Source organism: Platalea leucorodia (genome assembly GCF_965183815.1).
Source record: "Platalea leucorodia genome assembly, chromosome: 11".
In the NCBI taxonomy this organism is placed as follows: domain Eukaryota; kingdom Metazoa; phylum Chordata; class Aves; order Pelecaniformes; family Threskiornithidae; genus Platalea; species Platalea leucorodia.
In genome coordinates, this window is record NC_138833.1 from 17,575,153 (window position 1) to 17,690,356 (window position 115,204).

The 115,204-nt window shown below is 49.9% G+C and overlaps 2 protein-coding genes across 2 annotated transcripts; one reads left to right on the forward strand and one right to left on the reverse strand.

Moving 5' to 3' along the window:
* Positions 1-426: 426 nt before the first annotated feature.
* On the forward strand, positions 427-32,524 carry STK32A (serine/threonine kinase 32A; the record flags this gene model as incomplete). The annotated part of the gene is made up of 12 exons (XM_082323947.1): positions 427-478; positions 8,264-8,319; positions 9,523-9,674; positions 12,368-12,541; positions 16,106-16,143; positions 22,346-22,435; positions 25,953-26,050; positions 27,997-28,113; positions 30,299-30,424; positions 31,492-31,620; positions 31,995-32,059; positions 32,434-32,524. 12 exons carry the CDS (start codon positions 427-429, stop codon positions 32,522-32,524), a joined length of 1,188 nt encoding a protein of 395 aa, XP_082180073.1.
* Positions 32,525-36,144: 3,620 nt separating this feature from the next.
* DPYSL3 (dihydropyrimidinase like 3) lies at positions 36,145-79,490 on the reverse strand (the record flags this gene model as incomplete). The annotated part of the gene is made up of 14 exons (XM_082323756.1): positions 36,145-36,774; positions 37,248-37,410; positions 38,041-38,220; positions 38,818-38,988; positions 39,327-39,468; positions 42,240-42,396; positions 43,885-44,005; positions 47,167-47,235; positions 49,561-49,641; positions 50,080-50,141; positions 50,410-50,574; positions 51,632-51,816; positions 54,163-54,251; positions 79,170-79,490. The coding sequence occupies 14 exons, from the start codon at positions 79,488-79,490 to the stop codon at positions 36,686-36,688; spliced, it is 1,995 nt and encodes a 664-aa protein (XP_082179882.1). The 3' UTR covers positions 36,145-36,685.
* Between the last annotated feature and the right edge of the window lie 35,714 nt (positions 79,491-115,204).

Here is a 115,204-nt window from a genome sequence, read left to right on the forward strand (position 1 = left end):
TCATTGAAGCTACAATATATACTACGTTGCATGATACAGCAAACGTGAGCCAGATCCTCAGATCTTTTGGTCTCTTAGTCTATTGCTACACTTCCCTTAGTGGGCAGCAGTCCTGGTCTAGGTTACAAGGTCATGATGCTACTGGGTTTCTCTAGTAAACTCCATTATAATGTGCTTTTTCCCTGATACTCAGTTTTGTCTCCAGAGCAGTGAACCTCCAGTGAGAAATTTGCAAGCTGCAAAATGCTTCTTAACCCTGAATAATGACGACTTTTTGCCTCCTGCCTTCTCCAGGATGCAGCAGCAGAACATTGCCCAGGTCTGCTGGGAGTGACCTGTGGGTGCCACCGTCCTGGCGGCACCGGCTTCGAGGGTGGTAACGTAACTGAGAGAAGTGGAGAGAGCTGAGCCTGGGCTGAACACACCATGGGAGCAAACGCCTCCAGCAAGTCACCAGCCTTCGATGAAAACGAAGATGGTAAGAGCTTTTCCTAGTTATTGTCTGGGACTTCAAAGTCCGCCTGTGCAGCGACTGTGACTCTGAGAGTCACCGCCAGCTCCCGTGCTGGGGTTGCAAACACCCGGACGCCTGGGTTAAGCAAAGGCCTGTCAAGGTCTGCAGCAGCAGCGTGCCCTTGGTCTACTGCAGAGCTGTGGTCAGGTGTCAGGGTGTCCTTTCGTCTCCCCTCTCTGCGGCTGGGCACTGGGAGAATAACTGTTGGCAGAGGTTTGGTTTTTGAGATGTCTCCGGGGTGCTGCCAGGCGCTTCGAAGGCAGGGAAGAAAGGCTGCTGTGCTGGAGGCAGGGGAGGTTTGTTCTGGAGATCACAGCACAAGGAGGACTGGCATGAAGTGTGGTGGGGAGATAGCTTGAGCAATGCATGTTCCCATCCCTGCTTTGGGCTTGGTGGGAGGGCCACCGAGAGAGACCCGGTCAGCAGCAGCAGAGGTGGAGGATCCTGGTGACTGCCCAGCTGGGCAGCTCTGCCCGTTGGCACTGGAAGACCAGCACACGGCCTTGGTCGGCTGGAAAAGGAGAATACATTGCTGAGAGCAGTACTGGAGGCCACTGTCACTGTGCTGCCAAGATTGTAGAGACAGTCATTAAAAGATTGTTCCATAAATATATTTCCTGTTCCATGAGTCAGCTTGCTAACTGCCATATGGGCTTTCACCTGGGTACAATCATAAAATGCATATGCAGATAAATACAAATACATACAAATAAAAGTAAAATATATGAGAACCTAGATGACTCATAAACTGCTGTCCCAAAGGTAAGAACTCCAGTCAGGGAAGGCGTAATCCTGATTACTGGGGATGTAAGGGGAAAAGGGGGGACATTGACCAAAACCTGGCCTTCCTCACTCAGCTCCTTGAGGAAAGAGGTCTCGAGGAGGAATGCGCTTAAATTCTGGAAAGGCGGTGATTATATCCCGAGTAGTGACGTTAGTGCTTGTGGCAACACAGCCTTCTGCCCCGGGCTGTGGCCGTCCCGCTGTTCGGTCTCCGTGCGCACGTGGCTGCTTGGGGAAGGGCAAAGTGACTGCGCAGCAGCGTGTTCCCCTCGCTGCCCCGAACCTCCCTGCCGTGATCCAGCCCTTCCCTGTGCGCCTCGGTTTGTCAGCCCGCAGAGAAGATTTCACACTTTGGGGTCTGCGTTTGCTGCTGTTGCCCTCCAGGCGCAAAAGGAGCCGGCGAATTGCTCCATCCTCGTACTCTGTCCTGCTGCGCCCGCAGTGCCAGCTGCGTTTGCGTGGCTGTTTGGCTAAATTGGCTGTTGATCCCAAATGAATAATGCAACTGCTTGTGATTTTTCTTTGTTTTTCATGTTTTTTTTCCACTTACTTTAATGCAAAGAAATCCATGCTGTGAGGTGTTCCTGGAGATTTTATTCCTGGTGCATCTAAATGCTCAATATTTGCATCTCTCATAAATAACTACCTGTGCTAGCTCAGGATGACTAATACTTTTCACATTCCCGATCACCTTCCTTGGGGTGATAGGTCCTGGCTGTGAGATTGACTGTAACAAATCGAATTTTCATTGGGGTGGCTGGTCTCTCTGCTGAGTCTTTCGCTGGCTTCGACATGCCTCGTGCGGTATCAGCTCCCGTGACAGAGAAATAAATAACACCCCGAGCAATGCGGTGACCTGTGCAGGGTGACTGTCCTGTAAATCTCCTCAGACAGGTGATTTCTCATGAGAGCCAGTTCTGGGCTTGGAAAGGGCTTGGTTTCAGCAAAACCTGACAGCATGTGAAGCCCCTGTTAGCTCTGTGGCAAAGGGCACTGGGCTTTCCAAGTGTGAAATGCCATACGCTGTGCTCGGTGCGATTGTGTGTCATGCTGGGAAGGCAAGGGAAAGGCCTGGTCCTGACCATCTCAAGGGGTTCAGTGTTGCTCTGTTGAGTTTCAGTAGGCTCAGGGGTCACCCTTGCACCCAGATACAGTGTCCAGACTGGTGCAGTTGTGCTTTCATGGCCCTGCCCAAATTTAAAAAGTGGTAGCATGTTTTTTCTCTAATTAGTCATATTTTAATATACTGGGGGGAAAGAAATCCAGCTGAAATGGCGATGTCCCCGGTTAACTTTTCCATTGTCTTGGCAAATTTGTGACCAGAGATTGTATCACCTTAGATGTCACAATCTTGTCCTTATTCTAATTTCAATTAAAATTGAAATTAATTAAGAGCTGCCGGGTACAGCAGGAAGCAGCACAACAGCTCTTCTGCTCCATGACACTGGAAGGTCACTTCCCTGGGCTGCGGCCGGTGGAGAGCGGTCCCACCTCTTTGGCTGTGCCATAGAGAGCCTTTTCCTTTGGGACCTGCGTAAATATAAACAGCAATAGCAGTGCTCTGGTGCCAGGAAGGCACCTGATTCTTCACAGCCTGAATTCCACCTCTGGCAGTGCAGTGCTGCAGCTGCATCCACCGGTCGGGCAGATGCCGCTCACCGGAGGCGTTGCTGGGACCCAGAGCTGGGGGAGGCGGGAGGGGGAAACATCCCGGTCTAACGAGCATTTTGCCATTGCACCAAAGAATTGGGTCTGCTTCTCAGAGAACCGTGCCGTAACGTTCAGTGATTTCATTTCTCTATACTACCTCTCCATTTGCTTAAAAATAAAAAAAAAAACCAATGACTTGGAGAATACTCAGGCAGCTGCAACAAGGTGAAACCTTTTGCAAAACAGGGTTGTTAAGGAGCTGATTTGAGGGTGAAAACATCTGGATTTATATTGTGCTGTAGTTTTCTGAATAGCCATGGGCAAATTACTTAATTCACCTTGCTGTGCCTCTGTTCTTTAGTGGTGGGCTCCCTTCTCCTCCCAGAGCCCGGCCGTTCGCTCTGTGGAGCGTGGACCACCTTCTGCCGTGCACACAACAGGGCAGCAGGGCTCACGCCTTGCTCGGCCTCCTGTTGTCCTTTGATATGCACACATAGTCATAGCACCTCTTGCATATATTTCCAAATTGCTGTTGCTATAATTTGACTATTTTCTGTGGTGCCATGATTTTTTTTTTTTTTTTTGTTTTGTTTGTTTTTTTGGTTGGTTTGGTTTTTTTTTTGAGGTGGACTACTCAAAGGGGCTTTGTTTGCCTTCAGCTGAAGTGGGATGACAGCATTATTTTTCTCTCAGCGTTTCCTCTGAGTAGGCACAGTTGTGGATAACAAGCTAGTGAGATGAAAAGAAAATGTAATAACCAGACAGAAGGTTCAGTGCTGCAAGGTGATCTCCCCTCCTGATGTAGTCAGGATGAGACCACGTTAAAAGCTGGATTTTGTTTGTGCCGCTTCTGGGCAAAAGGGTGTGGAAAGCATACCGAAGGATGGCAGCCAGGTATTCTCCCCAGCTGGCCAAATTTGTTGGAAGATAAAGCAGAAATAGATAGTAGGTGAGGACAATGGCTGGGTGAGATGGACATACATCATTCTGTGGGCCTTTGCTAGCGTCCTCTCTAGTCCACAATCGGCTGTTCTGTCTTTAAATTGCCCTGGGATTCAGAAGAGCGTTAGATGTATCTTTGTTCCTCTGCCTGGATCCGCACCGAGTTCAGCTCCCCGGTACAGAGGGACTTGCGTTAGCATTTCTGATCCTGTGGTGGCACTTGTTTTCCTGAGGCTGCAGAGCAGAGAAGGAAGGGAGGGAGGAAATACAATGAAAGTGGGGGAAATTAGGGTGACAAAAGGAGGACAAGTCATAACAGACCGTGCGGTGTTGTGCTAGCTGTATTGGGATGGGAGGACCTGGGCCCCCTCAATTATTGACTTCCACTTGGCAGATGGAGTTTGGGGGCTTTGGCAGGGTTGACTTGTCTCTGATGAGGACGCTTTTCATGGCTAGGTAGGTTCTGTATTTTTTTACCTAAATATTGTTCCTTGAACCTGGATTTAGAAATACAACCCCTGCTTTCAAAATGGTATTTCACGCTTATGCTTCCGTTGGTTCTTTATAGCAATTTTGTTATCTTCCTTGGCATCTCTTAAACATAATTTGTCTGCGTTGGCATATCACATGAATTTTCTCTCTGAAGGGCAAATGCTTTGGCTTTTTCATTGTTTTAGATGCCATCAGGCAGTGAAATGAGGCTTGTCAAATCTGTAGATGTGGATTCAGGATGAAGAGCATGTGTTTGGTTCCTGATTTGGACACCACAAATTTCAGTACTCTTTGGAAGTGAGGCTCTGGACTGGCTCACTGTGAAAATCGGGAATGGTAGAAAAGCTAAAACAGAGAGAGGTTAAAATGTGATCGTACCTAGTTTGAGAGTCTTAAATAAAAAGCATGCAATTTAGCTTTCTTATGACCAGCTCAGCTATAGACCCGTGTTTAAAATGCTAATGAAAACATTAATATTAAAAGACAAGGAGGTATAGGGCGATAGTATGTTCATGAAAGCATTCCTATTAAAAGTCAATGGAGGTAGAGGGTGTTAACATGCAAAATCTGGCTGCCGGCTTAACTCCTCTGGATTTGCAGCTGTTCCAGATGTTAATGTCTGGCTGGACCTCTGCGTTTTGTGGTCTGCCCCCCTCTCGCAGAGCCCCGTGCGGGGTCCCAGCACCAGGGACTGGAGACTCCCTCTCCCCGCGGTCGTGGGCTGCGTTGCACGGCACCTAGCTCCTGCAGCTCACCTCTCCGGAGCGGGCGCTGACGGCTGCTTCCCCCTCTCATTTTTCCCTGCAGGTGATAAATGTCTTCACTCTCCCTTTTTATTCTGCAGGTATCCACTACCCTTCTCTCAGATGGTCTAACTGGTAAACAGATCTAGTTAAATTCAATCATTATCTTATTACAATTATTATCAATCATTCTCTTATTACAATTATCATCTTATCACAATCATTATCGTATCATATTTAGCTCTGATATTTGCATCTGTTTTTCCAGGTTTGAAAAAGGGCTTCTGTGCCTAAAAGCCGGTATTTTTTCCAAGTGCTATAGCTGGAAACCATGAACTTCGCTTTGGTTAAATTGTAGCATCCTAACTGAAAAAGTAATGGCAATGAAAAGGACACATTTTTAAATTCAGTGTGCCTGTTTTAAAAAATTATTTTGAGCATGGGTTACCAGCGGGTATTACACTCCTGGCCAGGTATGCAGTGGCTGTTTTCAGCCTTTTTTTTTTTTTTTTTTTGGAGGAAGTTTGGGCAGGCTCAGCGGACCGTATGGCAGTTTGGTGACCCTCATACATCATGTTTATGCTGAATGAAACCCACTCTGCCTGGTTAATTTCTTTGGAAAATACATGCATTTTGTTAAGAAAAAATCCACTTGCAAAGTCTGAGTACGCTTCCCTATAGTTGCGTGGTGGCAAGGATCAGTAGGTGCCTGCCCTGTTATCCTGGTGTTAGCTTAGAGGCAGGGCGTGTCCCGAGGAAAATAGGTTTATTTCTGATGGGTATCGTGCGCAAGTCCATAACGAGGAGGATTCATCTGTTGCTGTGGCAGAGTGATTAACAACAGCTGGCAATCTCATCTGATAAAAAGCTTTGGGGACAAACACCTCTTGGTTTCTGTGCCGTTCAGTTCAGGCAGTGAAGAAAGCAGCAGATGACAATTATGTTGAGAGCTGCGCTTCTCAAGACAACCTGTGGTCTCAGAAAGCATAGAGAGGACAAGCTCTGTACCCTGAAGCACAAGTTGCTCATGTGCCAGTGTTTCTGTGCAAACAAGACTTCAAAGTGACTGCGCCTGTTCGCTCCCCAGCTGACGAGACCCGTGGTGTGTGGGTCCAGTACTGGCTTTAACGCCTGGCACAGCCGGAGCCCGAGTACATCTGAGCTCTCTGGTACCATTAGAGCTGTCTGGGAAGATTTGAGCAGGCTACAGCCCAGTTCTCCAGCTCTGCTGGAGCCTGGAGCTGGAGCGGTGGGCCATGGCAGAGCGAGGGGGCCGGGGGGCTCGGCGCGCTCCGACCTGTCTGCTCGGGGATGGTGCGAACGTAATTGAAGTATTTCAGGTCACCCTGAGAGGGCAACGCCAGTGGCACCAGATGGAGCTTCCAGGTAGGGCTTTCACGCAAGACATCGGCTTAGAGCCTGCGCCTTGGAAAGACCCCGTCGGCAGCCCGCAGCGAGCACCAGGTCAGCTTTGGTAGCACAGCCCAGCCTGTGGTTTGACAGCCTGGAGCTGCAGACTGCGGCTGGAAGGACACCTAAGGGTGCCTGAGGCTGCTGTCAGCAGACAAGCGCAGGCATAACTTGTGTTTCTTTGTACAGCAACTGCTTTCATTCTTATTTCACTTGAAGCTGGAAGGGAAAGAGGCCTTGAGGTTTTCCTCTTGTTTAGCAAAGTGCCAGAGGCGGTGTGAAGTCTGTGGTGGCAGAACACCCTGCTGTTTGTGCTAACATAGGGTAATGATGGTAATAGCCCCAAGGCAGACCTCCTGGCCACGAGACCTGGACACAGCGCTGAGAGCCTCGCGGCAGGTTGCCTTCTGAGATGGTCATTAAACTAGCTGTTGGTGGTGGGCCTCAGCAGGGAATGGAGGGTGCCGCAGGGCGTGCAAGGCAGAGGTGGACTCGGTGTTCGCTGGTTCCCGTGGCCCTCGCGGGGGGACAGCACTCCCTCGCAGCCCCGCGCTGGCTGCCGGCAGCCGTGGCTCCGGCCGCAGGGTCCAGCCCCTGCCAGCGGGGAAACAAGAGGGGCCCGAGGCGAATGAACTCTGCGATTTCAAGCCCATTACATTGGTGGTATCGCTCAGTTCCAGGGGTCACACTGATTAAAGCTGATGAGTTATAAATCTATCAGAGGCCTTTTTCTGATGCCTTGAATGAGCGTTTCAATGCGGTTGGTTCAGCCAGCAGCGGCCGGTTAAGGAGCAGATCCCCGAGCATGACCTTTCCTTAGCTGACAGCTGCTGGGCACAGCGCTGCTGCACCAGCGTCTTGGCGAAGCGTTAGCAGGATTCGGAGCATTCAACTCAGTAATCATTGCTATGGTACCTCATCCAGCAACCGGCAGCAGGGTCTGAACCCAGTACAGTTAATCTGTGTTTGCTGTATGCTAATTTGATTTGCTGTTTCTCTGGATCTATTTATTGCCGGAGATGAAACACAGGCAGCTTCACCCTGGCTGACCAGAAACACTTGATATGTAGGGTCCTTCAGATTAGCACTTAGAAAACATCCTCGCTTGCTGTGCAGATGTCCACCTCGCAGCCCCGTCTCCAGCCGGAGGCCAGAAGGGGAAGGGGAATGCGTGTTCGCGCGCCTCCCTCCCCGTTTCAATGCACGCTCTGCAAAGCTGCCGCGCTTCTGCTTCCCTCCTGAGCAGAAGCATCCATTCTGGATGCTGAGTGGCAGCGAAGCTTGCAGCCAGGGTTGCTGTGTTTATCTTGCGCAGTTATCGAACGGCTGTCTAGAATACCACAGGGATACGAAGAACCAGCTGCCCGTTTACATCTTCACATGTTATAAACATTTGATGGGCTAAACTTCTTTGCATTTGGTTTCAGCAGGAATAAGATGAGACTTTGATGTTTAACAGGCAGGGCAGAGTGAGAACATTCCTCGCCGGATCTGCCAGTGACAAAGGCTGACCCAGGGAACTTGGCTTTGCACTTTAGCTGGAAAGAATAAAAGCCTGTTAAACACCAAGTTTTAAACAGCACCCAAATCTCCAAAAGCAACAAAAAGTTACTAGGGTATCCCTTGTTTTTCTCAGCTCTTCTCTTAAGGAAAAAAATGTAGAAATAATGTGATATCATCAAACGGTTGCTCAGCTATTTAATGTTTGAATGTTTGCTCTTTCCTGCAGTCACCTTCGACCATTTTGAAATTTTGCGAGCTATTGGGAAGGGCAGCTTTGGAAAAGTAAGTATTTTGTGACCTAATCACCATTTGGACAGCTGGAAATGTAACTGAGAAATGGGCGAATTAAAGGCTCACATGAGAGTAAAGAAATAAACCCCTGCATTGTCAATGAGCTTTGACCTGAGCTTCAACTCCTGGTAATCAAGAAGGAATCGCAGCCTGATTCATCATCAGTTCCGTAGAGATTAAAATCAAATACTGATAAATCAAATGAGCTGAATTTCATTATGTTGCTGGATAAACATTTTCTAAGATTCCCCAGCAAAGCAACACTGAACATCATGATGCATCTTTAATAAAAAACTACACTCAACATGAAAGGCCTGACAGTTTTTTTAAGGGGAATATTTCTCTGTGAAACACAGTGTTTGTTATTAAGCATCAGGTGAAGTCATAGGTTGGTTTTATTTTTATGCTGTTGTGGAATTCCACGCTTGTATACGCTGACAGAATTCCAGAAGGTCGTTTGCCCCTTCACATAAAGGCACTCTCGTGCCAGAAATGGGGGGTGTCTTAGGAGCAGAGTGCGACAAGGACCTCTAGACAAAGAGATTTATTTGGTGGCGAAACAAAAAAGGTTGACTGAAACTTTGCAAATTCATCCCAAACTCATAAATGGGTTGTGGAAACAAATCTGAAAAACCAGTCTGTTTTGTTTTGCAGTTTTACAGACTCCGAGTCTTTCACTGAAGCAATGTTTCTTTCTAGATTTGGTGAAATATAACTTTAAGAAGGGTTAAAATTCAAACCCCAGTACCCCCCCAACAAAGCCCAAGGTTCTTTGTGAGCTGAATGAAACTTATCATGAAGGGGGAGATCAGGAGCGGCTCCCCAGTTTCTAAGCTGTAGTTCTGTGCTGGAAAGGACTCTTCCAAACGGTGACTGATGTGGGAGGGACGGCCACAACCACGATTAGTTAGTGCTGTTAAAGAAAACGTTGACTTGTGCGCGATTCCCTATCTCCTGTCTTTGTGGTGATAAATTCCTTCCCTTCACCGTCCCCCAGCAAAATTTCTTCTTTGGCTGAAAACTGGGTGAGGGATTTACTAGCAATGTCCAGCATTGCAGCATCAGTACCTGGAGCTGTGACTTAGCAGCATGGACTTTGCTAAAGCCTCTGGAGAATGCTCCTGTGACTGTGTTTTACCTGCCTAAATTTGCTGACAAATCATCTCTGATTTATCCCTCAATTTGCTCACTTAGGTCTGCGTTGTGCAAAAAAACGACACCAAGAAGATGTATGCCATGAAATACATGAATAAACAGAAGTGCGTGGAGCGTAATGAAGTGAGAAATGTTTTCAAGGAGCTGCAGATTATGCAGGGCTTGGAGCACCCCTTCTTAGTTAATTTATGGTAAGATATTGTTCCTTTGCTTACCAGCTAAGTCAGCATTGGCAGTTAGAGAGATCTTTGAGACCAGACTGGCCTACTTTTCTGCTGCAAGCCGGTTCCAGGAGCAGCTGGCGTGTTGCCATCCGCAGCGTGCCGGGCGTCGTGCCGCCCGCCGAGCTGGGCACGTGTGTCTCACCGGCAGCCAGCGGTGAGTGGGCTGCCCGAGGCGGTGTCTGCAGGGCGAGCGGCAGCGATTGCCTCCGATTGCTCTGGAGAACGCATCTGCGCGGGCTGGTCCCATGGTTCTTCGTTGGAGGTGGGGCTCCCCGTCTGTTCCACTGACCGGGGCGCTGGTTTCAGGGGACTCTTGTTTAATTAAACAAGAAGTTAGCCCCCTCGACAAGCACAAGAGAGTTTATTTGTGTGTTCCCTTGTGGTTTCTTCCTAGGCAGGTATTGCTCGTTACCATAACCCAGTTTTATTTAATAGTGCTCTTTTGCAACAAACAGCAGCTCCCAGGACCACGCATTAACAGCACGGGATCGATAGGCAAGCAGTGCTCTGTTTGCAGCGTTTCCCTGAGCCGTGCTTTCTTCTCATCACCTCCTGATTCTGATTTTGTGGTTTATTTTCGTACTTTAAACAGCCTGCCTTAATACCTTGTTGATATTTGACTGAATTGATGCTAATCAGCAAAGATAAAAGCAACTTATCATTGAATTTACTGTCAGAAAAATAATACCATTCGAATTTTATTGCAGAAACCCATATATCTATAGGGGAAATGTGTACACAAAAGAGTCTCTTTGCTTTAAGAGTACCTGATAAATGCAATCCATGTGCTCTGGTTATGGTCATTTTTCAACCATTAGCAATGGGATTGACCAGCTGAGTGATAAAAGATGCTCTAATTCTTTCCCCTTCACTTGATTCAGCATGTTTTCCTGCAGTGGAGCAGTAGAAAGGAATTTTAAATAAGACTCTATTACTGTTAGAGTCTGCAGGTTAATTTTATTAGGGCACCAGTAACATTTCACGTGGTGTGATCTCATACACTGCCTGATCCGGTGGTCAATATCCTGTAGTTATAGGATTCCTCTGGGGTGGTGGGTAATTACATTTATTGGATATTGGATTTATTTTTAGAATGAGGTAGAACTTATCAATGCTACTTGAACAAGCAGTTCCAGGCAAAACTCACTCAGCAGCTGAGAACTTAGCAGCATACGCATATGTATAGACCTGCACAGAGCAAAGCATCTGAGTTTCCCTGCTTCTGTTCTTATCGTGTCATCCCTGGCCTCGGGTATAGCCTATGGCTTTCCTGCACTCTGAATGATACACAGACTACAGGCTTCATGTGGAGTAATGTTCTGGTTCGTGGTGTTGCTCATCACATCAAGAAGCTTGTGTGAAAGCTCGTAGCTGATCATTAGACTGTCTCAAAGGGACACTTGGTAAAGAATTGCATCAAATGAGGTCACTTAAAGAGGAACGAGATATAGCTGCATCCCCTGTTGTGTTGAGCACATGGGTTTATTAACAGGCTGCTGCCAGGAGAACCGGAGCCTGGTTCTGAGTGCCTCTGGTGCACAACCTGCTGGCTGTGCGTCTGGGCAGGGCTGTGCATGCTGGTTTAGGGCTCCTCTCTACATTGCTCCTATGGGCAGCTCCCTTGGGTGCTTGGAGGAGACAAAATGTCCATGTTGAAGAGCTGAGTGTGAACCCCAAGGGGAGCAGACAGCGTTTATCCAGAGCTCCAAGCTGGATTTCCACTGCTGTGTTGAGTTACCAATTGCTCAGCCAGCTGGGACTTCACAGCAAGTGAAGGGATCTTCCAAAGTCCCTTGGAGAGATCTTACATATGCGAGTGCTGGCTGGGGCAGTGCAGGCTTTACGGATGGTTTTCAGAGCACCAGCACAGATGTGACATGGGTGATTTCTGGAGCTGCACCACTCCATAGTTGAAGTGGCAGCTGTTTTAGTCGCTGCCCGTGGCTAGCCTCTCCTGACGGTGGGCAGTGGGTGGCAGCGGTACCATCTTGCTCCTCACACATCCCAAGTGGAAGCCTTTCATTAGCTTGTAGCCGCTGGCACCAGCTGTTAACTGCTGAGCAAACGAAGCTGCTGTATGCTGCCTGGCAATTCAGGAGGCAAGCAGTAAACGAGAGTCAGTATGAGGTCCTCTCTGAAATAAAATGCATGGTCCACACCTCCTGGGCCCTTTCTGGTCTGTGCTGTCAGTCGCTGCCACTAGTATCCCATGATAAATGTGCCTGAGAGCTGTGCCCGCCTGCCAGACTCCTGTCCATCTCCCTTCGCAACTGTTAGGGGGAGGAAATTAGCAGCAGGCTGCATTAGCGTAATGGGTTTGGATGTGGCTTTGTTTTTAAAGTGGCTGATAGGAACAAGCTCAACATAAAAACATTGGGTTTCTGTTCTCCTAGTGGGCCTGCTGGTAGTTGTTCATACAAGCAGCACTGACTAGGTTATGGATCAGAAGCTAAATTATTGTCATCTCAACTATTTTGAGAATCTAGGTGGTAGGAGTTTAGTTGCAGCAGGAAACGGAGCATGGAAAGGTCATGAAATTATTATTTACCAAGTGAAAAAGTTCCAAGAAATAATAAGTATTCCCAGAGGTACCATATGTCCCTTTTCAACCTGTCTTTTTTTAATATTATCATCCTTGAACCATGCTTATGCCATTTTAGGTACTCGTTCCAGGATGAAGAAGATATGTTTATGGTTGTAGACCTGCTGCTTGGAGGGGACCTGCGTTACCACCTCCAACAAAACGTGCGGTTTCAAGAAGGCACCGTGAAACTCTTCATCTGTGAGCTGGTGCTGGCCCTCGACTATCTCCAGAGCAGGCACATCATCCACAGGTCAGCTGGGGACCTCGTGGGTGGACTGATGCTCGCAGACTGCAGTAGGGGCAGACTTGTTCCTCTTCGACATGAAAGGGCAAATAGAAGCTAAAGAGCTAAACAAAATATTCTCCCACATATGTTTGTGTTTATGTGAAACACTAGGCTTCCCACAGAAAAGCATTTCATATACAACAAGGGAGCAAGCTGTTTTTCCCTCCGGGATAGCTATGATATAGCATATTTGAGTTGTTTGCTGATCCTGCAAAAAGGTGTCTCTAATAGGTTTAATTAGTTGCAGCTCATTAATATCCATCCTGGTCCGGAGAGGGTAGGTGTCAGCATTCAGAATTCCCCTGCTGCCACACTCGAAGGTGTCTGCCTTTTGCTCCCCTCTCTGTACCACACTGAAAGACAAGGAATGGGACCAAACACAGGTTTTTTTTCTCTATGAGATTAAATCACTTTCTAGAAGTGGCCAGAGTTTCTTTTTGGCCACCAAGATTTTTCATGGCCGGTGAAAAAATATTTGAGCTCTTCCCACACATTCAAAGACCTGCAAAATAACAGAGGAGGTAGAGGTTTTCCCTCGTTGGAGACGCAGGGTTTGGCTCCGGACGGACAGACGTGCGGCTGTTTCCTGCTGGTGTACTGGGCAATGCAAACCTCGGGGGCCCAAGGGTTTGACTTAGTAGCTGCTAATGGGGTTTGAACAGGGAGGGACTAGCAGGGGGTTAATAAAGGCAGGGAGATTATCTCATTTATAAATATCACTCCAGAAGAGCATTCTTGTGAGGTGTAAAAATAAAGCATGGTACAAAACTTAAAATTGAAATGATCCTGGTTGTTAGGAAGGGAAGGAACACGCTGTTCAAGGGCTGATGAAGATTAACGCTTGTTCATGTCCGTAGCGTTTAGCTGCCATTTCCGAGATGTGAAGGCAGAAAGGCTGATGCTTGCCGTGCCCATAGCACGCCCTCCACGGTTGTGGAGAGCCCCAGAGCACCAGAGAGGCTTTGCTCTGCTTCAGTTGGAGCCAGACCTCCTTGGGGATAGCTCCCGCTTTCTCAGGAGTCTCATCTTTCATGCTGCTTGTTTTGTTCTATACCTGCATAGATTTCTACTCTGATGCACCTGATCTTGGCAGGCAGGCCACCCCGGCTGCCCCGTTCAGGCTCCAGCGGGCGCTGCTGTGGTCGGCGACACGAAGCCGGTGCGCGATGGCAGGGGCGTTGCGCTGGCCGCCTCTGCCCGGCCCCTGCTCACCGGCACCAAATAATGGATGAGCATGAATTAAACATCGTGAAATGCAGACTCGGCTGTCTCTCTCCTGGGCAGCGAGGGGTGAATCCCCACGCTGTTGGCTTGAACAAACAGAGTGGGGCACAGCCCTAAGGGAAGCACGAGAAAGAAATTCTTCTCTATTAGTAATATATTACTATTAGTAGTAGTGTTTATAGAACTAAGGGGCTGGAGGTTCTTCATAATTCGATGCTATAAGAACAAGTCTGCATGAGGAGGAGACTGTTCCTCATAACGATGAAAGATGTGAAGCTGCGGGAGCACAGGGTGCCCGGGGCGCTGCGGTCCCTGTTCTGAGCCGTGTCCCTGCAGTTGCGTGGCCGTCGGCATCGCGTGGCCGTCGGCATCGCCGAGGGGCGGGCCGGCGTCCTGCTACGGCTGCAGCGTAAGGGCAGGTACAAAGAGAACAGCCAAGGGGCAAACTCCCAGAGGGTTATTTGTAAATATAGAGGGATGAAGCTAAAGCTTAGACTGCAATGTGTATTTCAAGCAGCTGTATGTGTTTAAGGTGAATTGAGTACAACAAAACATGTATGACGGTCTGTAAAATTTGCAAGTTATTTAATTAACACTGCAATGCCAGTTGTTTAATTAACACTGTAACCCAGTGGGACAGTATTAGATTGATAAAGTAACTCAGCAGAGTCAATTACACTGCAACATCTGTAATTGGGAACATCAGGAGACAGGCAAGCGGTTGCTTATTTTGTCTGAACAAAGCTGTGCAGAGGCAGCAAACACAGACTGATGGCTGGAATTATTACCCAGCTACATATAGAAGAGTGGGAAATATTTGTTAATTTTTTCAGGCTAGGAAATGGTGTAACCAGTTTATACAAAATAAATATACAAATAATCAGTAAACAAAATGATCCCTGTTCATTGTTTGCATCCTGGGAATGATCTCCCTGTGCTGGTGTAATTCCATAGGCTGCATACCAGACTGAGTGAGATCAGAAAAGGCCCCAGTGGAAATAAAAAAAATAATAGTTTAGAAAAAGGTTGAAAACTGGATGAGAAATGAAAACGTGTCTTTATGGTTCATTTCAAAACTTTGAAAATATTTTTGTATCAAGGGATTCAAAGAATCCATTTTTTTCAAACTCTTTTTGCTGAAACATTTCTTAAAATTTTTCCTTAAATTAGTGTTTTCTCAAAAATACCAAGTGTGGCATCACCATTTTTCGCTATCATCAAATACAGTGCTGCTGACCATCTGGACTGTTTGGCTCTAACCTGTGGCACAGCTTTGCTGCCCTTACGGGGAAAACCAGCAGCTTACCTGAAACCACCCCCTTCTCTCTTGATAAAGACGCCCGCCCCTGTGGCGACCTGCGTGATGGGGGATGGCACAAGGAAGGTAACTGGTATTTATAACCCACTGGGAGTAGTTTGGGTGAGAGGATGCCAGAGAACTGTAGATTATTACATGATAATTAAATGTATTGTCTTTTCTTGATTCCAGGTGGCTAAGTGAATTCAAACTTTATCTTAGTGCTTGCATTTTTAAAGATAAAATCCTAAACCACCTCATTTCTTCCCTTTGAACCCCCGGGCCTGGTGGGAAGCATCGGGACAGTGCAGGTTATTGCATGCGTGCCTGCCTCGTCTGTGTGACGATCTCCTTATGGTGCGTTCAGTTGCCAGGTGCCTGGCTCGGGCTGATAGCAGGTGAATGGGGACTGATGTAATTAGCTCATTAAAACCAGGTAATGTCTTGTAAAGTCACTCAGGTGGATACAGTAGGCATATCAGGTGTATGTTTTCTCCCTTCAATGGAAAGCATTTCCCAACAGCATTGCTATAGGTATTATTATTTTCGTTTTTTATTCAGGAACAAAACCTGTGGGGAAGCCATTTGTTTTTAGAACAAAAATGTTAAAATAATTGGATTTTTACTGAGTAAACAGGGAACTCGTAGAGCTCTTAATGTAGTCTTGAAACAGATTAAGATGTAAAAGGAGGAAAAAGATAAAAAGAAGCTCTAATGTTGTAGGTGGACTACCTGGGTGCTGCTAGACCAAACACAGCAGCCTTCACAGCCGTAGCCCTGTACCACCATCTCTGCTTTTGTTGTTCGATTAGTCGTTCTGTTATGCCTAAATCCAACCCTGCAGGAACATCAGAGCTCAAGAGCCCCAGCAAAGACACCTTCGAGGGCGTGATGTCTCTGGAAGTGTGTTCCTCCAGAGCCTGGGCTTTCCTAAAGTGTCTGCAGCCATGTTTCATCTCACTTTTCTAGGCTAATGGCTGTCTCCCCTTCTCTGCCTTTTTTCCTAGAGACATCAAGCCTGACAACATTTTACTGGATGAGCATGGTAAGTGCCCGTTGCTTTGTGGTTGTGCATATGCCTAAAAGCAGAGTCAGAAACAGGACATCCAAGTTAAAGTTTAGGTGCTTGCTGGTTTCTTCATCTTGTGTTGCTTTGTCCCCCACAGTTCAGTTAGGAACGGGACCATCCTTCCATGCTTTGGTTGCTGTCTTTTGCTTTTTGAGTGGCAGTGTTGTGTACCTTTAGGGCAATGGGCACCCTCTGTTGCTGCGGTATTTCTGGGGGTGCCTTAGTGTTTAACCAACACCTCTGACCGACCGACCTAATGGTGTCTCTAGAAGGCATTGGCAGGGACAACACATTTTGTGCTGCTTGTGGTCAGCTTGCCTAGCAGACCTTATTTTAAGACATTCTCGGCTCTTTCATAAAACTTATTCAAAATGTAATTGTCTGAATGGAAATGCTCATGTAATGGCAGTCTGTGTGTAACGTATGCTCACAAACAGAATGATGGTTGAACAGATAATTTTCATTCAGGTATTTTCTTTTTCCCTGAGCGTTTGACATTGGGAAGGAGCTTCAAAGAGGATTTGAAGCTGGGTATATTATAGATGTTGCTATCATTTTTTCTTTAGTCTTTTTGTCAGGCAAAACTCTAACTATATTCTTGCATTACTCTCTAGACACATTTTTTGTCCTGGTAAAGCTCTCACGGTGAAGCTCATTAGAAAAACACTTTGTCATTTCGTATTTTTTGAAAATCCGTGTACCTGGCTTGTTGTGAGAAATCTTCATTAGCAACTACAGCAAGGCACTCAAAGAGAAAAAGTCAGTACAGGGACAAGGCGTATCTGAATTCGTTATCACTTCAGAGGCTGTAATAGAGATGCTGAAGCTCCCAAGGAATCACCGTGGCTCTTGTGTGTGACTAGGGTTGCCTGGCAGCACCCGAGCCCAGACGCTACTTATTTTGCATATGACCTCTAATTTCAAAGTGCTAGCTAATTATTTATTTAGGAGCTGTCAGCAAAGCTGCTTCTGCCTCCAAGTGCAGTAGCCTCTCTCCTGCCTCACTCAGTACTTCCCCTGCTGTTGCCCCATGGACAGACGGGTGCGGAGACCCGTCCTCCCTCCTCCCTGCCGCCAATGTCCACTGGTGCGATGTGGACCGGGGTGCTCCCGGCGCTGCCGTGGCTCCGGGGCCGCCCTGCCAGCCAGCGCTGTGCGGAGCCGGTGCAGGGCTGCATTCGGTCAGTCCCCACCAGCAGGCACAGCGACCTGTGACCATCTTCCAGGAACCGCCCTAGCTCTGCGCCCCGTAGGAGCGAGGTGACGCAGCCACCCGAGAGGGAGCTGGGAGCACTAGAGCCATGGAAATGTAGGTCAGCATTCCCCTGAAGAGGGGAAAAAACAGAGGGGGAAAAAGCTCTGCTTGTCTTTGCAGTTGCATTCAGCTCAGCAGGACGTAACCTGCAAACTTCTATAATGACACTGCAATTTGGGTTGATTTTTGAGCCTATTCTCTGCTTGCCGTGATGTTTTAACTGTCTGTTGCAGAGGTTTCAGAGTTATTTTCAGTGGATGTACCCTTGACTTCAGTGTCCTTCTGACTATGACTTGTAGTATTTCTTTTCTTCATCCGTGGCAGCAAAGGTGTGTCCTCTCATGCATACAGAAAGCTTTGTGCACAAAGTTCAATTTTTTCTTGTCCCCAGAGCAACTGTTATTGTAGCATGTTTATCTATATTTAGCCTAGTAGATTGTGCTTGTTTTTCAGTATGTCTTTCCCCGTGGAACAGAGCTGCAGCTCCCCATTCCCTCTCCTCTCTCTTCACCAGGCTTTCACAACTGTGATCACAAAATATATGCTATTTGCTAACATCAATTTTTTATCACGTTCTTGATTGAGACCAGTCCCCTGAGAGTATGAAGCACCTGAAGACCTTCAGCAATCAGACTTCAGTCCTTCGTCTTTTAGACTCTTCTTGCCCCTAACTCCGCCCTTTGGCCCATCTTCCTTTCCAGCGGTGACGTGCCTTTCCAGCTGTGACTCTTTCACCCTTTCACATTTACAGATTGAAAGGTGCCCATATCTGTTACAAACCACAGCACCCTTTTTGCTGGTGTTAATCACTGACGAGGCTGCAGGAGCCCTTGCGCACATCATCCAATCTTTGTGTAGGAGGCTGGTTCAGGTTTTTGATAGTACAAAAGCCTTTAATGATGCCACACGTCGAAATGTGTTGTCTTGCTGCTGACTGTCATGAACTTAACCACACACCTCATGCATTTTTCTCTGTCACCCTGGTCGATGACATTCTGTATTACCATATCAATTTCAACTAAGAAATTAAAGTGAGCCATAATTAAAGTGGAATATTGGCAAACGTCTTTCTGTGCAATAAATAAAGCAGTTGTTCAACATCAGAGATTTGGACCAGGTCCCACAATGAAAAGATCCTCCATAGCTGACCACCTTCAACAGTCATTCCAAGCACAAAGTGATTTCCTCCTTCAATGATAAGTCTATCGATTTGGCTCAGTGACAGCACAGCTCACCTGGGAATAAAAGAATATAACAGATGGCAGTTTCCAGGAATTGTGACTAATTCATCAGGAGTTTTTGGCCAGGTCATTCATGTAATAAAATTGACGAAAAGCTTGGTTTTATCTCTAGTAAAACTGAGAGGTTTCTTTGCAAGAGCCCGGTAATGGCTTTGCTCAGTATTATTTCTTGTACCACTGCTGAAATGTTCTCGAGGGCAGTGCTAAAATGGGTGAGTTCATGCCAATGCAGGCACTGCACGCGTAGCCCATTTGCTCTCTAATCTCAGATAAGAATGTTACGGCACAGTCTGTCTAAGTGCCTCCGTACTCCACAGCTCCTAATGTCTCTAGTTTCATATTCTTTAAAATGTTATCTTAGTTGAATCTGCAGAAACCTTATATTCTTTGCACAAAAGGTGCTGTAGAAAGGTGAAGGAATTATATTGAGAGGTGCTGACTATAATAAGAAAATTCTTTGCCTTAATGCAGAACCAAAGGCTTGATCCGAAAGTGCCAATTTCAGGCAGGCAGGCTGAGCTTTGGGAAGGACATGGTGCCTGGAGTACAGCGCTGGCTGTGCTGCTTCAAACCTGGCTGCAGTTAGAGATGCTGAGCAATCGGGAAAACACGAGCCCTAAAGTTTGACCCTAAAGCTCAGCAGCAACACCCAGTGCTTCCCTCTTGGTTACCAGTAGCTGCCATCCCTGGTCGCCCAGTCCACCCAGTTCTGTAACGCTGCCGTCGCTGTTCAGCCTCGTCGCACTGTCCAGAGCCTTCCTCCTCAGCCTCGGTGGCTTGATTTGATAATTTCCCAAGTGGGCTAGTTTATAAAACTTGTGATTTTATTTGAAGTGAATGATTTAAAAGATGCATCCAGAGAAAGGCATGTTTGTGCTTGGAATATCAAGTTCTTAATAAGTCTTTATGATTCATATTTATGAAAACAGCTCCCTGCAAAGTCGAATGAGAGCTAGAGATGAAAGAAAAAACAATGCAAGGACGTAGAGGACACATCCAGACAAGACAGTTGTATGTCATTCTTTTCTCTCAAGGACTCCCCAGCGATTTGATGCCTGTTCTTTAGTGGGCAGACTGAAGAAGAGAGGTCCCGGCTGATTTTGTAAAGCGGTGTAAGCAGCAAGGAGAGCACAAGTCTTACAAGGAGCGGCTGAGGGAGCTGGGGTGGTTTAGTTTGGAGAAGAGGAGGCTGAGGGGAGACCTTATTGCTCTCTACAACTGCCTGAAAGGAGGCTGTAGCGAGGTGGGGATCGGTCTCTTCTCCCAAGTAACAAGCGATAGGATGAGAGGAAACGGCCTCAAGCTGCGCCAGGGGAGGTTTAGGTTGGATATTAGGAAAAACTTCTTCACTGAAAGAGTAGCCGGGCCCTGGCACAGGCTGCCCAGGGCAGTGGTTGAGTCCCCATCCCTGGAGGTATTTAAAAGAAGGGTAGACGTGGTGCTCGAGGACATGGTTTAGTTGGTGGACTTGGCAGGGATAGGTTAACGGTTGGACTTGATGATCTTAAAGGACTTTTCCAGCCTTAATGATTCTGTGATTCTATGAGAGACATGCTCTGGACAGATCGGTCGGGTACCGCGTGAGGGGTGAGCTCTGATGTTTCGCCTATGCTCCCCCAGCAGTGCCCACGGCTCACCAGAGGGACCTCAAGTTTTCCTTTCTTCCTTCAAACTCAAGCCTGACAAGCACCCCAGATTTGATAAGGAAATCTGTGTCTTGGTGGGACTCGCAGTCCAGAGAACCCAGAGGGGCAGAGACGGGTCCCACCTGCATGGGGCTGTTAGCAGGTTGCTGTCCTGCTGAGCTCTACCTGCCCTTGCCCTGCCTGAGGCAGTCTGATGGTGGAACTTGAAATTGCTGAAAAGCTGGATGATAGCTTCTTGGGGAGGGGCTGAAGGATTTATTCATCCTCACCAGATGCTGACATGGAGGTGGAAGTTAAGTGGTTGCGGTGTGCTCCCAGGAAGGGGTTGTGTCTGCCTAGTCTGTTTGCCTAGCTGTAGTGTCGGGAGGTGTGTGGACCGGGGCTTGGTGCGAGGTGGGAGCCTGTGCCTAAGAAAGAGGTGGTCCTTGTCCCTGGAAACTCACAGCCCAACACTGAACATGCTTGGGTTTGCATAAAGCATGGCAGGCCTGCTTCCACCAGTTCTGGTGGACATCTGCTCCACGCCTGGCCTGTCCCTAGAGGAGCTGTACACGTGCGTCCAGCCGTCCTCCCGAGCTGCAGGTTGCGCGTGCTGCAGGGTGCGTTTTGCATGCTGGCCGTGGCTGATACGGGGTGTGGGCAAGAGGCTCCTGTGCTTTACACACTGCACGTATCGTTGAAGAGACACAGGCAGGAACACGGACATGATACGGTGTTTTCAGGTGAAATCACAAATTCTACTTTTATTCCCAAAATTTTCCTAGCTGGGTCAGATATTTGCAGCAGGCAAACTTGTATGACTGTTCCCATATAACATATAGGCACAATTGTAAATATTTACTTCAATGTTTCATAGCATCCAGATAAGACAACAGGAATTCATTACCAAAGCATCAACTTTTAGACATGTAAACGTGATCTTATTCTACTTTAACTCATGAACTAAAGCAGCAGTGAATTTCTAGCTGTTGAAGCTTATGACTGAGGGAAGTATTGTCATAGCATCTCCATCGGTAGAAAGCCACTTTGCTTTGATCTCTATGGTTAGAGGAAACAACAGCAATTCAGCCACCCTCTGTTATTGCAGAGGAGGGTGATGAGTCTGCAAAACACAACATACGAAACGTCTGAGGCTTTTGATAATGAGCCCAGCTCTGTCAGGGATGAGCAAGTTCAGTGCCTTAGGAGAAGATGCAGGAGGTCAGGAGGAGGAAGAGACTGCCTGCATTTAATCAGAAGAATTAGGCTGAACTAACCCACAAGTTTCAAAGAAATTCACTTCTGTGAAGCCAGCCTTGTATTGATCACCTGTACTGCTGTACATGATTGATCTGCTCACTGATACGAGGTTAGTGAGTAAGGAATAATAAATTAAGTGCTTGCAAAAAAGAAAAGTGCAAGTAAAAGAGCAAGCAAGAGCTAGGTGGAAGCATTTCCTTTCTCATCCCTGCAAATCACATCCACCTCTTGTACCCATTTCAGTTTGCAGGCAGCAGCTGTGCATATTGTAGCAGCGATAGCAGAAACCATTCCTACCCCACAAGGGGGTTTCATGATGTTGGAATTTCTTGTGCAAGGCTCTTTTGCTTGCTGCCAAAGGTATTTTGTTCCATTCTAAAGAGGAAAATGGAGAGAGTGCTTAGTACCTGTGAAAACCAAAGGGCCAGTAGCTAGAAAGCCAAAAATATCAAGGATTTTTTTTTTCCCCAAAAACATAGTGGAATTTTTTCTGTGAGAAATGTTCAGTTCTCTTTCCCCCCAAATTTCGAAAGACTCAAAACAATCATCATTAAGTGACTTCTTGGAGAACTCAATTTTTTTGCTCCCCAAAGGGTAAATAAGGGGATATTTGATGTAACAAGATACATCTGTAAGCAGCCCGCAAGCTGAAATATTTTCTATCGGTTCTCCCACCAGAATATTTTTTTCCTGGAAACTCCTTTCCATGGAGTATTTTACTTTAAGTTTCTGATTCAAAGCCGTTTCTCGTGTGAAATTAAAGCAAATCAAGTTACATGTTAACCTCTGTCTTTCAGGACACGTGCACATCACTGATTTCAATATTGCCACGATGCTGACTAAAGAAATACAAGTCACCACCATTGCTGGCACAAAGCCGTATATGGGTAAGAACCGATGACAATTATGTATTCTTGAATTGCCATTTTATGGGCTTGATGTGACCGCTGTGGTGGGATACAGATGAGGTCTTTTTTGATGAGAGTTTGAACTCTTTTCTTCCTGAGATGTAGCAAAGCGCATGTATTTGTTTGAAATGAGGAACTACAGGGGAGCGGGAGGGGGGTCCCTCCCCAGTAACACCCTGATGCAGCTGGAAAATGTGCGTCCGTCTACTGGTTTCACACAACAGACCGAAGCAAGCATGCTGCAAACACAGATTTTCGTGCTGTTATGCCATACTTGGTTTTGATCATAATGTAAGATAGTTGCACTCCTGAGAGCTCAGAGCATTTCGCAAGCAGCAGTCAAGCCACGTAGCAATGATGAAACTCTCTTGCTACCCTTGAGAAGGAAAATGAAGCATAAAAGCTTGTATTTGGTCCCTCAGCACATTAGCACAAGTCTTACACTGCTGCATCGGTAGCTCATAATTTGAATTTTTATATAAACTGGCTGCTTTAAAAGCATTACTCTGTGTTTAGGCCAAGTGAGTTGACTTAAGATTTGTTGTTTTCCTGGGCTACGGCATCCGCTTGGCAGGGTAGGGAAGAGCCCATATTCTGGTGTGAGGCTGACAGCCAAGAGCATTGCCGTGCTGATGCCAGGTCTGCATCAGAAAGAGGCGAGTGAGGCTTTGGCTCTGATCTCTGCCGCTGAGGACATCGTCCTGTCTTCAAACAGCAGTTCAGGCAGGCAGTCGTACTGGGGTCTGCAGAGCACAGCGGTGAGGGATGTGCATTGCCTGTAGGAAAGGGAGGCACAGCTGGTGCAGAAGTGGCCGCCGCAATTGGAAGATAAACGCTGAGCCTATTTTTCAGTCTTTCTGAAAACCCCTCCAAGTGTACCTGTGTTGCCAGTAGCAGTAGATGTGGTTATTTCTGCCAGTAAGTGAAAACCAGCCACGTGCAGCCCTGGAAAGGGAGGTGTACAGAAGGGAAGGCCGCAGCCAGGCTCTGGAGGGCTGTTGGGTCGGTTCCCCGGTGCTCAGCACGTTTGCATGCCGGCCTGCCCGGGGTGTACAGCACAGTGTGGGTGCTATGGAAGGGGGGTACCCACCTCCAGGTGCCCGCAGAGCTGAGTAGCTGGGCTGGTTGCTACAGCTGCACACCATCCCCTTCCCCTCCTTTCTTCAGTTCACAAAAAATGCAGGTTTTAGGAACTTGTCAGGCAGCTGTAGGAGTGCATGGGGGGACGTTCTCCCGGGGCAGAGTGGCGCGGGAGCGGGTGGATCGCTCCACGGCAGCCTTGGGTCAGCTGGAAAACCAGTTTTCGTGAGCAAATCAACACACACGCATGGAAGGAAGACACACAGCGATTGCTCCCTACGCAGACCTCATTTCCCTGTGGCTCAAAAAAAATTCGCTTCTTTTTCTTTTCCCCTTTGTAAGAGGAGTCCAGAAGACTTACTTATTTTCACTTACTGGTCAAATTGGTGAAGCAGCTGACTTTTCAGGTGGCAAGAGACCCACTTGATACTTATCGCACAAGCACAGTTAATAAACAGAAAGCAAAATAACGTTGACATACCTGGGAGGAACTGGGGCAGGTAATGAACCAGGGAGAAATATTCTGAGCTAAAGCTAAAAGAACTCCTGTGCAAACACTACATAGAAAAGTCTTTGTAACCATAAATTCAACTTTACTAAGTGAAGCAAAACCACTCAAAAGCGTGTCTATACAGCTAACACCACCCCTCTGACAGAAAATACATACTTTCACATACAGTAACACTGTCTCTCAGACCTAAATAAGGCAGCCTCCCTATAGCTGTTGCATAGGCAAATGCCTTAGGGCAATCCCCTGGGAATCTCCTTTTCATCAAGATAACCAAATCGGCCTTTCATCTTTGCACCACCAGTGCAATCCTTTTAAAAAGGAAAACATGCACAAAAAGGAAGCATTGCTCCCTGTTTTGTTTTTTTTAGAGCAATTCTTGCCCCCCAGCTCACACAAAACATCCTACAGTATTTTTTTTCCTAAATCTCAAAAGGGAAATTTATTTGCTAAGAAAGAGCATTTCAGTCTGTGCCTCCACCCACTTCCTATTAGCCTGGTAACCTCCTCCTAAAAACCTGTGGCTCTCGGGCTTCGTTCAGTTAAAATTTGCTTTTCCTTGCCAAGGGTGCCGTTGGCACTACGTCTACATTTACACTGCATATTAATGTTTCTAAAGAGCTGCTTTCATTCACTGTGTAAGGCTGTATTTAGGTTCTGCCAGATTGAAGTACTTTAAATATGAACAAAGAGTTGTGAGTGGGACGGGAATAGCTTTCCAACGTGAAGATCTGCTGAGCGCGAGCTGGGGGCGGAGAGGCTTTCTGGGGGAGGTGAGGAGATCCGCAGATTCAGTCAGTTAAGGTTAGTCCTTATTCCAAAGCACATTTACTGTGGCAGAACGGGCAAGTCCTGTGTCAGCAAAAGGAGTTTATTGGTTTGGGGCTTTGTGGGCAGAGAAGCAGCGAGAGATCCACGTGGAGGGGACGGCGGGGCTCCCGGGGGCCCCAGGAGCAGGAGTGCAGCAGCGCAGAAGGGCTCTGCGCCCGGACGGTAGGAGTTTCAGTGCTTTGTACGATGTAGGAAATTAATTGGGTCTGGTGAATCTCTTAGTGATTATGTAAAGCATTCTATAATCCAAATGAATTGCATCGTGTTTATCGAACATTAAACATTCCAGTTACAAAGGTGCTAGCACACCTGTTTCTCAAGGCCATCCCATCGTTCACACACATTAATCAACCAAGTTTTGTAACAGGCCACTGAAGTAGAAATTATTGACAGTCACGTTTCACCAGTGGGGAGAGTAAGGCACAAAGGAGCTGAAATGCTTGTTTGGGTTTTAACACAGTAGAAAATAATTCATACCATGCTAATTGCGCCCGTGGTTAGTCAGCAGGGTCAAGGTTTCAAGGTGTGTCTGTTCCCAGGGCAGTCAAGTATCTGGGCTAAGCTGGCGTGCTGGGAATTGGGTCAGGTCTGGCTCGCACCGGGGCGGCGCTTGGTGCCGAGCGGGACGCGAGGTCGGCGGGTCCGGCTGTGCAGCGGCGGGGAGCGGCAGCAGCGGCTGCACAGCGCTTCTCGGGGGGGAGATCGGGGTTTGCACACACGGGTGTTTGCGCTTCCCTCCCCGCCGAGGCTCCTCGGTGTGGGGTTCTCCTGCGTTGCAAGGCTGAGACAGTGGTCGAGGAACCTGACAAAGACCAAAAAGTGAATTGCTGCAAGGAAACTCGTGCATTCCGATTCGTGTCCACCTCAGCGATGTTTCAGTAAATGACCGATCTACCAGCCATATGCCATTGTTTTGAAGAAAAAAGCAGAAATTATCAAAGGCATGGTAATGGGTAATGTGCTAATTTGTGTCCTAGGCAGAATAGCAGGGCTGCTCTCTGTGGCATGGAGCAAGCATTCCGTGTTGCTGATTCGAGATTGCAGCAAGGCAAACTTTCCTTTTTCTGTATTTCGCAGCGCCTGAAATGTTTAACTCCACAAAACCCACTGGCTATTCCTTCGCTGTGGACTGGTGGTCGCTGGGAATCACTGCCTACGAGCTGCTCAGGACCCGGGTACTGTGCGCGCGGCTCCTGTCCCCGTCCGTCCGTCTCTTTCCTTATACACTCTGTTGGAAAGGTTAATGCTTTTTAACGGGGATGAAAGGGTCAAGCCAAATTCAAGGCTTTAAGGGTAATTACAGCATAGGCAGCAGAAACCACATCTTCACCAGGGTTCTTGTGATCACAGCTAAGAGCTCAGAGAGACTGTCGCAATACAGAACTGTGCGTCACGACAGTTCCCCACTGCGCCCAAGGGCATCTGGGTTGGTGTAAGCTGGGCAACGCAAATGAGTGGCAACTCCTGAAGTTTGGGCTGCAATATAATTTACTTTGAGCTCCCATCCTGCAAGGAAAAAAGACAACTTGAAAAAAAATCTCGTTGCTGTTGTAATAAGACTGAGCAGTTTGAGCAAAAGCAAACCACAATGTGTAAATTATTAATAAAGCACTGTCACGTCAGTGTTCTGCTGCTAACTCAGGTAAGGCTGGCAGCCTTGTAGACAGACGATTAGATTAGTGTTTTGGAAGTGTTCTGTAAAAAAAGTGGGACAAAATTATTTAAATTACGTTCTTCTAAGCAAAAGGTTTTTTAAAATCTTTTGAGGCTAGGAAACTTTTTTCAGTATGAGTACGCAAAACGTGTTTTTAAGAAACTCTATCATCAGTCTTTGTAGAATGCCTAAAAACTTTTTTTTGATGAATATATTTTAAAGAACAGATTTTCAAATGAATTTGAGTATTTCAAATTGCGAGTGATCAAGTTAGTACACATTAAGGGGACATGGTTGTCTGACCTGTTGGGTAACTTAAGCCATGTGCCCCCTGTAAACATACTAATATAATATTTGAGTTTTCCATTTGTAATGTTAAATGAATTGCAGGACTGGTCATCACATTGCCTTTTGACTTGATGGCACTATTTCCGAAGATGGGAGTAGAAATGCCGTTAGGTGTTCAAAGCTGATGGCACAGCCGTGATTAAGATGGTGGCACCAGGGGTGGTTACTGCATGGGGGAAGTGAAGGGAGACCTTGAGGTCCATCTAGTGTTGGTACATGTTAAGGACCTGATTTGATCTCACAATTTGTAGATACTATTTTTTTAATGTACTTTTAACACCCTCGCACCTCCCCCAACCCCCCAAATACTGTAAAAATCTGGGAATCAACAATCTTTCAAAACGGGAACGCTCTACCATCATAAATTCTCTTTCAAAGTAAGGCAGTCGTATTGCTGTAGTTGGGAGTTAAGCGGGGAGGTGACTTTACCTGCACGGTGACACCGGCTCTACATTGCCCATCATTTTCGGTTGAGTTCCCCAGGTGCTCGGCTGGCGCCGGGGCGGCCTGGCTCCGCTCCTGCCGGCGGTGCGCAGCCAAGTGCTCCTCAGAGACGGCTCAGCCGCCCGTTTGCCGTCGCACTGGTCCCTGGGCAGAAGGGACGGGGCATCCTGCAGCCTGATGTCGCACCCGGCACTTGCAGCCCTTCCTGGGACATTGTTTTTTCAGCTGATTTGATAGGTGGGAGAAATCCTGCTCCTTTTTACTTGTGTCGTCACCAACACGAGTGAAGAACTGAAAACAGGGGCATGTTTTACAGGGAATATTGGGAATGCTCTAACCATAACACCATATATATAAAATCCTTTTTGATAGCCCTTTAAGATACAAATATTGAAAAGGCCAAGCAAACACAAGCTGGCTAATGGCTCAAAGTTTTGGTTTTTGCTTCCTATCTGTCATGCTGTTTAAATACCTAGTTATTACCATTGTTCTTGCTGACATCATGATTTTTTTTATTTCAACTGAGCTACAATCGCACAGGGAGAGATTTTCAACGGGAGGCTTGGGGAGTGTACAAAGAGACTCTGTTTGGAACTTCTTTGCTCTAAAAAGATTTCCCAAGGAGTCTGAAAAAACAGCGAAATTCAAATGCTTTCCTTGTGGCATTTTTCACAGAGGCCGTATCATATTCGCTCCAACACTTCCACAAATGAAATCACGCACGTGTTCAAGACGGCTACGGTGATGTACCCCGCTGCTTGGTCCAGGGAGATGGTGTCGCTAATCAAAAAGGTGAGGGCAGCCGTGGAAGCGGATGGCTTAGGGGCTGGGGGGTATCGTACTGGGCGCCTGCTGAAAGCAGCCGAGTCCTTCCATCGTGCTTTGTGGCCTTTGCAGTAAATTGTGGGATTCGTTGCAAATTGTGTCCAGACCCAGCGTTAGTGATCTCCAGGTGGGACCATATGGTAAATATCCAGCTTCTCATGTTGTAGCCAGGCTAATGTAATAAGCAGCGAGCAGCGCTGCATCCCGGGCGGATGGCCATGAAGTTTGTGCTGGGAAGCGCGGCTGCTGCTAATGCATCTCTTCTAAGGACACGTGCAGTCTTTGCTTCCAGAGTTTCTCCAGTAACTTTGTCTCTCTGGAATGATGTAACTTAGAAGTAGATATTAATATATGATGTGTCAATAAATTTGGCCAAAAAATTGCATAATTTCTTTGATTTTTAAAAAACATTTTTCCCAATAATGAAATGATTTGCAAGAAGTGCTGATACTATTGAAATCCTTTGATGCCGTGTGGTTTATGCACCGCTGTAATTATTCTTTAATAAAGCTGTTATCAAAATTGCTTCAAAATCATTACTGGAATAATTTTGAAGCTGAAATCGTGTTTGAAGTGAAGCCATATCTTCAATAAACAAAACTATTGCTTGACAGTGTCAGACACTGTTTGCATACGACAGCAGCAAAGCTGAAATGCTGAGCCCTGTATAACAGCACTAGCTGCGAATTTTGGAAAGTATGGAAATAGTTTTCTAATTTTCAAATAAGTGTAGGCAATAAAGTAGTACTTAGTGTAGCTTTCATCTATTTTTTGTTGCAAATAGTATATAGAAGTATTTTCTTGTCTCTAATGAAATACTCTCAAACTTTTTAATGAAAATGAGACATCAATCCTGTCCTGAGGCAGAATCATGGCATATTTTCCAAGAAGAAAATTGAGGAATATCTCCATTTGTTTAGAATTAAATGGAGCTAATATTTCATTAAGCCTAACAGTAATATAGGGATATTTGCTGCAGATGTCCTCTGTGGTGTTATGTTGGAAGTTTTTCCCTGGACCACAACGTGCTGCAAGCCATATAGGTTCCCTGTATACGATATGGGGGGCTGAGGGGGGTCACCTTATCCACCTCTTTCCGGAGGGTTTGGATCGTCTGGTTTTCCTGCTAGATTTTCAGAGTGCGAACTAGCAGGAGTTTATGCAATGTAGAATCCTTGCACTTCAGAGACAAACCTCAGTCATTTTCTTCCACACAAGTAATTCCTACAGCAATGTTAAAAAAAAAAAGTTGAAAATAAGCAGTGTGAATCCATTATTTCACACTGGCATTACACTTATGAATATTCCATTACTAGCATGAGAAAACGGGATATTTTACTGATATGGTATAAACTGGGAACACAAAGGCATGAGTTTAACTCCCCGTTCTGAAACAAACAGTTATTCTTAACCTTGGACAAATTGTTTAATGTCACTGCCACCTCATCACCTGCTCCTAACACAGGGATAAAACTTGTTCATAAAAATTAGAATAATTAGAGTTAAAGATTGTGAGCCCCTGGCATGCGCTGGTGAAGGGAATCTGAGCCAGAGCAGCAGAAGAGAGGCACCCACTCGAAGTGCCGGTGCTCATGCAGAGTGTCACCGGTGCTGCGTGTCCCGAGCCCCGTTCAGCGGAGCATCTGACCCGCGGGAATGGTGGATAGCATGGGTTGGGAGCGGGACGGCTGGCCCCGGGTGCTGCGTTCAGCAGGGTGTCCCTGGGACACCTCCCTGAGCCCCAGTGATGGAGATAGAGGCTGCGGTGTCCCCAGCGGCTGCTCCCTGTCACAGGGCGAGGCACGGCCGACCCTGCGGTCCAGCCCAAACTGGAAACCTGCCTCGGCCTCGCACTTAGCAATGACAGGCAAAGCTGGCCTGGAGCTCTGTCCCCAGGGTCTCTGTACCTCCGTGCCATCACCGCAGCCCTCGGCGGTTCCCCGGCTCCCTCTGACAGTCCCACTCGCCATGGGCAAAACCAGCTCCTTCTCAAAAAGCAGCTACTGACAGATGTACCCTCAAAAGCCTGATGGTTGTTTCCCTGCCCCAGCTGGGTGTAACTCTGCCACAGACACATCTGTATGTACCGAATTTCTGATTTCGCATCTCAGGGTCTCGCTTTCTCACCTCTTCCATTTAACTCTCATTGCAGTTGCTTGAGCCGAACCCTGAGAAGCGTTTTTCTCAGCTGAAAGATATCCAGAACTTTCCGTATCTCTCAGATGTGAACTGGGATGCTGTTCTCCAGAAAAGGATAATGCCAGAATTCATTCCCACAGTAAGGCAATTTAAATTTAAAAGGGTCTCAATGTGCCCAAGCGTTAGACACTGCAGCCTGCCCTCGCGCCTGGCGCCAGATCATGGGAAGTTCTTACAAATTTCCATAAGAGCATCAGATGTTGTAAGGAACAGGGGAAAAGAGAGGCAAGGGCAAAATTTTCACTTTCTTGTGGGTTTAATAGAGAGTAACGGGGCATGACTACAAAGCGTGGGCGCCCCAAAATTGATCTGCTCTGTTTAGAATATTCCCAGAATTTCTGGATGCAGAACTGGTCTCACACGCTCCGGACTGTCCATGGCATGCTAGGTGAAACGCGCGCTGACGGTGCTTGCGAGCCGTCCTGCGCTGAACCGCCTTTCCTAGCAGCCCTGCTTAGGACTGGCTCTTCACATGCAAAAAACTAATGAACAGACCTGGGCTCATTAGCAGCCTGGAGATCCCCCACCATTTTATGATAATTGTTTTTTCCTGTAATGACTCTCCCTAACAAGCCCATTGTTCATAGTAAAATAACAAATACAGTAGATATTAGTGTTTCTGATCCTTTTTTAATTGGATTAAAGCAGCACAGAAGTAACATAACCCTTACAGAAAATAATCCAAGGACTGTTGGGTGCAGTGTTACTCCAACTGTTTTTCAGCCAAATAGAAGTTGGGCTAAACTATGAATACTTGCTAATTGTGTGTATTATTTTCCCCTCTGTTGGTGGTTTGCTCTGTGGTGCGTGTACACATATTGCTTTAAAACCAGTTTTGCAGGCTGCTGTGCTCTTCTCAGCAGAGGCATGGCCCAGCCGAGAGACACAGTCCTCGTCCTCACTGTCACTCCGAAGCAGGCGAAGGGCTGAGGAGCAGCAGTGAGCACAAAAAAAGAATTGCCACACCTTGACGGTGTCCCCTGGCTGAAGGAACTGATAAAATCCGTAAGGACAGCAGGCGTTCTGGCTATGCGTGCAGTTGTAATTAGTTTATTTTTTACAAAATTCAGCTGCCAGATGCAGTCCAATTTATGACTCTTCAAGACAGGCTGTGATCATTTAAGGCCACCTCTCTCTTCCCTCCAGAAAGGCAGACTGAACTGTGACCCCACCTTTGAACTGGAAGAAATGATCCTAGAATCCAAACCTCTTCACAAGAAAAAAAAACGCTTGGCTAAGAAGGAGAAAGACACCAGCAAAAGCAGTTCCTCCCAGGTGAGAGCAAGCAGGTACAAGCATGTGGTCAAGGAATTCTCTCATTTTCCAAGAAAGCTGATTGCCATCTAGCAAGACCACAGCAAATTGTTTAAACATTTTTTCCTTTGAAAAATTTTTTCTTATTTTCCCTTGTGACCAATTTTATTTCCAAGACTCTTCTGGAGCTTCTCTTTGGTGGAAGGCAGCATGTATACGCGCTGGTTTTGTATGAGAGGAGAGTCTTAATGCCATTCTCCCCACTGCAGTGCTGAAGATGCTCTATACCTAAAGATACCTCTGTATCTCATTGGTATTGTCCTTGTAATGTCTTTATGTGTCACCTGTGAATTTATTCCCTATCATCTCTTTATTTTTCTATTTGAATGTGAAAGGCCTGCCATCTTCAAAAGCACCTAGAGATGCTCCAGAGGGACTTCATTGTTTTCAACAGAGAAAAGTAAGTACTGATACAGAGGCAGCGTCAGAGACTCTGGCCCTTGTCAAAGCCTTTGACAGGCTTGGGTTTTGGGCTGTCTCAGCAAACGCTGCAGATGGGGGTTTAGGAGCTCACTAACGAGGCAGTTGAGGAGAGCAGTGCTGGGGAATGCTGGGTGAGCTGTCATCTGCCGGGGGACTGATGTGGCATGTCTCTTCTTGAGGTGGCGGGCTGGGCCCGTAGCCATGAACTGCATTAATTGCCCCGTTTGTGCAGGCAGACTGTTACTGCGGGGGCTCGTGCCCAGCAACGGGATGCTCCTGGGCAGCCGCTGCGTGGGCCTTGGCACTGCCTGGGCTTTCCCTCACAGCTCGACCATCCCTTTCTCTCCTAAGGGTGAGACACCACCACAACGACATCCAGACCATAACGCTGGCAAAGAGCAGAGGCGTGTACAAGGAGGACAACCAGAACAACCACCTCTGAGAGCAGCACAGCCCCTGCTGGAGCTTTGCTCATGGGGCCAGTGCACACCCACCCACCCACCTTCACGCCGCTGGGCCACCGGACTCATCTACTGCTGCCGGGACACTGCCGATAGCCCAGGGCGGCCGGGCAGGACTGGGGCACCCGCTCGCCCTGCCTCCCACCCCAGAGCCGGCAGATCCTGGGCGTGGGGGGAGAGGCTGTGGGTGCTGCCTCCACAATTTGCCACGGTCAGTTAGATCCTATTATTTTGCCTTTCTTGGTGGCAGGAATGTGACTGTGTGAAAGTGGATGAGACAGTATTGGCCCTTTCGGCTTGGCTAGCCAGCATCACAGCCCTTGGTGCTGCCTGCCAGGCGACTGCCAGCAGCGTAACCAAAGGGTTGAGCGTGCATCGTTTGTAGAGGTGTCATCACTAGTATCAGTCTTGGTGGTGGGTCCGCGACAGCACCGTGGCTCCGGGCTCTGTGGAGGCTGGGACTCCCGCATGGGCTCACAGCCGATGGCTCCAGCTGGCAGAGGCTGCTCTCAGCTGCAGGATCTCCACCAGTGCATGGAGACAAAGGTGGCCTTTGCTTACAGATGCGTCCTGCGACCATCCCGTGCGCGTGGGCACGGAGGGCTGGACGTGGCGATGATCTCCTTCCTTAGCGGGGAGGAGGCAGCAAAGGTTTCCTCCTCTCTTCATGCTGGTGCCCGTCCCTGTTTCTCGCAGAGCGGGGCTGGCTGGTGGGTGGTCCGAGCATGCGGACAGATGTGGAAATGAAGAGGTAACAACCAGGCACTGGCGAATAACCGGCATCCAGCTGCTTTTCCAGGCCACCATGGAAAACCCATTCACCATCACATTAAACTGCTGCAACTCACTGAATCTGATGGGGTTTGGCTTCCAACACCAGAGGTAAATTTGAATGGGTATTTTTAATCTCTCTACCGTTGAAATCACGCTTGATTTAAGCAGCTACTCTTTGCAGGAACAGCCGTACTCCTGGTGCAGTATTTGCCAAGACTGAGATCAGCCAAAGCATTTCTATTACGGTAATGCTGGGAATGATGCTATTATTTAAATGCTTTGGCAGACCTGAGGTTTCACCTCCTTATTTGACATTTTTTCTATGCTCAGCAATACAATGAATGTGTGATGAACCATTTGCCTCCCATTTACCCAAAGGTGTTCTTTGTATCCCCTGTGCCTTCCTGTCTTTCTCTCTGGCTAAATCTGATCAACTGAAAAAAAAAATAATCTGAATAAAACCAACAGCAAATGAAAGGCTCCTTCCCAGATGATCAAAAGTCAATGTTACTTCTGAGATCAGTTGTATAGCAAGGCAGAATGGGTGCCTAGAGCCCACTAGGACTTTACTGGACTCTGCTTTTCCCCTACGTGAAGACTTTCTGGTTTGTGGTGGGCAATGCTGGGGGAGCCCCTGCTCCGCTCCCTCTGTGCTAAGAGAGCGCTGGTGTTTGTGCCTCCACCCTGCCAGCTCCAACCGCCATGGGCCAGCTTCTGCACTGCTTTCACCCATCTGGCTTGTTTCTTGCAGTAATTTCTAACAGCGATATGAGTGGCACCGAATGTGGTCCTGATATCTTTGTTAACAGGGTGGAGGGAGGACGCTGGCACAGCAACGCAGGCACCTCCCTGGATGCAAAGGGGGCCTGTTCTGTCTTGCGCTCCCCATCCTCTTCCTGACACGGGGCCGTGGCAGTGTCTGCCTTCGCCTCCATACAATAAAGATAAGCAGCCCCCCCAGTTTTAGATGACTATAGCAGTTTCTTTGCTGCCATCAGAAGGTGCCAGAGTAAGGGGAAGCCGGTCCTGGGCGAAGGCTGCAGGGACTGAGGGCTGCAGCACTCGCTGTGCCGTGTGCCCTGGTTTCCTCTGTGCAGCCGGCAAGTGCCTCGCAGGCGCGCGGACTGATGCACTGCCGTACCACCGCCGCCTTCCACACGCTGTGCCTGACAGCCTGGTTTTATTTGCTCAGGTCAGGCTCTTGGCATCGTTGCAGCACAGTGCGTGTGTGTGCAGGGCTGGGGAGCGGGGGGCAGCAGCATCGCTGTGTGCTGCTAGCGTGAAAACACCCAGCTGGAAGAGCGTGACCTGCTTCTGTCCAGGGAGCTGCCAAGTCTGAGTGGAATTAGTTCACTAGTAAGTAGTTATCGGAGACCTCAAAGGGGGTCACTGCAATGGGAAAGCCACCTTTTCCTGAGAAGTCACAGCACACCCAGATTAGTATTGCTGTGTTCTTGCTCTCCCCCAGCCATCCTTGCTTTCTGGCAGTAAGACTGCTGAGCGGGGTAGGGTCTCCATGGCTTCCTTCAGACTTGTCATTCCCAGGGAGGCTAGCCAGCGCACCTGCAGCGTTTTCCATTGCTCCTCTGTCCTTTGCCCAGTCCTACACCAGGTCGCAGGGGTCTGGGGCCAGGCGGGGTCGAGAGGGACTGTGCCAACAGCTGGACCTGTCCCCCGCTCAGTGCACAGCTACAGTCGCCTCGCTCTGCTGCGGATAGTGGAGAGGTTCACACACCATAAATGTCTTTGTCTGGAGCCTCGGGCAAGGAAACTAGTCCTGCTCCTGGCTGGGGAAAAATCCATTGCTGCATAAATACCCTTGTACTGGCTGACCAAAAAAAAAAAAAAAACCACCACACTCAAGAACTTAAATGGTAAGAACATCGCATCCTTAAAAATTCCCCAAAGACTTCTAAAACCATGTCTCCTTTCCCCTCTTCCTCTGTAAACAGAGGCACAGTCTCAGCTTAATCACTACCAGGCAACAGGGAAAAATCTTTAATTACTTGATAGCAGGACTTCACAAAACTTCTAAGTATGAACAGCCTTCCCCACCCCAGCACAACTATTCTGGCACGGCCCCTTAAGGACTGCTGCATGGACAACTTGTCCTGTCTGAACTGCAGGCATGTAAAAATAAATATTTCAAGGTCAAATACTTAAGGAAGAAAAAAAATGTATTTATTTAGCACAGCCTAAATTGACACTTAATTTTTTGTAATATTTAAAAAACAATCAAGTTTTTCTTTGCATGCTTTGCAAGCTTTCAAAGGCTGTGACCCTCGGTTTGATAAACACTGCTTGCTAGAAGGGGAGCATTAACTCACAGGCACCCACAGAAAAGGTGGCTGCCAAGCCAGCCGCAGTGGGGGAGAGCCGAGCACCATGCCCCGGCAGTGCCACGCGGAGCCGGCCTCCGTCACCACACAGCTGCCAGGCCCAGCTCTCGCCAGGCATTAGCAGCCTGAGACGGCCAGGTCAGGCTGCAGCCGAGACCGGACGGACAAACTGAACAGGCTTTTACAAACACTTGCAACACGCTGTTTTGCCGATACCTTTTCTTTTGCACGAGAAGCTACACCAATACCCCGACAGCTACAGCAGCGAGCACCGCAGGGTTTCCGTCTGACGGCCTGACCCTGCACTGTCGCTCCTCCAGCCCAGAGCCCCTCCTGGGGCACAGCTTCCCACCACCCCTGCCCAGCAGCAGCAGCCGCAGCCTGACAAAGAAAAAAGCCAACCAGCAACACGAGTTGTTTGAAGGAACAACTTTTTTTTTTTTAATAAAGTGTACAAAGTAGTAAAACTCCTTACACGAGGTGCCGTGACAGCTGTTATAGAGATGATTCGGGCTCCCCCATGGGCCTTGTGGTGAAACGCTGATGAGCGTTGGGTGGAGACGAAGGACATGAACACGACACAGACCCACCTGCCCCACCAGCTCTCGTGAACCTGCTCTCCCCGTCCCACACCGTGCCTCCGGCCGGCCCCCACCACTTCGCCTGCCTGGCCGCTTCGCCCATGCCGGGTCGTTCCCGCTGTCCCACACCGCGGCATCCCACACGCGTTCAACACGAACAACACACTGAACCGAGCGACCTGTCTGAGCGGCATGCATACAGAAAGGAAGAGTGAAAACACAATCCGACCTAACCCACAACAACAACAACAGAATTTTAAGGCTATGCATAAAACAAAATGAAGCAATATCTTTAAAGCTAGGTAGCAAGTAGCAGTTGTGAAACATAAGGCTTGAGGCTTATTGATTCTTCAGAACAGGTTTATTTGCTTTTCCTTCTTAAACACCAATGTACCATTTTTCTTCCTTCGCTTGAACAGGGATTTCGTTTCCTTATCGGCAGGGATGTTTAACTCAGGGAGGTTATGTTGGAGCGGCCTCCTGGGGGTGCGACGATGCGCTTGCTCGCTGAGCGAACACCTTCATCAATCTGGGTACCTGGGAGAGGACGAGAAAGCACAAAGGGAAGGGAGAAAGCGAAGTTAAGAGCATTTTCTTCACAGGACTGAGCAGTCAGGCAGCCGCGGGTCTCACTGAAGGGCCTCCTAAGGCTGTCTACAGCAACCTGCTCCCTCTCCAACTCCAGTAACAACCCCAAGAGCAGCAGTGGCTTGAACACCTCTGTAGACGCTCCTCCATGAACAGACCCACCCAGCAAGAGCAGGGTCTGATGCTGCCCGCACGTCCATGGCCATCGTCTGCCTTGTTTCTACTGCAAGGTGCAGCAGAGTGGAGGGCCAGCTCCAGCCGTGTCCTTCAACGGACACGCAGGGTCTCGCCCTGCCTTGCTCCACGCTTGTGCTCAACTTGCCCCAGGCCATCTCCCAGCTGCCCCCCGCCCCAGGGCAGGGGCTGGGACAGCGTGGCCAGTGGCTCTGTGCTCTCCCAGCCCAGCCGCCGCGTGTGTTCACCTGACAGGCTGAATCCAGACTGATGGAGGTTCCTGACGGGGGGCGTCTGCCGCGTGGGGGACCCCCTGGTTGACCCCGCAGGGGTGCCCCCCTTGGGGGTGGTGGTCAGGTCAAACACGGGTCCATCATACATACCCCGGGGCACAGCATGCATCTCTGCCATCTGTCACAGGAGAGAAGAGGACAGTGACACTTGTCTGCTCCTAGGAGCATCCTGCCATGGCAGCATCATGCTCCGGCGATCCTTGGCTCCCCAGTCCCACTGCAGAGGCAATTCACACTGCCAGCCCTGTGCCCCTCCGTTCTGCATGCCCAAGACCTCCCTGCAGCGTTGAGGCCTGGAGCAGCCCCACCGCCCACCTCCTGTGTGACGGCCTCCCTTCACCCCCACCCTGCAAAGCATGCAGAGCCCGGTGCAACAGGCAATCCCTCAGCATGGGTTTATGCTGCACGGATGGGGAAGGAGAAGGCCATTTTGCCCAGTCTCTTTGTTTTTAACTCAGCACTTCCCTCCAGACTCCTGCTGCAGCAGGACAGCAACAAGGGCAGGTATCACCCACCGTTGACCCAGCCAACCATCTGCCTCCAGTGGTGGCACACCATCAACACTAAGGTCAAAGCTGTCTACCCAAGCCTTAACTATCCCAACTGTAGGTTCAAAATACACCACTTCGCAGCACTGTTTCCAGGGTCCAGTGAGAACAGCAGAGGAAAACCCATCAGTTATTAGGGAAAAGGGCAATTTGGGCTAACAGTGTCCCAACTCTTTCTCCTGGCATCCCCGTCTCCTCACCTTCCTCCTGGCTTTGATGCGCTTGTAGACATAGTCAGGGAAAGGGCTGCTGGGCAGGAAGCGTCCAGTCCCCTGGGTCACATGCAGGTTGCCATCTTCCAGCATGATCTTCCCCTGGCATATGACAACCAGCGGGGCCCCACGTAGCTCCATTCCTTCAAAGATGTTGTATTCAGCCGCCTGCAGCAACCAGGACATGATGGTCAGGAGGCACAGGAGCACTGCCTGCCCGCTCAGGGCTGTTTAGTCCCCACACCTCGCTGCCAAAGTCACCGGTGCAGGGACAGGACACTAACAGCCTTGCCTGCCCCAGAGGCCTGCTTTAGTTCACTAGTCCATCACACAGAATCCACCAGAGCTCCCAACATGAACCAGGACCTGCTGCTTCAGAGCTCGGTGTGAGCAAGGACTCCAACAGAGGAGGGCAGGACCTAGGCTTGAGGTAAGGCATGAACAGAGCACACTGGCAAAGCCAGGAAAAATCTATACCTGGAAGAGGAACCCAGATAAGGAGAAATGCATGTCCTTACACCTGCATGGGCCAGGCTCAGAAGAGCAACACAGCAGGGTGAGAAAAGCCCCATGTGCAGAGCCCAAGGCTCACAGACATCCTACCCCACAGTCACAGCTGGCATCGCCCAGAGCCTGGACTCAGTCCCTCCTCCTCAGAGCCCAGCACAGCAGGGCAGCACCAAGCTCCCAGCAACCATGGAACCTTTATACAGTGCTACTCGCACCCCACCCTCCAGCATTCCCACAGACGAGCAGAGGGCTTACAGACTGATGGGTTTTTGCCGTGACGATCTTCACTGCGTCAGGATCCCATATAACCAGATCGCTGTCCGAGCCCACTGCTATTCTCCCTTTCCGTGGGTACAGGTTGAAGATTTTTGCAGCATTAGTGCTCGTCACAGCCACAAACTGGTTTTCATCCATCTTTCCTGTGGCCTGCTCAGACACAAAGAGAACTAAGCGCTCTTTTGGGGAAAGGGAGAGTAAGAGCCCTGGGAAGCACCAGACCCACTCCCACCCAAGCCAGGCCCAGACCGCTGCGGCTGATCTTACTATTGGCACCAGACAGACCAAAAACTGGGGGCGCAGTCACAGCTCCTGGCTGTTCACCCTGAACCTGTGACAGCCGCCTCTCCTGCTCTGGCTTGTTTTGACTCTCAAAGCCAGAAAGGAGACAGGCAGCTGAGTGCCCAGCTCTGCAGGGGTGAGAACACGGGTGTCCGAGGTGCCCATCAACCCTGCTAGCTCTGCCCTCTCCCTGGCACGACTCTTACCACTGCCTTGTCCCAGATGACAGACATTCGTTCCTCTATGCCGTTGGTCCCTTCTGGGATCGCTGTGAAGTTATCTTTTCCAATTGCTTTCTGTGCGGTGCTGAAGGTACAGTGGGCACTTCCCGAAACCTGCAGGTCACCACTGAAGGGTGGTGGTAACAAAAGCATCATCAGCTGTTTCGCAGTCAGACAACAGCAGGCACGTGAGGGACATGGATCTCCTCTGGGCACAGGCAGCCCCTGGCTCAGCTCTGCTTTACTCTGCATCCCCATTTCTACAGCCCCTCAGTCTGAGGACTTCCGCCCGACTCGGCCCCTGTGGCAGCCACGTCACCTGGGGGCTCGGGGGCAAGAGAGCTCTGCCACACCGTGCTGCCCGCCTGGGGCACAGACAGCATCCTGCACACAAGAGGAGTCAACAGCTCAGCTCCCAGGGAAAACACCCTGGGGAACAGGGCAGCCTTGGTGTCAAGCCAACAGATGTCCTTCCATATGAGACTCCAACATTTGCAGTAACACAAAGGGAAAAGACATCTCAGGTCTGCTTGGGAGAGCAGCCTTTCTGCCACCCGGGGTGGAAGAGGCCTCTCCACTCAAGGACTGTACCCCACAGCCAGCCCTCCCGTGCCCTGCGTGCAGGCATCACCCCTGTCGTCATCCCTGGGCGAGGGAACGTGGCTGCAGGAGCAGGCTTACATGGGGCTGAGCCTGTGGGCTGCCCGCCACTTGCACTGCCAACCTGCCCCAGCGAGGAGAGCATCTCAGTGCGGCTCCAGGGCTCTGGCCTGAGATATTTCATCCGTGGAGCTCGCTGAAGGCTCCTCTCAGCCCCGCGTGTACACTCGCAGCACGAGCTGCAGCAGGAGAAGCAGCCGGCAGCGCAGACCAAGAAGGTGTGCTTGCAAATGCAGGCTGGCCCAAGCTACAGCATCTCTGCCACATCACTGCCACAAAAGCAAACACCCTCCACAGCCACATGTAAATCTGACAGTGGGACAAAGAGAGTCAGGACTCCCCAGAAGTAGCTCTCTCCAGGAGGCCCAGAAAAGCTTCCCTGCGATGCTCTACAGCGGCTGCTTCCCAATGCTGTTATCCAGACCCCTCTGCCCAGAAAGGGTCACCAGCTGGATAAGATGCCCTGACCCATCCCATTCCTGACAACGATGGCAGAGGGCAGGAACAGGCAGAGCCAGCGAGCTGCCAACAGGCAGGGCAGGGCGAGGAGCTGCCCATGGCTCCCTGGAAGTCACCCAGCCGCTGCTGGGTCCTCGGGGAGCAGGGGACAGGCAGCAGTTAGAAAGTCTTCGCTGCCGGGCAAAAGGAAGCAGACCAACGCAGGCCAGCTCCTGGCACTGCCTGCTTGAGGCAAGTGGCCTCGAGCACCGGGCTCCCAGACCAGCTGCGCCTGAACCCAGGATGGCGCGGACGCAACAGCTCTGCCCGGGGCTGCGAATCAGCCCTAATCCACTGGTAATCTCCATCTTCCTCTGATAATTTCTGCCATATGTCTGACTGACTGCACAGCCAGAGGCCCAGGCTGACGACACAACATGCTTCCTAATCTCCACCAGATTTGTCCCAGTGGAAGAAAACAAGCCGTCCAGCCCAGCTGGAGCCTCGCAGCCTCTCCTCCTGCTGAAGCCTCACAGACAATGGAGCAGAAAAGGTATCAGGACAGACGCCTGAGGGCTGCAGGGACTCAGAAGTACTCTTGCCTCTCCTTTGAGGTCTGGGGTAAATTTGAAGTGGAAGGGAAGGATTAGAAACCCAGTTCAGGAGCTGGGCTCACTTTTCCCTGCCAGTCCCTAAGACCTGCACCTATTTCATACGTCCAGACCAAGCAGAGGCACACCTTGCTCATTGACTACAGCAAAATCCAGGGTGAGCTGCATATTCAGACACCAAATGCACCAGCACCTCTCAGGCCAGCCATGGCATCTCCACCCTGGCACAACCCAGGTTTATCCTAACATGCCCCTCTGCCGAGACACCTCTTGCTGACCAGTCATCCCTTGCTCATCTAGTCAGAGATGTTTCCAGCATTACCTCAAAGGTCATTTCCATTTACAGCCCCCTCAGTGTCAGTCATCCCTGGCTAACACAGACCAGCCACCACGCACAGGGTTCAGTGTGCAAACACAGTGTGAGAGGGGCGTGCGAGTCACACGTGGCGCGTGGACAGGGCCAGCAATCAGCTCTGCGTCCCTAGCTGCTGCGCGTGCCTTGCCAGTGAGAGGATGGAGTATAACTGTGAAAGGTCAAAGCAAATTGCTGAAGTGCTTTTATTGTTTGCTCTCTATTTTCAACAAATCCCTTCCCCGCCCCCTTGCCTTCAGGGTGAAAAAAAGGACCTACCAGCCCTGTTAGATATGCACGAGCTGCCCTTAAAGGCCTCGTGCACTCTGCAGGCTGTACTACTGCTAACCTGTACAGGCATGAGAAAACCTCTGCTTTGTATTCGACTGGTGGGCCCCCACCGGCTTGTGACACCTGCAACCCCTCCACCTTCTCCTGCACCATCGCAACCCAGGCAGCCATTCCCCACCTTGCACGTGGAGAAGGGCTTCTCCAGTTTGGTGAACGCTTTCATTGACAAGTCTGTGTTAGCTGGTCCTCGTTTCTTTGCCTTCTTCAAGGCGTTTAAAATGGTTCATGACTACTTGCACTGGTATTTTTCTCATTACTGATGTTAAGCGTATGGTGCTTCCCCCATCCTCCCTCCAGTCTCAGGGATAAGCCACCATGGCTCTTAGAGCCATTTCATCAGTCAGCTCATTAAATACCTACAGTGAAGTGCTTCAGGTTGGCTAATGTCTACGCTGCCCAGGTACTCTGTAATCTCTTCCTTCCCTATTCGAGGCCAGGGTGCGCTTCTCCCTGCTAGCAGCATCGCCCAGCAGAGCTGTCACTCACCTGGCCAGGAGGGAGTTGATGTAGTCAGGGGTTGTGGGGTCTGGGCTCAGAGGCGGAGAGACCACAAATGCCGCAGCCTTGGCCCAGTTCTTGCTCCAGTAATGTGTCCCGTCGGTCCCGAGACTGGCCGTGATCGGCTCACCAAACACCACATTGCCTGGAAAAGGGGGACAGAAAGGACGCTGTTTTGGTGGAACCTAGAGGCATTCTCTGTTTCACAGCACTACCAACAGCCTGCCATGCCCAGAGGACACCAAGACCCACATCAGGCTGTCCCATGCTGCCTGCTTGGACCTCAGGTGCTGGGGCCAGCAGGAGGGACAGCAAGGCCCACATCGGTGTCAGGGGCGAGCCCTGCCCACCATCATCGTAGCGCCCTCCCGCCCAAGGACACAGATCCTGCTGGTGCAGGGAGCGTGGCGCGGGAAGGCACAGCCGCAGAGCTGTGTTCCCCAGAAGACACCACAGAGAGGAACGATGCTGGCAACCTGGCCTCCTGCCCCGGCAGATGGCTGCTTCCCAGCCTGCCCTGCCCCAGCCACGCTCCTGGGAAGCACTGCTGTCCCTGCGCTGTAGCGGGGGGCATTTCATCCCGCTGACTTTCAGCCCAAGAGCGACAGCCACGTCTCAGAGCTGACCGGCAGTGCCGGCACACCTGGCAGGGGTCAGGCAATTTGATAAGAAATGACAGCCCGCAACAGGGCAGCAGACCACAGTGCAGCCCAACACTGAACCATGCTGGGCTGACGACCAAGCCTCTCACAATGTCCTTCATCGTCATCTTCTGTGCATTCTTCCTCCTTTATCCCTCGTAAATATTTACCACATGCCACCAAAGAGCTGGCAGGCTCGTCCCCCGCTCCTGTTCCTCACTCGCCTTCTGGTGCCCAACTCCAGAGAGAGGCCAGGAGAGAGGGCAGCAGCTGGTGACCAAGGGCTTTTTGGGGAGCAGGGCTTGTCATGCTGCAAACTAGTATGGGGACTGAGAAATTGTGCTTTTCTTTCCAAACACGCTCTACAGCCTGGGTGAGTGCTTCTGGGAGACACTCGTTATGTTCCACAGTTACCAACTCCACCAAGACCCTCTCTACAAATGCATTTTCTACGTTTCCCAGACCCCAGCCTTTTTATAGAGGCTCACTGAACATGGCTGTGGACATGGACACGTGCATGTGGGGAGTCCCTATGCTCCACCACCAGCAACAAATGAAGCCCCCCAGCCACCTGAAAAGGCACCCAGGCACCCCCGAGGGGCCAGCACTTCAAAGGGAGGCCGGGGCTATATGCCGCAGTGCAAACCACTTGCACGTGGATCAGACGAGTCTCCTCAGAGAGCCCTTCACAGCCGCAGACCAACTTTGGTGTTTAAAGCACTGCTCCTACCTGTGACGCACATGTTGATGTTACCTGATGTGACACCAGGAGGTGGCTCCATGTGGCCTGGTGCAGTGTCCCTGTGCCCTTCACAAGTTGGGTAAATCCCTGAACTAACTGCTCCCCAGCAGAAGGGGAAGCACCGGACTGCACTTGAGGCACAGCGGTGGTCTTGGCAAAACCACCATGAGGACATGGGGACCAGTGAATCCAGCTGTCCCGGATCCCAGCGGCAACAGCAAGGCTGTGTGCAGCAGCAGCTGCCACTCACCTTTTTTTCTGGCTTGCGAGATGAGGTCAGCAGCGCTTTTGCTCATCACTTTAGTGACATAGAGAGGACAGTTGGTCTGGCTGGCAATAGTGATGGCCCGGAAGACAGCTTCTGCTTCCAGCTGGAAGAGAGAATGGCACATGGCTGCAGAGGAGCGCTGGGCGGGCAGGGAAGAGCCCCTGCTCCTCTTGGCACACCATGGATTGCTGCGGACACCCTGTGCCCTCGCTCTTACCCTTGACTCCCCAAACGCAAGTTAACCAGGGAGACCTGCCGGGGAAGGTCCAGCCTCCCTAGGGCCTGGCCCAACCCGCAGGCTACAGCCACACAATGCTCAGCAGGGGAGCGCTGCCTGGACCGTGCTTGGGGGCCAGCGCAGAGCTGCATCTGCTGTTTTTTCCACTGCCTGGTTCCAGCAACACCAACAGCCAGAGGAGCCCAGGGACTGCTGCCTGCGCCCGACAGCACAGCTCACAGGCTGACGCCAGACAGCAAAAGGGTCTGCCCCTTCAGACCTCTCACTGCTCCAGGCTCTCCTGTGGCTGCGTTTGGTTTGACCAAACGTCACTGTCATGGTTTAACCCCAGCCAGCAACTAAGCCCCACCCAGCCGCTCGCTCACTTTCCCCCTGGTGGGATGGGGGAGAGAATGAGAAGGGCGAAAGTGAGAAAACTCCTGGGCTGAGATAAAGACAGTTTAATAGGTAAAGCAAAAGCCATGCAAGCAAGCAAAGCAAAGCAAGGAATTCATTTGCTCCTTCCCATTGGCAGGGAGGTGTTCAGCCCTCCCCAGGAAAGCAGGGCTCCATCATGCGTAATGGTTACTTGGGAAGACAAACGCCATCACTCCGAATGTCACCCTTCCTTCTTCTTCCCCCAGTTTATATACTGGGCATGACGCCATATGGTGTGGCATAGCCCTTTGGCCAGTCTGGGTCAGCTGTCCTGGCTGTGCCCCCTCCCAGCTTCTTGTGCACTCCCAGGCTACTCACTGGTGGGGTGATGTGAGAAGCAGAAAAGGCCTTGACTCTGTGTAAGCACTGCTCAGCGATAACTAAAGCATCCCTGAATTATCAACACTGTTTCTAGCACAAATCCAAAACACAGCCCCATACTAGCTACTATGAAGAAAGTTAACTCTGCCCCAACCAAAACCAGCACAGTCACCCCGCCTGCAGCTGGGGTGCAGCGAGCTCTGCGCTGGCAGGCTGTTCGCATCGGGGTCTGGCTGTCCTGGGATGCAGCTGCTGCTCGTCCCAGCCTGCAGACACCCGCCCTGTGTTTCACTGTCCTGCTGTTAGCAGACGGTGGATTTCCATCACCAGGGATATCTTTGGACTATTACATCAGCTTGTGTTCAGCCTGAGCTCAAGCCCACAGTTTCTCTAAGTGTTTGCTCTACAGTTTGGCTTCAAGCTTCGGCATGAGAAAGCTCAAAACAGAAGCCTTAAAAAGACAACGTACCAATCAGCTAGCTCCCGGGGGAGGCCGGGACTGCAGCTGCAGGGAACGCAGTAACCGCCTGCGGGCCGGGCAGCCGGCCGGGCAAGCTTAACTCTCCCAGTAGCAGGAGGAACAGACCGCTGCACCCAGACACACATGCACCCGTACACCCCTTGTACTTCTGCAGGCCTATTTACTGCACAGTGAAAAGAGGTTTATCTCTTCTGCTTAAAGACTCTTTAAACAGAAATTTAAACCAGAAAACATTTTTATCAGTGCGCTTATGGACTTGAGTAGTTGACGGGGTTTAACATGTGGACAGGAGCAAATGGAGCCATCACTGAATATTCTTCGCAGCAGGTTACAATCTGGAGCAGCACCATCCTGCCCTACCAAATCACTGCCATCAGCTGACAGAAGAGCATGTCTTTAACCCCCGCAGAGGTCGCACCGGGCCAGAGCAGACCCACGGAGCTATGGACCACCTTCCCAGTGCTTTGCCATCAACCTGCAGGCTTTATGGAGGGTAGCAGGGTCATTTGTGCTCTACCTAACGTTTTCCCAGGTAGAGGATGTTCTAGAAGAGGGACACTTTATTTTCAAAGGCAATGAGATCTGGATTTGGCTGAACAGATGGTATCTAGAGCCTTCTTGCGCTGTTCTCAGTTGCCTTATGCTTTAATGACATTTCAAGATCAAACACTCAACAATGTTTTACCGGCTTTGGACAAGAACAACTGCAGTGCTGTCTTACGATAATAGGACAGTTCTCAAATCCTGGCACAACCACAGCATCCCGTAATCGCGGGTTAGCTTGCCAACTACTGGCAACGGGTCCAGAGCCATAAAAATAAATGGCAGTTTACACACAGAGCAACTCTGATCTACTGTATTTGACGCTGAGTCTCTTCCCTGTATAGAAAAATGCTTTACAGTCTCATACTTCAAAGAGAATAAGCACTGTATTACACTACGCTATATATGTTGCTACCAGCCATAATACAGTCAACTTCTTACACTTTCAATTTAAGCCAACTGATTTTACTTCCAGCAGACCCTGAAGTACAAATCTGACCCTGTGCTCCCCTGCTCAGCTTTGTTATTGTACCAAATTCCTATTGTTTTCTTCTTTCACGTGCTGTGGAAAGTTAAAAGCACCTCTCGGCAGGGAGCTATCTCAAGAAAACCTATCTAAAATTAGACTCAACTCAGATTAACGGACCAAACAGAAAAATACCCTGTGAGCTAAAATTAGAAGTAATCTAATTAGTGTCTTGACAATGATTTGTAACCAGGAAATTCCCCCTCTCCTTCCCTCCCACTCCTTCCACCAATGGCTTTGTCTGTCTGACTCTGAAACACACTTTAGACCCTAAGCAGAGATTAAGCAGGAAGAGGCTGGAATCTGTCTGCGCTCAGACAGACATGAACAGTGAATTTTCAGAGGACCTAAAACTCACCATTTGGTTCTTCTTAGGGTTCTTACACCCGTGGAGTCACCTATACAAGACAAATGCCCCCAAACCAACCCCAAATGTTGCTACAGCCACACAGATCTTTTTGTTGATTGATTAATCTCTGGGAGACTCAGAAGCCCTTGTTTCTGCTAGGAGACTTGAGCAAGACTGAAAAATGTTGTCACAAACGTGCACCTCACTCTTTCCTGAGCTGATGATGAACAAGACTGTATTGCCTGTATAAACGTATACCCATGGATGCATACACACACACCCCCTGCCCCTCATGCTTGCTTGGCCCCACTAAATACACTAAGCCCTACTGGGAGTTGTGGGGAAAGCTCTTCAGTGCAGCAAGGCTGGTACTGTCCTTTGCATCTTACCTCCTCAGGTCTGCTCAGCACATGGCCCTCGGGGCCGGTTATTCCCATCTCCAACATCCTGGTTTGTTCCTAGGACATCGAAAGGACAGAGGGACATTAGAAGACTGTAAAACTATCAACCGCACAGAAAAGCAGATCCCTCCTGTGTCAAGCCCTTCCCTCGGGACTGCCACCACCCTACGTCCTGTGGGACCACCGTGCACCGTGAGAGGCTGCTGCACCCTGAAGGGGTTTGAGAGAGAAAGAGGGAGGATGGGATAACGGGAGTGCTTGGAGGGAGCGTGGACACTGACTGAAACCTCTTCAATGAAACAAGCACAGTGTGGAGGAAAAAAGGGTACAAAACTCCCCAGCTCCATGAACAGCACTTGATGTTTACAGTCCCTTTCCAAGGCCCTCCCTGGCTCGCCTGCTGAAAAGCAAGTAGCCCGAGTAGAAACTATTGAGAAAACAATCATTAAAGGCAATAAAAAAAATTCTCCTCCCAAGGTTACTCCTGGGTCCCCAGTGCTGTTTAATCATTTGGATATCAGCAAGTGCTAAATCCTGTCCTATATCAACTTCTGTAGTAGCTGGCGGTGTGAGGTGTTGGTTCCTGTATTAACAGTATCCTGAGTATTTCGCTGTTATAAATAAGGACCACGGATAATTGTGTGTGTGTGTGTGTGTGTGTGTGCGTGCCGCATGCACTGGCCTGCCTATCTCCCATCTGTACCCTAGAGATGTCTCTCGTATTCCCTCATTTCAAACATCTCCCTTTGACAGAGGTCGAAGGAAACATGCAGGGGGGCTTCACAGTCTGCCCTGACCAAGGCACGCGGGGATCCTTCTGACCCTCACACCTTTATCCACATGCCGCCAGGGCCTGGGGCAATGCACATGTTTGCTCCCACCCAACACCTGGCCTTGACTTGCAGAAACCACCTGCAGTTGCACAACAGGCAACATTTCTCCAAGAGGTGTCGGGGGGGTGTGAAGTGGATGCACAGCAGCAGTGATAGCCTCTAAGCAAGCAGTTTTACCCACTTTTTCTTGTGCCTTGCAGAGTACTGAGCATATTATGGGCATTAAATAATGCCACCAATCAGCGTCAGGACTGTGTAACTCCAGCAACGATAACAGATGTGTTCACAGCTGTTGGAGGAGTGTATCAAAGGATGAGGCTGCACAGAAGTGCTGCGTGTTACCTCCTCTGACACCTTCTCTGCTGCAGTGAAAGTGCCAAGCAAAGACTTGACAATACCCTTCTCACATCTTGCTCTTCACCCACCACCTACAGCACGTCAGAGTCTGAAGTCTGGAGCTCTGCTCACGTCCTATTTCTGTTCAAGCCATGCATCAGATCTCTTCCCCTGCAACCTCCTCTCCTATGTTGACCAAACTCTGGAGAAACACACAGTTGCCAGGACCATTGAAAGTAAAATGGACTGAAATGGAGAATGGAGAAGACAAATCCTCTGCCTTCTTCCTGGGAACCACCACCAGCGGGTGACCACAAGCATCACGTCTCTGTGCTAACAACATGCTGAGCCCCACACCAGCCTGTGATGTTTCAATCGGTCCTGACAGAAGGAAGCAATTCCCAGGGCTGTGAAGTGCTACCAACTAATAGTTTGGGGACATTTTGTGGTTAGGCTGGTACTGAAGTAGAGGTAAACTCTAGCCAAGACAATTCCTCTGACCACTCTTTTTTTCATGTGAAAAAGCCATCCAGTTGTGCGCTGCAGCTCTAAAAAGTCCAAAGAAAACCTGATTCTTGTAATCTGAGAGAATGTTTGAAGAATGACCTCTTAGTTTGCACTCCTTCAACTCCCAAGAATGAGAGAGACAGGAAAAAACAAGTAGTTGCAGAGCATAACTGAGCAATGTCTTCTCTGTCTTAATGAAAATCAAAACATTTGGACTTTCTCTCATCCAGCACCAATTACAACACAGCAGGCCAATACAGCCTACCCACTTGAACACCAAACCACATCCCTCATAACAATTCCCTTGCAAATCCAGCTCCATTAGCCGGCTGCTTGCTTACAGCAAGGAGAAAATTCTTCTCTTGCGGCAGCACTTTTCAATACACTTTAACTCCCTTGGCTGATTATGTGCAAGGCAAAGGCCTCTGCCTCTCCACACTGAAAAAGAGCTGCGGTTGGACTGAACCATAGCTGATGGCTCACTCTCTTCCATTTAGATAATCACTAATTCACTATTTCAGATTTGCGTATGCACCACATATTCACAGCAGAAAATTCTGGTAAATTTGATATCGCTGCTGAGCAGCAAAGAGATCCCCTTTCAAAAGATGTCCATGCAGCTTTAGAGTCATTTTGCCGATGCCCCACAGCGAATCTGCCTGGGATGGATTTTCAGTCCCCACATACCAGAAGAGTCGTTAGTTACCTGTGCAATTATATCCCCATTTTCAGCATGAACTTGAGCTATGGCACCCAGCTCTGCCAGGCAGCTGAATATCTCATACAGCTAAAACAAAAGACAAGAAAAAATGATTACTGAGCAGACAGACTGCCCTGGCCTGTGCGTGGCCTTGGCACCCCGCATGGCCCTTCAGCCGATGGCCCTGGCAGCAGCAGGGCTTGGCACGGGTGCACTGGGACCAGCTCTGGCCGTGCCGGGCGGTGCTCTCCGAAGGCTGCAGCCACCGGTGGATGCTCTCAGTGATCTCCACACTGGACCTCTGCTACCTGCAGCACGGGAGCCTGGCCGGCCCGTGGCTGGCACACCGTGCCCGCAGCCCAGGGGCAGCCCTCTGAAGGCAGCAAAGGCAGAGGAGAGGAGCCACGAGGCTCGGCCAGGTGCAGCGGGCTGCCTACCGCCCCGGCCGCCATGCGCCCAGCGTGGCTGCCGTCCCCCCCGCTGCCCCTCGCATCAACACAACCAAGGCAGAGAAGGGGGTCTCACCTCCGTGTTTGACATCTGGTACGAATCCTTGTAAGCCATGTACACCATGAAGGAGTTAACTCCTAGGGGCAGAGCAGAGAGGAGAGAGGGGTGAGCTGGGGGCTCTCCCAGAGGGTCCCAGCCAGGCTGCCTGCTCCAGGCTGCCTTCCCTGCCAGCTCATCCGCAGGGCACAACTCCCGCTCGTGGGCATGCAGGATCCCCGCAGGCACTCAACAGCAAGAGGAGGGACGACAGCACAGTCACCCCTTGCCCTCCTTCCACCGGGACCACCCCGCAGTGAGGGGACGTGGCTCGCCAAGGCCCGCGCGCGGGAGTGGTGGGCAGCAAACCTTTCTCTTGGACCATGGTGTGCAGCTCCTGCCGGACGCGGTCGCTCCAGCGGGGGATGTCCACGTGCAGCGCATAGTCGCAGCAGGCCTTCCCGTCGGCCCACTCCCGCCACCGCTCCAATGCCTCCACCAGGCTGGACTCGGGGTCCGGCACCACGTGGTCCACTGCAGAGGCACAGCAGGGGCAAGTGGTGGGCAAGGGCTCCCCGCTCAGGCTACCCCACCACGGCCCTGCATGCTGCCGGGCATCTCCACAATCCCAGGCTCGTATCCTCAGCAGCTTCAGGGCAGCTCTGAAGGGGTCCCCATCACCTCCACAGCATGCCCGGGCTCCTCCAAGTGCATTTATCGGAAGGGGAGCACACAGAGCCTTTGCTTAACAGCCTTTGGCACAGGACCAGGGGCTTTTAGAGGCTTCTGCTGAGAAATCAGCGGAACGCTGAAGGGACTTGTCCTTCCTCACCCCCACTTCCACCCTGTTAACACGTAGCCTCCTCCCATGTTGCAATACTAATGCACCTTTTCTTGCCCACCATGTAATCCCCATGCCCTGCCACAGCCCATTTCACACAACTTATTTTTTCGGCCCGGGGGAAGGAGAACCGGTGGGGGGAGGGCAAGAAACCCAGTCCTTTACTGGAAGGATCAACAGTTGCTCCTGCATCCCAAGAAACCCTGCAGTGCACACAGCTGTGACCGCTGCACAGCAGCAATACCAGTACCTCAAACCAGTGCACAGCTATGGCCTTCTCCAGGGAAGGACCTCAGAACTCCCTTTCCTTTTTCGTTAGCACTGTTTATTTCTGAGCAGTGCGGGATGCCAGGACATTGCTCTGTTCCCCTGCTCAGAGTCATCTGAGCACCATGCTGCCCTATTTTTATTTAACAGGGAAAAAAAGTTACACCATTGCTCCTTTTTGAGGGTCCCAGGGGCACCAGTGTCTGCAGACAATGAAGCACTGCAGAACACAGGATCTGCAAGGGCAAGGGGTCCTATGCAAATCTCTTGTCCCACCACTTCAGTATTGCTAAGGATCCCAAAGATTCATCCCACTCCTCACTCTCTGGACTGCATTGACAGAGATCACAGAAAAGATGAGCGCACTGTCATGGACCTTTAAAGCAAAGAAGACTGAGAAAAGCAAAGAGAAAAAGAAATAACAGGGCAACATTCCAAGAGTGCTGGGTGCTGTCACATACAGGACCTGCCTGCTGCACTCACTGATCATGGTGGTTCCACCAGCCAGGGCCGCTTTCGTCCCTTGGAAGAAATCATCCACTGCTGTCATCCCCTTGTATGGCATCTGCAGGCGAGTGTGGACATCAATTCCTCCAGGGATCACCATCTTCCCATTGGCTTCTATGGTTTTGACCCCTCCAGGGACAATCAGATTGTCTCCAATCTGCCTGATGAGATCATACCAAGATGGTGAGCCACACACAAAGGAAAACCAGCCACAATATAACCAATGAACAGTTCACCTAGGGAGCAGCCAGGTCAGCTCTTCCCGCCAGCAGAAACGCCTGATTCCTTCCCACTCCCACACCTGGGCTTGCAGGAGCCGGCAGAGTGAAACCATCTCACTCTGCAGCAAAATGCAGGATTGTCCGGCTTGCTTAAACCCACGACTTGCATAGTCCAGGGGTGGCTGCCATCTGTCCGAATGCTCTGATGGTGTCTGTGATGGCACCTGCTGTCTGGGGCAGGCACTGAGTTGGGGTAGCTGGGGAGTGTGGTCGGACGGGCATGCAGATCTCTGCAGTGGATGATGAGAAGCTGCCTAGGACATTTCATACTCCACAGACTCATGAGTCAGGATCCTGCAAGCGTTTCCAGCATAGCAGTCCTACCTGTTCACCCAGGGTGCACGCTCACAAAACCCGACACCAGCCCTGCTTCCAGTAAGCCGCACCCCTAATCTCTCTTCTCCCCCGTCCTTCTGCCCACCTTAAGTAAGGCTCAAGTCTGAGGCTTACTTACAGAGAAAGATGATTTCCCAGCATAATGCCACAGCTGCTAGGCCAGCTCAGGGCTCGTCAGGGACTTGTAATGCTGCTCACAGCCCAAAGTCTCGATGGTAAAGGGAAGCTGCCCACCGGGGAGCTGGGGAGGAGCTCACAAAGTGCACACCGTGGCTGGCTGCAGCCCGGCTGGGCTCACGGCACAGCCTGGAAGCACTGGGCTCACTTTCTTCCCAAGGAGTGCAGACAGAGTCCTCCCCTCTCACATGGTCTCCTTCACGCCCCTGAAGGACATCTTTGCTATCAGCAGGGCCACGCTGTAGTGAAGGCAGCTAAAATCCCAAGTACCTAAAAATATCTTCTGAAAACAGGAAACCTAAAAAGTTCCAGTATACATCTACTCGTAACCTAAAATACCATTACAGTCCTCTGGAGTTTGTGCTGTTCTAGCACATGACATTCCCTTCCCTAGACATACCCAGCCCTCCTGCAGGCCAGGTCACCCGAACCTTAGGACTCCCTTTACTCAGCCCCCCACCCCCTCAATCCCTTTATCTGCCCATATGTAGCACTCAGCCTTCAAATCTCTTCTTTCAGAAATCCTATTTTCATCAAGCCTTCCTCAGTCCTCCCTGATAAATCAAGATAAAAGACAACTTGGTTTTAGTGGAAAACTTCTGATTTCCTTGACAGACTGGGGAGGTAAATGAGGAGCAAATTCCTTAGTCACTTTGCAGGTTTTTTTCCTTAGAATAACAAAAGTTCTGAGGACAGAACTGTTCGCTCCAGTGTCCTCACAGCAACAAACCGGCAGCTCTTTCCACCGCTTTTATTGAGATGAATCCATCACCAAAGGATTTAAACTGCTCACTGTATTCTTACTAGAATTCACTTGCGAGAGCATTTCACTTCTAAGGCAATGAAATTCTGTGACCTCCAGGCTGCAGATGAGGCTAAGTGATTTGCCCAAGGATACCCAGAAAGTCTGTGCCATAGCAAGACCTGAAGCTGGCTCTGATCCCTGCCTGGGTACAAGTACTAGTCAATCACGAATGCTCTTGTCTACCAGCTAAAAACAGCCTCATAAAAATACAGTCCCACTTCTTGAAATATTTCTCTGCTGCTGGATTTTTAAAATATACCATCCCGGGAAGGCTGGATATTTTCCTCTGACCGTAGAGCAAGCAATGCCTTTTCAAGTCCCTCTGCTATAAACCATCACGGTTCTTTCAATTCACCCAGCTTGGAGTTGGTCCCACCGTGATACATTTGCCACGTCTGAACTGCAGCCTTTAAACGATGGAGTTATTACTGCACCTCTGAAACACACACGAAGAAGCTGGGGGGGACCCAGAGGTTTGCCTGCAATCCCTGAAAATCTCGAGGATGCAGATGACCTGCAGCACAGCACTGTCCTTGTTAGTGCTAACAAATGGCATCTTGTGTGGGGTCATTCATGCTAATACTGTTAACACAGGGCAAAACAGGAGTCAAAGATAAATCTTGTTCCTGCTGCAATTAGAAACAGCTTTGTTGTACAATGGAGGCTGTGTCACGAAGTCACCAGCCCGACTGCAATTCAGCCACTGGAGTTACTATGTAAACACGTCAGGCAATCACATATGTGCTCACACACTGCAGAGAGCTGAGCCTCTAACCAGAGCGGGCTATCAAGTTTTACTGGCTGGCAAGTTGGGTACAGACTACCTCCACAAAAAGCCAGTAGCCATCCAACCTGAAGCTGATTTAAGGGGAGATGGACATAATACGCCGTAAAAGTCCCATACTTACTTTATGAGGCCATCCTCCATGTAAATGTCAGCATAGAATGACTGGTCATCGTTGACTATTCTTCCTCCTTTAATAAGGAGACGATCACTCTGCGAAGGGAAGAACACAGCAGTCGTCAGTAGCAGGCGATACACGTCCTTCTCAGCAGCCAGTACAGTGCCCTTCTTGGGTGCTCTCCTACCGCATCAGTCAGCTCACCCCAACAGCCGATACTGGAGAGAGTTCACATCTGTACCGACGCTTGAAACAACAGGACAAGAGCAAGGATTGAAAAAAAGCATACTCGTAGGGCTGTTTCTGAATGGAGCAGGTGCGGCCAGAAACACCACCGAGGCAGAATGAGTGCAAAGAGTCGTCACTGGGGACAAAGCAAATAGGCTTCCATAAAATATACAGACAGAAGTCAAAAGCTTCCTACGCCAGGTCATTATGCACATAAATCTGCAGGCAGCACAAGCCACATACCAGTATTTAGAGCAAGTTTGTTACCAAGGGCACGTCCTTAAGCCTTATCCAAATACCATGCAAAATAAGTTGCATTAGAAAAGACAATTTATCTCTCTCTCTCTCACCTGTTATCGCCTTGCAAAGACCACCAACAGGACAGGCAGCCCTGAAGATAACGCATCTGCTGTTGGAATCTGTCCCTCCCCTGCGATGCCCGGGGTGATCCTTCTGAGACGTTTCACAACGTCACAGCTCTACACAAGACCCAGGGGCCACTGAACTGCATTCCCGTCTCATCATTTACCACCTCCTCTGTTCTCCTTTCTACCGACCTAAGCGGCCAGCAGCCTTCTCCGAAGGAGCGCAGCCTGACAGTGGAGGAGCACCCACACCAGAACTGCTCTTGTGCTCTTCCTGTATTCCCGCTTTTGGACCTGGGCAACCCAGCGTACGCTGACGGGAGAGAATGGACGCTGTCCTGTGGGGAACAGACCCTGTCCTGAGGAACCGGGAAGGCTGAGGTCCTGCTTTTGTACCTCCACCTGCACAAGTCCGAACACCAGCTGGGGGCAATACAGGGCAAACAGCCTGATCTCACACACAGCTACCACGTATTCGGGTGACATAAACTGATCGTGGTGTTCCAGAGAATACGCAGTCTTCCTGACTCCTTAAAACGCCTCCGACAACCCTCCAGCTCTCAGGCTCCCCTTACTTTCCTCTCTGCTCCCCCCAGTGCCCACAACCCAGGTTTCGGCACATGAGTACACCCCCCTTCCACAGTCCGAGCCTGGACCACGTCTGACCGGAGCCTTCAGCAGGGCTCACACGCCAGCCTCACCCTGTGAAGCTCTTGCACAATTAATTCCTCTGCAGGGAACTGGGTTTGCTCTTCATCCGCCACCCCTGGGGCGATTTCTGGAAGCATCACCACAGTGGCGGTAATTTGCAGCTTCCTCCCTGGCAACAGAAGGATGCGAGAGAATCCCCCCGTGTCCCTGCAGCCTGCAGCAGCCGAAGCCCCAAGCCCGGTGTGCGTTTTTACAGCGATCTCATCCACACACAGTCGAGACAAAGAAACTGGGTGGGGAAAGGATGAGAACGCGCGGCACTCTCGGCCCCGGCTGCAGCTCAGTGCTGGCGCAGGGGGAAGAGCCACGGTCTCTCCTCGCTTCCCAGGCAAGGGCTTTCCCACAGCTGCACCGATGACCAGCAACCCGAGTCCCAGCAACAGGGATTTACCTTCCCTGCTCAGCGCAGCTTAGTGCCGATCAGGAGCCTCGCCTGCCACCAGGGAAAGCACACAGCCGAGTTGCTCCCCTGTTCCCGTCCCACCCACCGTCCTCCCCGACAAGCAGACCCGGGGTCAGCTCCCCTTCTCCCCTAACCTAAGCTAACACATCGGTGCACAGGTCTAGCAGAGCTTTGCTGTCTAAGGGAGGGTGTCGAGTAAGGGCACATTGCTGGTCACAGACCTGCACAGCTCCTTTAAACCCCTAGCTTTAACAGATCACAACCAGCACATGAAGACACCGGCCTTGACTAGCGACCTGGGGGACCATTACCACCCCTCGCTTGCAGCTCTTTCCCCCAGGTACAGCCGAGGCAGGGGCAGAGCCGGGTGCACGCTGGCCCGGGAGCCCCGGGTCCTCACGCCAGCTCTCAGCCTGCGCTGCGTCTCTCCCCGATGGGCTCATGCCAGGCCATGCTCGGCTTTGGGGCTGAGGACCCCGAGCACAAACAGAAGCTGTTGAGGAGCCACTGATTCTCCTCCTCCCCCAGCACAGGGCGCTTGCCCTTCCTTTTGTGTCTATCCAATTGTCAGCTCACTAATGCTGTAATTTTAAGTTCAGAAACCCCTAAAAGAGCAAAGCGTGACCACAGCCAGTTGCTTACAGCCTGTCAGTCACAGGGGTCAAGCAGCAGAGCCATGGCTCCCGTGGATGCAAATGATGAGTATTTAAGTAACACCACAAGAAATGTAGATAGAAACTACCAAGCAACAGTATCAGGTGTCAGCTATGGAAGAATCAGGCCATGGTGAGAACACAGGGAAGAAGATTCTTGTTTTATATTTCAGTCAACTGTACATAGAGTTTCTCCCACAAAACCAGTCCCCTATTCCCTGGCAGATCCTCCTTGCCTTTACCTAGCCTGCACGATGAGAAAAAAAGAGCCTACCTGCCCAGATCAAATAACACGACCGGACCTCCGTTTTTTTTGTTTTGCTCGTACCCTTTAAACCTCCCCAACTCGCTTTCCCGAAGGCCCTGGAGTTCATTCTCACTAGAGTGCAGGAGCAGCAGCAAATACTGACGCTGGCCTGCCTCTCCCTGCGCATCGGACCGGAGAAAGCAAAGGGAGACAGGCACAGGCGGCGTGGCGGGTAGGAGACTGCAGCACTTGACAATTACTGAATAAACTCTTAATATGAATTCAGAAAATATGCCTGCCCGCAAACACAAATGGTCATTCTGTGGCAGATGTGAAGGGCTGCTCAGTGCTAACTCTGTTAGTACACAAAATTGTGAGGTCCATAATGGCTGGAGCACGAACAAGGCGTTCATTCAGGGGATCGGGCGCTGCCTCAGGGCCTGCCCCGAGCCCGGCTGCCAGACACCCCCGTGCCCGCAGGGGAGAGAAGGGCTGCGTTGGTGCCTACCCACCTACTACAAGGAAAAAATATGATACAGTAAAATAAGTAGAATCCAAATGACACCACAGCCTCTGGCATCGTTCAGGAGTGCACCGAGACATTAAGAGGCAGGGGAGCAAGAAAGGAAAAGAATGAAGCAGCTACGAGGAAACAAGTCTGACTTAATAGACAGGCTTTTGCAGCACACGCTGCCAGAGCAGCCTCAGATTACAATAAATGCACTGTTTCCCCTGCCAGGGCTCATTTGTGCGTCTCCACACCCACCACGTCTCCCCGCCAGCCAGTGTCAGGCTGTGGCATCAGCCATTGTTAGCGGATGGAAAAACCCTCCTGCACCAGGAGCCGCGGAGGCACCGCCGGGAGCACCTTTCCTCCCGGCCCGGCAGGAGCCCTGTGGGACTGGGCGAGCGTGCCCAGGGCCCAAACCCCGGCCACCCTGCTGCCCAGCTCAGCCCCGGCAAACAGAGGCCAGCCTCTGTGCAAAGGGCCCGGCACGCCGAAGCGGCAGCATGAGTGAAAGGTGCCGCGCACGCCGTGGCTGCACACAGCTCTACCCGACGTGTCGGGCTTGCCGGCCTGATCTCCACCGCTGACTGCGTCTCAACAAGTCTCCACGCAGCCAGCGACAGCCCATTTGTCACCCGTGTGATACCTTTCGTGAGCATCCATTTCTGCAGGCACAGGTGCTGCCCCACAAGGCCAAGCCTGGAAGCATCCTTCCAGCACAGCTCTGCCAAAACCCGGCGGGATCACCACCAGCCCCCAACACGCCTGCCCTGCTGGGAAGCCTTTTTGCTGAACATTCCCTGTCTCTCTGCCTGTTGGCATCTGGGATCAAGCTTTCAAAACCATTACCCATTCCCTTATGCCCACATTCTGCTCCTGATGCTCTTAAGCATCATCTGGTCATTTGAGATCCCAAAATATCAGGGGGTCTCTTAACATTTCTCAGCGTGATGCTGCAGAAGGAAAGGAAGGCAGCAGCTTCCAGAAGGCTGCTGAATCCAGCAAGAATAGTGCTCACCTTGTTTACAAAGCACAAGGGCATAATTAGGGTAGCATGGAAGCAGGTGGATGGCTTTACTGCTCTTTCCCTTGTAAGAGAGACACTAATTGCAATGGTGTTTCATCAGTAGCTGGATGTCTCCTCCTTGCTAATGTACCACACGACAGCATGGAAAAACCCCTGGCTGGAATCACAGGGACAGCCAGCCAGCTGCCAGCTACCCTCAGTGACTGCCCATGGTCTGTGGGCATGATAAGAAATGCCATACTGGTAGCTGCCAGCTTACCAAAATCTGTCTAGTCTGTAACTGAGGCTTTTCTCCCCAGTTACACCTGACACAACATACTAGCCACCCCCAGGCAGACCTCATCGTTTTTAGAGGTGCCAGAGACATCACAGAGATGGGCTGCGACGGAATGGGCATGGCTCACACCAAGAAAAAATACGGGAACTCCAGTCTACCTGGGATAGGAAAGGTTTTTGTGACCAAAGCACAAAGACTGGGTGATTTTGATTCAACCAGCAGCTCTGTTAACAGTTATTTTGTGAAACCAGGGCAAGGCATTTCACCGCTTTAGTCTTCCACCTCTCTTTCTGCAGGGATAGGAAAACACACTATAGACTGCAGGAGGGGAAGTATTTTGATTATATCTCCAAACAACCAAAGAAAAGGAACTAATAAAAAGTCTCTCAACAGACACACAAGGTTTGAAATTACTGTTCTCCTGAGCTGGGCATCCCAGCATCAGCACACATCTGGAAAGCAGTACTACGTTTACTGGTGTCTCTCATGCACTGTGCACAACCTAAGGCACAGCGAAGAGCAACACTTCCATACCAAGCTGATGAAGCAATCACTGAGAAAGCCAAAAGACTCAGTTCACCTCCCCTCCCCGTGTTTTCTCCACATCGCAACCAACAGATATGCCCATACTTCCCAATCTTCCTTCAACTGCTACAGTTTTGCCTGTCACACGTAGCTTTTGACCAGGCTTTTCCAATTCAGGGTGGGAATAATTCCCACAGCAATTTCTCTCGCACAAACACATGCACCCTTCACTCATGCTCCTGGCTTCTCCACTAAAATGGCTGTCCTAGAAAAGACCAGAAATTGCTGCAAACAGATACAACAGGCAAATTGTGGTTTTTCAGATGTTATTGTCAGAAACTAACTACAAATTCCGACCGCAGCACTGTTGAGTACAAGAGGAACCAGGAGGGAGTGCTTGTGCATCTCCAGAATCACACTAGACAGTTCAAACAATAGCTGTCAGGCAGTAAAAAATACTCAAATTTCCAATACATCCTTCACAAAAGCCAAACCTGCCTATTGCTTGCGTGACAGAAACGAGGAAGGTGCTGCTCCCTTCTCTTGTGGGCTCAGTCACTGCCCCAGTGCTGTTAGCTTTGAGATCTAGAGGTGAGTTACCTGCCAGCACAAGGAGGCTCCTATAATTTTTCTCTATACTCTCCTACTCCAGACCTCCCCCAGCTGTGATGCTTTAGATGCCTTAAAGGTCTCCGAGAGATATCCTAATAGCACAAGGCAGTCCCAAAAATCTCTCTACTACCAAGCACAGCCTAGCTGACAATCTGCCAAGCCCAGAAGTCGCTATGTGTCCTGACTCGCAAGAAGAGGTTCTGGGGCAGAAATCTAGGAAGGAGGAATAAACAATCAAAACAACGCCCTGGGGGCCACGAGCTGCAGAAAGGGACAGGGGAGGCTTTGTTCTAGGGGAGACACCGTAGCTGAGCTTTTCGTTCTGCCATTCCATTAAAACAGAGAAGACCAACCCAACACCTGACTTCACTTCATCGCTTCTCTTGGGTCTCCAAACATGGGTTCAGGACGTACGGGTCATTCGACCAGAATTCCAGAGCAATCTCCTCCACCCCAAGCAGGACCCGACAGTGCCGCAGAACAGGGCAAGCGAGTCCCGGAGGGTCGTCACCAAGCTGCAGAAGTCAGAGGAGAGAGCTACCTGTAACATCAGCTACGCAGACACCGCTCGCCCGCGGCATTTTCAACTTCAGCGGGCCGAGGAAAGGATTTAATAGGGAGAAATAAAGCAACTTGTGAGATTTTGTTACCACTGAGGTGAGAAAGTTCCTGCTGGATCCCAGAGGAGCAGGAGCAAGCCCTGCGTATCGGTAAAGCGTACCATAAAGGTCCTTGCAGAAAAAGCCCCAGAGAATGGGAGAAATCCCACCTGCAGCAGTAACGTTGTTGTCACTATGGTGGTCTAAGGATACAGAAAAGGCAAGATGTGTGAAGCACTAATATTGCTTATTAAAGCAATTGAATCGGGGTTGACAAAGGAATTTCTCTTTATAGTGGTTAATGATCTTTGTGCTTCTTTGGGAGCATTTTGCTCACATCTGTACATTTAAAACAATAATGAAGCTCAAGTGCTTTGTTCTTCCTTTTTCTTCAAGGGGCCAAAGCTGTCCTCAGAGGAAAAAACAACAGCTATACGAAGCCAGCGGAAAGCCATCAAGAAGATGAAAGACCTGATCGCTTTCCCAGAAGAAAGCCCCACGCAGCCTCCTCCAGGGAGGGCCCAGGGAAGGCAGCTGCACCCGGCGGAGAAAGGCACAAGCTGGATCAGAGCGTGAGAGCCCCGAAGAGAGGGCAGCACAGCGGGGCACCGGTGGGACCCGGGGCTCCCTGCACCGTCAAAGAAAAGATGTCAGCCAGCCTCTTTCTTCTGGCCGAGGGGCGGCACGGCGGTGCCGTGCTGGCGGTAGGTGTGGTCCCTGCGCTACTGCGCCAGCGGCGGGAGCGCTGCACCTGATGCGGCGCGGCTGGGGAGCAGCTCGGGGCGCGGCGGGGGCACCCAGCGCGGAGGACGCCCTGCGGGCCAGCCCGGGCGCCCGCTGGACCGCAGCCCCGCAGCCCCGCTCCCCGCCCCGGGGACCCGCCCCGGAGCCGCGCTCCTGGCCGGGGAACGGCCGCCCGCGGCACGGGCAGGCGGGAGGGCAGCGGCAGCCCCGCTCCCCGCCGGCGCCCCCGGTCCCGCTCGGAGCGGAGCCCACCCGCAGCGTGGGCTCGCCGGGCCGCTCCGCGCCGCGGCGGCTCACCGCGCCCGCCCGGCTGGGCGGCTCCGCAGGGGCGGCTCTGCGGGTTGCTCCAGGCGGGGCCGCGGCAGTGCCCGGGGAGCGGGTGCCGCCGGGCACCGGTCCCCGCAGAAGCTCCAGCCAGGGCTGAGCCCGCCGGGGCGCGGCTCTGCCCAGCCCGGGGCGACCGGCGGAGCCGGGACACCTGCGCGGGCGGCGCGCCGGGCCGCGGCTCTTTGTCTGCGCGCCGCCGCCGCCGCCCCGGTCCGGCCCGCAGCGCCGGGCACCGGCACCCCGCTCCCCCGGCACCGGCACCCCGCTCCCCGGGCACCGCCGCCAGCCCCGCGGGGCGCCCGGCACCGGCAGCGCCCACCCGCCCTGCCCCGCCCCGCCCGCGGCACCCACCGTGATGCGTGGGATGTTCTTCTTGCCCTGGTACGACATGGCGCCGCCCGCCCGGCCCGACCCGCCGCCGCCGCCGCCTGCGCTGCCCTCCGCGCCCGCTGCGCACAAAGGCGAGCCCGAGCCCGCGCCCGCCGCCCGCCGTGCCAGCCGCCACCGGGGACGGCGCCCGCCCCGCCCCGCCCCGCCCCCAGCGCCGACCGCGACCGCCAGGGGGCGCCGCGCCACCGGGCTGCGGGCACCGCTCCCCGCGCACCGGGATCGGGAACCGGTATCGGGTACCGGGCTGCGGGCACCGCTCCCAGTGCACCGGTATCGGGTACCGGGCTGCGGGCACCGGTAGCGGGTACCGGTATCGGGTACCGGGCTGCGGGCACCGCTCCCAGTGCACCGGGTATCGGGTATCAGGCTCCGGGTACCGCTCCCTGCGCACCAGTATCGGGTACTGGGCTCCAGGTACTGCTCCCAGTGCACTGGTATCGGGTACTGGGCTGTGGGTACCGGGCTCCAGGTACCGCTCCCAGTGCACCAGGTATCAGGTACTGGGCTCCAGGCACCACTCCCAGTGCACCGGTATCGGGTACTGGGCTGTGGGTACCAGGCTCCAGGTACCGCTCCCAGTGCACCAGGTATCAGGTACCAGGCTCTGGGCACGGCTCCCTGCGCACCAGGTATCGGGTACTGGGCTCCAGGCACCCTTCCCAGCGCACCAGGTACCGCTCCCAGTGCACTGGGGATCAGGTACTGGGCTCTGGGCACTGCTCCCAGTGCATCGGGTACCTGGCTCCAGACACCACTCCCAGTGCACTGGGTATCACATACTGGGCTGCAGGCACAACTCCCCACGCACCAGCTATCAGGTACCGGGCTCCAGGTACCGCTCCCAGTGCACTGGGTATCGGGTACTGGGCTGCAGGCGCCACTCCCCATGTATCGGGTACGGGGCTCTGGGCACCACTCCCAGTGCACGACGCCCCGGGCATGGCATGCCAAGCAGGGCTCGCCCCCCTCCGCATGCCAGGTGCTGGGCACCGGCACCAGGTGCCACACACCCGACGTGGCCCAGCACGCAGCTGGCCCTGGGCAGAGGGCTATCATTCCATGTAGTAACAGTGAGTAAAAATGAAAGAGATTTCTAAAAAATTGAAAGAGATTTCTAAAAAACTGAGAGAGATTTCTAAAAAATTGAAAGAGACTTCTAAAAAATTGAAAGAGACTTCTAAAAGAATGGATTTTTTGATACTGCTGGAGTGCATTTGGATCACCTTAAACTTTATTTCACAGGCACAAGAATTGGAAACATTTAAAAAATAAGAAAATGCAGGACGCACCTGACTCTGGGAAACTTGTGTCCTATGTAAACACTACGAGTGTTGGCAGCACTAAGGACTTCTGTATTTCCTCAGCTGTGATCTTGGTAGGAAGGTCTAAGCTGTGGAATTGGTTACAAGTATTCAGCGTGTGCTGAGACAGATGATGCTGGGCCTGGGAGGCCAGGACTGGGCCAGCTGGAGTTCTGTCTGCCCTCTCCTACCTGACGCCATCCACGATGCTGCCGGCACGTCCGCTGCCCTGCACAGCCATGGCCGGGCCTGAACCTCACTTTCCCTCCCAGGCCAGCTGTGACTCCTCTCGTGCAGAGCTCTGAACGCCATCAGTGAGATCTTCCTACAGATCCTGCTGCCAGGCAGCAGCTAACAGCATGTCCTCCGCTACCCAAATCTTACAGCCACACCTGGCACAGTCATTGCTGTGAATCTGGTTTCTAGCTCCTGCCAGAAAAACAAGCCATCTGACCTGGATGATCAACACTCAACCCTCTAGTTTGCTTTCGGAACTAGAACCTAACCACGGTTTGCAGTGGCTGCAGGGGCCCGAAGAGCACTCTGCTCACCACCGCGTGCACAAGCAAAGGAATCTTCCTAGCGCAATCCCTAACGCTGCAGCCAACTTTGGCTGCTACAAAGCTTTGGGAAGTGGGTGATCGCAGCATGGACTGTCCGGAGCGCCTGCTCTGCCGCTGGGGTTCAGTGGAGGGTCACACTCCAAGTGTTAATTACATGTTCTCCTTGCTGAAGGGTTTAAGAAGTACGTGGATTGGTATGGCAGCCCTCCCTACCGCAAGCTTTGATGTCTCCACTGGCTCAGTAATCCAGCCCAAAGCTTTTATTACTCACTGAGTGTTACTGTGTGTGCGCTTCCGCTAAAGGTCTTAGAAAGTTTTACTGAATACATATTTATTCTAAACCCAAAAAGCATTCACCAGCTTAAAGCAAAAGTCAGCAGCTTCTCAATAACCTATTTATTATTACTGGCATGACTACGAGGGTACCTGCAAAATTGCATGGGCTGCTTGGCCCAGCTGGACCGCTGCCTGCTGCCTCCCTTCCCCCAGCTCCCTGCTGCACCCCGTGAGCTGCTGCACCCCAGCAATCAGCAGGAGACGGCTGAAAGCCTTCCCCATCCCTGGTGGATCCATGGGCAGGGAGGCGTCTGCAAGCGCCGGGAAGGGAATGGGGGAGCAGGGCTGTGCCAGAGCCTCTGCGACCGAGGAGGGTGTGGGGAGGGGATAAGTTACCAGACCGTACTGTTCTTGCCATGACGCTGTGATTTAAGAACAGGTCCTGGTCTCTACTAAAATTAGACTGGCTGGGGCTGGAACGTGAGAAAGACCCTTGACTCCTATCACCAAACCTCCTGAAACTTCACTCACCCATTTTTCAGAAAGTTTAAGACTATCCCCGTGCTGGGTGGTACCATGTTACTTTGTCTGGGATAGCAGTTAATTAGTTAATACTAGATAAATAACTATGCAGGCAGATGCTGCTGACTTGAGCACTTGGACAGTTTCAAGAGCCGAGCTTGCATCAGCCCTGTGGATGCTGGCCAACCACGGTGACTTCAGACCCTTCTTTTGAAGAGATGTGCTTTCCTCTTGGTTGCTATGTGACACTCACACAAATATACAGTAAAACGTGCTGCCCTGGGCCCAAAACATTCAAAATGGAAAGATTTTTTTTTTCCGTAGGACCTCTTCTAGGTGCAGTTAGCAAGGTGTTACTTGCGTGCTTCAAAACATCCTCAACATGAAGCATGGTCAATTTGAAAGTTATTTAAAAATGGCAATACTCTTAGAGCTCATAACCTCCTCAGAAACACCTACAGGGATAACATGGCACTAGATGTTTGCGGACAGCCATGATGGGTGACAGGCATAATGAGGAACACCAGCAGTGTGAACAGAGTAGAAGGCATGTGCTGTTGCAAGGACTTTGTCACCAAAATAAACCCAGCTCTGACTGTGGTCTGTCAATGCCCAGCAGCCAGGCTCAACAACTGTCAGTAAAGACCAGGATGCTGCTGACCCAGCGCCAGCGCAGAGGACAAAAGCAGATCCCACCCGCCCTACGCGCCTGTGACCGACGGCTCTTACAGACAGGCACAACTGAGGTACCGTGAATATACCCAGTCATGGAATAATCAGGGCTCAAATGTCACAATGTTCAGCAGACTTGCCAGGACAGCCCGTCCCCACGCTCACGGTCTCCTCCTCCCCATATGTATTCTTTGCATACAACCATCCCCTCTTCTCTCCTAGCAGACGAGTTTTCAGGGGCTGAGCTACCCTGGGGCACAGTGAATCCAAGGGATGGAAACACTGCAGCTGGTGCACCCTCTCCAGACGGAACCTCTGGCAGGATGCGCTGTCTCAAGAGGTCACACACTCCCACCCCAGCACACCAGGAGCTTCCACCACACACAAGCTTCAGAGAAGCTTTCCTTGTGCTTGTGCATGCCGTCCCTGGAGGAAGAGGGTTGCTGACCCAGAGCTGTGCCTCTCCCTCCAGGCTCTTTGCCCCCTTCCCGTTGAGATCCATGGGTTCACCCTTACTTCTGTGGGGGAGTCTAGCTCCAAGTGATGAGTGCTCACAAGCGTTTGATGATCATGCTATTCCATGTTGTTGGCTCCAGCTCTCCTAACCGCTGATGTTCAACTTGAGAGCCAGAGCTGGAGGGAACTGGGAAGAGAGCCCACTGGCTCTGTTACTGAGAAACACAACTCCACTGGCTTCCACACCATTCCCACCATCCACATCATCTCCCAAAGGCAACATGGAGCTCTGCAGCCCTTCAAACTCCCACTCTGGAGCAGACATGAATGGGAAGGAATCTGAAACTCAGCTGCTCGTGCTGGATGCACGTGAGGTCTGCCAGGAGGCAGCAGGAGACACTCTCGGTGTTGTACGAGGCAGGTGGTAGGCAGTGACGCAAGTTTTTCCGCAGTGGAGCAACTCTGCTTAGTTTTCTCCTGGCTAGAATATACACTGGGGCTTTGGCAGTGGAAACGAGGGAAACCAGCAGATGTATGGCCTGAAACAAACTAAACTTCTAGGTCAGCACTCAATGTTTTCAAGGAACCATTACATTAAAAGCGGTAGGTGTTACTGCCACTCCAGCTGGATTACCACATGATTTCAATCACCTGCCCAAACTGACATTAGGGTGAGTAATTCTTCAAGCCAGAATTTATTTGCAGCCTTATTAAGGACTAGAAGTCACAGCAATTTCAGGACAGTTCCTTTCTTTCTCCTTTGGACGGAGGCAACAGGTGATGCCATCCACAAAATCCTCATCGGAGATGATGTGTCACGGAATGTAACAAAGGCTCTGGAAAAGCCGAAGTCCCTGGAAGGGATTGCCCTTGACCATCAGGAGCCCACAGTGCCTCCAGCGCGCCCACCGCAAATGCCAAGACAACGTCCCTATCAAAACACCAGTTTCCACCCTGTGGAACCTCCACCTACGCTGAAGTGCGACAGTGGCCAGAGAGGGAGGGGAAGGTGGGAAGGGGCAGTGGGTGATGTTGACGTGGATTCATCCCGGGCTTTTGCTACCAGCTGCAGTGAGAGGCCCAACACTCAATAGGCTTCGTGAGTGACCAGATCCCTCATTTCTCCGGAGCAAGCCCACCTCTGGACAGCCAGTGTTCGGAGGCACAATGGAGACTCAGCTCCAGAAAGCACACCCTGCCCCTGCCCGCTTCGAGCCTGCTACAGGCAGGGGATTTAAGGCCACCACCCCAATACTGCTCCTCCCAGGGATATCAGCCTCCAGGCAGGGCTCACGCCCACAGACTGTGAGCAACTCCCTCAAAGATCAGTTAAATGGACACCCACCACATAACTACATTTCAGCTGGAAAAGCCACTCAGGCTTTAGTTACTTCTCCTTAAAAGAAGGGGGGAAGGGGGAGAAAAATAAGGAAGAAGAAAAAAAGAGCACCTTGAATTTTTCTATTAGATGGTGACAAAAATTTACATTTCAAAAATAGCAGGACCTAACTGCTACCTTCAAAAGTGACTTAAACTCCTGGGCATGGACATACCTCCGTGGCTAACTGCCTGTGGAAAATCAGTTGGTAGCCTCATGCCTACATCCCTTGGGACTCCAGCCATGCTGGAGCAAGCCTGCCTTCGGCTCCCAGCTGCCTCCTTCAGACAACGGGACGTTGGTGCTTTTGCAAACATCCCCCGGGATTCCCACAGCCTGAACAGGACTGCAGGGCATCCGAGAGCTGGCCCACCCCAGACTGCACAGACTGACCCATCCCTGCACCAAAGCAGGGCAGTCTTGCCCCCACAGAGCAGCTCCTGCACCCCACATGCACGCAGAGAAGGTGTCCAGGCGAGGGAGAAGCTGTTTCTTCTCTTTGCCAAAAATAAATGAGGTTGAAACCAAACACGTCAAATGGAATATGCTAATATGTGTACACAAGTGACTGCTGCTTCAAGGCCAATTAATTCAATTACAGCCTGACCCTGCAGAGCAATGAAGTGCCCTTGAGTTGGGCGGTTCAACAAGTGCCTTCCCTTTCCCAGGGCTGGGTCCGCTCAGCGGCGTGCACGAGGGCCAGGCTGGGAGGGAGCTGCCAGCCACAGAGGCTGGCCCAGCGGGCTGCGGGACCAGGCACTGCCGGGGCCCCCGTCCCTCTGCTCAGCACCGCTGCCAGCATCAGCAGTAACCGGGTGAGACGTTTCACCCCTGCCAGCTCCAGACAATAATCGCCTCTCTCCAGTTCCTCCCTTCAAAGGCACGATGGAAACACGGAAAGCCCAGCAGAGCAGCATGTATGCCCGGTTTTGTTACTGATTATGTACATTAACGATTCCCTGCCTTTCTCTCACACTCCCCCCAACCCAAGCCCCCAGGTTTCTGCTCCCCAGCTCCCTTCGCAGCTGATGTTTTCCTTCTCTGCACTGCTTGCCTAGCAAGCCTCGGAAGAGACAACCTAGGCTGAAAAACAAAACCAAGCTGAGGACATGCAGCAGCATTCCCGGGGCGAGGCTTGCTGGGAGCCAGCACAGGTGCCCGGGGGACCTCGAATCGCCTTCCTCTGCCGGAGCAATCAGCAGCTCCTCAGGCAGGAGGTGGCCTCCGTTGCAGCGGGGGCTCCCTGAACCCGCAGCCAGGACGGTGCAGGGCTGGGCTCTGCAGGAGCTCCTCGCTGCGCGGGTGCAGGGTTAGCACGAACGGAGCCGCTCTCCCCTGCGCAGGCTGGTAACGGGAAATACTCACAAACCGCTGCCTCCCACGGGGGCTGAAGCTGCTCACCCCCGCAGCCCCTGGCCCTACCGCAGGCCCTGCAGGATGAGCTGCGGGAAGGATGCAGAAATTACACTAGGAAAAAAGGGAGGGGAGAGAAACATAAGAGCAAGAAGGTGGCGGCACTGGGCTTGCAGAACTCAAGGGTACGTGGAGGCAAAAACTGAGTTTGTAAATGGCCTTGGGGGCTCAAGGCTTAAAACCTGAGTGCAGAAGTAGGGACCAAATTAAAGCAGCAGTACAGTAAAGAAGCAGAAGTAGCGGAGCACACAGCCAGGCTTGCAGGAAAAAACGAGGCGTGCCCCAAGAGACATTTCATTCCCAGTCAGCAGAATTGTTGAACCCAGTGCCAGCAGCGCAGGGCCGGCGCTAGGTGCTCCTGCCACAGGATGTCACCAGAGCGCAGGACCAGACCCTCTGGGACCCAGGGCTGGTGCAGCTGCTGGAGGGTGCTGCTGCCACCTCCCCTGTCCCTCTCTGCAGCCCTTCTCCCACCCACCAGTGCCTCCAACAGCCCCAGCCCCATAGCCTGCCCCATGGACACGAGACACCCAACCCAGACAGCATCCTCCCAGCAATGCTAAGACAAGGAGGCTCTTGGCCAAGCGGGTGGTGATCCAGGGCACCAAAGAAATGCTTTAAAATAACTCCAGTCCTCAGCTGTGAGCAGAGGCCCTGCTGCAGGCTGCTGTGCTGTCAGAGCAAAGAGCCCCGTGAAAAAAGAAAGTCCAGGGACATCAAGACCTCACTGCATCCCCTGCGGGAGGTCTGATACCCCCGGCCAGCAGACACAGGGAGCACACGGGTACCCCTTCTTTAACTGGTGAAAGCCAGGCTAAAGAGAGCTCCCCTCTCCACAGGCATCTCTAAAACTCAAGGTACCTGGCTGGGGTTGGCTCCTGCCAGCAGGCTGGCTCAGCTCACTGGAAGCATCATCTATTTTACATCGCAGAGAAAACCAGATGCTGTAAACCACAGACAGACCTAAACCCCACCCATGAGCAGATCCAGACTCGTGCCATGTGGAGGATAAGTGCAGCTGTGACGGTGGCACAACTCTTCTCCCACATGGGAGCAGAGCATGTGCTGCATCCGATGATGGTATCTCAGTCCCTTCTGCCTTTCTCCCCACTCCCTCATACATCAGTCTCTGACATGATGGGAAGGTTTGAGCCAAATTCAGGTCCCTTCTCACTTTAATGTGTATGTTGAGAATCAGGATTTTCATTAGGTTCAGCTATTTCACCATGATGTGAAAGGTGCAACCTGTTGTTTCCTTTCCCCACTGACAGAACTTCTGTGAAACTTTTTTGTGTAATCTGAACTCACTTTACCTCATCCTAGCAAAAAACATAGGTATTGTGACCCACTCTCTGTGCAACATGGGGCAGCCTGCAGACAGCTCTCCAGGGATGACTGCCAAAGCAGCAGCTACCCAAGCATTTCCAGGCACACCAGCTACCCACACCACTGGACCATGACCGGGACAGGGTCTTGGCAGGTTCCCAAGCACAGAGCGAAGATCTCGGGTCACTGTTGTGACACAGCAGACATCCCCGTGCATCCACAACAGGCACAGGGATGCCTCAAAGCTCTCCCTGGAGCGCTACCCCAGAGTCCTGTGACAGTCACAGGCACCAGCAAAGCAAGACGCTATTGGCAATCACAGCTGCTGCAAGCAAAGAGAGCACAGCATGCCTGGCTGCTCCATCATCTCACAATCTTTAACCCAGTGTCAGTGTTCTTGAGGCCTGACCCATGGCGGCATGGCTGGGGATGCAGGCTTTCATGGCACAAGCTGACAATCCCGTTCTTTAGGACACATCCTGCAGCCTTCACACCACCACCTGCAGCCACACCAGCACCTGGGACGGGACAGTGAGCTATCTGGATGTCGCGCTGCCTGTTGCAATGGGGACAATGGTGCACAGCACCAACCTGCTGGGGATGCCTGCTCCCGCTGCAGGCAGCTGCGTCCCTCCCTCCTTCCTGCTGCATCTGGGCCATGGGAGACCGCTCACCCTGAAAGGTCACCCCTGGTGAAACGCTAATGCCAAGCCTGGAGGGAGATGGCTTCCACTTCACACTTAGCTCCCTCCACGGGGTGAGCTTTGCCTACGGAAGAGCATCTGGATTTCCACTGAAATGACTCAGTCCCCTCAGAGCGCGCATGGGCCAGCCTGAGTCTGGGAAATACAGGCATCTATCTTGTCCCCTTTAACGTGCGGAGCAAGGACTAGAAAGGTCTGAGCTCCCTGCTCAGCATCACTTCTTTTCCCCCCTCAGCTGAATGGAAACACCCATTACCAGCTCCAAATCCATGTGTTGTAAAATGGAGCTCAGCTGTTCCCAGCAGAGCAATGGGATTCTGCTGCATCCGACCTGCAGCCAAGAGCCAGCCCAGCTGAACAAGCCAAGGTCCAGCTATATTTTCCAGCTCCTCAGCCCTGTCTCCAGGAAGGCTGCCGGCATGTTTGGCTTTTGTTTCTTCCTCCCATTTCCTCCAGCCATCCATAGCAACTGCTCCCCAGCAGAAAAATCAACCTTCTCCACCTTCCACCTCTTCACAGAGGTGATGATGGAAGGGGTCCATGTAGGGAAAGCTTTCGCCCGAAGTAAAGGGACAGAGCAAACGCAGCTCTAGCTGGTCTCTGTCACGGTTTTCCTCGGGATTAGGGCTGACCATCAGTGACCAGCTTTGCACTCACCCAGACCATCTCTGGAGAGTAGGCCATACGTATGAAATTACTTTTCTGGGTCTCATCACAAAACCTCCTTGTTCTGATGTCATTTGCAATTTACAGTCTTTCTCTAGGTCTGTTTGCTTGCACTTTTCAAAGCCGAATCTCTTTTTGTCATTCCCAGCTCGCATCTCTGAGTCCTCAAAACCACGTCGGGATCGTTCCTCCCAGCTGGCATTCACAACATCACTGCCACCTACGCACACAGTCACTTCTAACACAGATGCATACAGCTTCCCACTAAACAGTTCATACACCCTCCCTTTAAGCCCCACACAATTTTCCTATGGAGCTGTATCCGCCCAGTCAATTTGCAAGCTCACGCTCCAGAGCTGGCAGCCCAGCTGACACCGTGTGCTAAGGGTCAGGCCATTTCCAAGCCCCATCCATTTGCACGTGAGAGCTCAGCTTCTTCTGGGCTGCCTTGATCCACGTGTGCGGTGCGGAGGGCACCGGCAGCCGGCCACCAGCCCAGCCTCTGCGGTACTTCGGCTGCCCAGGCAGAACTGCGAGCAAAACCTTCCTGCAAAAGCGAAGCGGCGTGAGAGCCCACCGAGCGCCCCGCTCGCCCTGCCTGGGAGGAGGCCACCGCCGGCTGCGGCACAAGAAGAGCGGAGCAGCACAGAGGCTGAGCGCCACAGAAAAGCTGCTGAGCTACAACCCTGGGACTCCGCTGAATCCTCCTGGAAGACCCGTGTCTTGGCAGCCGCCTGCCTGCTGGCAAGACACTGTCATTAGGAAACAAAAGTCCCCAAAAGCCTGGTCCACCTTGGCGGTGGCATGCCTAGCACGTGTCAGAGACAAACACTCCTCCCACCCGGTGGACAGGCAGAGCTGGGGGTGTCCCGGCCTGTTGGAGGTACTGACATCTTAAATAAAAAGAAAAGGAAAAGATTATTTTGGATGGAGCCAACTATTTTGCTGCGGCCAAACCACAATGTTTCATTTCAATTTAAACCTACTGAAGTGTGCGTTGACACTTTCAACTATGTTCATAAAAAACGCTTAGAGGAGTTTCCGACACAGCAAAGCCTCTTCCAAGTGAGAAAGCAGTGAGTCCTGCCTTGCAAACCTCAAAATGTTTAGTTACTTCCCAGAATTTTTCACTGTTTTCTTTTTTTTCCTAAACCGGGCACCTCAAAAGTCACACAAATTTGCAAGAATGTCCACGTGGCTCATGTAGTTTGTTTGGCTCCCATAGTACGTTCATCGGTTCAATGCTACCTGCCAGGAGGCTCCTGGCAACACCTCCGTGCTGCGGCTGACCACGCGCAGCTCCAACACCCCATCCCTGCTCGAGTACCAGCCCAGCCGCCCCGCAGCGAGGCAGGCTGCGGCAGCCTCCCTGGGGACAGCAGGGCACCGAGACGCGGGGACAGGGCGTGCAGCCGTCCGCAGCAGGCGTCAAGCGAGGGAGGGGACAGCGGCCCGTCACGTCAGGCCCTGCCCAGCCCTCGTGCTGGCCGCTCTCCCCTGCCCTCGTCATCTCCTTCCTGGCCCCCTCGGACAAACGCCCCCACTGCCCACCCACGAGGTGTTGCACCGGGAGGCCACGCGCTTCCTCCGGCTTCTCCTCAAAGCCCCAGAGCAGGAGTCCTGTCAGAGATGGCGGGAAGCCACGCTGTGAGAGGACTGTGACAGCCGTGTTTGGGGCTGATGGAGGTTTTCCATTTCCGCCCTGGCCTGCTCCTCCCAACGGCGGCCCTCCCGGCTCACACCACCGATGATGCTTTCTCTGACAAACTGTAACTTGTGTTTCTACTTGCTTCTGCCACTTAGGTAGCAGACACCCTGCTTTAAGCACCGAGACTGCTGCTGGCTCTGTGCGAAGGGGCCGGCGCAGGGTGCGGTGAGGCCGCCCGCCACCCCTGTCCCACCGCCCCAGGCTGGGTTTGGTGAGCTGCACCGATCCCCGCCTTGCACGGTTTAACCGGCCCCGAGGCCTCGCTGGAGGAGGCCCTGCTCCGCGCGCTTGGCCAGCGGGGCTGTCACACCCAGGCTGGGTGCCAGCGGACACCTCCAGGGACCAGTTCCAAGCCCTGGCTGAGCTGGGAAACACCGGGCCGGGTGCCAGCGGGCCACGCTCGCGGCACAGGAGCAGCTCAGGGCAGCGGCAGCCTCGGTTGTCCTACAGACATGGACAGGCCTGGGGCTGCAGCCAGGCACTGTGGGCCCAGCAGGCCCTGGGAGCTGGGCTCCAGCCCAGCTCCTCCTCTGTCCAGCTTGTCTGTCCAGGCCGCTGAGCAGGACCTCCATCGTGACTACCTGGGAAGGGTCTCGGCATCTGTCAGGACCACAGACACCTGGGAATCAGCCCTTCATTTCTGCGCCTAACCCTAAAGCCAGCAGCTTGGCAGGGCCAGAGGCCCCTCGTGCCCTGCTGGGCTTCATCGGCCAGAACCCCTTCAGAGGAGAAAAGCTGCTGCATCACTGATGCCACGTCCTGCTGCCGGTGTTTTTCTTGTGGCATCCCCCACCAGAGCACTGAGCAAGCCCACTGCTGGTCTGTGGTCAAGGGAGAAGCAATCTCAGCTGCTCTGGAAGCTGCTCATGAAAACAGACTTTTCCTGATGCAGCATCAGGAAACACCACACATGCAGGTCTTGCTGTGTTTCATGACAACCTCAGAAAAAATATGCAGTATTAAATGGAGCATCACCTCTCCTACCTGCTGCAATGGGCTATTGCTAGAGCATCTTGTATACGGTATACTTTGTGGCATCCTTGGCAATGCCCCATTGCTCCCATAAAATGTGCTGGAGCTAGGATCTATTACTAGTTGTTAAATGTGGAAAAAAAATATTATTGGCTTTTTATTTTAAATAAAGAGTCTCTGGGGGTATCATTTTGCAAAGGTAAAGAGCATTATAAACCCTATCAGAGACATAGGAAAGAACTTGCCCTGCACATGAGCCCCTGCTAAACCACCAGGCCAGAATCCCTCTAAATGCTGCACGTCCTGGGGTCACAACGCAAAGACGGACACCAGCAGAAACACTCCTCTTGCAGGTCGTGCCAGCCAGCCCACCCAGCGCCCCTGCCTCTTCAGGGGAGAGAGAGCTGCTTCAAGAAGGCTGAGAACAGGCTGGATCGATGCGAGACCGAGGGATCATAGAATCACAGGATGCTTTGGGATGGAAGGGACCTTTAAAGGCCATCCAGTCCATCCCCGCTGCAATGGGCAGGGACATCTTCAACCAGATCAGGCTGCTCAGAGCCCCGTCCAGCCTGGCCTTGAATGTTTCCAAGGATGGAGCATCTACCACCTCTATGGGCAACCCGTTCCAGTGTTTCACCACCCTCACTGTAAAAAATTTCTTCCTTGCATCTAGTCTGAATCTACCTTCTTTTAGTTTAAAACCATTACCGCTTGTCCTGATCAGTCAACGCATCTTGTTTACACCTGGCTGCAAACCCCAGTTTCTCTTCTGCATAAAAGTTCCATAAAGACCTACATTTTCCCGGGAAAAGCATGAGGTTTTCAAGAACACGTCACACAGAATAACAACTGCAGCGTCCTTCCAAAGCCCCGGCTGTGCGAGCTTGGCGCGCGGTCACGGTGCCTTACGGATGTGGTGGCCAGGTAGCCCCGGTGCCCACGTCTGCCAGCCAGCTCCCCGCTCCGACCCCGCCGCCCACACCACCAGGGCCAGCCGGCTTGCAAAGCCTTGACCACCCGCAGCTGAGAATGAGGACAGAAGGAAACCGAGGACTGTTGCCAAAAGGTAGTGCGATAAATCAAACTATTTCCACGTTAGGGTGAGTTTTTTGGTAAAACAAAAGCTCTTTGCAGCAAGCAGGAACTCTTCAACAGAATCCCTTATTTCTTTAGAAAACTAGCCCAACCGCATAACTCCCATGAAATCTAATAGCTGTGTCTTCTTACACGGGGGGTGGTTTATCAAACTTTGCAGTTTTGCGTAACTGCTGGCAATAATGTGTATCCCGGCATGAACAGCCAAAGAACTGACCTCTTATTGTTGTGCTTCAGGCATCAGATTTCTTAAAAAACACAAACAAAAATGTGCAGGATTTTTTTCAATAAAGATCAGAGTATTTAGCATCAAACTCCATGAATTATAATATAGGTTTCAGTGTTGTATTTGCATTGTGGGAACTAGTTCAGTGGCCTGGGTTCGTTCCTATTGTTTGTAGAAATACCAGAAATAATGTAACTCCAAATCCTTCTCTTAAAAAAAAAAAAAAAAACAAAACCAAAATAAAAACCTGTTCTCAGCTCTCTGCTGAATGGGGTGATACTGAGGCTATGAATTAATGCTATTGAAGTGCTTTATGATCCCTTCCATAAATGCAAGATTTTAAACTGTTGCTAAAAGGCAGTGCACAACTGCAACTTTCAGATCACGCTAAGTTCACTGGTTAAGGCAAACACTGCTGTTGGCTTGGTGTTTCTGCTATAAATTACTGGCAATGGAAATGAAAAAGCTGAATGCTGAAGTCATAGCACATTTTACAAGTGTCAGAAAAAGCAAAAACTAAGAGAGAACTGAGTTAGTTCAAGCTTCCTTCTCCATTGGAGGCAGCCCTGCCTGTCTTTCCAGGATTTATTGCTAACTGAATCTGAGTGGTGTCACACAACTGGACACGACGGAGGCGTGTGTGACACTGGCTACCTCCAGGAGAAAGCCAAGGACTGGCTCCAGCGGGTCCTCTGGAGGGGACGGACCCCTCGCCTGCCTTCGCTGCCCGCGAGTTTCCCCTCACGCTCCCGGCTCTTGCTAAGGGCGGGAGCCGCCTCCTCCTCCTCCTCCTCCTCCTCCTCCTCCCTGGCCGCCAGGCTGATGGAGGTGCCCCAGCCTGCGGTGAAGCTGCAATCCCGTGTTTGTGGGACCACAGCCAGTTGCCTTGGAAATGACGACTTCACTGCAGAACCACGCAGCAGGATGGGACGAAACGTCTGGGGGTGAGCGTAACAAGCTGAGTGCTCCTGCCTGTGTTACTGAACGGGAGGATGAAAAAGCAGGGTCTCTGCACAGCTGAGCAGCAAGCAGGTACGTGGAGAAGGCTACCCCAGACTTCTGGTTTACCTTCTTCCCAGGCACGGAGCACAGAGGCGTCCCTTTGCTGTGTAAAGCTCCTTCCCCGCTCCTCAAAGCAAGCCGTGCAGCTCTCCAGTATCTATTCATACATTACTAGCCCTCGGTGAACATCCTCACCGCAGGAATTCAGAGGGTGTTGTCTGCCACCTACAGAGAAACTCTCTTTGACTTCATTATAAGTAAAATAAGTGGTGTCATCCACTCCGGTTCAACAAAAGGCATGGCAGCTCTCGAGGAAAACTGCAGGAAACTTCACAACGGTAGAGTCCACATAGACTATTACTGACGGAAACCCGCACCGAGTTAAATCGTTCTTGTTAAATAACGTCTCTGCGAATAGTCTAGATCAGAGCAGAATCTGGCGCCCCAACACTGTTCCTCCAAATCCTAAGTTTTCTGCAACAACAACCCTTGCTGTAGCAGACCCTGGTACAGGGGAAGGCAGCCTCCTGCTTTTTGCAGAGCACCTGAAAGGCACATGTCTCTCGTTCAGGCGACTTCTGCACCAGGATCAGGGGCCGGGATGCGGCCGAGTCCAGAAAGCCCATCTGCCTGCGCAGGCAGGCAGGCAGGCAGCAGCGCTGTAGCCAGGCCCTCCTCCAGCAGCCACCCCTGGCCCCCTGCCCCAATGACCGGTCACTCTCCCTGTCCCTGAATCAACTGGCAAAGCTCAAATTCCCACCGATGAAGCAAAGGCACGGCACCGAACTGCTCTTAGCCATAACCCTCGCTGCAGTGTAACTATGGCTTCACTGTGCACGAATCCACAGCTCAGTTTTTGTCCTTCCGACAGACTTCATGATAAAGCGAAGTGAGACTGAAACATCTACCTGGGCCTGTATTACACCGACAGGTTGTACGACATCACACGTTATCACCAGGCAGTTACACATTGCAGTTGTCTTCCTGAGGAAATGCTGGTGCTTTAATTGTAATTAATGGCATTAAAAAAAAAAAAAAAAAAAAGTGTGTTGGCCTGCTGTACTTCCAAGAAACTGCTCACTGCAAAACCAAGGAGATGCAACTCTGTCTGCTGCCCTGTGCACAGGCAAGTCTCTTACTCTCAGCTTTCCTAATAAGTTGCTTGGCCAAGGGTAGATGACTTCACCTCTCCCTCTGCTTCTTAATCTGTGAAATTATTCAAAGAAGTTCGATTTGCCTTGACAAAAGAGCCTTTGTGTGCTCTGAATCTGCAGAGGTCAAGAGAAGCAGACTCTCTGTGGCTGTGCAGGCACACAGCGTGGCTCGCTATGCAGGACGGGCACTTCCCACCGGGACGGGCGTACTCTGGGACACTCCTAAACTTGAAAGTTGTGGTACCAAGTCATATGATTCCTTCTAGCCCTGTACGCACAAGAGCACTTATAGATGAAGCTTCCCACCATTTTAGACAAGGCGTGGAGATAAAAAGGGTTTGGTTCCTGATGCTTATCAGGTGGAAGGCCTCAGAGGAAGAAATCTAGGAGTAGAAATCATCAGGAAGAGAGGAGCTGTTGAAGGAAAACTTCAGCTACGGAACTCCGGAGATAAGGGTCTATGGAAGACCTTAAAAGGGAATGAGACTGTTTTGAATTTTTGGTGCGGCTAATAAAGAAAGGCTCATGGCAAAGCCTGCAGACAGGCTGTCATGAGTTTCTGTTTCTTTTCCAACAAGCAGCAGCATAAAATTGTTAATGCAGTGGTCAGTTCTGCAGCTGCTATTCAAACCATATGGACAAGGTTGGTACTGATAGGAGTAACGTTAATTTTGTTCCTGACTCTGTAAAACGGGCTATAAAGGAGCAAAGCTCAAGAACAGGAGCCAAATAGCGTGCCAATAAGAAACCAAAAAGCAGAGGCTGAAGAAATTAAAGTGCAGTGAAGAAACCTCAAAGCAACTCGCTGCCTAGCTACAAGTTCCTACAGAGGACGGCAGCCATTAAGGACAGCCCGATGCTTCTCCCCAAAACCAAAGAGGCCGAGTCATTGCACTTCAGCGCTTCTGCTCCCATCAGGCTCTAGCTGGTGAGGCTGGTCCTCCAGATCACAGATGTCTGCGGTTTATCAGGGTTCACCCGCCGGACACAAGCTGAGGTTCCTGCAGAACCCCAAGTCAACCCCACCACTCCTTCAGGCTAAGCGGCAGGCTCGCTATTTATTTCAATAATTTTTGCTTCTATTTTTAAAAATGGGGTTTATTTGCCCTGTTCACCCTTGAAAACCAGTGCTTTTAAGATGACTATTTACTAAAAAGTTCAGCCCCAAATGAACTCGTTGACCACCAGGCTGGCTAGTGGCCTTACTTGCCTCGTGTGTAAATGAGCAACAGACTCACTGAAATCCCAACCGAGGAATTTACTCAATGCTATTAACTCAATCGTTTTCCTGCCAAACTCACGCTGGTGTCAATGGGACCAGAACCAAAAACGCAAGTGATCTCAGCCTCTGGCAGCAGGACCCATGCTGCGGAGCTGGATCAATCTGATCACGGCCTTGAGTTTGGCAGAAGTCGAGAAACTTTGTGCCTGATGATACCTTTAGTGATGCCACTTCCAGATCGATGGGATGTCCCTCACTTCTGATACTACCGATTTGTGTCAGTGTGAGATAAGGATCAGCCTGCTTTGGGGTAACAACTCCAAGATCTCCCCTTTTTTTTCGGGGGGGGGGGCAGATATTCTTTCATACAAGTATAAAAAGAGGAACTGTAGTAAATGGAGTCAGCCACTCTAACGCTGGGCGTCACGGCTCCCGGTGAGGATCCACCGGCGGGAGCCCGCACACGCCGCCCCGCAGGCGGGATCTCCGCGCACCGGCGGATGACAGCCGAGCCCTCCTCACCGCCCGCGGACGCGGGAGGGCACCGCGGCCGAGAAGCCCAGGACCGGGACCAGCCCCGGGGGCGAGCGGCCGCCGAACCCCCGCCCGCGGCCGCCCCCCCCCCCCCACCCGCCCCGGGGGCCGCAGCCGCCCCGCCGGGACCCCCCGGGCAGCACCGCCCCGCGTCCCAGCGCCGGGGTCCCGGGCCCAGCCCTGCCGCCCCCGCCCGGCCCCTACCCTGTCGTCCGCGGGGGCCAGGTCCTGGAGCCGCTCCTCGTCGGGGGCGGCGCGGAGCTCGCCGGAGTCCGGGTCGGGAGCGGGGGCCGAGGCGGGCTCGGGGCCGGGGCCGGGCTCGGGGCCGGGGCGGGCGGGCGGCGGGGCGCGGCGCTGCCCGACGCGCAGCGCGCCGAAGTCCAGGGTTTTGCTCTCGAAGGCGCCCTCCACGCTGCAGAAGAGCCCGCCGCGCTTCTGCCGGGGCACCGCCGCCGTCGTGCCCGGCCGCGCCAGGTACACCGGCAGCTCCTCGCCGCCTCCGCCGCGCCGCCCGCCCGCCGCCATGCCCGCCGCGCCGCGCCGCCGGGACGGGACGGGACGGGACGGGACGGGCCGGGAGCGGGCGGGCCGGGGCCGCGGGCGGCTCCGCGCGGGGCGGGGCGGCGGGGCTGCTCGGCGGGGCGGGGCGGGGCGGGGCGGGGCGCGGGGCGGGCTCGGCGGGGCCGGCGGCCGGGCGGGGCGGCCCCGCTCACCGGGAGCGGCGGGGAGCTGAGCTCCGGGGCGGCGGCGGGCGCTCCGCAGCAGCGGGGGCCGGTGGCGGGGAGGGCGCGCCCGCAGCCGCTGAGCAGCCGCCTCCCCCCCGGCCCCGAGCCCGGCCGCTCCCGCGTCCCCCCGGGCAGGGCGGGGTGCCGGCGCGCTGCAGCGGTGAGGCGCCACCGGCCGCGTCCCCGGGACGCGTCTCCAGCCCCTCGGGGACAGAGAGCGGGGACTCGACAGGGAAACACGGAGAGCGGCTCGCCGCTGGCTTTGCCGGCGGTGGGCACCGCCGCTGGCGCTCAGCAGCTGGGCCTGTGCGCAAATGCAGCAGGCTCGGCACGCTCGGCGGTTCTTGCCCTCGCAGGTAACTGGGTGCTGCCTGCAAACTGGCCGTCGTTCCCAGGCCCACGGCTGCGTGTCATTCCGCTTGGGCCACGGTCCCCGGACAGGGCATACGTTACAGCCACGCACAAGCAACGGCAGCTGCGCAGAGGCTTAACTGTTCACACCCATGTGCACGCGTGTTCCTGTCACGCAAACACAACCGGACACAACTGCACAAGCGAGCTCCGTGTATTGGCTAATTTAAGGTGTTACTTTGAGAACTCCATTGCAACTTCATTTTGAAAGTGTAGGAGGCCTGAAGGACAGAGGGACAGCCAAGGCTGAGTCTTACATAGGCTAATGGCTGTGGAACTGAGTAGCAGCCCGTGAAATCTATCACGCAGCACCGAAACTGGAGTTTTGACTTAAAATTCTTTTTCCAAGTGCTCATTTCTTTATATAGAACAAGCGTACGCAGAACCTGGGCTCAACATCCTGCCACATAATTTCTCACACCACATATTTGTGTTAGGAGACGTTGTCAGTTAGGCTTTTTCCAACCTTTTTTGTGAAAACAAAGCAATGCCATTGTCTCTGCCAGCCCTCTGAGGACTGGTGGTTCTCACTTACGGAAAAATTCCCATGGAGCCTGACCCATCGTGGAGAACAATGACCCTGCGATTATGCCCGGAGAGGGAGGCTGTGGGCACTGGCTGACAGAGGCCCGAAGTTCTGCAGGAGGAAACGGTTTGGGATTGTTTCCTTCCTTTTGCACTCTGGGAAGCAGTCTGCTTTTGTAACTGGGCTTGTACCAATGTCATTAACGCTGTCCCTTTTTTCTCCACCTAAGTGGAATGATCTACAGAACCTTGAATTTTTGACTAATTATTCAGGTCTGAAGGGTTGGGAGACGAGAGGATGCACTAAATACAAACAGAGCGTATCGGCAAACTTGGATGAGTTACTTTAACAGCATTGTGTTACGCAGCAGAGTAAAACACCCTTAGTCGGTGTCCACCCGTACTTTCTCTAAAGCAACACCAGAGAGGGTTAAATTTGGCTGTTCTCGTGATCTTATGTGAACTTTAATATGCAGCTGCCCCAGCTTTGTGGCTTCATGGAACTCACCACCGCGGGCTTCGTGGCTGCGCCAGAGCCCCGCTGCTCGCCCAGCCAGGGACGCGCCGGGAGACGTGCCCTGCGCTGCTGCCTGCGTGCTGCTCGCTGTCATCTGTCAGGTGCCGGGGCAGCAGCAGTGCCTGGCAGCTACGGAAGAAAGTATCGCTTCAAACAGCCAGAACGAGTTTGTTTTGTAGTTTCTTCTACCACTGCTCTCCTGCCAAATGCTCTCCCTCTGTAACTGGATGCTTAGCAGTGAGACCGCCAGCACTGTCCAAACAAGGCAGCTGCCGCCCAGGTGTTTACCTTCCCAAGGGACTGCCTTAGCATGAATAAATTTATCCTCCTCCCACTGCAAGTTGGATCCACTGAGCCAAAGCTGAAAACCGTCTCAGCCAGCTTCTGCCCCTAGCGAGGGGGAGAATTTACACATCTGCTGATTTCAGACCCGGCCACCAGACTACTTTAGACAGTGAGCAGAGCCCCTGCCTTCTAGTTGCCAATAGCACTTGAGGAGCAGAGCCGTTCTCGGGATGAAAAGCGTGCTTGTGAGCCGCAGACTGCCCCGTGGCTTTGTGCACTGACCACGGTGAAGTGAGAGCGAACCCCTTGTTTTGGTTGGGACCTCTCCATATGGTTGTGTAGCTTTATGGGGAATTCAAATTCCTTGGAACGGGGCCTGGCCTTTGTCTGGTTCTGCAAATGTGCAAAAGTTTCAGCATTGTACTTTAATAGCAATATTTATTCAAATCCTGATTCTAATGTTTATCTTTCCTAGTGCCTTGCTGCATAAATGGTTGCACTGAAATTATCTGCACCAGTAAAGGAGTATGGGGGCTCTTCTAAGAAGTGAAGGCTTGAAAATCTGACCTTTAATGGAAATTATTCACTGTATAAAAGACAATTCTTGATTTTATTTCTCAAATTGCCATTGGCTTTTTAAGATTCTTTTTGTTAGGTGTTGTAAGGCCTCTAGTTCAAGAATACCATGGAAATTGAAGCTTGGGTTCAGTGTGTGTTCACTGCAATAGCCTTGCTTTTGAGCCCAGCAGAATGCATTATTTATATTTCTGTATATGTATGTCTCAGTTCAGATTTGAAGCTTTTAATTATACAATGACAAAATGTCTCTCCCCTGTAATTAAGCACATTTTCTTTTCTTTAAATCACATGTTTATATGCTAGTTGACAAAAATGCTTTTCAGGCAAACAGTCATGAGTGGTGCGTCTCCAAATCCCGCTGGCAAACCAGATCTCTTCTCGCTTGTCTGTGCAAAGTAGATGGGAGATACGGATCAGGGAGGGGATCCCACGGAAAGGTTGTCTTCCCAGCCTGAGCCCAGGGAGGATGGGGATGGCAGGCATTTGAAGGCAGGTACTTGGGTGCTGCCGCAGGACCTACCAGAACCAACACGTCGGCCCTGCGGAGCAATTCCTCAGCTCGAGGACTGCGTTCGCGTCTTGACCCTGGAACAAGAGTGCCTGTCCCTCGTGGTTCGGGAGTCTGAGCTGAGCCTGCCAGATGGGCACTGCTGGCCATATCTTGAAAGAAAAGAAATAGGCTAGTATTGTAATTTTTGCAACAGCATTTATTTTATGGGAAATTACGTTCTGTAGTGGCAAGCTTCTAATTTACGTCTGACTAGACTGTGGCTTTCTAGTTGAGTAAGAACTGCTTTATTAAGCAGCACTCAGAAATGGAAATAGTCGTGTTACAAGGTGAACTGCGCTAGTTATGAATGGAGGGAGTGGTGCAGCCTTCTTGGAAATGGTCTTTAGGCAAATCCCTTTCTGCAAAAGGATTAGTTAATAAGATGGGACATAATCACCCTGTCTGGGGTGGGCGTTTTCTTATTCTGTGCACTCAGCCCCTGTATTGGTTTCCTCTGTTGTTCTCATCATCTGCTCCCAGATCCTAGGTTTCCCGTTAGTCCCCAGGCAGGGGAATCGCGGGCTCCCAATGACGACTGCCCAGTCTGCTGAGTAGCCAGTGAGAGGCACAACGTGCGGTGTAACTTTCACAAGCAGTTTCTCTGTGAGGCTGCCTGCTTACTAAGTGTAATCTTTTAAATGTTTGAAGGGGAATTTAAATTGCCAACCGAATCATTCAAACGGCAAAGGTATTGACAGAGAATTCATATTAAGTTATCGTGCCTACCGCCGCCAAGGCACCGTTGTTCTCTGCTGGGTATTTTCTGATGATTTTGCTAATTCATTTTCTGTTTGTCAGGCCGGCACGCAGTTTCTTAATCGGAAAAACTCTGCATCCTCTGTTGGCAGACTTCTGTGCTGGTTCCCAGTTCCCAGATGCTCTACACAACGTCGTTCTGACTATAATAAAACCAGAAAAGGATTTAAAAAAAGTGAAGCATGTCCCAATCACATAATGTTGCCTGCGCCACTGGAAGTTGCTCACTACACCAGCAGGTTAAGATCTTGTTGTGTTTCCCTTGTCTCATGAACAAGGGCGAAATCCACTGGCCCTCTCCTTCGTTTTAACTGCTAGTGAAGCAGAATCACAGTGCTAAATACTACAGCTGGATTTTATCGAGCAATGGATAATTTCAGGATCAATGGTAAATATCTGGAGTTCTTTTGTCAGGTGATTTTCACAGGCATCTACTGGATAACAGAAATCAAATCCCGTGTTTCAAGGCATGAGCTAGTCAGCTACCAACAGGAAGCACCTCTCTGTCTGGACGATACGATAGTGACTTCCACGGCGGAGGCGCGTGCATGTTCGTGAGACACCAGAGGCCTCCGGTGCGGTGGCAGAAGGACGCACGGTGGCAGAAGGACGCACGGTGGCAGAAGGATGCACGGCGGCAGATGCGTCAGGGAGCAGCGTGGGGCTGCTGGTGCACAGCACCCACGTGCTCTCCCTGCTGGAGAAGTTCCTTCCCCTCAGTGGTCCCACGGGCAGCAGTCACATCCTCATTTTTACCTCCACTTTGGTAAATGAAATGCCCTTCGTTATTAACATGGAACTTTTTGTCGTCTGCCATCATTAGAATTGACCTGATGTTCTCTCCCAGGTGACTGGTGAGGACATGAGACGTGACGTCACTGATGACGTGGGGGTGTTTTCCCACGGCCGTGATGCCCCCCAGCACCCGGGCAGCCCCCCAGGGGACACGGCTCACCAGTGGGGCCCGCAGGGCTGGGTCAGCACCTCTTCTCAACCAAACTCCACCTCCGAGGTTTCTATGCAAAGCCCTCGCGAGTGCTGCAGCGCTTGCACAGCCGTCCCTGCCCCGCTCAGAAGGGGCTCTCGCCTGCCTAGGGATGACGTCTGCGGCTCGGGGTGCAGCTCTCCACTGCCGTCACTGCACCCCCTGCACCACCAAAGCTGTTGTCTGTTCCTCGGGGTTCCTTGAGCACCAGCCAAGGTCCAGACGTGCTCACAGCGGCCAAGCTGACCTTGCGGGAATCGGATGACTTCCAGTGTCAGCTGATCTTCCCCTTTCACCCCACAGAAACACAAAGGCTTTGCAGGAAGAAAGTCCTGCCAGAAATTCACAGTATTTAGTGTTTAGCTTTTTATTCTTGTTGCTTCTTCTAGAGTTACTCAGCCTCTTTAAAGAAAGTTGAGGGGGTGGGAGGGAAGCGTCTTGGGCTCCATAGCTGCGGCCACAATGCTCATTAGAGTTGGAGAATGTTGTGTTATTTGAAGGAAATAGCCTGTTGACATTAGGTGAGATTTGACCCCCTCCTTCACCAATGCTCACAAGCTCAAGCAAAGGAGAGCCGTGTCCTGAGTGAGGACATTTCCTTCCTTGATGTCAAATCAATACAAAATGGTTTTACACTGGTCTTCCTGTGGGCCCGGAGGCAGCAGATCTTTAATTGCATATGAAAGGGACATAATGACAGCATAACTTTGTTAGCATGATAAATGCACGTCTGGTTTCATAGCTCATTTGCTTCTAAGGTCTGTAGAGACCTCTTCAGCTGGAGAAGCACTGAGAAGCAGCAGAAGAGTTGTGGTGGCAGGTTGACTGATTTCTTCATCCCCATCTGCTTCCTACAGGGTTTGGCAAAACTGCATCCCTTATTACCTGCATGATAAGTAGCAATGATGAAATTAAGTCAGGGTTATCTTGTTTCATGCAAAGTTAGTCCTGCTTTCTCCTGCTCTGCAGTCCTGATTTACTAGGGTGTCCTGTTTTAGGAGACTGCCAGATAAACAGGATTGTTTTGCTGATTCATTCTTGCAGCAATGTCAGGACAGCCTCCAGCACTGCGTTCACTGCCTCAGGGAAAGTCAGGCTAAGGACAAGCACAGCAGAAATAGTGAAAGAGCCAAACTTGACAAGAAAATCTGCTTGTCCTACTTACATTTAGAGGCAGAGGTCAGAGATGGGTGGGTTCTTTCATTCCCCAAGAAATGGCACATTTATGAAGGGCAGGCGACTGATGAGCCTGCTATCTCCATTGACAAGGGAAGGCCAGTGGCTAATGCTTCCATCACCATGCTCCAGTTTCTAAACTTTCGGACACAGAATCATAGAATCGTTTAGGTTGGAAAAGACCTTTAAGATCATCAAGTCCAACTGTTAACCCAGCACCGCCAAGTCCACCACTAAACCCTGTCACCACTAAACCATAGTAGATTAGAAGGTCAGAACAGACCTTTGTCATCCCCCAGGCTGCTCTGCACATCCAGGGGTTCTCCATCTCAACTCTATATCTTTCAGAAAACCATCTGATCTTGATTTAGTTTTAGTGCTGGGAAGTATGTAACAGGCACAGTAGGGGCCTAAAACAGAATCCTGCCCTTGCTGTTAAAAATGGGCATCTCATATCTCCTCTAAATGTGCTCATCTTCAGGTTCCAGCAATAGACCAATAGACCTCTCATACACATCCATCCTTGAGCTTCAGGGGCCTCCTGTATCAAGGATCTGCACCCCCACATTGGCACTTACAGACTGTGATCGAGTTCTGCTTAACCTTTTCATTGACATGATGATTGTATTGTTGTCCTTGAGAATAAACTACAAGGCATGTTTTCCAGTCCTTTTGCTATGATTGTGGCTGGAGGGCTGGCAGTTTTGTCATCCACTGGAAACACAGGCAGCCAGAACTGAAGGCAGCGTGGCAATAGTATAGCAATGTTAAATACATCCATATGTACTCCCATTTGATATGTCTGCTTACATACCCAAGGACTAGCACTAGTTGGCTTTGCCACAAAGTTGTGCTGGGAGCTGATGTTCAGCTGATGTAAAAATCACTGGTTTCCAGAACAGTTTCCAGTGCCGACAGGTATGTCTTTGTTCCTAGACGTACGAGTTTACGTGTGACCCTGTGAATTTTGTGTGACTGGGCCCAACTTTCCTCCCCACCTGGATGTGCTGTACTGGATGAGAGAAGTTAACGGATGAGACTGGAAGGACATACCTTGTGTTGTCATAAACTAGAAAAGATGGGTAGAGGATGGTTGTCCTAACATGGAAATGGTGTTGGGGGGAACAACCCTTTATATTGGATACTGGGGAAGGGTTTCACCACAGGCACAGACGCCATCTGACGGGCTGCTGTACAGCAGGGTGGGGTCTTTCGTGAAATCCCTTACCAACGTCAAACCACTGCAGAGTTAGAAAGAAAAAACATTTGACTCTGTCAAAAGCCTGTTTGGTATTTCATGTCAAAACCACAAGGAAAGTGGGTTGATAGGGTGTTAATTTCTATTGCAAAATGCTGTTGCATTGTTGGAGGGTATAACTTCTAACAACACATACAGACTGACTTCAGTGTGCTGTCAGAGTCCGTCATGCTAACAGAGACCACTACTCTGATGAGCCGTTGGAAGTTATAATTTTCTGTGCTGGGTTATTCCAAAAATATTTCTGAAATGGAGTAATGCTCTTTGGTCCCAGATTTGTTCAGTGCTGAGCAAAATCTATGGGAAGTTCCAACATTTCAACATGTGTTTTTTTCCTCCTGAAATGAGCCGATAGTCAAAACGTTAACAAACAATAATTGTGGAACAAGAATTCTGAAAATTTCCCTGTGGGGAATCTGGCCTCTCCTTCCTTCTCCCTCTCCTTGTCCTCTAAGGAAGGACTGCTACCTCTTCCTCAGTGCCCCAGGATTCTCGTGGTGCTGCAGGCATCACGATCAGATGCAAACTGAGTCACTCAGTCGTGAAGTCATTGGAAACAAAAGGTGCCAGAGATAAAGCTCTCACAAGGCAACAGAAGTAATGTTTTTAAGAGATTCAGAAGTACAGATTTGGCATCAGTACGAAACCCCAAATATTCCAACCTGGGTAGAGTCTACATAGCTAGCTGGACCCACTCGAACTAATGAGGAGGAACACCTGGTGACCCAGCAGGTTCTGCACATCAGGTAAGCTCCAGCCATCTTGCCTGAAGATGGAGATAGCTCAAGACCAGCCCAGAAATGGAACTACAGACTTCCAGGAACTACCAGGTAAACCTGTAGCCATCTTCTGTAGGTTGCAGGTCAGTGGGCATTTTCAGCATCACAGTTTGGGGATGGGTGAGACTGTAGCCACTGGAAGAGCTGTCTGGTTTGGTGTGGAGTGGACTGTTAGGGCCTGGGTGAGATGGATTTACGTAAGAAAACACCCATTCTGGATCAGTTTGAAGCCCAAAATATTCTGCCAGACTTGTGCCAGATTCACTTCAAGAGCAGTCAGCCCAGTTCCTCCAAGTTCATGTTCTGCCTCCCTGCCCATCTCTCTTCCTCTCAAAATCCATCTCTTTCCACCTATTGTTTGTCCCCTGCTTCCTGGATGACATCATCCAGCATCTTCTCCCAAGCTGGGAAGCCTGGCTTGGCCGTTCTCACTCAAGAACTCCGCCTTTGGCCTTTGCTGTGACAGCAAATGCTGACTTGCTTTCAAATGTCAGTCTGCTGTTGTGACTCCCTCTTTCCAGCCTGTCCCAGGGATCACCAGCCACTCCTCTCTGTGCCTGCTTTTATTCCCGGACAGGACTTTGAGGACTAAGCTGAGATTTCCTTGTTTCCATGGTGTTGCACTTGACCTAATCAACCATTGCAGACCTAAAGGGGTTTTGCCTTCAACCTCCCTGCCCATAGCTTCAGGAGAGTACAGTGATGCTCTATAGCAAAAACAGGTGGTGTATCTAGAGATAATTGGTGATTACATGCCACTGATTATGTGCCTATAATCAGTAATTAGATGTCAACAGAATAGAATTATAGTGGATTTAAAGGTACTATGTTTGTTTGTTTGTTTGTTTCTTTGTTTGTATGGTTTCTTGTGACTGTGAGGAAGCAAGCGGCGAAATGTATTTTGGCCAGGCTAGTGAAGTAGGCAGGGCTGCCATTCATGCACGTTTTCTGTAATGGCCCTCTAACCTCTGGTACAACCCATGACATAAGCATCTTAGCTGTGTAAATACCACAGGAACCAGGCTGTGACTGAAAGATCCCAGTCTGCTCGCCTGTCAGTCCATTCGCTATCACTTTCGAGGAAAACCGTATTCTCTAAACCGGAGTGACTAATGTCTTGCAGGAACTGGAACCTATGCTTGCCGTGGCCAGGACTACTTCTTAATTTTCACTAATTCAGATGGAAAATAACTGGGCTGGGAAAGGGTTGTTACCTAACGATGTATAAAGCTAGACTGTGCTGACTTGGTATCACGGTCCTTACTGTGCTGAGAGAGATGAGTCCACTGGTTGCTGTCTAGCAGCTGTCCTGGCTCGGCGTTAGCCACAGGCGAGTCACTAGCAATAGCTGAGCAAAGCCTTACTGTTGAAGAGAGACAAGAGTTGGCTCTAGCACTGCTTTAGGACTCTGCTTTTCCCTGGTGAGTCATGAATTTACTAGGATAAACTGTATTTGGAGATGTAAGCGACTGGCCAGCGACGTACAGAGCACGTGCAGGAGGCAGTCTTACCAGGCAGTTCGTTCCCGCGTGATCAGCAGCTGAGATCCAGCCACCGACCAGGGGAGCGATGGGCTCCTGGGTGCTGACATGACTTCTCCCTCCCGTGCTGCAGAAGGAACTCGTGGCATCGGGGAAGCCCCTGTAAGGGTGAGGACAGGGAGCGCTCAGGCAGCGTGGCCCTGCGTGGGGGATTGCCCCAGGAGGGACTGGGGAGCGTCACTTGCTGTGCATGGGACGTGGCAAGGCAGACGGAGAGCCGAAAGCTCTGACCTGTCACAGTAGATTAGCTGAAGAGAACTTAATGTACTGAAGTGATGGATACTGGGTGAGGACAGAGCTACAAAGGTCAGAACGCTGCTAGTTCAGAAGAAAGTCTGCAAGTATTTTGGTTTCTTTCCAAGCCACACCAGGGAGCCACGTGCTAACTGCTAAGGTTTTGTCTTCCATCTGTTTGAAAGCAGGGGTGGGGGGAGGAATCACAAGAGAGAGATTTATCCTTGTTGGCCAGAGGATGAACCTAAGTCCTGGCTGAAATCTCTATCTGCTGAAGGAAGACACTACAGAAGAGAGGTATCTCAATGAAAATATAAGTTTTGTAGATTTTATTTAAACTACAACAGTGTCTTTCGAAGTTTTATGCATCAAAGAGAACAGAAAAAAGGCCTAAATACAATGATCCTCGTTAGATCCTCAAACATCAGACGTGTCACCTTCTGATCAGCCGAAGGTCCTTTAGAAGTTTTCCAGAGCATGCTTTTTCAGGTAAGCAGACAGCTCTTAGGATTAATAATAAGCTACATTTGCTTTCAGCTTTAATGTACTTATGTAATTCTAACCAGGTCGGTAACGGCCAAGACACATTATGAAAACAATTTGCATTCATTTAATTAACATAGTTCATCTGACAGTTGCAAAGTTTCAGGAGACCAGTAAGTGCCACCAGTACGGATAGGAGTCAGCGATAGCAACACCGAAAAACCTTGCTGGAGTCTTCTTCCCCTGCGTGCGCAGCCCCTGCTCCCCTGCTGCTCTCCGGCCTCGGCACAGGGCTCCCAAGGACGCCGCGGTGGAACACGTGAACCGTCAGTGCTGTAGCCGATTCTTGCGTTAGAGAATCACTCACTGTTTTGCGGTTTGCTTTGCTTTGGTTTCCCCCCCCCAGTGTATGTTACATGCTTGTGCTGCGCAGACAGCACAAAGGCAAAGATGCGATGGGATTGTGGTCTCGGGGTCTCCTGCTGCGGAGGGGTGGTGGCTCGCAGCCGGGCACGGCAGCCTTCATCCTGTGGCTGGTAGGCGCAGTGACGTCAGAGCAGCGTGACGGATGCGTCCGAGGTAGCCGTCTCCCTTCACAGGCACTTGGCCAGCGAGCTGGGTCATCTAATAGACGTGCTGTCTGCCTTGCGGGCGTAGCTGTGCCTGCAGTCTGACACAGGCAGCGAAGGAGAAGTGCCAGGTCTAATCCGCTCAGACTGTGGCACCACTCCTCTCCCACCAGCGTTGCAAAATGGGTTGCTGACAAGACCCACATCAGCCAGTTGTCTGTTTTCCTTGTGGCAGAGCCAAGATGAAAGGGGACACTGATATTCCTCATAGGGACTGACTTGCAAAGGTCATTTGGACTAAAATTTACCCATCCAAATTTTACTTCCATTTCTACTTACTACTGCTTGCTGTCAAAAGTATCCAAAATAATGATGGTTTCACCTTGCTAGGTTTCACCTGGCTAGGAGAGTTGGTTTTATCACATTCTTATTTTAACATTCCTGGTGTAAATCTGGATTAACTGGAATGTAGCTCAGTGGAGATACATTTCTGCAAAACTGGCACAGGAGAAAGCAGAATCAGGCTTGCTGTGTTTTATAACAAAGCTACATGGTGCTGACAAACGAAAAACACCTGACTCCATCAGCCCAGCATAGCCACTGAGGCTCTGAGATGCAGTGGGAGCAGACAGGCGAGAAATGGATGAGCTCAAGGCACTTCAGGAAACTCCTTGATGTTTAAACCATGCATTGCTGGGCAAGTTTCATTGGGTATAAAGAGCAAAGAAAGTAGGGCAGTAAAGACGAGAGTCTTTCAGCAGATCCAGCGCCAGCAAGCCACACCTCCAGCTTATCTAGTTACATTAGTAGTTGTGTTCAGCCTGTATTCACTGTCCCACTAACTTCCCTTTGAAATCACTGCCAGATTATCCCACCATTAAGGACTGGTGGGCTATCCTTTCAACACAGATGTTAAAATAGATAAAAATAGATAATGTCCATCTATGTTGCTTGCTAGGTATGTTCTAGGGAAAAGCGAGCACAGCTTATGGGCTCCCCTTTTCAGGGAACAGTAGAAAAAGGCTTCTGTACTACCGAAATCCATCACCCAAACACATCCTGCCCTTCAATCCTTTGCAAGCGGTCTTGGAATGGGTTGTTCCCTAAACTCATTTTCAGCTGCTAACATGAAACCCCAGACTCTGTCAGAAGGCAGGAACCCAAGCTCAGCTGCACTGAATACACCTGGAAGAAGTCACCTAAAAAAGGGGGGACTTGGTCCGGAGTAAATCCTGCTACATCCAGGTCAGTGTCAGGCCCATGACGCAGCCGGGGGGGGAAGCAGGTTGTGCCAGTTTCAGCCCCCCCAGCGGATTCCTGTTTCCCAAGGATATCCTCATCCTACCGAACAGGTAAGCTTTCTGGCGGGGCTGCGATGTGCATAGCTGCTAAGGGTCCGGTCCAGCGGGCTGTAAATGAAGGTCTCTGCAGGGAACCCCAAAACAAGCGGGATGTGCACACAGGGTTATGCTCCTAGGATCAAACGTTAAAGTTCTTAGTAACCTTTGCTTTAGGGGGCCAAAAAAGGCAGCAATATACTGTTCCCCAAAATGCTTTCATTTTTGCTATCTTCTATTTGATATATGGTTCTTTTCTTTCTCTGTGATGGCAATAGGCACTTCAGTATCAGGCTGCCCCTGAGTGGTTGCACATCGAAGGTTAAATTTGTGACCCCATGTCAGAGGCTGGAAGTGGAAGCCACAGGTATTTCCTACTCATTTCAGGATGCTGTTATGTCTCTGGGCCTGGTTCTGCATTGTTTTCCTCTGCAAAAGAGAGGGTGGGTGAAGTGTTAGCAGAGGAGGAGGATGCTCCATTCCACCCTCAGCCCATGTATCAGTGCCAGCTGAAAGGATGAGACAATAAAAGTCTCACCACCTAATCTCTAACAGTTTTGGAAGACTAGTTTAGAGGGGGTAGGGATTTTCTGGCCTTATGGGATTACTGTGTTGCATGGACACTAAATTAACATCAATGTTTTTTCTTTATAATACATGTTCATACCCTCCTTTGCTCAGGCTGAAAGGGTTTTTCCTAACTTCTGGCTCGGTTCTTTCATCTCAGCTGCTTTTACTTCTAAACCAACGGCTTCCAAGTGCCATACCACGGGCAGACTGCAGTGAAAGGAATTAAACTGACTCATCACACCACAGGCTCGTTCCTGTTTAATAGGGAATTGTGCACCGCAAAATACCATTGTGCTCAGTGTCATCACTCTGAATTTTACTAACTATGAAAAAATAAAGACCGAAGAGAGAGACACCAATGAACAGATAAAGAGCCAAATGCTTTCTTGCTGGGGAGGCTGGAACCCAGGGTCCAAATTGCAGCATTTTGATGAGGGCCCTTTATAGAGCACGGGTGAGTTAAGAATGTCAATGGCTGTGAACTTTCAAAACACAGTGAGGTGTTTTGGACTGGAAAATTGTTAAAGGCAACGTATTAGTCATTTCCCTAGGAAAGCATATGAATGTTGAATCTGCTCATGATAAACGTTGAATGTCTAAGTTTGAAATCAATCTGCACCCCAGATGTGCTAATGCCTTAACTGCAATATAGCTTTCATGTATCCCATAAAACATACAGTATTTTAAGAATTTCAGACCCATAACTGCCAAATGAACCACTCTCAGTCTGTAGAGCTAAAACCCTTTTCCTTATATTTGCCCCATTGCTACAGATTTCTCTTGGTAGAAAATGGAGAAGAACATGGCAGGTTGCTTTTGTAGTGGGGCCCTTCTGGTTGCCTTTCGCCTTTCCACTATTTCTGACGTATACATTGTGATATGGAAGCGAGGACCTGTGTGTGCCACACCCAAATATGTGCAGGTGGTCAAACAGTTTTAGGTACAATATCCATGGTATGTATGTTCTTACAGGTTTAGACTATATGACCGTCCATCACTAGAGTATTCAAATCCTTCATTCCGTGCCTAGGCTAGCTGATAAAGATCCAAGTAACAGATACCACGGTGACTCCTGAAGTTTCTGTGCCGAGAATGTAAAAGCAGAGGCTTGCCTTTCCTGCCAAGCTGGAACCCTCCGATTCTTTTCACAGCCCCTATCAGTTAAGCAACTGCAACTGTACTGGCTGGTTTGCCTGGGGCTTAAAGAAGACACTTTGGGGAACTGGTGACTTTAGAAGTTCCCTGTTTCATATACAAAGGAATCCAAACTGCTGTAGGTTGTTGTCTTTTCATTATAACACTTGGTGGATATTGCCATTCTTATCTATATCTCCTTCATTCTCTGAAGTTACAGGGGAAGCCTAACAGCAATGCTTTCTAGCTATGTCTAAAACCAACAGTCTTGTTTGAGGGTGCGTGTTGGTTCTGGATGAAGAGATGTACACCGAATGCTTTCTGAGCATCCCTTCTGGAACGCGTAACAGCTCAGGGGTACTTGAACTCCAGCTCACATAGCTGCCCACTGCTTTTCTCTGGCTTGTCCTATAAACACGTAACGTGTGCCTTAGCCCTGTTAAGAAGTGTGTACTTTTTCTGTACTTTCCTTTGTTTGAAACTGCAATTTATTTACTTAGACTTGCACAGTAATAGTTGCTAACTCATTAACATTTTTCCTTTGAGGATTGCAAAGCACTTTCCACGACAATGAGGAAAGGACCAGAGAGGTCCAGATTTTCTCTGCAGAGCTTTAATGAGGGCAGCTGCGGCGGAACCAGGAGCTGTGGAGTGCTGGAGACAGCGTAGGCACCAGCACAGTACACTGCCGCTGCAGAAACATTGCTGGGAACATGGCAGGGAAAGCCCTAAAACATGCTGACTGAGAGAATTACAAGATACTATTGTTCTCATCCTGAAAAAATGTTTCACATGTTCTACATTGATGATTAATGCTATTTATGTACTTCAGAATGTTTCCATCTTTTTAAGTTAAAGATAGTATCACAGCTTGCAAACTCGGGGCCTAAGAGAGAACTGCAGCCAGGGCTACTTGTCAGAATGATCATGTAGAATTCGCTCAGGTTTCATTCAGGAAAATCTTTTTTTAGGTACCTAATGAAAATGGACTGGTTTTCCTGTGCGCTCAGTACTTCCAAATCTGCCATTTGCCCTCCTTCTTTTTCAGCGTATACTCTCCATTAATCCTAAAAAACATCCAGTTGTAGTCTCTTCATGCCTGGACAGGAGTTCAGATCCCTAACTTGGAAACTGCTGTTGAAAAATGTTGTCTTTTGCCAGTGAAGTTTCTGGATGTGCAGTGAATTCCCCACTGAGGGGGAAAGGCAGTGCTTTCAGACCTCCTTTATCTGTCTCCAGGAAGCGAAGCTCATTATGCTTCCCCTGGACCATGCAAAGCAGAATAATTATCTTGTTTTGGAAAGTATGTTTTGTGTCAGGTTAACATTACTGAACTTCTGGGATGGCTGAAAAAATACAAAGAATGTACAAACAAAAGACTTCCAGAAGCTTCTCTATTCAAATCTCTGAATGCACATAACGTCATTAGGGCTATTATAAAGAAATAAAAATTAATAAGCCACTATTATATGATCCTTACTGTATTTATATTGCAGTTTGTTCGTAAAGTCTGCTCAAGACCTGAGCCCTTACAGCCTCTGGGAGTCGGCAGCCGCTAACGAGCAGATGTGTCGCTCAGCCACGGAGACACTCTGACCTGGGAGTATAGTTTCAGCAGAGCCTGAATAGAGACCACAGCGAGAAGGCACGCCAAGAGTTTCTGCTGTGTCTTTAACAATGGAGAGAAGCATCTTCCCCTCCAAGAAGTACTGATAGGCGGCCTTAGCCAGTTTTGGGTGTAGTTGCTGGATACCGAGTTGAAGCCTTTCAGAACAACGTCCGTTCGTGCAAAGGATTGCACGTCCTCGGCGCGAGGCAGCTTTCTCTGCAACAGATGTCTTTTGTGGGTGGGTACCAGGCTGCGCGTTTGCAGTTTAGAGGCATTCTAGAGCAGTTAGATCATCGCTGTGTGGCTGACTGCAGGAAGGAAACTGGTGTCTACCGTGGTCATGAACTCACTCCCTCTGTTGCTGGCTGATCCAAATGTCATCCGTAGAGCAGACCAGAGCTAACGCACTTGGAGTGCAGAAAGCAGAGAGCAGGCAGAGCTCCGTGTATCACTGGCATAAGACATGGTCTGGCCCATTCGTTGGTGAGACTGCTAACTTTGATGGTTTCGTTGCTTCTGAATGGAGAAGGCTTTTCTTTAACTCCTTTTACTACTATGTCGCATTTCTTTGTGATACGAACTGAGCTGTATATTTAGACAATTGTTAGGAAACCAATTCCAGAACAATTTTTAGTGACTTTCTTTCAGGTTCCAAACTAACATCAGATTTCTAGCATTTCAGTCATTGTACACTTGCTGAAGCCAAGCATGGGTGAGTTTTGGCAGTCAGGCTTCGTATTTCTGCTATCATTTCAATCAAAAAGTTTTTGGTCTGATTTTTGATTATCAGAGTAGCTTAGGATTTCTTTGGGTCTCGTGGTCATATTTTAAAATGGGTATAGGAGGTGAGTATATTTTTCCTGTTCCATTATTGATCTAAATTTGTAAAATCACAGCTTTCCTGTCACATTTTTCGCACTCAAATACTAAAATGATGGACATGGACGCTGCCCATCCAGGCCTTCACCCCCCTGGCTTTAGGGGTCTGCGACACGCCACCACAGGGTTCAGGCAGGAATACTTTACTGTCAGTTTTCTACCCACCTTCTCTGGACTCTAAGGCTAGGCTGTTATCTCTGTTACACCTCTGTAAATAGGAGCAACAACACTCATCTAAGCTGTTCCTGCTGGTTTAAGCACGATCGAAACACGGTCTTGTTGGTGACCTGTTCTGCATGCTTGCTGAAACCCCACGACAGCGAAGTACTCAGCTGGCATTAGATGTTCAGCTGCAAACAAGCCTAGGGAGAGGTTAATTACCAGATAATATTCTTGTTTTGGGAAATATTCCAGCATAAGCTGTCGGTAAGGGTTTGTGCTGGTCCAGTTATGCCCTACTCAAGTTTATGCTGAAGATTTTCCTTACTCTGCTCACTGTCTGTCTTGCTCTCTCACCGTTCTTGTCTTCTCTTCCCCTGCTCAACCTCACACTTTCTGGCACCTGAAGAGTCAGTGCCCGAGGGTGGCTTAAGTTGTCCCAGCCACAACTGGAAGAAGCCCCGGTGCTTCGCGGGGAGGCCTGGGGAGGGAGAAATACCCGGTAGGAACAAGCCCGTTCTGAGGGGTTTGCAAGGCTGTTTGTGGCCGTTGCTGTAGCGATGCTGAAATGCTAACCAGGGAGCAGGGAACAGTCAGCTGTGTCTCTGGACTTAATAATATGATTTCATGTAGGACATCAAACAAGAATGCAATAACTCAGCAACTCTGCTTTAGGAGTCTAAAGGAAACCAGATGAAGCTATGCAATTTTTTTACAATATCCAGATTCTTTCTGTGAGTCACCTTCTTTTATAAGTATTCGTTCTCCCTGAGTCCTCTGAGGATCAGAATCTAATAAATGTGCATATTTGCGTGATTTTTAGTTTAGCCTTGGCATGAGAGCTCTGGACGCTCTTTATTCGCAGAACAAACACTGTCTTATGAGCTGAGTGAGATTCACTTATTAAGTCTCAGCTTTTAACCCAGCTTGCCAAGATTCTTCCCGGTAGCTACGGCATGCAATAATTTTCACCCATTTATTCAGTGGCACACACACCTCCAATACCATACTCTTTGAGATCCCGATCTCATGATTGCTGGCTTTCACTTCAGCAGATTAGTTACCGGACCTCAAAAACCCATTTCATGCAGCCAGGCAAATGCTGTAATATATTTATTTTAATATTTAAATACTTATCCTAGTTCATGATGCTTGGTTTTAGTATACCATGTTCTTTTTTGTTTGCTTTTCTCAAATATCCAGGAGAATGTGTATTAATATACAGTGAATTATAAGCCTGAACGGCCTAAGACTTTCACCTAAAGCATTTTTAGAGTTGATACCTACGTGAATTTAAATCTGTGAACTGTAAAGTAAAGTATAACATAACAGTCATATACACAGTTTGAAATTTGAACTTTCTTTTGGCTTGCTATACATGTTCCCATCTAGATAAAAAATATATATGATCTATGGAATAGCATTTATAATTACTATGCAGGTCCAATTTCAATTTGCCATAACTATTTCATAAGTAAGCTCCAAGTCAGGATTATTTGGTGAAGATGCTCATGGAGCTATGGAATAACAAAGACAGGCAGCCACTTGTGGAAAACCCATCCATAAGGAACGTGGTGGCATTTGTCAGTTGAACTGATATTTATAAATCATTCTGTCACCTGTCGCGAGGGGAGAATATGGTACATCCTTCCAATGGCCAGATGGTTACTCCACGTATTATCAGTCAGGATGAAATCTGCATCAATAGAAGCAATAAGATCTCAATTTTGTGATTCCTCCAGATAAGAGAATATTTTAAATCTAAACCACACTGCCAGGGCAGAGCTCAGAGCCCTTCTGACACTAAACCCAGTTTGGGTCCAGAGACAGAATGACCCTTCTCCTCCCAAACCCCTGTGGTATTTAGCGCAGGAGACGTGCCCTGCACATGCCGTCACACAAGTCAGGCCAGCCTGGGGATGCACCGGCAGCGATGGCGCGTGGGCACGGCACAGCGGGCGTTGTGCCTGCGGAGCGGCAACGAGTCACCCGAGAGCGGCAGGCAGAAACTCCCAAAGGTGCCGCGTTCGGCAGCCAGGGCTGTGGCGGGTGGGAGCTGGCGGGTCCTGCCTGGCAGTCGGTGTTTGTGAGCTGGGGAGCGAGCAACCTCAGAGCGCGTGTACGAACAGGGTTCGGCTGCGCAGGGACCTGGGAACACGGGTTTGCTACAGATGATTGCTGGTGCGGCGGCAGGAGGCCTGGTGTGCACAAGAGCGACTGGCTTCTTAGCAGTCCAGAGCTCATACGGGCAGTTTTAAGTCAGGATTATTGTTAAAGCCAGCATTTTTGACTGGAGGCACTGAAAACCTATTTGATGACTGCGTCTTGCCAGATCCCAGAATTTTGTTATTAATCTCTGCAATTGCCTTACATTTACTTCTGTGGGTAAGAGATGTCCCCAAGGCATGAGTATAGACAGTGTACTGGAGTATAAAGTTGAAGAACTTGAATTTCCTGCTCCTGCTAGGCTCTTGTGGCTCAAATCTGGGTGTTCTTCCTGTGTCTGAGGCAGCTGAAGAATTCAGGCAATGATGTACAGCATTAGGGTCCAGGCTACTGTTGGTGCTCAGTTCAGCGATAGCGGTGGAGCTCAGTTAGTTTCTGCGTTTTACTAGGTAGATTGGTATAGGATAAGGCCAGAAGTAAACAAATGAGTTTTCGTTAATTTGGGTACGATGGGAAGCAGGGTGAGTGATTGCATCTCGGTTAGGACTCTGGACTTAAAGCACTGCTGGTTCTAGTAGGCCCTACAGTTTCATCTATGCTGAAGCTGTTTTCTCTCCCAGCCATTATCATGTAGCTAAATCTGGAAATAACGAATGTCACAGGGACAGGCTGACAGCTCGGGTTAGGATTGTTCTTAGGGTTAGGGATCTGGAATAAAAGAGTTGATTACCTTAGTTTATAGATGACCCTTGTTTGGCCCATGCCAATGACAACGGGGTCACCTGCTTGGTTGCCGATTGCTTGAGTTCTTGTGTCCCAGCGTTCAAAGATATCAGTTAAGTGCAGTGCTGCAGTTAATATCAGCATCCAGTTTTGTGGGATCTGTAGATCTCGGTCTATGATTTGTTGTACGATTGACTGGGACAGAATTAGGCACAAAGTAGCAGGAATAATGAGTTTTCATCTGCTCCAAGGCCAGGAGTCAATAAGATAGGACGACAGTGGGATCAGTATTATGGTTAACGTCGAGGTTTGCATTTGGAGGTGCTGAAGATCTGATTCTGTTATTGGTTCTTACAGGCTCCCCTGTTTATGCTGAGAAATGTGTGACTGACTGACTGACGGTTCGTCCTCGAGGGAGTGCCTGTCTCTGAGGAGCCTGCTTGGGTGCAGCTGTGGTCCGTGTCTTTGAGCACACGTGCCAGACTCTCCCGGACCTTTTCCAGCATCGCTATCCTCTTTTCAAGATCTGCAATGGACCAGAACCTCAAGCAGTATTCAAAGACACAAATGAGCAAGAGGTTGGTACAGTTACATTTTCCAATCTCTGTTCCTGCCCTAGTTATCCCTAACATGGCATTCGGTTGTTGAGCATGGATCTGCAAGATCCCTCCCTCGGCTGGCAGTGCCTCTCAGAAATGGTAAGTGTTAGTCTATAATTAGGGAGTCTGTAATCCATAGATTAGTGGCTCCATGCTCTAAAGTCTCCATCTGTTGTACACACTGAAATCATTATATCTCTAGTCTCAGTCCTGCTCCACTCTTCTAAAATGGTTTTCACAGGATTTTCTTTGTTGTGCAAAGCAGCTTGTTCATGGCTGTCACTTGGTGGCCAGGCACTAGAGCAGACATTGCACAATGGCCTCTTGTCAGTATGGCACAAGCTGTGGGATGCTCCTCTCTCCAAGCAGGAATGGGGCTTTGGCATGTATTTTTCTGCTGTGTTCAGAGACTCAGCCCCCCTCGACACAGAGCAGATGGCACACTGCCAGTTATTAGAGCTTTTACTATGTTTAGACAATCTCCCAAACAATGGAAAACTACTGCCATCCAAATGGGCTGCAGAGACAGCACAGAAACCTTTTAACGTGCAGTCATACTGCCTCTTACACAAGCCATGAGCACTGGCCATGCCTGCCCCTGACAGATGTGCAGGCCGTGACACAGCTCAGTTCTTTACTCACCAAAGCCCTGGTTAATGATAAAAGACTGGACAAAACGGACATGCCTCAAGGCAGCCCAAACAGCTGCAGCCTGATTCTGGCTACCATCACACTAGGGTACTTTCTCCCTGGGGACAGGCTGAAGTGCTGTCACGTACTAGGGACAGACTCACACAAGGCTTGCCATCTCTTGGCCACAGCATGGGTCGTCTGGGACTCCCTTGCATTGTCCCATCCTTTCTATTGTCTTGTAGCTGGAGACACCTTACCGCTGTCCCACAGAAACACCCAGAGGGTTCCGGACCCAAAATCTGGTGTCAGAGTTCTTGTTATTGTCATAAAAATGATCTCTTGGATGGCCATGCTTCCATGCATGCACAGGAGATGGCAAAATCAGACATATAAGAAATGTTGACACCTAGGCTTACCATTCTGAGTTATATCAGTTCAGGATGCTGGTTTCATTGCACCATATCTTCATTCCTTCAGCAAAGTACTCCTGGTTTACATCAGCAGAAGTTCAGGCTTGGAGCTTACATGGTGGCTTTCCTATACCCCTACTGATCCGGGTCCAATAAGCAGCACCCTGCCTGAAATATATTTCTAATTTTATGAGAAATTTTTAAAAGAGTAAATGAATCTCCTAGTCTGATAGCTGGGTAGCTGCACAGCAATAGTCTTATTGTGCTTCATTTGGTAGAGGGGATATTTCGTACTGGCACATGAGCTGCACTCCACTGCTTTATCTGGGATGGATCTGCAAAGCCCTTCTGAGCCGGCCACGCCGCTTCTGTCACAGAACAGCAGGAGGTTGCTGGCAGACGTCTAGGGCGAAACACGGTTTGCAGAATTCCTGCAGCATCCATGGCCAGCTAGCACACTGCTGGTATTTTAAATGAAAAAGTCCAGTGAAATAAAGAAGCCCTTCCCAGCCAGGCAGGGTGCGATGCTCGTGTGGGATCTGTGAAAATTCTGGGGTACAGAGCTACTTTTCTAGCCTTCCCACCACACTTGTTCCACTAACAAGTTTCAACTGTGAGCTCAAGGGGCCAACTGAAAGGCTTACAAATGAATTCATTTTCTATACAGGTTCAATCATTAACCTATACACAGTTGTCAGAACTGTAGATAAAGATAGTGGTAGTGATGAGGATCTTTGTCGTATGCGTGGGTGCATTAGGAACAGCAAAGACCGAGTAGACCATATCCAGACGACTAGTTGGAACCCATCTGCTCTCGTTGACATCAGAGCGACTGCCTTTTAGTGGATGAAGCGGTGTTCCCCTTGTGCGAGAGTGGTACGACATCAAATCCGGCCCATTCTTTCCCAACTGCATCATGGTTTGTTTCAGTAATGACATTCTGGGCACAGGAGAGTCTCCAGAGAAGCCATTGCTAGAGCAACACTTACACCATAGACAAACGGTTGGCGTTTCCCTGACTTTCAGCTCTACGAGTCGCAGCACCGCCTCGGAGGGCTTGCCAGGATCTTACTGCACTAGCGAGAGTAGTGCGCAGTACACCAGTACAGCCAGGAAACTTTTTCTAATTTCTGACAAACCACAGCTAGTTTGTACGCATTCCTTCTTCTGTCAACGTTGTCCTCTAGCTAAGAAGTCCCTCTCTCTGTCAGTGTTTATCTACCTTGATATATCTACAGCGCAGACCCATGCCCTCACCGGGTTGGTGTCGCTAGACAAAACAAGCTAAGCTTATTCCACAGGTCACACAGCGCACATCTATTTTATATGCGTATCTATTCCCTTTGATTTAATTCTGAATTAGTGCATTTTAACATTAAATGCCCTTTCCATTTTTTCTAGCCAAAGGAAATGAGACTGCTTGGCTCGAGTTCTTTGCTTCATTTGTTACTTGAAGATTATTGTGCAAGGGGGTTGGAGATAAACACTGTTGAACTCTGTAATAGTAGAGATCTAAATCTAGATCTTAATTTCTGTGTCTTGGACCCATTTAATGTGTTTCAGTCTTCTAAGAACACTTTAAAGATATGAGCTGCGGTGGATATTGGGAAAGTTAATTACTTTTTTTTATATATAAAGAATGCATTTATGTACTAGGCTATTCTGTGGCAATATAATATTCTTTAGCTTAGATTTGTTGGGGATTTGAGTGTAAAAAGATGGGATAGGTGTAAATACCTGGCTACGACTTTGCACTTTCAAAATGTGCTTTCCATTTCCCCTCTAAGACTTTCCTTGGCAATTTCCTTCCAAAAGGTCTTTTTTGTAGTGCACACAGCTTCCAAGAGCTGTGCTGCCTTTCACCTCTGGGATTATGGACTTCTCGAGCAGGGCTGCATAATATTTTGTCTCTCTGACAACAAATGCAATAAAAGCACTGCTGTTCACTGCTGCCCCAATTCCGATCATGAAGATTCTTCAAAATAAAAACCTCAGCAGAAGCGGGACAAGTCCAGTCTGTTCTCCTGAACAAGAGAAGGCTGTGAAAACCCACGAGCGTGCTGCACCCAGGAGTTATCCTTAAACACCCAGGAGTTATCCTTAAACACCCAGGAGTTACCCTTAAACAAACTTCCTCCCGTGAGTTCCTGCTCCTGGCGTGTGCCGGCACGGCAGTACCATGACCGGCTGCAGGATACCTTCAGCGCAGCAGTTCAGCCCCTTTACGTGGCTGGTGGGCCACCAACACTTGCAAAAAGAGGAGTTTCAGAGGAAGCTAGCCTTTGACACCTTGGGTGGCTTATTTCAGAGAGGAGCTGAATGGCTGTATTGATGTGTGGCAGCTGGTATGCCTGCTCTAAGGCACTGCATTCTTTACAATGCACATCTCTGGCAAAGTGGACAAGGCTTAAGCAGCGAGGTGAAGTCCCCACACGCTGAAAAGGCAAGAAGGTAGACGTTCCGAACAGGGATGCTGCGCAAGTAGGAGCCTGGTAGGGGCTGGGAACGGTAGGTGTTAGAAGGGGCCCTAGCGTGGCAATGTAAACTAGGCTGCCTTCGGGTTCCCAGTGCTTGTTGTAGCCTGGGCTTTGACTGCTTTTCTTTTTCTTCATGTTCCTGCTGGCAAAGCTCAAGTAAAATTGTCTAGGAAAGATTTTTTTTTTCCTTGTTGAGTTGTCTGGTCTGATTTTGCAGACTAAGTTTTAAAAACAGCAAATGTTTGCTCTGAAGAGGACAACAGAAGGACTTGGCCCCAGCACCCCTTGGAAATGGCAGAGGAGACATTTCTTGCTCCTCCTGGATGCTTTTTTGATGTGCAAAAATGTAAGGTAATGTTTCAGAAGCTCAGAAGAGTTCAGCAACTGCAGTTCATCCGTTTCCTCTGAAAGTTAAGTAAAGTACTTAAGAAAAATCATAAACCTTATTTCCCAAATCATAACCCTCATAAGGGTTAAAATGTAATGGAAGAAAATCTAGTTTTCAACTCTGTGGTTCTTCTGTCTCCCAAAGAAGGTGACTTTTCATTAGCCTTGGAGGTAACAACAGAAAACAGCTCAGTATATATTTTGAGCAGAAGTTTTATTTTACTGGCCAGTCTGGACCTTTTGAGTAATGATCCACACAGCAAGAGGAGAAGCCTGAATTTCAGTCATTCTCTTTTCTCCTGACAGACCTGGCTTCTATTTTCAAGAGTTTTGCTTAGTTGGCTGGGTATCTCCGCTTCACCCGGTGCTTACGGGAGACTCCGTAACAGCAGCTTTGTTCTCTTTCATATACAGGAGCCATACCGTCATCAATATGACCATCTCAAGTTCATTTTAAGCTGTGAAATTGCACAGATTTGCTGTGGGTGGGGGCAGATTTCCAAAGAGTCTGAAGGCTTTCAAAGAGCATGACCTAAAATGTAAAATATACGTCTGTAGTGCTTGGGAATGGTGGTAGAAAATATTGTCAGCACCTGAGGATGGCAAAATCTGGCAAAAAAATAGACATGCTTCTGTTTTCCATCACTGTTGTTACTGGTTTGGGTTTCTTTTTTACTTTGACGAGCTTCTATCAAGTGTTTTTCCAAAGTAGAGTGCTTGTGTTTTATGGAAACAGGCCTTCCAGCTGTGTTTGTGCCAGTCTGCACCGATTTTCCCTCAGATTTATGTCAGTAATGGCCGAGGTTTCTGCGGAGCGCGCAGGCCTCCTGCAAGCTGCAGCCCGGGAGCCCCGGCGCTCCGGCCGTGCCCGGCTAACGGTTGGACTCGATGATGTTAAAGGTCTTTTCCAAGCTAAACGATTCCACGGCTCCGCGGCTCCCGGCGGCCGCCGGGCGGCACCGACGGCGGCCGCTCCGCCGCAGCGCCCTCAGGAGCGGGAGAGGCCGCTGAGGCGGCACGTGACCGGCGGGCGGAGCCCCGCGGCGGCGGCGGAGGGCGGCGCTGCCCCCTGGCGGCCGGCGGCCCCAGCGCTCGGCCCGGCCCTGCCCTGCCCGGCGCCCGCCCCCGCACCGGCGGCCTCCTTCCCGCGCAGAGCAGCGCGTTCCCCGCCGCCGCTGCGGCTCTGCGGCTGCCGCGGCCTCGGTGGGAGCCGGCGGCTCAAGCTCTGGTTGCAGCCTTCGGGGTACAGGCGGCGAGCTCGTCTCCCTGTGACAGGGACACAGGAGCGGGCTTTGCGTCTGGCGGTTTCCCCTCAGGAGGGCTTGGCTGCAGGCCGCCGGCGCCACGTTCGCGGCCTGTGCCCAGGCGGAGGGGCCCGACGCCCTCTCGGTGCGCGATGACCTCCCCGGTGCCGACGAACTTGAGTCCACCCGTGTCCTGGGAAAGCAGTGGCCGGTGCGGGGACAGCGGGACCCGCGGGCGAGTTACCGCCGTCACCAGCCTGCCGAGCCGCCTGGCCACTGCGCGGGGCCGAGGGGCGGCAGGCGTTGGAGGCTTTTACCCTCCTAATTTATAATGCGGGCACTGTTTAGTAATACCTGGAGTACAGTGGTTTTTTAAAAAAATGTGTAAGCCCATGTCGCAAACGGTTGCTCCTGGCTGTGCTTGTGCAGCTTCTGTGCAGCAAACGGTTAACTGAGCCTGAGCCTGGTCCGTCGTAAAGGCACTGAACAGCATTGGGAGACTGTGAATGCGGTAGGAGAGATTCTGAGGCCTTTTTTTCTTTTCAAACTAGGGCAAGAGTCTAATAAGGGTCCCCCCATACAGCCTTCTCCCCTAATCTAGTGAAAAGAAGGCAGCTTTTTTTTTTTTCCTTTTTTTTCTGCACAGGCCTAGCAAAAAAACAATAAATTCAAACTTGGGCCCATGCTGGGAAAGCTGACTGCCTCCCCCTTATCAACTAATTACTTCAGGATGTCCACTAAAGCTTTTTAATAGATCTATGTTCCAGAGTGTGCTGTGTTATGGCCCAGCCTCTCCAGTCGTCCTCTCTCTGCCTGGGCTGCAAGCACATCGGAGGGGGAGAGCAGGCAAGGAAGGCCTGTCTCTGTAGCTCAGCCTTAACACGACTCCTCTGAACAGATTGCAGACAGACGCTGAATATCTCCGTGAATGTAAAGTGAGATCTCTTTTTTTAAAAATGCTGCTGTTTTATTTTTTATACAAACTAAAACACCAGAGGTCATTGAATCCTATATTAAATACATAAATTAAAAAATAACCATTCATAAAACTTTACATACAATAAGGATTCTCTTCTACACGTTAATACATATAGTACAGATACATGTCCAGTGTTTATCAAAGGGTCATTCTGCTAAGTCATTTACAATTCTGTTCTGGAATAGACACCAAAAAAATTGGGAACAAAAAGTATATATAAAAACACACAGGTGCTGATGTGAGGGAGGGCAGGGGCAAAGAAAAAACCCTTTGAATCACCAGCAACTGTGTGGCTGTTTATTGAACCTTGCCCTAGTGAGAAGGAGAGCCTGGCCTGTTCAGTCCTCACGGGATGCCATGGAACAGAAAGCTTTGGGGGTTCAGAGGATGTTTCCCACTGAGATGAGGGCAGGGAGCTGGTAAACGAAGCACACCTACAAAAAAGTCTCCGTGGTCTTCCAGGCACATCAACAAGAGGGGATGGAGCTGTGAGCCAGGCTGATAATACTGCAAGAAGCCCTATTTCCTTCTGCAACCCCGATTGCCTAAATTCGTTTCACCTAACTAGGCCCTCATCTGAAGTACTTAAATTGAGAGAATAGTCTTCAAAATCTCCTGACTTGGTCAGTGGAGAAAAAGCAGCAAGTCAGATTTTGGTCAAGCTGACTTGCACTACGTTGTGTGGCTCACCTACTGCTTTGATGGTGGGGATAGCCTGGAGTGCTGGTACCCCTGCTACAGCCTCGGATGGGAGGAATCCAGGGCTATATTTGCTGTCCTCAAAGGCTGCAATAAATTGATTTTTATTTTGCTGGTTGGTTTGGGGGCGGGGAGGTTGGCTGCAGTGACTAATTTGAGGGAGGATTCTCAAGACTTTGCCTCAATGAACGTCAGGAACAGCAGAAAGCCCTGGATAAACAGCTTCAGGACAGAGAAGGGGAGAGACCCCAGAAAAACAGATCCAAAAACTAGTTGCCCGTGAGATGTAAAACTAAACCACGAGGAGCGTACCAGTTGTGGCAGCTAAACAAGTCTAGATTCAGTTCCCCATACCTAGATTGGAAGTATACTTTCATAAGCTATAGCAACGATTTACTATATACAATAGGGGATAGATATATGCATAATATGTATATATATGTACATATACATATATACTATATATAGATACATGTATATATATATACACAAACATCAAACTCATTTTGATCTAGCTGACAGCAGAAAGGTTGTATTACTCCTGTCTGCACGTGTGTGTTAGGCATGGCTTACGTTACGCTGCAAGGAGAGTAAAGCAGCTGTCGTTCAGCTCTCTGGAGGGAGCACAGCAATCTTGTAGATTTAGGTTTGCAGGCCCAGATAAGCTGTGGACTGTCTACCACCCCCCACCCCGCCCCGAGCCCCTGGAAATGGAGCGCACGCATGCATATGTATACGTAGTAAGGGAGGGGAAATTAGGCAAAAAAGAGAAATTAAATAAGATGTGCACAACATGGCTCAGAGGGCCTAAACGCTGAAGCCTGCCACAAGATCAGTCAGGCACGTTCTGACACTAGGTATTTCTATCTGTGCCGTGAACCTTCCCTATGATTGCCTGAAACAAACATTTCTAGTCCTCTTTTTTTTCTCTTTTTTTTAAACCAAAGCAGAGGTGGAAGTTATTGCACCATCACGGAAAACAGGTGCTGCTCATTCTTCTGCAAGAAGAGCTCAATGTTTTAATTGCTGGCCCTAATACTAGGGAAAACAGTTTCCAGCCTGTATTTACTTGCAGGACACTGCAGCCAAGTGGTATGAAATGAACTGGTGCTGCAACAGGGGAAAAAAGAGCGAGAATGGGGAAGAGGGAATAACCAGAGAGGAAAACCCCCTTTTTGTAGCTAACAAGGTGTTGTAAAGTTGCTTAGTGATCTAAAGGTGTCACAGGTGTGGGACGAGACTCTCAACGGGCCTGACTCCAGAGCTTCAGGACCGAACTGCTGGCAGCAGTCTTGGAAAGCACATGTAGGTTTGGGCCAACCTTATCCACGGATTCTTCTGCGGGGGAAAAAGAATTTGAACAAGGAGCATGCAACGTACCTGTATTCATTTAACATATCTGCCTACAAGCCTGTTTTTTAAAAAAATGAACCAACAGACATACAGCTGGTGCAGAATTCAGTAAACCCCTTGACTGAAACAGACTGCTTCAAGAAGATGTGGTCATTGTGTAATTTAAATTAATTTTAAGGAGCAGGAAAAAAAATCCCTTGCTAATAGCTTCTAACCTGTGATGGAAGGCTTAACACAATCTCACGGCATGCAAGAAATGAGAATGTTAGGAGTCTTTGTGAAGAAACGGAGCCCAGCATTGCAATCCAGTTGGGTGAATGGACATTAATGATTAAAAGCTATTCTGGCCAAAAAATATCTGAGGGGCAGGCATCCTCGATACTAGAGGAACTTCATCCCTGCTGTGGCTGAGGAACTGCTTTTGACCTGCTGAGTTGCTGTGGCAAGTTACTTCACTGCTTTGTGCCTCAGTTTCTTCATCTGTAAAAATAAACAAGCAAAGGAGAGACTCTTGGAAAGCACTTTTAAAGCTCCTGATGGGCAGGGTCTGTGCATGTAAGATGTTTGTTGGTACACATGAGCCCTGTTTTGAAGGTTTAAGTAATGCATAGGCTGTATTCTGGCCCTTAATTTTCTATTTTGTAATACAGACATCCATTTCTCCCAGTTAAAATTAAGGCTCCATCGTGGAAGACAGAGCTCAAATAAGGAGCCTTGCCACAGGAACCTGAAGTCTAAACAGGCACGGCTCCATTTCCAGGGAAACGAAAGCAGAGGCACAGAGAAGTGCGTTGTCATGCCTAGCTCATAGCGCACATCAGTGAGGAAAGGGGAGATGGGTGCAGCTGGCTGCTTCGCTCCCGGCAGGCGCAGGACCTTGGCAATGTTTGCTGCAGGTGTGACGCTCCTCAGGGTTCCTTTCGTACTGCCTACAGGGTGCGTGGGCCCGGGGTGCCTCAGGGAGTCACCAGGACTGGGGTCCCGGCTTTGTGATTGGAGAGGGAAGTAATGCTTTGAAATGCAAACTACTTCTAGTTAGTCTTAACTGTGGAAAAATCTAAACAGACTAGTGATACTTCTTCTTACTTCTAATAAGGATGTGTTCACACAGCTTTTCCCCATTTTTGGTTTATGTGTCATTGATCAGGAAGCCAGCTAACAAAGTCAGTTTGACAAGCCAAACCAAAACATTTGTTCCAAGCTGGGACAAAACAGTTGGAAGCTGATGCTTTGTGGATCACCCCACATGGACAAGGGGGTTGGCTTTTTTCCCCGCTGTCCTCCAACATATTTCTTTTCTTTCTCAGAAGCTACTCTGTAGGTCCAATCCAGTGATCCTCAGTGTATTATTCAAACAGTAAAACCAAGTATAGTCGTTATTATCGCAATGGCAGTCTTTAAAGAACATGAAAAGTATCTGACAAAAGACGGGCTGTTCTTCATGGAGGGAGGGTGAAGAGAGATAAGGCTACAACTCTGTCAGAAATCCTCCTTACTCCAGACACCCTCTTCTTCCCTTCCTTTGCTGAGTAGAGCGGTGCTTTGTTACGATCTCAAGCGCAAAACATGGTGCCCTGTCCTGCCCATCCTGCAACAAACCAGAATGTGTTTTTCCTTTCTTCCCCCCACATTGCAGCTGTCATTTGTTCCTGAGGTTAAAACCAAAGAGGGAGAGAAGGAGTCCCTGCAGTGAGAAAGCCAGACAGTTCAAACGGAATGCTTTGTTGTCAGCATCTCTCCACGGCTCGTAAGTGTTTCTCCTGCTCTGTCCTGTTAACTTTCGATCCATTCGTGGGATGACAGTGTCACATTTAAACGATTGCCCTGCACAGCAGGGATAGATTTTTCTGTTGTAACTTTGGTTCCATGCCCAAGACACACTGACTTGATCAGCTGAAAGTGGTTCCTTCCCTTTAAGCTCTTCCTAAGTGATGTAGGTTCACAGTTTTTCTTCCCCTTCCATAATTTCAACATATAGAATTTCATTAGATGCAGCATATATCATAGCTTTAGACAGGAACTGTCAAGTAACAAATCTTGAGTGATGGCTTTAAAATACAAGGTGGTTGCAGTCTTGGCTACAGGTTGTTCATTTTTATACTTTTTAAAATAGGTGTAAACAATGTTCTCTTCATCGGGGGGGTGGAAGCATTTGCCTTTATAAGGACTTATCTGTGTGGTCGGGCACTCTAAAAATAGAAAAACAAAAGAAGAACATCTGTATCAGATAAGTGATAAGTTCCTCTACCTACCTATCCCAGCTGACAAGATGCAGTCCATCGATCAGAAAGTTGAAAAGATCTGTTCTTACAGTTATCAGCGTTAAACTGTTTCTGTTTGTCCATATGAAAGGCATTTGTGAAAATTCTGTGGGTATTTTGCCAAGCCTGTCCATTTAACCCTACAAAGTACAGCCCTCTGGTCCATAAAAGTCCCCATGGGCATCTTCAGGTGAATAGTTATGCACCAGTTTCTATAACTCTTGAATCAAAGCTGCCCAAAATTCACTCGTGACAGGAGACATGACCGCAGGTGATCTGTTTGTGGTGTCAGGGCGACCCCAGAACTTTGGCTAATGCAACGAGGCAAACACAGACTGCTCCTGTTCCGAGGAAGCCTTCCTTACCTATTGAAAAAGAATTGCGGTTCTCAGGTTTGAAACCAGGGGGAAAAGGGCATGTTTTCTCTCTGTTCTCTCAGCATTCAAGCCGACATGGTACAATTCACTGAGTGCAAAACCCATGCAGACCAGACTTCCTTATGTGATCACAAATAAGTGAATGTGTATATTCACAAGCACAGGAAAAATGCAGGTAGGAAAATCCCCCATAAACAGGAATTAGAAAGCTTCTGGTCTGGATACTATATACTGCTGCATGTGGTCTCATTCATGCTTGTCCTTCCTTATCTGAAAAGCACAGCACTGAGTGCTGTGCTCATTCTGAGAGAGAAAAAAATCAGAAAGCATCATCTGCGATCGCACTGTGGTTTGCTCTCAGCTAGTTAAAAGGACGGTAAAGGATAAACTGCAGCAAGGCACAAACAAAGCCAAAGACCTTTCATATGAGATGGCTAGATGGCTTCCTAGGTACATTTCAAGGATGCGTTGTGCTTTTTTTTTTTATCAAGGATCTGTTTGAAGTCTTTTATAAGGTTAACAAAGTTAACTTGGATCCAGTGGAAGTAAAGCAATTTTGCAAAGCCCCCCCGGTGATACGTGTCTCGGGAGTTCTCAGAACCAGAAGTGCTGATGGCACACTCCCCAGGCCATGCTCACCCTTGCTGAGTTACTGCAAATGTCAAAGTCACCTGGGTAGGCAGGTGGTTTTTAAAGTGAATGGAAAGCATCAATCAATGTTAGTTATTCTCTCTGATTCCATGTATTCCAGCCTCAGAAAATATGACCTTGCTAAAATCCCTCTCAGTCTTGCCTACACCATTCCCAAATTGCTTCTGTCTCGAGATTTCCCCTCAGGTATTGAGGGGTGAGGATCCCCTGGAGGGAAACGGAGGGGGTGAAGACTGGCATCAGGCAGGGGATAAGGAGCTAACAGCTGCTTACCATTGCCTTGGTTTTGAGCAATTGCTACAAGACTTGATGCTTTGCACTTGTAGAGTGACTTGCCTTGGTAAAACACTCTGCAGATACGCTTGCTGTGATGCTGGGCCTGCTGCAGCTGTCTTTACAGTTCAAGGGAGTTCACAGCAATGCAGGTCCTCTTGAAGAGCATCAAGTTTATGTATCCCCCCTACACCTCGCCCTTAAGATTTTTTTCATTTTCAGTCAGTGTCCTATTCTCTACCTCACTGTACCTCCACCACCGTCATGGCCACTTCCTCTGCTGTTCAGCTCACAGTAATCCATATTCCTGTACCCTACCTGACATTCATAGCCAAATATGCAAAAGCAGGATGGGAAGGGCAAAAGAATCACTCATCTCCTGGGTGGTCCTAGGAGTGGCACAACACACCAGCAGGCTCTCCGGGGCTGTAAACCATATTGCAGCTCTCTCTGATGCTTCTCGGCCTCTCTATGGGGAGTAGAGACACAAGTTGTTCGAACTAGACCCTCGTGTGCTCCGGGGGCCAGCCTCTATGAAGCAACAGTGAATCCAGCGAGCGAAACTCTTCTCGTGTGGGCACTGTAGTTAGAGCAGCCTTTCTGGCCTCGGTGAAGTTACTCCAAAGGGACTGACACCTGCTAAACCTTAGATGTTGTTTAAAACAAGCAGAAAACCTATTGAAGGAGATTGGGCCAGGGGTGGGGGGAAGTGAAGCCTTGACACGGTCCCTCAGGGTTCTGTGTAAAACCCCAGCAATGACATTGGCCTCAGTGCTGCTCTGGTTCCATTGCAGCTGTGACAGTCCTAAAGGGAGAAGAAAAATGCTTACGTTTCTTTTGACTATCAGTCCTACTCAATGAATGTGCCAGTGAGGAGTGCATCGAATTAACGGAGAGCTTGTGCTAGATGTGACCCAGCAGCCACGTGCAGGTAGAAGAATGACTGCAAGTGAATAATAATAAATCTGCTACAATTTTAGGAGGAATGTAGAGTTCTGACCTTAAACAGCTCATTAGCTTTTCTAACCCGCCAATACCTGCCCTCCAGTTAGGCCAAAAAGGCATAGGTGTTATCAGCAAATGTTGAGGTTTTGTTGTATTTTTTTGATGGTCCTGATTCTTCTCCTTTTATATGTGTGGTTCTTGCCTTCCTGCTTTGAGAAGAGGGAAGGAATGGTTCCTCTGCAACAAAGAATTCAGTCTGCCTTTGAATACATTGCAGAGCTAATCATGAGGCTGTTAAAATTTTTTTTCTTAGCATGGAGACACTGAAACGTTACAGGGTACTTGAGATATTTTAACAGGCTCCAAGACAAAGAGTTAATCAGCACTGCTGGAATTCCAATGTCAGAATAGCCTTTTTTTTCTATTTTGGGAAATACTTATTTCAAAAGATACTGGTATATACCTGCAACTCCTGAAAAAACAAGTGACTCATCCATGTTATGTCTGTAATTCTCAGTTTGCCTTCCTTTCTCTTCTGTGCTGGCATACCAAAACCATGCATATGGTCTCAGGAAGCATACAGTGACATTTTTGTCCTGGGACTAGGGATTTCCTATTCTAAGTTCAACTACAGGTGGATTAAATTTTTCATGTGAATCATCTTTTTCTTTTCTAATGAAAAATGTCATATCTGTAAACAAAAATTATTTTTATGCATTTTTGTGGATTTTTTTGGCATTTGCATCTACCACTGAGGTTTTTTTTAAGCTTCTAAAAAGTTCTTTTCAAAACTAAAAACAGTTTAAAAATAATCAGGAAGACAACGTTTCCTGATGAGTTCAAATATTAATGAAAATTTTAATTTGTATTTCTCAGGATGCATGCTCTACTGCAAAGACTTTACTGGGTGCTCCATCTTAAAAGAGACAGGATTAGGAAAAACTGTTCAGTAGTTTAATGTCATGAATGCATTTCTAATCAAGGTGACCTAAACTGAGCAAAGGATATCTTCTGAGGCATGTTTTCAAAGAAATAAGAAACCCCCCAGTTTCTTATTTTTCTTCCACCATAGCTGATATCAGCATTGGTAAAACTAGGATGTATAAGCTTGTTACCAATTCTATAGCCGCACCAGAAGAGGCAAATACTGAATTCCATACCCATAGAGGAGGAAAATATATATGCAAACTCTATATACAGAAAATTCTGAACCTCTTATTGCCCCAGTTTTTCTCATATGCTTCACAAGGACTCCATCATAGCTGTGATGGAAACTGAAAAAAAGGACAACAGTATAGGCAAATGGGAAAAACTCATGCAGACAGGTTCTTGCAAATGTCACTGTCAGTTCCTGTGAGTTTTCAAGGTGCACCTTAAATCCAAGATCTGTTTGTTTGTTTTTTTTTTTTTTGACTCTCCCTCTAGGTTGGTTGCTTGTTCTGGACTCATGATTCTGTGGTACAGCAAAAGACACAGTCATATAAAATGATTTGCTATTACTGTGTACTGTGAAAATTTTGGCTTCTTAAAATTAGCCTGTACATTATTTGGCTGTTTCAGAAGACTTTCTGATTTTTTTCCCCACTATGAATAAGCAAGAAACTGTAAAATCAAATTTTCACAAGTCATGGCCACTCAAAACATCTCACAGCTGCTGTGCTGTGTCATGGTTCCCAGAAATCCTGCAGCAAGAACATTAGTAAGTATGCAGTCATAACTTAATCTGTTTAATGTTCACTGGATCAAGGCAGTATGTTTTAAATAGCAGCAACTCTACAATGATATTGGCCATTGTTTACAAGAGCCATGATCACTGATCTGTCCATGTCCCTCTGATTCTTTCCTACGGTTCATTCCCCATTTAGCCCAACCTCCATGTATGTTACTGCTCAGCCCATGAAAACATTCATTTTGAGGTCTGGCCAGCCAAGGAGGCAGTGGATTCCAGCTGATGTGGCTAATTCTGAGAGTTGTCTCTGCATCAGCACAAAACTGCAAAAGAAATCCTTAATGCAGCTGAAATGAAGCACAAAGTAGGGAGCTTTTCCTTAGAGGGAAGAGGAAAACCCACCAAACTGGACCCACGTCACTTAGTTATAATCAATCCCTTGAACTACACCTGGAAACAAAGGCTGAGCTAGTACATGGAGGAAGGGCATGGCAAAACATCTTTCATACACAACTGTATTCTCAGCTTGCCTCGAGTGCAGGGCAGAAGAATTTATTCATTGACATAGCTCAAGCCAGAGCCAAGAGATGCAGTGAGAAATGTAATGGTATGGATCTGTCCCCAAATCAGAACATTTTGAGCTGTCATTACATGTTCTTGAGTCTTTAACGTAGCATTATCTAGGCTATGTTCTACTGCCGTTATCCTGGATCAGAAGAAAGATCCTCCTAGCCCAGCATCTTGGTTCTGAAAGTGGCTAGGCACAGAGGGAAAAGTGTGAAGCCCATGCACATTATAGTTCCCCGATTTATTTCCCCATCTTCACATTGTTTTTTGAACTCTGAACTGTCAGCTGCTAAGCATACCGTGGCAAAGACTTCTTTACATCCTACATCATTAACTATCAATTTTTGTTTACTTTAAACTTATTACATGTTAATTGCTTGTACTGGAGGAGACAGTGAACGATAACAATCTATCCATCCATCCGTTCTGTGGCAAATTTTCTAGACCTCTCCCACATCTCCTTTTAACAGTGTCTCGCTTTCTGAGCCAGAAAAATCTTTCCATCTCTCTGTCTCCCTCTTCCTGTCTCTCAGCAGCTGATCATTCTTCCTTGCCCTCTTGTGTCTCTCCTGCTTCTGGGCACTGACCTCTACCTGTTATAACCTCCTGGATCTATTTCCTGAGGGTCAGTTCAGAGCCCATGATAGTGTGTATATGGTTGAGATTTATAACTGTTTTCCATCTGCATCACTTCGCAACATCAACATTGAATTTCACCTGCGATTCTCTCGGCTATTTGATACTGTGAAGTTCTTGTTAGCTTTT